Raw genomic sequence first — 144,179 nt, forward strand, 5'->3', positions numbered from 1 at the left:
GGCCAAATTAGACGGAAGGGGACTTGGCTTCAACCTCACTTTAGTCAAACAAGGAAAAATCATTGATCGGTCACTACCAGCATTAATGTACGCAGATGATATAGTGCTAATGGCCGACAACAAGGAAGATTTGCAGAGATTGATGGACATCTGCGGTAATGAGGGAGATAGGTTAGATTTTAGATTCAGTAAAGAAAAATCAGCAGTCATGATTTTAAATGATAATGAAGGTAGTGAGCTTAGAATACAGGAGGTCACGCTAGAGATAACAGATAAGCATTGGATAAGCGTATGGATAAGCAATGGGACTGAGTACCTAAGAGAACACGAAATATACGTGACGACTAAAGGTAACAGGATGCAGCAGTGATAAAAAATAGGGCACTGTGGAATTACAATGGGTATGATGTCGTGAGAGGAACATGGAAAGGGGTCACGGTTCCTGGGCTGACGTTCGGCAATGCGGTCTTGTGCATGAGATCAGAAGTTCAAGCAAGATTAGAAATTAAGCAACGTGTAATAGGTAGGCTTGCTTTAGGAGCTCACAGGAATACACCAAATCAATGAGTACAAGGTGATATGGTATGAACATCATTTGAGGGCAGGGATGCTAGCAGCAAGAGAAAATTGTAGAAGCGATTGAGAGAAATGGGGGAGGAGCATTGGGCTTGGAAGGTTTTCAGCTACATGTACATGAAGAATGCCGATACAAATTGGAGAAAGTGAACCAGGAAGTTGACTCGTAAATACTTAGAAAACAGCAGGTGGCCAAACCAAAAAGAACTACCAGTTAAGAAGAAAGTGAAGGAAACGGACACTTACATGTGGAGAATTGGCATGATTAAGAAGTCCGCCCTAGAGATCTATCGAACTTTTAAGCAGAAAATTACCAAAGAAAGGATATAGGATAATACTCGGGGTAGTTCTCTACTGTTTGAGGCCAGGACGGGAGTATGGCGAACCAAGACATATCGGGCCAAATACGAAGGGGTAGACACAGTGTGCAGTGCGTGCGGAGAGGAAGAAGAAACTGCCGAACACTTGATAATGTTCTGTAAAGGGCTTCACCCTATAGTTCAGGATGATGACGCAGAGTTTTTCAAAGCACTGGGGTTTAGGGACAGGGAGGGCAAAATTGACTTTAAGCGGCTAGACTTAACTAAAAGGAGGTTATCTGATTGGTGGCTTAAGTCAAAGCACAAGTGAAAATTAAACCCTTCACTGCAAAGTACGAATCCTCAACCTCACTATTTAAAAAAATAGATAAATCTAATGGTTAGTTCACTAAGTATTAAGGCTAGGTGGCGTTAGCCGCCACCCTATCTAAAGGGTACAGCCACATCCATCCATCCATCCATCCATAAAAAGATGCAAGATGTTGTAAACTAGACGGCGGAACTTGTAGATGATGATGAAAGTTGCGAGATGTTATAAAATAGGAATGATGTTACATATCGCGTGTCAATGGTGGAAGACAATCGTTCGATTTAGTGCGGTGACGTACGCTAGGGGGAGCGTTGTAATAAATTCGAGTGGGCAAAATGTACGGAGGATTCATGGTTTACCAGGTTTACCTCCGGAGCTTCGGCCACTCATCATCATTCACTTCGTGGACATGGCGGCACTTTTTGTGCCACACGCAGTCGCCCATCTACCCTGTTCTGCAGGACGTGTCACTTGCGTGCACCTGCTCACTACCATGGTAAAGTGTGAAGTAGAACGTTTACAGAACTAACGCCGTTCCATTAGGCCGTTCCCTCGTAAACGTAAAGCGTCGACGTTACAGTGCCACCGATCCTCAATGAAATGGTGGCGTTCCTCCCAATAGGAGCATAGCCTCGTGAGTGAACACCGCAACTTGACTTTCTTTACATGAGCATATCTTAGCGAGATTCGGCGACTATGAGCGTATCTATCTATCTATCTATCTATCTATCTATCTATCTATCTATCTATCTATCTATCTATCTATCTATCTATCTATCTATCTATCTATCTATCTATCTATCTATCTATCTATCTATCTATCTATCTACCTATCTATCTATCTATCTATCTATTTAGCCACATACAACTTATAGCTCTCCTGGCCGTTTCGTTATAGGTATCAATACCAAATATGGTATGGCATAACATGACTGTATGACGAGCATAATGGACTAGTCATAAAATGATTATCATGACATGCATGTCATAAATGTGAAGATTACCATTTCATGGTCTTGCTGCTCTTGCGGTGGTTTCGTTTATAAGACATGTTGCAGATCTGGCATGGTAGGACATAACTGCAGGGCGAACACAAGTGAGAGACCATAACGTGGAAATTATGACATGCATGGCATGTAAGGTATGAGGTATGACTACCCGACACGCTACGCTCATGGTGCGCTCACAGTCGTTTCGCCTGCTTCACATATATCAAATTTGGTGTTATGGGACGTGAATGCACAACGAAGGTATATGACTGGAGCAAACATGACAGTCATGACATGCGTCTGATATTAGAGCTTTACTACATTCCAAGCTCATGATGCGCTCACGGCCGTTTTGCTAGCTTCACAAATACGAAATTTGTTTTTACGAGACATGATTACATGACGAAGGTAAATGACACGTCGAAACATGATAATCTTTACATGCTTGCCACGTAAAACATGACTACATGCTACGCTCATAGCGCGCTCGCGGCTGTTTCGCAAGCTTCAAACATACCAAATTTGGTATTACGTGACGTGAATGGACGACGAACCCGAATGCCAGGTGCAAACATGATAACCATGACATGGAAGTCATGCACGGTATACTTCACATGCGACGCTCAAGATGCGTTGCAGCTGGTTCACTAGCTTGATATACACCTTAGTAGGCATCGAAAACCGTCCGTGTTTGACGAACATTAATTACATGTTCTAACATGCGATTCATTCTATGCGTGTCATACACGGCTTGCTTAACATAATGCGTTCACACGGCACAGCATGTTGAGCGTCAAAGTGGAGTCAGCCAGGAATGTAAGCACTCACAAAGAACACATCTGCTCCATCCAGATAGTGGTGAGTTGGCAACGATGGTGGAATGAGCCATGGCTCACGTAAAGCTGTATTCACAGAAGCGAATAGTGAAGGAATTCTCGCAGCGGATGACGCATCACATGACGCACACATCATGAGAACTCCCCACCTTCGCGCCGTTCGGCCACCTCCACTTGCGCCACAGATCGAAGTGCCTCGGCCACAAATGTCGTTTTGAACAGCGTTATTCCTGGCAAAACCCTCGTCTACCCAGTATCATCACGGACTTCTGGCCAATGAGGGAGACACGTATTCTAACCCCCACTCTCACGCACGAATGAAATACACTGGAACTCACGGCCCTGCACGAAAAGTATAAACTTGTGCACATCAATTTGGAAGAAGTGCAATACGCATCAATTGACGAGTTTTGGCAGAACAACGGTATTGCCATAGAGCCTGAATACATCCAGGTGCTCAAGGCAGGCATCAGCTGCGCCACAGTCTTTATCAAGAGAGACGCCCACCAGCGATTTGTGAATGCCTTTCATCCGTGGATAGCGTCTGTCCTGAACTCCAAAATGGACATCCAGCTGACCATGGATGCCTATTCGTGCACGGCGTATGTGGTGGACTACGTCCACAACACCAACCATGGGTTCTCGAACCTGCACACCACACTTGCAGACATTGAGAAGCACTACCAAAACCTTGCTCTCAGCAAACTTGTTAGTGAGCTTGATGTGCGTGTGCTTAACGGTGCTGAGATGAGCACCCAAAAAGCTGCATGGATCTTTCTCCGTCTTGGCATGTCTGATTCCAGCCAGTAAATCGCTTTCATACCTATCATGCACCCTGACGAATGAGTACGCATCCGCAAGCAGCAGTGAGAACTCTACGATGAAGAAGCCGACTCCACTGACGTGTGGAAGCTGAACGTGGGTCAGAAATACGAGGATCGCTCCGAAGAAATGGCCAGCGTGTACCTCACGGACTTTGTCGCGCATTACTTGTATACAACCATCAGCATGGCCAGTATTGACGCCGCAAAGTGTCCAAGATCATCCGATACTGAGCCTATAGAAGAGATGACGCGGATGATTTTATGCGAGAAATAGTCAGGCTCTTTCGCCCGTTCAGGCGCGAGAGCATCGATGTATCGATGTCTTTCTACGAGACTCACCTTGACCAAATTGTGTCGGAAAAGTAAGAAATCGAGGAAAACATTCCTGGGGAGGACCTCGAACAGATGTGCCATGAACTTCTGCTACGAAACATTGTTGAAAACCAAAAGCAAGAAGAAACCGTGGTAAGGCAAGAAAGCGTTCTGTCGGTGGACCGACCCGAAAATGTTGATATCGCACATGCTACTTCCGCATGCGGAGCACGTAACACTTGCAGTGCAGTGAGGAGAAGGGAGGAAATCATGAATACCAGGGACTACTGCGCGGCCACGCACTTCACACAGGAGCAGCGCTCACTTCTACTGGAGGTCATCCAACGCTCGCAGCTTCCCAATAAGGCACCGATTCGAGTCTTCTTGACGGGGCCAGTAGGGTGTGGCAAGACATTCATGGTTAACCTTTAAATGATACCTACAACCGGCTCTATAAGAGCCCGGGCTTCGCAAGCAATGCTTATGTGACTATGGCAACAACTGAAAAAGCCGCTAATACTATCGGAGGCATCACTGTACACTCGGCGCTCAAGATAACAACAACGATGGATGATAGTGGCTTCAGTCACAACAATTTAAGTACCTATAGATGTGCTTTCAGGGACGTCAAGGCAATATTAGTAGACGATGTCAGCATGATGGGCTCTAAAGTGCTAGTGAAAGTGGACGACAGGCTGCGCCAAATGACGCAGAACATTCACGAACCCATCGGGGACCTCAACGTGTGCATGTGTGGCGACCTCCGTCAGTTGCCTCCCATCAAGGCAACTGAGGTGTACAGGCGCAGCGCGAGAAAGTAAGGGAGCTGAAAATGGAGCATCCCTGGACGACTCTCCACTACCACCAGCTCGTTCGCGTTGTCCGCCAAAGTGACGCAGCCTTCTAGTCATCTTACAAGATTGGGTGAAGGCCTCGCGATTAGCGAGGATGACGTCACGATGACTGAGAGCCACTTTGTGTCATTCGAGCAAACCACCGAAAAGTGCCAAAATGACATCCGGCTACTCTACAGCAATGCGGACGTCAACCGCTACAACGCGCACTGCCTCGAGAATGCGGGAGACGTTTCACGCCATTACACCTGCGATAAGATCAGTGACTACAAGGATGAGCAGGCGTACAGAGATACCCTTTCAAAGATGGCTAACATGAACACCAAGGACGTGGGGGGCCTGCCAGCCTACATTTGTCTGAGCGTCGGCAAACCCTACATAATCACGGCCAGCATTGACGTCAGTGATGGTCTTGTCAATGGAAACATGGGCACCTTGCGCTACATCACGCATTATAAACATGCCAACCTCGTGCGTCTGTGGCTGGCGTTCCCGGCATCTGCAGTAGACATCGTCGCTTGAGCTAGAATGAAACACGTCATGGTCGCAAATCCCTCCATACAATCGCAGTGGGTTCCCGTGGGACTGCCAACTGCCACGACCACGATCTACGCAATGCAAAACATCTCTTGCGAGAGTTTCTCCTCGCACAAGCCAACGCGATAACTATACACAAGGCGGAAGGAGCCACGTACGCTGAGGCAGTGTACAAATACGACAGGCGCCATTCTCTGAGGCTGGTCTACGTGGCCCTGTCCAGGGCTACCAGCCTAAATGGCTTATACATAACCAACTCAAAGTGTGATATCAAGTTTCATCACTTGCGTGGTTCCATCGACAGACGACTTGTAGACGAAGTGACCCGGCTAGAAAAAATCACCTGGCTACTGTCCTAGATCAGACTGACGCCTTCGTGCGGCACAAACGTCACAGGAAGCAACTCGCACTCGCTGCTCTCAGCATACAGTCTCCTCGTGCACACGTGCAAGACATTGAACAAGACTCTGTGCTGAAAGAAACTTCCGTACTGCTTCTTTCTGAAAGTTTATACTTATGTGATTCTTAGAGAAAAGAGGAGAAAAGTGAGCCTCGTAACTGTCTGCATCACATTGCGACACCTCAACAGTAGCTCCTAGCCGTTTGACGCTCCTAGCCGTTTACTTCAGTGTACATAGGTCCCTCGTCGACAAAATAGCAGACAGATCCGTGAAGTCTTCTTCAGGTGCTGGTGCTGACTGTTCACAGTGAGGTTGTTAACGATGTGTTATCAACCCTTTCGACACATGGACGCTTATTTGTTATGTGTGTGCGTTCACTTCCATCAAGGAATAATACAACAACACATCAGCCTACAACAGCTGGTGCTCGTATTGCAAACGTTATGGGTGCCGTCATTACACAATTATGAACAACACACTTGCATCTTATCTAGATAGGTGAGTGCACATAACATTTCTACTTGTGTTTACTGTGTAATACGTCTGTTTACCTCGTAACGTTGTGATAACTTTAAGTAATATATTAACATTTCTCAGTCGTGCTTCGCATATCACCGATTCCCACAATACGTGGGATCTGCCAATTTTTTTGGCAGCCAGTTTTATATAATTATTTCTAGACGTATACGTTTATAGATTACCGGAACGTTCAGCCAGTTGTATTCAAGATATATTTAGACGTATACATTGGTAGATTACATAAACGTCTAACCGGTTGTACTCAAGCTATTTCTAGACGTATACGTTCATAGATTACCTAAACCTCCAGGCAGTTGTATTCAAGCTAACTCTCGTCGTATACGCTTACACATTGCTTAACGTTTTCCCGATGTGACCGGACACACTCTGAACTCCAATGACTTTCTATAACAAATATTGAACTTAAATATTCTCATCATTATGCTCCATACGAGATATGACTGAGTAATATAAGATATTCTAATGCTTCATGTTCGCAAAGCTTTTGTCACTGCAACACAATATCTACGGCAGGCGCGAAAAAGCTATAGTTCTTTTACAGACCTTGAAGTATTGATTAACATTTCGAACAGCAATAATGATATTTTAGCTAGGTTATTAGCATGTCTATGTCTACCAGTTCATGTGATTGTATATAACTGCAAGTCAATCAATGCTCGCCGTACTCGCATTGTTTCTATTTCATCGTAGTCCTTGGAAATTCAATAGTTACCGGGCTATATAGCCAAAGTTACTTTCACATCATTATCACTAAAATAAACTAAAAGCAATTTACTACTAGCAAGAATAAATTAACCATCATTACAAAAGCTGCTTCAAAAATAGCTGGCGCCTAATTGCTTTGACAAGCAAGGTGATAACACGCCTTTGTGATTGCGCAAAGTGACCTGGAAAAGTCCAGAATGTGGCTTCAATGTGGCAACCTCTTCTCTACTCTTGTACTCACAGGAAAGTATTTTAAAGTTTAAATGTAGAAAAGGTGGTATTTATGAAGGTCTTACGCCTGGTGTCAAACCACGGCACCTAAACAATAAATTGACTTTTCTTATGATCTAAGCGTGCCCGCTTGTAGCACGTGTCGACCTACATAATCAGTGGCTGAGCTGTATTCGGGTCTCAAGATATTGTGCCCAAACAAAACAAAGCGTTAAACAGCGGAAAACCGCACCGTCATGTGAAGCCATTTTTTGGGTGGGGGCGGGGTGGTGGAGGGGAGCCGAATCATACTTTATGCATGTTCGTGAATGCGTCTGTATATATACGTGAATAGATACAAATGCAAATTTGTTAAAATTTGAAGAGCCCCAACCCCTTCCCCTACCCTCATGGCTGCGCCAATACTTAAGATCGTATATAAGTATAGGAAGTGCAAAATCGCCATTGTCGAGTTCACGCTCGAAAATCGCATCAAGCTGTTTTCTCTACTCCACGACGGATGCTGAAAATTCCTACTTTGGTGCCTACGCCTTCAGAAACTTCAAATGCGGCTTCACTTCGATGCTGTGTTATCATGTGGGATCTGCAAGATCTAACTGACGTAGAAAATTTGCTTAAAGTCTTTTTCTAACGTTGCTCAATCCTGGGATTGACCTTTCTTTTTTTCGGGGCACACAATACACAAGCAATGCAATCCGTTATTTCTTGTGGTTATAAGTTATCCCGAGCTAAGCTTAATACGCGTTGGTATTTCACGCCACAATGTTAACGAACTGCTATGAAGCCCCGCGGAATATTGGAGGAATGTCCTTTACTTCTACCTTGTAGCGCTTCTCAAAGCCAGGCCGCAGTACTCTGATATATGGTCACGGCAGATTGCGAATCATAACAGCACTCGTAGCTCGTGACTATGAGCACCGCTGTGGATCACATTCCGTTGCATGCGAGCTTTAGAGCCTCGAGTACGTTAGTGACAAATGGTAGTACGATGTTTTTTTCTTCCTATGATGATTCAAGTTTTGGTCAATTTGTATAGCATGAAAATAAGACAGCTTGCGAGGCAGGCTATTGTGTCTCGCGTTACACTCGAGTGCACGAGTAGGGAACCTAATGTAACACTCACCTGTATGCAGTTAGCAGCTTGGCGACGCACAGGAGGGAAGACCAGTTGGAACCACAAGGTGAGCGACACACGTTACGCCGTCGAAAAATCGCGTGAAAGGAGAAGCATTTAATGTACAAATATGTACACGCGAATACCCCCCATTAGCTCAACTACGTTATGGTAAGCTGTAGTAGAGTGTAACTGAGAATATAGATGTTAGTTTGCAGACATCGGTGATAATTGGCAATATAGCAAATACTATTAGATGTGTTGTCCCAGCATACGGCCATAAGGCGTTCCAATACATTCCGACAGATTTTCGTGTGTGTATATAGTACCAAATGTCTTCGCGGTGCGAAGTAGTCTTCTGTGTCAAACGGCACTCGGTTCAAGGCAGCGTACTCCGAGCAGTGTTCCCGTGGACGATGATAGCGTAAAACTCGCAGGCGTGCAGAATGCAATGCGCGATATATCCTTATAGCTAGCGGTTCCAGTACCGGTGGATATGCTTTACAGTAGACTGCGTAACGTATTGAGACGCCTATAAATATGAAGAGCGCCTGATAGAGGTGAAGGCTATAGGGCTTAGACATTAAATAGGCCCATCGATACTGATGCACGGAGCTTGTAGCTGGACAAATGCGTGTACGTAGAAGTGGCGTTCTTCAAAACTTTTCAGCGTAAAGAAGACGGAGCTTAAAGGAGAGGACACAGACAGCGCTGTCTAACACCTCAAGTTTATTGAAGGAAATTTCATTCTTCCATACCACCGTCATCATGCACAAACATAGAGATAGAAGGCACGGGAACTCGCAAAGGCGTACTTTATTCAAGCTGCGGAAGATGATAGCATGTCTCAACTAGATGTTTGCTTTTTAGATTGCGAACTGCGCAAATTGTATGATCTTTTTGATTACAGGTAAATTTTATGCATGCATTTCTTAGTTTTCAAGGTGGCTGACATTTCCTTCGATAAACTTCAGGTGTTAAACAGCGCAGTCTGCGTCCTCTTACTTGTGCTCCGTCACGTTCGCACTGAAAAGTTTTAAAGAATGCATCACTTCCCACACGCCCACCTCTCTGTAGGAGCAACGATGACGTGCGTGTTCGTAGAAGTGTCACAATACCAAATTCAAGCGCAAGCAAACATTCAATGGCGTGATTAGTATTCACAAAAGGAGCCTATCATTTACATTGTGAAACTTTTGAGTGCATCGCCTTCAATTTTTCGTCTTTCACTGGTTTCATTGTAGGCGAAATGTAAGTATTCCACATCGTCCATGTTCTCAATAATATAGATATTGTGAATGGCGAAATACATTAGTAGTAAATGCTATTCATAATTCTGCAACTGGTTGTCACAGCTGAAGAAGTAATGAGGATAAGCAAGGATAATGGAATATCCACATCCACGTTACGAAACACGACGTAAGATGAATTGCAACAGAATCTTCATGTCTGTTTTTTGTGCGCTTTAATTGATAGTTATACGACGTAAGATGTTTATTTAAAAATCAGACATCATCTCTTTCTTTTCTCACCAATTTTATCGTTTACTAGTGTCCTCTTATGTAAGGTACAGTGCGATAGTTCTGATTCTAAACTTGTTTTGTGCTTTTTCAAGTCATTCAAAGGATCCGTATAAGCAATACCGAAATGAGCCTGATTAGCACCTCGTGCATTACAAATAACAATTCGTTTGCTAGCCAACGATGTTTTGCTTAAATCATTGCTAATGTAGGCTACAAATAATTTATAGTGAAACAAAACCAAAAAACGGCGAGCAACTAAGTAAATACCTGGTAAAAAACTACTCGTTTTTTCTGCTCTTATTTAGACATATTTGTAGTAATTTCAACCACGTTTTAATTGTTGTTCTTGTTCAGGCAGGATCAGTGTAATATATACAGAATCGCACAAGAGGCTACGGTATACATCAGAGGCTAAGGTCTTGAACACTGTGCAGACAACATGTAGCCTTTCATACCCTTTCATAAAGATAGGCATTGCGAAGTATTTCAGCTGTATCAATATACTGAAATATGTCTTATTTTTCAGACCAGCCACAAGATACCGAGCCGCTGTTCCCTGGTAAGCACCGCAAATATATACTTAGCTGCCTCATAGCTCACTTAAAAAAAAGGATGTATTTTAAATATTTGTGCTAGTTTAGCATAACTTTCATGTAGCTGCCGGGTGTTTCCTTTCTCAGAAACTCGGCTTCTGTCATTTTTTAGTCCATGCTGACATGCCGCCCGCCACTCGTGACCGTTGAGCTCGTACCGCGCTGGTGACGCAAGGAAAGCATGAGAGCCTACCGACGATAGTAGTTGCGCGGCAAAAAAATTGTCCGGAAATACTCCATATTTTCTTTGAGTGCGCTCCAACACTTTTCGCGCACCAAAACACGTGCGTCACATGGACGACTGTTTGTAAGTACTTGGTTCATATTAAACTTCCGGTGCACCAGAGAAAACTAGGATGATTGAAGCAGAACTGGAGACTTGAAAACAATAAAAATACCTTAACAGAAGGAAGTGTAGAAATCAACTAGTGATAGTCGTCGTCGTGTAAAAATATTACATCAAGTTGCTCGTCACAATGTATGACAAGAAAATGTTCTGCTGAAACGTTATTAACATTTGTGACAATATTTCTAAACTTTATGCTTTTTCAAAAAAATGGCAGCATATCCACGGAGTGAATGATGGAAAGTGGGGCGAAGCATCCGTCCGTCCATTCGTTCTTGCTTCCGTTCATCCATGCGTGCGTCGGTGTGGCCGCCCGTGCGTGCGTGTGTTCCTGCGTCCGCACGTTCATCTGTGCGTCCGTCCCTGCTTTCGCCCATGCATCCGCTCCTGCGTCCGTCTATGCGTCCATGCGTTCGTGTAGCCATCCGTGAATCAGTCCATGCATCTGTCCGTGTGTCCATTCGTCCACCTATTCAACACTCCAAGTACCACCATCTCGCATCTTTTCATCAAATATTCCCCTTATAGAAGCACCGCCATCCAGCGGACATTCCAAGGACTAAACGAGAGGTGGCACACGCACACTTTCTTACCGCTTGCGCTTCGGGTCTACTTCCCACCTTTAACCACCTCGAGTTCATGGTATGTACTAGTTCACTGTAATCATGGCACTGCGGCTCAACGCTCGCTAAATCTTTCTAAAACTATGGAGGTTACACCCAGCGAGTATAACGTAGCAACTCTTTCTTGTCAGATAGTGTTCAATGTACATGCCAATGGCTGCTAATGGGGATCGCAGCATGCGCATTTGACTAAAAGCCGAATGCTCTTGTCTATCATTCCCCCTAAGCAGCCATTGGCATGTACCTTGAGCACTATCTTTTATTGTTCAACAACGCACAGAAGAAATATCTAACTATGGGCGAGATATCAGTAAAAACAAAACTATGGGCGAGATATCAGTAAATACAGTTGTTATTTGCCACTATGCACGCTAGTCGCCAAGGTACAATGTTATAAGACGTGCATGAGTCATTGTCTCTGCGCTTTTCATTCTCGTTTCGAAAAAGGCTCCCGTATGTTGCGCACAAAGCACTTCCAGTATCGAAGGTTTGGCGGTCCTCCTCTGTCCTCATTGTTTTCTGTGTGTTTCGAAAAAAATGGCAGCATAACCACGCAGGAATGATGGATAGTGGGGCGAAGCATCCGTCCGTCCATTCGTTCTTGCTTCCGTCCATCCTTGCGTGCGCCTGTGTGGCCGCCTGTGCGTCCATCCGCCCGTCCATGCGTGTGTCTGTTTGTGCGTCCGCACGTTCATCGGTGCGTCCGTCCCTGCTTTCGTCCATGCATCCGCTCCAGCGTCCGTCCATGTGTCCATCCATCTGAGCAGCCATCCATGCTTTTGTCATCCATGCCATCCATGCGTCCGTCCATGCATTTGTCTGCGTGCCCGTTCGTCCACCTATTCAACACTCCAAGTACCACCATCTCGCATCTTTTCATCAAATATTCCCCTTATAGAAGCACCGCCATCCAGCGGACAATCCAAGGACTGAACGAGGAGGCACACACACCTTCTTACGGCTTGCGCTTCGTGTCTACTTCCCACCTTTAACCACCTCGAGTTCATGGTGTATACTAGTTCACTGTATTCATGGCACTGTGGCCCACCGCTCACTAAACCTTCCTAAAACCTAGGAGGTTATGCCCAGCGAGTATAACATAGCAACCCTTTCTTGTCAGATAGTGCTCAATGTACATGCCAATGGCTGCTAACGGAGATTGCAGCGTGCGCGTTAACTAAAAGCCAAATGTTCCTGTCTCGCATTCCCCATTAGCAGCCATTAGCATGTACATTAAGCACTATCTTTTATTGTTCAATAACGCACAGCAGAAATCTCTCACCGGCATCACCTTGGAGGTCAAAATGTTATACTTGTTACACACTACTACAACGGCTACAAGGGACGAAAGGGGGCCGCTATAAGAAGCTTCGCCACTAAAAATGTTTAACGATTCTGAGTACTTCTTACTCAACTATGGGAGAGCACTGAGCCGTGCTGGTAAAAGTACCTTGTCGGGAGTACTGTTTCCTCAAGAGCAAATAACATAATCAAGCTCTCTCAACGGACCTAATCACAATACATTAGTGATGTTCTGCCCAAAGCATTATACAAGGCCTGCCTAATCCACAGAAACCAGTGACGTGCGGTGCTCTAACAATAAATACAACGCTATTCAGCGTTGTATATGTATGTCAACGTGCTCTTTTGAATTGCACATTTAGCAGTGTACTTTTCTAAACTCTGCATATTTCCCAAACGCAGGCAATTCCAAGCCGTGATTCTGCTTCTCAGTGGCTTCCTGATCGTGTTGCTCGGTACTTTCTGCTACTTGCTTTTCATTTTGTTCACAGGTGAGTGAAGCATGCACCTTAAGAATATAAAAATTGGCAGATTCCACGTACATTGGGAATCGATGACATGCGATGCACGAATGAAGAAGGTTGATATGTCACTTTAAAATCGGCACGACTCTACGAGGCGGAGGTAAATTATGCCACATATGACTTCCATGTGGTGACTATCACGTTTGTACGTGGCATTTACCTTCGTAATCTATTCACGTCACATGATACCCAATTTGGTATATGTGCAGCTAGCTACTATGAGCGTAGCATGTAGTCATGTTCTACATGACACGCATGTCATGATTATCATGTATCGCCGTGTCATTTGCATTCGTCGTCCATTCACGTCACGTGATACCAAATTTGGTATACGGGTAACTAGTGAAACGGCCGCGAGCACTCTACGAGCGTAGCATGTAGTCATGTTTTACATGACATGCATTTCACGATTATCATGTTCGGACGTGTCATTTACCTTCGTCGTCGTCTATTCACGTCATGCAGTACCTAATTTGGTACATGTGAAGCTAGCGAAACTGCGGTGAGTGCACGTAGCGTTGATGCGCGTGCACGTTGGGTGCAGCGACGCTACGCAAGCAAACGTCGAGCACTCTATAAATGTGACGCCAGGTGCGACCACCGTCTGTCGGCGAGGCCCAGCGGCAACCGGCGCGAAACGCAACACGCTGAATTTCGCGCCGCCGACGTTCCCCAGACAGCACCGCGTCTTCTTAGATTCGTGACGGAGGGATGCCGGGTGCGCTCAAACGCGCATGCGTCAAAGCAACGCCGTGCGGCGTGCGCCTGCGAGCATATGCTAGGCAGATCGGCGCCTTCCATGGCATTGCCGACGCGAACGCGCGCCGGGTCACATCAGAGTGTATTCGCGCCTTGAGTGTGGCACGTAGTCATGTTTTTCCATGATACGCATGTCATGATTATCACGTTGTCATTTACATATTCCATCCGTTTGCGTGACGTAATACCGAATTCAGTACATGTGAAGCTACCGAAACGGCCACGAGCACATCGTGAACGTAGCATGTAGTCATGTTGTTACATGACACGCATCTCACCATTATCATGTTTGCACCAGTCACATACTTTGCTCATCTATTCAGGTCCCGTAATACCAAATTTGGTGTATATGAAGCTAGCGAGACGGCCACGAGCGCATTGTGAGTGTGGCATATAGTCATGTTTCATGACTTACATGAGATGCATGTGATGATTTCCATGTTAGTGTTTGTCACTAGTGTTCGCCCTGCAGTTATGTCCTACCATGCCAGATCTGCAACATGTCTTATAAACGAAACCACCGCAAGAGCAGCAAGACCATGAAATGGTAATCTTCACATTTATGACATGCATGTCATGATAATCATTTTATGACTAGTCCATTATGCTCGTCATACAGTCATGTTATGCCATACCATATTTGGTATTGATACCTATTACGAAACGGCCAGGAGAGCTATAAGTTGTATGTGGCTAAATAGATAGATAGATAGATAGATAGATAGATAGATAGATAGATAGATAGATAGATAGATAGATAGATACGCTCAAAGTCGCCGAAGTTCACTAAGAAATGCTTCGCATTAAAAAAGAGCTGCAAAACTCAACACAAAACGTGTTGTTTGGCAATTAGGTTACAGTCCTTGATTATTATTGTCATGTGATCACTTAGTGAAGGAAACGCTGGTGCCAAGTTTGTGATGAAATATGATAGTGCTGCATGTGGCCTGCCATTTGCAATTAGTTCTCAAAGCCAAATAGAACCAATCCCGAGCTCATTTTACAAATGATGTCGTACACCGTTACACAGACGTTCATTGGCTCACTTTTGCATCGTGAGCTGCATAGTTAGCGTGGTCGTCTTGGGATGCCGCCACATGCCCACTTGAAATCGCATTGCAAGTGAGCCACACGTTCACTATAGAGTAAAGGAGGAAAACAGGCTCAGATTCGTGACGTGCGCATGACGTCGCTTTTTTTCTTTCGTGCGATTCCTTCACGCTTATCGTGCAGCGCGCTTGTCGGAACGAGAGAGTAGAAAAAGGCAATTACCACGTGCTAGAGATCTGTGTTGCAACTTCGGCCATACTTAGCGTGTTCTGAAACTTCGAGCGCTGGTGGACTGATTATGCAATCACCTTCTTTGATAAAACTATTCGATGCATACTTGACAAAGAGTTGCAGGGCTTTTTATCATCATCCTTATCTCCTATTTTCATTGTTGTTGTTCGGCCCTTCACAGAATTAAGTGCATACAAACAGCAAGTAGGGGAAACGATAACAGGCTCGTTTCTAAATGTTGCTTTAACATATTTGTTTATGAAGCGCATAAAGGGAACAGAAGCGATGAATAAACCGATAAGGTCAGTTTGAGATTAAGGGTCCAAGTCACGGTACGGTCTCGTATGGAAAGCGATGCACCTCTGCAAAATATTACGCTGTGAGCAACGACAGCACACGCGCGCGCACATAATAAATGGCTCATACTATGTCACATATTAATAACTTTTGAATACTCGACAAGCTTCGCTTCATTAATAGTAAGCTTTCCTGCCCCACTCTCTTTACGTTTCAGTCGATCACTGTGCTACTGAAACTGTGAAGCTCACATAAAAAAATTGACCACTGGAAAGCACATTAAACACCTCTGCCGGGAACATAGTATTCATGGCACGCAGTGCTTTAGATTAGTAATACGCTTCACGGAAAGGCCTATAGTGTTCGGGTGGTATCACTAAATATATTTCATCTTCTGCATTATAGGATAGTGTCGGAGTGCTTACGATACCATACGGACATGAATTGTTCTGGCATCGTACAGACAGAATCACATTTGTCTAGAGCGGTGGAACGCGTGACTGCGAATGCTGCTGTGATTCTTAGCTGCGGCCTCGTGTTAACAAGCTTCCCTTCATGCTTGAATTATGAAAAAAGGGACTTACCAAGCAGTACGACTATTGGGTATCACTACGCTCTGAGTTTTTGCATAGTTCGGCAGAATTCGAAACGGTGGCCCAAGCTGCCGGGTCGGGCAAGTGGGATTCCGTCTCCACAAGTGAGTTGTGTGGCATAAAGTAATCGCAGTTCACTTGTTGTTAGTAGACGCGATTAGCGAAATACTTAGCCGCTCAATGTACAGTACTCACGGATGCGAAAGCGACACCAAGTTTTTTTAGTAAAATGACTGGTGTCCGTGATTGATCGAGAAAACCACGTCATGCCGCAACCAATCTGGTCTGATAGTGATTGCTCAAATCTACATGTTCCATTTGAAATTAAACCGATGTGGCCTTAGTAAAAAATCGTAAAAAAGAAACTCTATGCACTACTTACGAATGAATTGTGCTGTGTCTATGCGTGAGTACTCTACGTCTAATTTCATTGTGGCAGAACAACCAGCAACTTCCGGAGGCTCGCGTAGCTACTCCATTAGCTCTGATGCATTCTTGTACTACTTTGTGAGCATCGGTTGCAAAAGCTTAGAAACTGTGCTTAAAGTGACACTAATGCCAATAACAATTTGTGTGGGAGAGAAAGTTCAGCGTATTACAACGTTTAAAACGGCCATATTATGAACAGCAGTGCCTTACCGAGAAATTAAGCTAATTGTACCACACGATGGGCGCGATTTGTGAGCTATTTCGAAATTATTTCCGATGACGTGAGAGCAACCGACTACAAATAACCACTAGTGATCAAACTAGGTGCAATAAAAAAGAAGCTTCCGTGCATCAAGAGGCGTAATAAAAGGGTGTTTATGCGTTTATACTCAATTCATAGGCAAAAAACAACTACTGGGAGTTACTATTGGGAATGGCATGAGTTGTTCATAAGCTATATCCTTGCCACATTAAAGCGGACAGGGTGGTGCCACCTGGCGGGGTCTAGTTCAACAAAGCACGCTTACCATCTCGGAGGCCATGTCAGAAAATTGTTCAATGGCCGTTGCTTCTGCTATGGCTCCCGATACTTAGGCTGTGGTGCTACTGGGGTCGGCAGCCGCGCAGTAAAGCTGGACAGCGTGGTGCACAGCGACAGTCATGTGAAACGGACCAATTTAAGGCGGTTGATTTGAAGTGCGCTGACATGATACGGACGGCTAAAACGAGATTTCATTTCAAACTGAGCATGTAATTCGCCCAAATTAGTACCACGAGGTTTCTGGTCCACTATTTTAGAATTCAGCATCGGCTTGGTATTTGCCTTTAGTGTGCTTCCAATCAGAAGGGTATTGTCTCATCAATTTCAGTTAAATACGTCGTGTGGTAGTGTTTCAGCTACAGCTGCTGTTGTGGTCAAAACAGCTGCAGTTAATATCACCGCCTTCTCTGTTATTGCACTCTCACGCATAGCTAAACGCAATCTACTATCCTGTGTCTTCTGTTCTTTCGATACAGCGGCACCAGAACCAACATCACGTGGGTCCACGATAAGCACAATGGAGATAACTACCGACGATATTAGCGAGAGTACCACTGCTGTAGTTCCACCGACGTTTCCATCGCCTCCTCCTGCTCCCATACCTACGCCAGTGACAACCCCTCCACCGGTGACTCATTCTCCGACGCCCACACCTCCCCCCCGCACACCTCCTCCTACGACAAGGCCACCACCTGTTCCACCTCCTCCACCTACCTTGTCTCCTCGGCCCACATTGCCTCCTCCTACCACGCCAACTACACTTCCTCTGCCACCCATTTCTTCTCCACCTACTCCGACTACCCGAACCACACTGCCTCCTGCTACCACACCACCTCCACCTCCTCCGACTACGCGGTGGACCCTGCCTCCTGATACCACTCCACCTCCTCCTCCACCACCTCCTCCGACTACCTGGCCCACACTGCCTCCTACAACCGCACCTCCTCCGCCTTCTCCGACTACCCGGCCCACGCTGCCTCCTGCTACCACACCACCTCCACCACCTCCTCCGACTACTCGGCCGACACTGCCACCTGCTACCACACCGCCTCCTCCTCCTCCGCCTGCTCCGACTACCCGGCCCACACTGCCTCCTGCTACCACACCACCTCCACCACCTCCTCCGACTACCCGGCCGACAGTGCTACCTGCTACCACACCACCACCTCCTCCTCCACCTACTCCAACTACCCGGCCCACACTGCCTCCTGCTACTACACCACCTACACCTCCACCACCTCCTCCGACTACCCGGCCGACACTGCCACCTGCTACCAAGCCACCACCTCCTCCTCCGCCTACTCCGACTACCCGGCCCACACTTCCTCCTGCTACCACACCACCTACACCTCCTCCACCACCGCCACCAATTCCCTCACCGTTGCCTACGCAACCTGCGACCACATTGCCTCCGGTTCCACCTACACCTACGCCGCCTCCTACTGTGTCAACTCCGAAGATTAGAACAGCTAGGCCTCCTTCTAACAATACTGGTGAGTGCAGTGCTGTGGCTTACCCTAGCTCTTCTGAGAAATGAGAATGAATGCCTCAGAAGTATGTACAAGTATGACTTCAGACACCTCCAGCACCGCAAAATATACTTGAGTGATATAAAAAAATTTGGTGACGGATAGTTTATGAGCGCCTCAATAGCTTTCTTTGCTTTCGGCACTACATGTACTAAAAAGTGCTCATTGGTGCTAATGTCCTGCAGACCAAGGTTGTCAAAGGGGGAAAAAAGCAGCAGTTCAGGCAATGTGCAATAAAAGCAGGGAGACACCGCGCATTTAACGCGCATTGTGTATACAAAACCACCTTCTTAACGAAATATCGAGGAGGAGGACTAAGTTTTATGGAGCCGGCACGGTGGGGCCGGCCGGAAAATTGGGGAAATAGGAAGCCGAGGTTTCGCATGCAAGGAGAAGCGATTCAGCGGGTTGGCAAAAGTGCACAAAATTGGTATATAAGTCATATTTCTTTAATGTTAAAAGCAGTTCTCTGCATTCAAGATAGGGGCTTCACAGTGTGAATAGGAAGTGGCAAGGGGAGCCGGGGGGAGGTCTGATATCGTGCTGAGGAACGCACCGTGGTGTCTCAGGGGCCGCATGCGGCCCACGGACCAGCGGTTGCTGACCCCTTCTCTGCACCATACACGACCAGCGAGAATCGAACTCGATTCGTGATATACAGCGTCGAAGTTTTCAAACAGCTACAATGGTTGTCTCAAACGGTTGCTGTTCTAGATCCACGGTAATATACTGCATCGATACTCTTGCAGAAAAATTTCTGAAGAAAATGTCTGCAGGAAATTTCACTGTAAATTAGCTGGAGACCGGCTGATACGCGCTTACGATCGTTACACGACACGGACACCGATACCGTGTGATACAGATCACTAGCCTCTGCGTTGCTGTGAAGTTGCATTGATTTCATTTTTAGTGGCCAAAATTCAGGAACCAGGGATTACGCTGGAGAAGTGTAGAGTCAGCGAAATATACTACATTAAAAATAAGGAATCTCATCCTTTCCATTACAAGTAAGATATTTGAGTGGCATGGTTGATGAGTCGATCTATTAACGTATTGTTTCGTCCGCAGGCGTTTATACAGGGCGGATAAAAAAATGTGTCCAATATTTTTTTTAAAATTACAGAAGAGGTATTTGCGTGCTACTTGTGGCGTTGCCTTTCTGTGACAGAAGGCATCTTCAGATGAGCACCAACATTACTACTGCAATAACTAAAGAAACTAACACAATTAACTTTTTAACGAATGGTAATACTTGGTTAGGTCAAATGAGCGAAGTCAAGCCCTTCCTACGAATAGTCCATAGCGACTTTGAAATATTGAAAAAGCGGCTACTGGGAATCACCGCGCAGCGATGCAATCTGGCCAATTTAACTGGCGAAACTGAAACCGACGCACCAAACAGCGCATCTGTAATCCACTTCGACAACACCCTCAATGACGGCACTCTTTCCTTCGCATTGGGGGAGAAGAATAAGCGAGCGTCGCTAAGCGGCCTCGAAGCAGAGTGTCTAAATTGACGGTTGATAACGGCGAGAGAAACAGTGTTGTCGCTGAGGGCGTTCTCGAAGTGAACGGTATGTGCGCTGTTTGGTGCGTCGGTTTCCATTTCTTCAGGTAAATTAGGCTCATTGCATCACTCTGCGGTGATTACCAGTGGCCACTATTCTAAAATGCCAAACTGGCTATGGACCATTCGTAGCAAAAGCTTGAATTCACCCATTTGACTGGACCGGCTATATCACCGCTGGTTAAAAAGTCAGAGAGCCAAGCCGCACCAGCTCGTGGCGTTGTTTGAAACGTCGCGGGGCAGCGTTTTCAAACTCAGGACTGCAACAAGCGTGTATTGGGGGCCGTTCAAAATAAAGTACGAAAGCTGTTTTACTTCCAACGTCAATGCTCCACACAACGCTATAGATAGCTTGGCGTAATGGTCGTAATTCTACAACGTACTAATTCAAAAACATGGTGGCCTAGATGAGGTAAAGGCAGCAGAATCCTATCGCTCTTGACCTGCTTCTTTCTTTTCTGTAATTTTTCAAGGGCCCCTAAACCACCCAGCGGTCCAAATTTAGTTGAGGTGAGGAAGTTCTGCTCGAGTTTACAACGAACTCGCAGCCGTGAGGATTTTTCGAAATGGTGTCGTAATAGCGGAGTTACACGCGTTTGATGATCGAAACGAGCAGATTGCTTCTTTCCATATTTCCTGCGCTACCCTCTTCCAAAACCGCTTGGCCCCTTTTCTATGAGGCAGCTGAGTGCCCCTCCTCATCTCACGTGGCATACATCACCGCTGACGTGCTGTTCGAGACAGCGTCTACTTCCGGTTGCCGCGATCCGCCGCTCCGATGACCTAGCTCGCCTTCAACTGTGTTGTATGTGTCATTTGGGTGCACTGATTGTTGACTAACCGCTGTTGCTGTCGTGCCGGCACTTGCCCCTACGAATCGTTCCGGTATGGACCACTTGTTTCGTTACGGGCCGCAGGTGTCTAATCGCAAGCGGCAACACGACCAAAAACGACAAGATGCGTGTGAACAGCTGTTTGCAGAGGGACCAGAAGTCGTCGGTTGTCGTTCGGCCAATCGCAAGCATCCAAAGTGGTAACGTCATCGAGTTTCCCTGGTGACGTCACACATGTCAGTGGCGGGAATGACGGAGACCGGGAAGGAGTAGCTATCGTTTTTTCGAAATTGTAGCGCACCCGCTACCTGTAGCACTGCGGCGTGTGGCATCGTTGATCGCGATGGCATTCTGTACGCGATGCACTTCCTTACTTGAAATGTGTGGGCAAATACCGGAGGGAGTTGAGGGGCCCCTTAAATATTATTGGACACATTTCTTGAAACACCCTGTATAAGCGCATGCTTGGCTTCATCCGTCAGAAGTACTCCTCGAACGATGCTGTACGTCCATGCATCATCTCGTTTAGACCTTTTTTTGTGTAAGCTTCCGTTCAATGTTATCCTGTTCTCCACAAAAATTCCTTTTCCAATCATTTTATTAAGTACGCACAGCTCCATGGAGTATTGAGCTGGTTAGTTACCCTTAACGTCGTAGTTGATGGTAACAGATTGTACCTACTCGTATAGTAACGCAGATAATAGGGCTTGCTCTCAAAGTTATAGACGTTTACCGACATTCATTACTACTGAAATGGGTTGTTGAACAAGCAGGAGTTGACTCGGCGAATGAGAGCTTTATTTAGCGCAAGGGCTAACTGAATGCAAGCCTGTGATCACAGCACGTCTTCTTCTTTCTCTACTCGAGCTCCATGTCCACTGCCCTCGTTACAATTACCCCCGGGTGATGAGGGAGCCATCCTGGCGACCTAAGGACAGGCGTACACAGAAGGGTCATAGAACAGCTTGAGCCGAGAGATGTGTATGATTTCTTGTCCCCAACGGCGCTTGTCCAGAGATTCATCCAGCGGCTCGACAAGGTAGTTGACAGAGGATGTTTGGCGTATAACTCGATAGAGACCATGGTACCTGGACGAAAGCTTGTGGTAGAGTCCTGGAGGAGTAGAAGGAATCCATAACCACGCCAGTGAGTTCGGAGCAAAGTTGATAGGCGTGGTAGACGCGTCGTGGCGATGTTTTTGACGTGTCTGGTCGTGTGACGTAAATGCACGAGCAAGCTTCTGACATCCTTCAGCGTGTGTTGATGCTCGAGAAACGGTTGTCAACTTTGACGAGTCTGATCGATAAGGAAGAATGATATCAATTGTTGATGATGGCTCGCGTCCATAAAGCAGGAAGAAAGACGAAAATCCAGTGGTGGTCTGCGTTGCAGTGTTGTAGGCATATGTCACAAAAGGCAATATGCTATCCCAATTTGACTGGTCGGATGAAGCGTACATGGCCAGCATATCTCCAAGTGTACGGATTGAACGCTCTGTCATCTCATTAGTTAGTGGGTGATAGGCTGTGGTAGTGCGGTGTATGATGCGACACTCGCTCAACTACGCTGTAATGGCACCGGAGAGAAAAACGCGGCTGCGGTCGCTTAATAACTCACGAGGTGCTCCATGCCTTAAAACCAGACAGGCACAGGTGCGAGATCTGGAGTAGTGACCTGAGATGGCCCCGGATCAGTCATTGCAGAAGGTCGTTGGAGTGTACGGCTGCGAAGTTCCAGGGCGAGGACTAGATGTACCCAGCACCTCCACCACTTGAAACGGGTTGTTGAACAAGCAGGAGTTGACTCGGCGAACGATCTCGAGAGCTTTATTTAGCGCAAGGGCTAACTGAATGCAAGCCTGCGATCACAGCACGTCTTCTTCTTCTTTCTCTACTCGAGCTCCATGTCCACTGCCCTCGTTACACAACGTTTATTGAAATGTATTCATTACTACTTGACGCCATAACAATGCGCGAATAGGCATCTGTTTATGATGATTTTATACAACTCCAAAAAGTAGGGCTACAAGAATAACTACACATACACGAAATCGATGAGTTATTCAGTCCCTAGCTACACATATATGTTGAAATATTCAATACTTTAGATAAAGCTTTTCTTTTTCTCATTCGTTTGATAAGGCTGTGCATTAGTAGACAGATATGAAGTTCAATGTGTCAGTGATCGCTGGAACTACCTTGGAGTTGTGTTGAAGCTTCAGTAGCGTATAGCCTTTATCAAAGTAGCGAGCAGCTTTTATCGCCTAGAAGAGTGAACCATTGCGCCTCTACTCGACACGATTGCATAATACTATTTAGCCTATTTTCATGGCCAACGCTACTTAGGACCTGACTTTGTCGTACACTTTCACTGTCCGCTGTCATGGTATGAAGAAAACTGTTGCTACTGTCGAAGCATGTGAATATGTGGTTATCACGGCTATACATTCTCAGGCAAAAGTCATATCTCACCTTTAAAACGCTCCTGAAATATGCTAAATATGAAATCGAATAAAGGCACCCTGTACCAGATAAAAACAAATCTGGCCATCACAAACTTGAAGGATGTTCATAGTCATGTGTGAAAGATGTCGTGCCTGACATTTTGTCTTGAATCAGAAACTCTGAGGAAACGTATTCGTAAGCGCTTGAGTCGGAGGTTTTAGAAGTCCGTGACATTTTCACCCTCAAAGGTGAAACATGCGTGTATGTTGCGATTACGATTACGACGCAAAGTACAAGCACAGACCCTTTATGCTAGTCGGTGACTTCATCGTAGACATTATGGACCGCGACTGGCTTCGCAGTATATGGAGTATCGCTGCACTCCGCACTGCACTTCGTATGATTGGAAACAGCAAACAACCATCCGAGAAACATGCATAGACCTTGTTTTTGCCATCTTTTGGTTAGGTGAGCTCGAAGAACAGTAGGCTCAACTTTTCGAAGACCACAAAGCAGTAATATTAAATTGAAAATGGTATGCAGATCTCAAGGCCTTATAGGCATCATAACTAGAAGAATAAGAAAGATGAGTATTAAGATGAACCAGGCAAATATATATATATATTTATATATATATATATATATATATATATATATATATATTTATATATATATATATATATATATATATATATATATATATATATATATAAATATATATATATATATATATATATATATATATATATATATATATATATATGTAACAACGCGCCCATTGCCCCGCCGCGGTGGTCTAGTGGCTAAGGTACTCGGCTGCTGACCCGCAGGGCGCGGGTTCGAATCCCGGCTGCGGCGGCTGCATTTCCGATGGAGGCGGAAATGTTGTAGGCCCGTGTGCTCAGATTTGGGTGCACGTTAAAGAACCCCAGGTGGTCAAAATTTCCGGAGCCCTCCACTACGGCGTCTCTCATAATCATATCGTGGTTTTGGGACGTTAAACCCCACAAATCAATCAATCAACGCGCCCATCACCGCGCGCACAGGGACATACATGCGCGCCGTATAGTTTTGCGCAGAGGCGATGATGATAGCACGAGAACCCAGCTGGCCCCAGCTGATGTGCTCCTCGCACTTGGGACTCCTCTTGAAGAAGTAAAAGAAGGAGATCTTTGGTGTTCTGCTGTAACGTGCTAAGACCATAGTCTCTCTGAGTTGTGGGCACAGGTTCGCCCTTTAATAAATACGTTTTATTACACCCCGAGTCCTTCAACATCGTTACATTTCTGGTGGACATGCTGGGTAATGAATCATAGCCCTACGAACACAAGACAGTGTAGCCCCGACCACCAGCGAGTTGATCCTGGGGAGCTGACACCTGTGCATCAGAGGACCAGTCACCGTCTTCGAGGTGATTCACCAGAACTCAGTCCACTCCACTTCACGCCAAGGGGAACTCAGTCAATGGACGCCACCACCATGCCAAGTCATGTAACACCGGCCCAAGTGGTGATAAATCAGCCTCACCAGCCACCAGTATTTCATGGTTACTCGTATGAAGACGTAGAAGATTGGCTGAACCTCTTTGAGAGAGTGGCAAGATTAAACGGTTGGGACGAGAGAGAGAAGCTCCGCCACGTAAACTTTGCTTTGGAGGACTTCACAAAGACGTGGTATGAGAACCATGAAACCTCCTTTAGGACCTGGGATGAATTTCGTCGATAAGCTCTGGTGACTTATGCCAGCGTGGATCGCAAAGAAAAGTCACAGGCTGCGCTCGAATCCAGAAACCAACTCACCAACAAAAGTGTCGCAATGTATATCGAGGACATGATCCGCCTGTTCAAGCGCGCAGATTCCCATATGACTGAAGATAAGAAGCTACGCCACCTCATGCGTGGGGTGAAGCAAGAGCTATTCGCTGTTCTCGTCCGCAACCCACCACGAACAGTTGTGGAGTTTCATACGGAAGCGACAGCCATCGAGAAAACGCTAGGACAGCGGGTTCGACAGTACAATTGAGACATAAACTACGCACCTGCCAATGTCTTCTATGGAGGCCAGCGAAGTGACACGGACGCCCTGCGAGAACTCATCAGGTCAGTGATCAGGGAAGAGCTCAGCAAGTTGCAAGCACCTCACAGTGCAACAACACTGTCTGTCGTCGACGTAGTACGAGATGAACCCTCGGCGCACACCAATGCAGCAGTTGCGATGGCCTCTCCTTGCCCACTGACGGTACACAGCGCACCTCGTCTACTGGAACCGACGGCTACCTACCAGCCACGAGCCCGTGGTGTAGCTCGCTACGTGGATCAAAGGCCCCGGAAAAGTGACATCTGGCGTGACCATGAGCGCAGGCCTTTGTGTTTCCATTGCGGGAAAGCAGGTCACCTGTATAGGTTCTGCCCTTACCGACAGGCAGGATTAAGGGGCTTCCCGTTGTACGCACCATGCCCTCGAAACGGTGAACGACCAACGGAGATCGAAGAGCACTTGTCCACGCGCCAGAGCCCACTCACTCCACGACAACATCAGCCAAGATCGCCGTCACCCAGGCGTTACCGATCACCCAGCCCACGTGCTTCTACCGCACGGTCTGGGCACCGTTCTACAAGCCCACACCCGACAAACTGAAGCAAGTGACCTCTGGAGGTGAGGCCGCTGATAACTACAGTTGCGAAGATCCTCCATTACGGTTTCAAGGTTACGGTGCTATCTTTACAGAGGATAAGCGCAGCAGTGCGAAGATTACTTCAGATTTGCGGTTGAAAATAGACGAATACGAGCTAAATGCTTTAGTTGACACCGGCGCTGATTATTCGGTAAGGAGTCACAAATTGGCAAAGAAACTGAAAAAAGGTTGTGACGAAATGGAGTGGGACACAGATACGCATGGCAGGTGGCCACACTATTACACCGCTTGGCAGATGCACCTCAAGGCTCAAAATAAGAGGCTTTACTTACGTTGCTGACTTCATTGTACTGCCGGACTGTTCAAGAGAGCTTATACTAGGAATGGATTTTCTGCTAGCCGATGGAGCCATAATTATTCTGCGCAGATCAAGTGTAACGTTTTCGACCGAACAAGCTATGTCAGTGGAGGAATTGGAAAAGCGCCGTCTTACTGCTCTGTGCGTTGTTGATGATGACGTCACAGTGCCACCACGCTGTAGTTTAATGGTGCTTGTTGAAAATAAGGCATTTTGTGACCACGAAGAAATAGCGGATGGAAACGTAGAGCTCTTTTTAAACATAGGAATTTGCGTGGCGAGGGGTGTTGTTCACTTAAGAAATGGCCGCTCAGTTGTCCTCCTTACGAATTTTGGGAATGAGTGTCAGCACATCGCGCAAGGTATGGCTATCGCCTATTTCCACAAGTTCTGCATGGCGACTGAGCTATGCAGTTTAGCGACAACGCCAACCACTCCACGAGAGACCTGCAACGTCGACGCATCAGTTAACGTCAACCATAGGCCCCAGAATATCAAAAGAAACGATTGTTCGCCCTTATAAAAGAATTTTCGGACTGCTTTTCAACGTCCTCTAAGGTGCAACGCACGGCTATTGCAAAACATAGGATTATAACAGAAGAAGCCACGAGACCGATTTACCAACACCCATATCAAGTATCGCAAAAGGAAAGAGACGTCATCAAGAAACAAGTGGAGGAGATGCTTTCAGATGACGAGATCCAGCCTTCCAGAAGTCCATGAGCGTCTCCCGTAGTGCTTGTTAAAAAGAAAGATAACAGCCCTCGATTCTGCGTCGACTATCGGAAACTGAACAGCGTAATGAAACGGGATGTATACCCCCTGCCACGTATCGATGATTCCCTCGATTGACTACGGAGTGCGAAATACTTCTTCTCCCTTGATCTCATGAGCGGATATTGGCAAATTGAGGTGGATGAGCGCGACCGTCAAAAGGCGGCATTCATAACCCCAGACGACCTCTACAAATTTAAAGCGCTTCCATTCGGCCTGTGCACAGCGCCAGCGACGTTTCAGAGAATGATGGACGCTGTCCTCGCGGGACTGAAATGGCAGTCCTGCTTGGTGTACTTGGATGACGTTGTCGTATTTTCCGCTACATTCTACCAACATCTAGAGCTACTCCGCACAGTATTAGGAGCCATTCGTTCAGCAGACTTGACCATCATGCCAGAAAAATGCCACTTCGCTTTTGAAGAGCTTCGATTCCTCGGACACGTCGTCAGCTCCGACGGCGTTCGGCCAGATCCCGAAAAGACAGCTGCCATCGTGAAGTTCCCGACACCCAAAGACAAGAAGTCAGTACGTCGCTTCCTGGGTTGATGCGCGTACTATTGGCGATTTGTGGAAAATTTTTCGAACATTGCTGAACCACTTACTAATCTAACAAAAGACGAGGTCCCCTTTATGTGGGAATGTGAATAATAGGAAGTATTTGATGAGTTAAGAACACGCGTGCAAGCCTGTCCAATCCTCGCCCATTTCGATGAGACTGCCAAAACTGAAGTTCACACTGATGCGAGTAACGTCGGCCTCGGGGCCATTCTAGTCCAGCGGCAAGACGGTCAAGAAAAAAAATGCCGCCATATCCACGAAGTGAATGATGATGAGTGGGCGAAGCTCCGGAGGTAAACCTGGTAAACCATGAATCCTCCGTACATTTTGCCCACTCGATTTTATTGCAACGCTCCCCCTAGCGTACGTCGCCGCACTATATCGAACGATGACACGCGCTATAAGTGGCATCATTCCTATTTTATAACACCTCGCATCTTTCATAATCAACTACACGTACCGCCGTCTAGTTCATAACATCTTGCATCTTTTGGACGGACGGACGGACGGACGGACGGACGGACGGACGGACGGACGGACGGACGGATGGACGGACGGACTGACGGGCGGATGGATGGACGGATGGACGGATGGATGGGTGGATGGATGGACGGACGGACGGACGGACGGACGGACGGAAACGGATGGATGGATGGATGGATGGATGGATGGATGGATGGATGGATGGATGGATGGATGGATGGACGGACGGATGGACGGATGGATATGGCTGTACCCTTTAGATCGGGCGGTGGCTAGCGTAATACTTAGAACTGAACGAGAGGTGGCTACATACAGGGGACGCACAGCCCACGCCTTAAGGAGCTTCGCTCCTAAAAGTGCTAGCCTATGCCAGCCGCAAGCTTTCGAAAGCTGAGACAAATTACTCTGCAACCGAAAAAGAGTGTCTCGCGGTAATCTGGGCTATAAGTAAATTGTGGCCGTACCTCTACGGTAGACCATTCCGAGAAGTCAGTGACCACCATTGCCTGTGTTGGCTGGCGAATCTTAAGGATGGATCCCTCTGGCCGACTAGCAAGATGGAGCCTTAGGCTACAAGAGTACGAGGTTAATGTGGTATACAAATCTGGGAAAAAGCACCGCGATGCCGACTGCCTGTCATGCGCACCAGTGGAGACGAGTGAGCCAGAGGAAGAAGACTTCCCGTTTCTTGGCGTCATCCAGGCATCAGAAATCGCTCAACAACAACAAAATGACCCCGATTTGCTGCCGCTTATAAAGCGTCTCCAAGGCCTCAACGTTAAAGTCCCGCGCATTTTATCCAGAGGACTCCCTTCATTCTGTCTTCGAGAAGGGGTCCTTTACAAGAGGAGCTTCAAGCCTCATGGTGACAAGTTTTTACTCGTTGTACCTGCACCTTTACGAAACGAGATTCTGCACGCATGTCATGATGAGCCAACATCTGGACACATGAGTGTCAGCCGTACATTCGCCAGAATTCACATAAAATACTACTGGCCAAAACTGTTATCATCAGTTCAGCGCTATGTGAAAACTGGCCGTGAGTGCCAAAGACGCAAAACTCCATCCGTGAAACCTGCAGGCCTCCTCCAGCCTATAGAACCACCGCATGCCCCATTCCAACAAGTCGGTATGGATCTCCTAGGCCCGTTTCCGACCTCGACTTCACGCAAGAAGTGGATAGTCGTAGTCACGGACTATCTCACTCGTTACGCTGAGACTGACTTGCTGTACAGTGCAGCAGCTCTTGAAGTTGCCAAGTTTTTCATCAACAACATAGTCCTCAGACATGGTGCACCCAGCGTCGTAATTACAGATCGTGGCCCAGCTTTTAATGCAGACCTAATGAAATGTCTTATGCGAATGACCCATACAGACCAGAGGAGAACTACAGCATACCATCCTCAAACAAATGGCCAAACGGAGCGCCTGAACAGAACTCTGAGTGATATGCTTTCAATGTATGTCGACGTGGAACATAAACTGTGGGATGAATATATTGCCCTACGTTACGTTCGTGTATAATTCACCCTTTCAAGAAACAACGCGAGTGACACCATTTGAACTTGTATTCGGCCGAACAGTCACCATTCCACTAGATGTCATGTTACCACTGAGTGATGAAAGCAGCAATCCATCTGGCCTAGACGACTTCCTGCAAAGAGCCGAGGAAGCACGACAGATGGCGAGATACAGAATACGCCGCCAACAGCGTGTCGACTCCTATCGGTACAATCAGCGTCGTACCGAAGCGCATTTTCAACCAGGTGACAAAGTATGCATATGGACCCCAGTGCGTCGCCGTGGACTTTCTGAAAAACTTTTTAGCCGCTACTTCGGGCCTTACGAAGTACTCCATCGTGTAAGCGATGAAACTTACCAAGTCAGATCCGCTATACACGGCAGCTCAAAACGCCGCAACCCTACAGAGGTTGCACATGTAGTCCGGAGGAAGCCTTACTATGAAAGATCACCGGAAGACCAGTGACGCCTTCCACGAATCTATTCATTGCCCGACGCATCAGGACGATGCGTATGAGGAGGGGGATTATGCCGCGACATATTGCCTGCATTCAGACAACGCGCCCATCACCGCGCGCACAGGGACATACATGCGCGCCGTCTAGTGTTGCGCAGAGACGATGATGATAGCACGAGAACCCAGCTGGCCTCGGTTGATGTGCGCCACGCGCTTGGGACTCCTCTTGAAGAACTAGAATAAGGAGACATCTTTGGTGCTTTGCTGTAACGTGCTACGACCATAGTCCCTTTGAGTTGTGGGCACAGGTTCGCCCTTTAATAAATACGTTTATTACACCCAGAGTCCTTCAACAACATAGTTACTATATATATATATATATATATATATATATATATATATATATATATATATATATATATATATATATATTATAATGAGGCGTTTTAGAGTGGCACTCTTTTATAAAACAGGAGAGCGGTCACGACACGTCAAGTGGTAATGGCGGAACTAGCCTGAGTCCCCAGCCAACCAAACGTCGTCTTCTTCACCGACTGAGTCATACCCCCTGCCCTTCTGAATAGCATTCATCTTGTTCACTACAATATATATATATATATATATATATATATATATATATATATATATATATATATATATATATATATATATACTTTGTGTCACTCAGTTGTCACGCGGGTGGCGTACGATGACGCACTAGTACGATACCGAGTGCTTCGCCGCTAGTCATGAATCGCGTTAGTGAAGCTAGGCGGTTTTTATCATGCCATCTAAGTGAAGCATACCTGTTTTGCATGTGTCCATCAGCTCACGCAATGGGCAAGACTCCGCTGTTTTGCACGTTTGGCGTCCACAAGCTGGACTACAAGTCGATCAACTTCAACCCTTGCGACTACGCCTTTATCCCCTTCTACGTGCGTGGTGGGGACACGTTCACTGACGACAGCAACGCGATCACCACGGAGTTGATCAACGCGGCGAGCACCTCGCCAAGGACGTCTTTTGCTATCAGCGTTCCCAACGAGCAAGTCTTTTGCCTTTTTTTTTTTATTTTCAATCGCTGTATATATACTGTAGGATGTGTTGTGTATACAGCCATAAAGATAGCGAAGACCAATTGGAAGATCAGGAACCTCTTACGGCAGTAGAAAAGGATCTAATACCTGTGTCACACGGGTGCACAAAAAGTCTTTTAAGTAAGCGGTCTTTTACGAAGTTGAAAGACTTTTAACAAAGAGGTGTTGCGGCGCAGACACACGGCAGCAACGATCTCCTTTTAGGGTTTTCGTTCGAAGACGCTAGCGAAAGCGTGGCTCTAGCAGTTAAAAGAGAAGCAATGAAAATAAACGATGTATCACGATGTACAAATTGAAGACTTGTTGCACTGCTCGTTTCTTCAAATAAATTTAAGAATAAGAGATGAAGAAACACCAATGTGAAAGTTTGTTGCACTAGTTAAGGAAGCATTCCCATAACTAGCGACGTGCACAAGTCCGTCTGGCACCACTGGGCTTTTATTTACCGTATTTGTTTTTCGCTGCTCTCGACTGCTACCGACACGTTATGGGCGACCGTACGGAAAAAAAAATCGAGGATCGCAAGCCTCACGGCCTGCCTTCTCGCTCTGGAAAGCGAGGCAGACGCTGCAAAAGCCGCCAAGGAGAGGATCAAGCAGCAACTGCTGTTCAGCAATTCCTTGCTGTGCGCACTGGAGCTGTCGAAGAAGGCCTGCGATCGATCGATGTGGGCCTTCAGACGAAACGAGAGGTGGTTCGAGGGAACTGTAGTTCCCAGAGTCTGATTAGGCTCCACGTGTCTGTTTCCGACCATTGCAGACGCTGCCTTTTCCGTTGGGCGCCGGCTGCTTGATCTGTGGAGTTGGCCACAGACACTCGGACTCGGACCACTTGAATGACGGGCAAACACACGAATGACACGCTTTCCTCGTTTGTGCAAAATGGCGTGGCGCGAGACCGAGCGTCACCACGTGATATTGCCCACGCGTTGTAGCTGCTTATAAGAGTAGAAAAGGAAATAACCATTAAAAGAGTTGATTACACCTTCTGCAGGATATGAAATTTGTTTTTACAAAGAGTTTTGGTGACAGAAAACTAAGCATTCGCTCTTGTTTTCCCACCATTCGAAAATTGCTGGCGCCCACTGGTTTCGAGGCTACTCATTCGGAGCCGTAAAAGAGATCGACGAACTCCGTTTACGAAAAAGACCGCTTCTGAAAAGGAGTTCGCTCTGTGCCGTGTGTCTGCTGTCAGGAACTCCTTTTCGGAAAAAGACCGCTTACGTAAAAGACTTTTAAGTGCCCGTGTGACATGAGTATTAGAGAAGCTATAGACTGACTTTAGGGTGACAACACGTACCACAGAACCATCATACTGGGTTGGAGCACTCGGATGGGCGCTGTATCGAAACCCTGCATTTAGTGTCCGAGTTCATCGTTTCCATTGAAGCCTAATTCTATTGGCGTGCTTGCAACTGAAGTGTGGCGAGATTCAATTAGTGTTATTATGGCTTATTCTTATGCTGGTGGTGGTATAAAAGTTTAACTTTGGGTACTTGGCTAAACTTTGGCTGCTTTTCGTTTCCTCGATTCTTGCCAGATTTTGTATTTGTAACGTCGCACCTTTTTCTATCAAGTGCGTAATCTCAAAACGTGGTGGCAATGGCATGGAAAAGTGAATTGCACACTTGCAGGACGCAACAACACCTTAGTATACGTGGCAGGCACATCGTGAAAAATGGTCGTCTTCGGCATGAGTTCGAACATGTACGACTTTTGGTGAACATGATCTTCAACTAATTAGAAGTAAGCATGACAGTATAGCTCACACTGATCTCAATCTCACGAGGAATGTAATGTTTGAATAATTTGTCGTGTCGTCTTTTAGTAAGTTTGTGCCACTCTGGAATATGAGCCACTCGTTCTTCAATGTGCATTCTGCAAGTAAACATTATTAAACAAAACACCACAGTATTACAATACAAGCAATTGTGATTTCGGGCCAAATAATGCCGAAATAATATTTTTGCTGTCAGAAAGCAGTTACTTCGGGTCCCTTTCAGCAAGCTAATACAAGGTGCCTGAATAAAAGCAGTTGGGGAACTAGTGGAAGCATTTCGTGATTCTTCACAAAACCCTATTGCCGATATCAACAATTTATACTTGAACTTGACCAGTTCTCATTTCGAAGCTTCCAAACTGTACTTGTTCGCACTTTCACCAAATGGCTGGTATGAATGGTCGTTCTAATCAGAATACCGAAATTGCTTTCGCACAAGCGGGGCTGCGTTTGTATACTTTTTGTGGCATTGGGATGAATTGGCTACCTTTCAGGTAGTTATTTTTATATGGTCGTTTTTACCTGGCAGCCGTGCTTTAAAGTCAAATTAGACAGAGGCATAGTCTGCCTCAACAACTTCTACTTAATATGACGATCAAATGGTTTCGCCACCATAAGTAGGCGAACTCTCTCATGAGTCGACTCACTCAAACTCACTCAGACTCGTATCAACCTGTGAGTCAGACTAAGTGAGCCCGGGTGAGTAGTATATTGCTAGTACAACTTCTACCTAATGTGACGATCAAATTGTGTCACCGCCCATGTTCATTGGGACAGGCGGCACTACCTTCGAGGCACCTTAGTTCAAACAGCCAGGCTGCACCAGCTCGTGGCGTTGTTTGAAACGTCGCGTGGCGGCGTTTTCAAGCTCAAGACGGCAAAAAGCGCGTATTAGGGGCCGTTCAAAATAGAGTACACGGGGCTTTTTATCTGCGACGTGAACACTCTACACAACGCTATAGACAGCTTGGCGTAATGATCGCAGTTCTATAACGCAATAATTCACCAACATGGCGGCCTTGATGAAATAGAGGCAGCAGAATCTTATCGCTCTTGACCTGATTCTGTGTAATAACAATGTGAACCAAATTTTATGGACCTCGGTACGTCAATAGCAAAAGAACTTGAAAGGAATAAACTGACAATATGAATGCATGACGTCACAAACCTTGCGTGTGCCATGCGGGTCACCAACATGGCGGTTTGATTGACGTCAGGGCAACCAATTTATATACAAATTCGCAGCTGCCCATTTTATCCGCAGGAATGTTCTTTCAAGCCTGAGCTGCAGCCAACGGCGTTCGTGTCGATACGCCTTTTGACACACGGCAGTGACCATGTTGTAACAAGGGGCAACTGAAAACGTTGCTAGGGAAACGGCTATGGCGAAATATAGCTTTAATTATACCTAACTCAAACAAACAGGTTTGCTGGCTTTCCCTCTTCACACTGTGGAAAGACTTAACTTTGGGGCGGCTGCATGGAAAAACAAAGTGTACAAACTAACGCGTTGCGAAGAACCGGCATGTGTTCTCATTCGTGTTTTGTGTCTGCGCTTACGAAACGGGAGAATTTCAGATTTGGGGGCACGTTTAAGAACCACGGGTGGTCAAAATTTCCGGAACCTTCGACTGCGGCATCTGTCATAATCACATGGTGGTTTTGGGACGTTGAAGCCCACACATCAATCAAGCAATCCCATATTTGATTGAAGGTAGGATGGAGCGCCCCTGCTATTAGTATCATGGTTTTAAAACAGTGAAACCCACGTTTTATTAGAAACTTACGATGGAAAAAAGTAATGTGATTGCGAGTGTGAGGTAATTAAACTTTTTGCTGAAAAGTATTGGTCACGGGTACATCTAAATTGCTGTGTGAATTTGGAATTTCTATATAGCACCAGGTGCCTATGACATTGTGTTGATAATATTGTCATTTGGTGCGAAATAGGGGAAAACACACATACAGTGCTTTTCATACGCTGGTTATTCACTTTCGCTTTTGGCAGCTACCCGGTGAACTCTTACTTAGATCAAACAACAACGGAAGCTTCAGAGAGGCCAACATAACGTCGGTAAGAAATGGTTGTGCTGCAGTCATCAAAAATCACATACATTGAAGGTTCATACACCGTTGGTTTAAAGCACGTCCTCAGCGAAAACAAATCGTGCCCCAAATGCATCAACATATTCGTACATCTTTATTTTTAGCAATGTGTTCAGAGCTTAAAACGTGTTTCTGCGGAAAAAGAAATTAAGACAGCTTGCTTAGGGCATTGATAGTAACTCTAAGGTATAAAATGCTCACAGACATTTTGTTTCTTACGTTTATTAAACAAACATGCTCCAAGGTGACGCTGTGACTTGTTGTTAGGCTTTTCTTCGAAGGTATAGGGAACAAAAAGACATTTCATGCATCCGTACATTTTCTACCTTAGTTAGACAAAGCTAAATGAAAATAATCCTGAAAATTGGCCCGGTATCTGCATGTTAATCTGAAAATATCGTCGAAAGACGATAGTCTTGCCTGCGGAGGGAGTGAACAATTTATTCGATGTTTTGCGCAAGAAAATTGGTAAATGGTATTCTGAAGGTGCTGCGCTAGAGTGCCTCGAGTGTACTGAGGAGGCGAACGAGCGCATCAAGTCACGTTACACGTGAGACATGAGCGCCATCTGCCAGTTTTAACGAAGCGCGTGGCTCTGAGACGGACGTGCGCACCCGTCTCAGAGGTGATAAGGTGTGGAACGCAAGGCGACAGGTAGGTGTCACCACCGTCTTTTTTTAGCAAAGCGTTGGAAACACGCGCCTTTTCGTGCAAGCGTTGCATGGTCAGCGCAGCGTGATAAGCGCTACGGTCCTTAAAATTACTTATGTATGCCTTTTCTAGTAAAAGACGCACATGCAGAGTAGATACGTGTTGTTATGGTGTCCCAGATATGCGCAATAATTGCTTTTTAATTGACAATTTCACAAGTATGAACACTAAACCTTGAGCAACATTGCTGGGCACTGCGGATGAGGTCGGCCGCTTCAAGTACCCGATGCCATTGAGAGTAGACAAAGAGAGAAATGTATAGACAGACAGACAGGCAGACAGGCAGACAGACAGACAGACCAAAATTTTTGCGTCGAGGGTTCTCAAGAAAGACTATCGTCTTTAAAAAAACCGGACGTTCTTTTACGTGTGACTATGCATTATTCATTGTTTTACTTTACATACTGTAGCCCTGTAAAATGCTGTAACAGGAGTGGGATCATACAGCACAGAGAAATATCACAACCGAAAAGATAGATGAGAGGTAACAACTAAACCAAATCACGCCATCTTTTCAAAGGGAACCCTGATGGTATGCAAACTTGCACAGGCGTGGCGTCACGTGTCAACGGCGCTAACGCGGGTTTGTTGGTGAGCGCTGGAACATTCGTTTGAAGCGATGGCTGGCGAACTTCTTACCATTTCTTGAGAGTGAGCGCGGGTGCTAGACCGGAGCTGGCATGTGTTTCGCCTTGACTACTACGGCATTGTGATCGGTGAAGTTCACGCTGAGAGGTTCCTGCTGACATTCGACGTCGAAGTTGGCCAATACCAGATCGATGGACGTTCCTCTTATTGAGGAGGGTACGCGTACGTTAGACGAGCGTCAGGTTTATTGCACCTAAACCAACGAGCTGGTGGTGTAGAGAGTGGTGGTCGTGGTCGTGGAGCGAGCGGCAGTAGTGGCAGGTGTTGCGGGCGAACGGACGAGGCGGCAGCTGCGGGGGCTGCGGCGAGTGCTTGGCAGGCGAGGGAGAGAGTGACGTGAGCGCGCAATGTGAGGGGAGCTCGACGTCAACGTGCGCTTGGAGCGTGACCTACTCGGCACCGCTCCAACACGTGCGGTGAGCTGAGCGCATTGCGGCGCGTTCGTACGGACGCACGGAGGAACAGCGTTAAGCAGGCTGGTGAATGGGCTACTCCGCATCTAAAAAACGTTTATAACAATAAAGTCATTAGCATTTTCAATATATATTAATTTTCAACAGATTGATTGATATGTGGGGTTTAACGTCCCAAAACAACCATATGATTATGAGAGACGCCGTAGTGGAGGGCTCCGGAAATTTCGACCACCTGGGGTTCTTTAACGTGCACCCAAATCTGAGCACACAATTTTCAACAGGAATAGTCACACAATCATTCAAGGAAATGATCGAGTGTGACCATGTATGAAATGCCACAATTCTAATGCGCATGGAAATAAACTACTCCTAAATGTATCTGTGCACGCAAAAAAGATAGCATGAGTGAGCACATGAAGTTACGCCAGCTGTTTCTTTAAATAAACATTCAAGATAATAATATATAAAGTGGATATGCTTCTCGTGTTTAATGCTTACGATGCGATAGCGCCGATATCGGGAAATTTAAATTCTGGAATCTCTCCTATACGCTGCAGGAATCGCTCGATTGTCATGAAAGATATCACCAGCAGCGTTGGCAAGGCCAAGATCAAGGAGTATTGGACGTCGAAGAAAATCTACCACTACGCTGTCTTTGACATCAGCGTCAGGTTAAACGAGCAAAGCCAGGAAGGTATGATCATTGGAGGAGCGTTCAACTTATTGAAGGTAAGAGACTTTGCGCACGACGTTCACGCACACACACAAAGAAAGAAACGGACAAGTTTTGTAATATTCCACATTAGAAGAAAAATGGCAGCATATCCACGGAGTGAATGATGGATAGTGGGGTGAAGCATCCGTTCGTCCATTCGTTCTTGCTTTCGTCCATCCATGCGTGCGTCCGCACGTTCACCTGTGCGTCCGTCCCTGCATTCGTCCATGCATCTGCTCCTGCATCCGTCCATGCGTCCATCCGTCATGCAGCCATCTATGCGTCCGCCCATGCATCTGTCTGCGCGTCCGTTCGTCAACCTATTCAACACCCTAGTACCACCATCTCGCATCATTTATTCATGTATTCCTCATATAGAAGCACCGCCATTCAGCGGACATTTCAAGGACTGAACGAGAGGAGACACACGCACACTTTCTTACGGCTTGCGCTTCATGTCTACTTCCCACCTTCAGCCACCTCGAGTTCATGATATATACTAGTTCACTGTATTCATTGCACTGTGGCCCAACGCTCGCTAAACCTTTCTAAAACCTAGGAGCTTACTCCCAGCGAGTATAACGTAGCAACTCTTTCTTGTCTTCTGTGCGTTGTTGAACAATATAAAATTCGCAGCTGCGCGTTCACTAAAAGCCGAATTCTTCTGTCTCTCATTCCCCCTTAGCAGCCATTAGCATGTACATTGAGCACTATCTTTTATTGTTCAACAACGCACAGAAGAAATCTCTCACCGGCACCACCTTGGAGGTCGAAATGTTACACTTGTTTCACGCTACTACGGCTATGAGGGACGAACGGGTGCCGCTATAAGGAGCTTCGCCACTAAAAGTACGCCGCATATCTGAGTGCTTTGATTGCAATTGTCGCCGAAAGACAAGTCTTCTGTCTGTGAAGGATGGGCTACTGGGTGGCTTAGTGGTTAACGCCTCACACTGACGATTGAGAGGACCCAAGTTCTATTTCTCGTGCCGTAGTCTCTTTGTGGACTTTTTCCTTTTTGCATTTTCATATATATATATATATATATATATATATATATATATATATATATATAAGGAAGAGAAGTGTATACCTAAGGGCTTGTAGTATTTCCGTGTTTTAAGACAATATTCATGAGATATAACAGACAGTAATGCCAAGGAATGTACAGGGGAAGTTATTAGAACCAATGGAATGTAAATAAGAAGAAAGAAGAAAGAAAAGTGGAGAAAAAATTACCAGCTAGCTGGTAATTTTTTCATCCACTTTTCTTTCTTCTTATATATATATATATATATATATATATATATATATATATATATATATATATATATATATATATATATATATATATATATATATATATATATATATATATATATATATAATATGGCGAGTGACGCCAGCGGCAACATCCAGCCAAGATTATCCACATAATTGCTATCACAATAAAACTTACCAAGAATCCCACCAGATCAATATATGGCTGGACGTACAGGAAGTAGTTGACCTGCATCCGGATGATTCAATCTTTTCGGTTGACAGACAATGAACAGACATACCAACTTCATCGTTACGCCTATGTGGTACAAGAAAGGCTATCGTATTTTTAAAGTACGCACAGATATTTTAAAGTTACTGTTGGGGTCTTACACCTGAAAACCGGATAAAAAATACGGCTCAATTTGTGATGGACGCCGTGTAGATGAGTTCTGGAATTTTCGATTGTCTGTGGCTCATTAACGTGCATGTAAATCTAATCACACTATTACCTAGCGTTTCGCCACCACCAAAAACGTAACTGCCCCGGCCTGGATTCAATCTTGCGACCTTTGGGTCATGAAGCACTCGAGTGCTATAACAATACGAAAATATCATGAATATGCTCAAAGAATAACAGATAAACGAAGAAATCAGCTAAGAACGTTAAGCTTATTTAATGTGGTATCCAACTATGCGGCTCGACAGAGGGACCGAGAGATTAATCTTTTATTAGTAACAAATGCACACTGAGCCTTCCTTGGGCGGGGCCCTCAGTCCAGGGCTCCATCGCCTTCCGCGACCCTGCGAGCCCGCTGGACCATCTGCTGCTGTTCCTGCCAGCGTAAGCAGAGCAGTGCAGACTCCCAAGAGGAAGGGGTGGGGTTGGGAATCAGAGGAACGTCCTGTGGGGCAGATCATTACCACGTGGAGTGGTACCCTGTCGGTACGGATCCACAGAAGGGGCAGTAGGAGGGGTAGAGAGTCGGATGAAAGCGATTTCGCATATAGAGGAAAAGAAATGAATTGGTTTGTAGTTGCCGCCAACTGACAGCATCTACTCTGTTAAGTGAAGAATCAGGGCGAGGATACGTATAACGGCTCTGTTGGTAGTACTCCAGCGTAGCGTTGTAGTTTAGTGGTTCTGTCGACGCGTCGTCTGGGTTGAAAAGCTCTTCCAATGGTGCCCGGCCGGTCAGCACTCGGGCGACCACATGAACGCGTTCATTACTATGGAGAGAGGCGTGTCCAGGAGTCCAGACAATACGCGCAGGACGTAATGCGGACGGTGAGGCAGAGGAGAGGATACTGTGTATGTGCAGCCACAAGTACTTGAGCGAAAGCACGGCAAGCAGCTTGTGAATCTGTTACAATAGTGACAGAGGAGTTATGTGATAGTGTCGTAGCGTGAACAATTGCCAGAGCAAGAGCTCTCTCCTCTGCCAAAGCACTGTCTGTAGTATGAAGTGTGGCAGACGCCACAAGGGCGTCAGTGTCGTCTATTATGGCTAAACACATGGCTGATTTCTCTGGGTAGCATGCCGAATCAGTGTAAAGGCTTCCATGTCTGTGTTATCATCACAAAAGACGCGTGCCATAGACTGAACTCGGGCACGTCGACGACCGACGTGGCGGGAGGGATTCATATTGCGTGGAGTCGGAGGCACTTTGACGAGTGCGCTGACAGTAGAAGCAAGTTTATGTCGCGGTACCTGTGCAGGTTGTTTTGGGAATTGGGTAGCCAAGACGAGACAGGATTTCGCAGCCCTGATGGGTCTGCCCGAGTCGTTGTAGCTGACTGTTGTGCTGGGCCTCAGTGAGTTCGGTTACGGTGTTGTGGACGCCTAGTTGAAGGAGGCGTTGTGTAGATTCGTGTGGAGGCAAGCCGAGAGCCACCTTCACAGCTGTCCGTAGAAGGATGTCCCTCTTTTTTATTTCAGCTAGCGGGAGATTGTGAAAGGGGAGATGATAGGTGGGCCGACAAACTATGAGTGATTGTACGAAGCGGAGGACATCCTTCTCACAGAGGTCGCTCTTGCGATTGGGGATGCGTTGGATCTTGTGTGTAATTTGAGTTAACTGCTGAGCCAAAAGGTGTAGAGTGTGCGAGACCTTGCCGTCAGACTGAAGGTATAGGCCTAAAATGCGAATTCAAGCTACCAGAGGGATAGAATGGCAATCAAGAAACAGCGAAATGTCAGGATAATCAGTGGTTTTACGGCGCCGCTTGCATACCAATAACAACTCTGACTTTTCCACTGAGTACGCAATGCTGCCGGCAGCGGCATAGTCGTCTTGTGCCACAGACGCAGCTTCCTGTAGGGCGTCCTGAATGGTTCTGTCTGATCGTTCGGTTGCCCAACTTGTAATGTCATCTGCATAGATGGCATGCTGGATGTTGGGAACCTGTTGTAATAGGGAAGGGAGTTTATCCATAGCAACGTTGAACAAAGTGGGCGAGAGAACCGAGCCCTGTGGTGTTCCTCTACCGGCGAGACGAATGACGTCCGACCGGAGGTCTGCAATTCCGATAGTGGCCGTGCGGTCAGAAAGAAAAGACCTGACGTAATTGTACATACGTGAGCAACACTGAGATGATAGATTTGTGGGGTTTAACGTTCCAAAACCACCATATGATTATGAGAGACGCCGGAGTGAAGGGCTCCGAAAATTTTGACCACCTGGGGTTCTTTAACGTGCACCCAAATCTGAGTACATGGGCCTAGAAAATTTCCGCCTCCATCGGAAATGCAGCCGCCAAAATCGGGATTTGATCCCGTGACCTGCGGGTCAGCAGCCGAGTACCTTAACCACTAGACCACCACGGCGGGGCAGGCAGCACTGAGATGAAGCGAGGTTGTCAAGAATAAGGTCGTGGGAGACGTTGTCAAAAGCATCCTTCAGATCCAGGGCCAGAATAGCTCGGACTGGTTTGAAGTAGGACCATCCAGCACGTCCTCCTTAAGCTGTATTAATACGTCCTTTTTAGAGATACCAAGACGGTAGCCAAAGAGTGTATCAGGAAAAAAAGTAATTGTCTTCGAGGAATGGTTGTAGTCGAGAGAGGACAACGAGTTCAAAGAGTTTAGCTACACATAAAGTTAAGGTTATAGGGCGAAGATTCTGGAGGAATAGCGGCTTGTCGGGCTTTGAAATAAGTATGATTTCTGCGTGTCACCACTCCTGTGGTAGCGTGCCGTTGTTCCAATGTTGTTGTTAAAAGCGGTTAAATATTTGATGGACTGGTCATCTAAGTTACGCAGAAGTGTGTACGTAATCCCATCTGTCCCGGGGGCTGTGTTACGCTTAATGCTTTGCAAGGCTGCCCTAACCTCTGCTTCTGTAATGCCCTCATCTCTAGGCATACCATGCACGTGTGGATAATCACGGTAGGCGGGACGGGGGCCCGTGGATACATAGTGTTGCTTTAATATGTGCAGCAGAGTGGTATCGTCGAGCCCTGATTTGCGGAGAATGGTGCGGAGTGTGTTAGCAGTATGGAATTTTGTCTGCGTGGGATTTAAGAGAGCACGGAGCATACGCCACGTTCGAGGTGTACTTAGTGAGCCGTTGAGTCGATCGCAGAAGTTATGCGAATCGTTGCTAGTGAGGATGTTCACATAGTCATGTGCCTCAGTAGCTAGTTGGGCGATTCAGAGACGAAGTTTTTGGTTATAATTCTGCCACCACCATCGCCGTGTCAAGCCTCTGTGGGCATCCAAGAGGTGCAGCAGATGCCGGTCCACATCCGGCGTTTCTGTCTTCGCAGTGATGAGTTTGGTAGCTGTTCTAAAATCGGACTGAAGCTGTAATATCCAAGCCTCTAGGGAGGGAAAGTCCTGATGTGTAGTTGTACGATTACGCCTAAATGCATCCCTATTTGTAGGTTTTATGATGCGCTCTGGGGCACGCGTGGCTACTACTTGGAGCTCTGTAGTTAGTATATGGTGATCACTGCCTAGATTGACAAGAGGTTGCACCAGGAATGATGACTAACCCCCTTGACTATCGTGAGGTCAGGGCATGTGTCCCTGCTGACACTATTATCTAAGCGAGTGGGTTGATCAGGTTCCGTCAGCAGGGTCATGGGATGAATCGCGAGAAGCTGTGCGAGTCGTCGGCCTTTAGGCGGTTCTGTTGCGTAGCCCCAAGCCGGTTGGGGGGCATTGAAATCTTTTACAATAACTATGTGTTTACCCAACTTGCATAGTTGTGCGAAGAAATGACTGAAGTCATCGTTCCGGGCGTTAGGTGCACTGTAGACGTTAAACACGAACAGGCTGCTACTGAAACGAGAGCACGGGACTAATTCGAGAAGTACGTGCGAGATGGAGGTGCTTTAAAGGGTGTGTTCTATGACAGTGATTTGTTTAGAAACTAATGTAGCTGTGCAATCCAGTGTATTGTTCGTTACGTCCATGTATGTGGTGTAACCCGAAAGCGTAGGGGTACATTGTACTTCTTGTAACGCTATGAGATCGGGAGTAATCCGCTGCGTCGCAATGAATTGCATTAGAGCTCCGCGTTTCCTACGATACCCCCTGCAATTCCACTGTCATACACGTAGGAGTTGAGGGGTGTCCCGCGTTGACCTATGGTTTCTCGCCATGATCCTGCAATAGTGGGGCCTTTGTAGTACACGGAGGCATTTCAGACTATGCTAAATGTTGGTGGAGGGAGGTGGCAAGCAGGACTGCAGCTGCTGCGGCTGTTGGGACAGTTTTTTGGGACGGTGATAGGAAACAGGAAGGGCGTGTGTAAGGAGGCAGTCGCTGTGCTTCACGTGTCGGAGACGTGGTGCGTTTTGGTGCAGATGGCGGATTATGAACTTGGACAAGTGCAGCCTATATATGCTGTTTAACATCCGTTACAATCTGCTGAACAGCAGGTTGCAGGGCCTGCTGGATCAATTGCTGGAGTAGAGCTGTTAGCTCAGCCATAATGCTATTCTTCATTTTCTGCATTTCTACCTGCATCATAGCTGCGAATTCGTTTCTAAAGAAGTAGCCATTTCGTTCAACGCCTCTTGGGTGCAATAGTCAGATCGTGTTGCAGTTGGCGGCATGTCAGGGTGAAGTTGAGTGTCCACTGACATGGCTTGTGGTGTTCTTTGCTGCGTTGATGTTTGTGTGAGGGGGCGGAACTGATGTGGAGAAGAGGGGCAGGAGGGAACTGCTCTGCCCAGCCTACCGTTTTCGCTTTCTTGTGGGAACCGCTTTGCTGGCAATGATGATGCGTTGTCCCGTCCGTGCGCCAGCCTCGAAATCTCTGCTAGCCAGCGAAATCACTCCGCGATGACGAGTTTTCTCGCTTCGGCCCTGACTTATCCCTGGAACGCCTCCTTCGCCTGGCTGCACTCTCGGACGCACTGCTCTGCCGTCTAGGGCTGGGGGATGGTGACTGGGCCTTCCTGGTGGGAGTAGCTGACCGGGGTGGTTTGCATCGGTTGACTGGTGGCAAAAACCGCTTTGGGCATGGTTTGGCAGCCGTCGGGTGGTCGCCACCGCAAAGCACGCAAGAAGGATGGCACTCGTGGTTGTTAGGTGATAGTGAATCCCCACACACTCGACATTTCGGTGTGTCAGGAGGCTGTGGGCACACATCCTCGTGGTGTCCTGTTTTGTTGCACTTTCTACAGTGTTGAATAGTCCGTTTGTAGAGGTAGCAGCGGAGAACCTGTCCGTACGCGTTGACGAAGAAAGGGACTCGCTTACCACAAAATGTGAGCACCATGGCTCCGGAGTTGCCGAGGTGTCTGCACGCAAGGACCTCGTAGCCCGGTACTTTAACTTCTGTCAGGAAGTCATCTGGTGTGTTTTCATGGCCTATTTCGTTGACCACACCTTTGCACGAATCATCAGGCGCGATACCATAAGAGGTGAGGTCGTAAGTTGCTGCGTGGACTGTAATTTTGATGATTTGTCCATGTGCAGTGGTGATGGTTTCAGATCAGGTCTTATTGTTGGATCATTTTGATTTTCGTCAGCACGAAGCTTGATATCAGGTTTCTCACTGCGTATATTTGCTGCATGAGCTACGGCGAGAAGTAACGTCTTGGGGCTAACCTTGCTCAGATTTAATCCACCATGGGGACGGATTGCTAGCTTGTAGTCCTCGGCAGGGAGCGGTGGGAGTCATGGTAGACGCGTCTTAGGCCGTTGATCGACGTAGCGCGTTTAGAAACATAGGACAAGGGAAGGGTTTCTAAACGCGCTACGTCGATCAACTATGTCTTACCAACATGCCCAACGTTATACTCTAGTCTTAGGCCCGTTCTGGCATAGAGTGGGCTCAGACGGCGTGCTGGGCCAACTCCTCCTAGATTTCCCGTGCCTGTCGGACGAGCGCGAAACGCCGGTCATCAATGGCGGTGCTGCCTACGTAGAGGCGTCTCTTTGTACTTAGGCTTTGAAATCGACAATTTTGACGTTTGCTACTAATTTCAGAGGATGACTTGTATTAAAATAGTGGCTTGCTGAATGACGGCGTCACTTACATACGGTTAATTGTAATTACGTTTACGCTTTTTTAAAACTTTCTACGTTATTTTTGTTACATATAAGCTCCAAAAACGTTAAAACCCAATTGAAGACACCCCTACTTGAGTGGCACCACCACCGTAGTTCCGATGACCGCCGCTTCCCAAGTCACCACCGATAATCCGGCAGGCACGGGAAATCTAGGAGGCGTTGGCTGGGCAGCTGTTGAGTCGGTACGGTATGGTGTCGCTGCAGTCGGCGTTTGTTCGCTCTCTTGGTAATAGTGATCTATGGCTGTGCGTTGTGCTCATTGCTAGCCTGCGTTTTGGCGTCTTCGCTGGTCTGCGTATTCATCATGTGGTCAGTCGAGCGAGAGGGCAATGGGTGCTCCTCGTCGGCGGCAACGCTCGCAGAGACGCTCGACATCCGCTGTAGAGCGGGGCGGCGTTCTGTCCAAGCAGCGTCCCCGGCTTGTTATGTTTAGCGAGGCGGATCTCACCTAAGAACTTTTGAAAGTGTTAAGACGTTTAAAAGCACACTCACAGGTTGAAGCCCGGTATAGGCTTGACAGTGGTGATGTTAGGAACAAGTTGCTATCATTGCAACAGGTCGCCAGGAAGAAATTCTTGAAAAAGGACCTTAGCCGGAGCCGATGTGGTTCGCGTTCGTACGACTCGTTCGCCAGGTGACGTTCCCCTTGCGGCTCGATATAATGCAAAGCTGAGCTCGTTGCAATGCTTGCATGATTGACGCATCATAAAGACGAAGTGGAAAAAGCAGCGGGCGCAGGACGAGTGCTGTCCCACAACTGAAGGGCTTATTTCGGAAAAACAAAAGGGAAACACAAAGCCGAGCATAGCAAGCATGCGTAAAAGAAAGTAAACACATGTCATTTATTCTGAACACATTTGCGTCCTTGAAAATTAAACATGTATTTAGATATTATATGGGCCTAATAGATATGCAAACTCCCTGTCTGTTAAGGAAATCGACACAAGGCTCACGCATGCGTCTCGCAATCTTTCAATGTGAAAAGCTTCGATCATTTAACAGTTGAATTTGCTATTCTGCCCAGCAAGCACTCTCGCATCAACAGACACAGGAGGGCAGCCGCACGTATTAGCGCAATGCGATGCAAAATGTGATTGTTATGCTTTTTCCAAAACTCATTATGCTCCTTTTAATGAACGTTGACAGATTGAATTATGTGTAGAGTTTAACGTCCAAAAACCACCATATGATCATGAGAGACGCCGTAGTGGAGAGCTCCGGTAATTTCGACCACTTGGGGTTTTTTAACGTGCACCCAAATCTGAGCATACCGGCCTACAGCATTTTCGCCACCATCTAAACTGCAGCCACCGTAGCTGGGATTCCATCCCGCGGCCTGCGGGTCAGCAGCCGAGTACCTTAGCCACTAGATCACCGGTCCTTTAAGCGAACGTTAATGCGTCTGCCACTTCGTACCACGTATGATCACAGGCTTAATTAGTGGAGCATGGGATATTCATTTGTCCAGCTGTGGCCTTAGTCACGACAACGACGATGACGACGACGACGATGACGACGATGATGATGATGATGATGATGATAATGATGGTGATAAATATGATGGTGGTAATGATGATGGTGATAATGATGATGGTGATAATGATGATGGTGATAATGATGACGATGATGATGATGATGATTGTGGTGGTGGTGGTGATGCACTTGCTAACAAGAGAGGCTATTAAACAAAAGGAAGGTCCTCGACGAATGAGGATGCGATGAAGCGCATATGACAGGCATTCCAAGATCATGCTGTTACAAGCGAGAAGTACACAATAATTGCAAACAGCTTGTTGAAAGGTATGAGAGTGAAACCTGAAGTGTACCAAAAAGAATCCGTGGAAAAATTGAGTACTATGCAGTGCTAAGTAGAACGGAAAAAGATAGGCATGACATTGAGGCCCGTATTTACTAAAGATACTCAAGTGGAGAAACTTAAAGGGGTACTGACACAAAAAATTTGGCCTCGTGTTTTCCTGCTGCAATGCGTTGCTGTTAGTTATGACACCACACATTCTTTGCTGCAGCACGCGATAAATAAATATTTACAGACCCCTCATTATCGTTCAATTTCGTTTTTGTTTGAGAGAGTTCCAAAACTGGGTGCAACTGTCGGCACCTAGCATGTGCAACTCTTGACCACGTCAGCACACAGAACTGTGACGCACTTCCGCACGCTCCACATCAAGAGTTACTTTCGAATAGTAAACGGCACTGCAATGTCACCAAACACAAAACTGTCTTATCGTGCGCCACGGTCACGCATTCGCAACCAGCCGCCAGAAATATGGACTTCGAGAACTCACGCGGCGAAAAAAATGGCGGCTGTGACGTCATGATAACTTGTTTTGTTGACCGCAGCGCGGTGACGTGAGAGATGTAGGGGGTGACCGCGGTATCACATCCGAGGGTGTCTATAGCACTACGAAGTCGGTCGCTTACGCAAACTTCAAAATTAATTTAAAATACTTTCCAAGCTACATTCGCTGTTGTATCTCGCGGATGATATACGAATGTTCATGACAATAAATCCCGCAGGCTATCCTGGCCCCGAAATTTTGTGTGAGTATGACAAAGTACAAGTGTGAGGAAAGTCTCAGAAAAAATGTTTCTAGAATGACACCTAAGTGTTACCTTCAGAAGTATATATATATATATATATATATATATATATATATATATATATATATATATATATATATATATATATATAGTACCTGAGAATAGTGGCACCAGCTTTGTATCAGCGGGAAAGAAGACGTTGACGTCCGTGTGTGGCTCATGCTTTCCGGGTTCCTGCCTGTACCAGCTTGTTGCGGCTAACGCTTCTTGAATAATAACCTGTGTTTTTACGTGACCTCGCTCGCTGCATTAGGTGGAGGTGCTGAGTAACGTCCTGGAGTTCCGCAGCCGTAAGCTATCATCTGATTCCACGATGAGCAAGCGTGTCATCCCCCCCAAGACTCTTCCACGCTGCCGTGTGTCATGTGCCCCGGTGTACTTCGTCTGCGTGACCCACCAGTCTACAACGGCACTGAAGATCATGATGTGGAAGACTGGCTGACAGAGTACGAGCTTGCGAGCGCGATCAACAAGTGGGATGACCCTGCAAAGCTGACTCGCGTCATCTTCTACCTGGCAGATTTTGCCAACCTATGGTTCATCAACCACCAAGCCGACGTCCCCATTTGGTCCGTTTTCAAAGAGGCCGTGAACTTGTTTTTTGGTCGTCCAGCCATGCGCAAGCTTCGCGCTGAACTTTGCCTGCGAGACGATTGCAGCGAAATGGTTAGAGCTTCACGAGCTACATTGAGGATGTGATCAGCCTCTGTAGGCGAGTTGATGCGAGGATAACGGAGGCTGACAGAGTAAAGAATGTATTGAAAGGCATTGATGACGGCGCTTTTCATATACTTGTGGCCAAAGACCCACAGACCGTCACGGCCGTGATTCACCTATGTCAAAGTTTCAATAAGTTGCGCAAGCAGCGAATTTCAACACGGCGCCCTAATACGCAAACATCAGATATTTCGACTTTGGAGTGCAAAAACAGTGGCCCCGACTACGGCGTGTTAATGCCTCAAATTCAACAGTACATCCGGGAGGAAGTTGCTCGACAGCTCTCTCTTGTGGCCACCATCAACGAGACCCCCACAGCACTGGACCACTCACTTCGCCGTGCTATTCGGACGCAAGTTGCCGAGGCTCTCCCTTCGCCCGCGTCCCCAATATCAGTTGCTGCACCGCTGACTTATGCAGAAGCCGTCCGCCGACCTCCTGCCCAACCACCGCTTCCTTCATACAGTCCAGCTACCAACTATTGCAGGTCACCAGTTTCGGTTTATCCGGTAAATCGGCCCTTTCCACCACCTCGAGCACCTTTAAATTCTTGGCGTACTCCGGATAATTGACGCGTCTGCTACAACTGCGGTATATATATACATATATATATATATATATATATATATATATATATATATATATATATATATATATATATATATATATATATTATTGTATATACCTGTGCGCAAGTATCCACAGTGCGAATGCAAAACCGAAGTATAGTACGTTAAAATGAATTTCACAATGTTTTTGTTGTCGATAAAATTATGGGAGGCGTAATCTTTGTCCCTACTTTGAACCATAGGATCTAAAGGATCGCCTCCGAGATGCGGCGCACAGCAATTCATTTGTAGAGCAGACGACGGATGACAACTTGCCCTAAAGCATGTTCTTCAGTCTAATGCGGCAGTCTTCGTGCCCTCAATTTGTTATGAATTTGTTATGAATCGTTTATGAACTCGTTCAACATTCCATTCTCTTACCCAATGTGTTGCAAACACATGCCTGTCACAGCAGCTCTATCTGTGTGTCAGTAATGGAGAGGCACCACATATTAGAAGTCTCAGTGCTCTACGTATAAGAGTGAATTCAGATACTGTAAATACCGTGTTCAAAATAGTTACTCATATCTGCTAAAACAGCCTTTCTTCACCAAATGCGGTCACGTTTACTAGCGTTTGAAGCTTATTGCTGCCTTTCCGTTCTGATTTCTGGACTTCTCAACGTATCAACGCATTCTCGAAAAGCTCTGATTTGTACCACGAATATTGTCGCTAAAAACAAAATAAAGCAACATGTTTTTCTTATGTTACTGTATTATGGCATTCGGTTGTCTATTTACGAGATTTTAAGAAAAATCGAAGATGACGTCTTTTATTATTCAAATTTCAGTGGAGTACACTTTTGCCAATATGAGAATTTTGAAGCAATATATAAAAATATACATTAGCCCTACGGCAGCAATAATTTATGTACCTAATGAACACACTACATCCTTAAAACGTGTGAAGTTTGAAAATGCTGCTTGCATTACTTTCGGAGAAAAAAAATGGGAAATACGTAACTTATTTTAAACTGTCGCAAAATTAGACATTTTTAAAATCTATTTTCTTACGGTCTAAAACTTGAAACCATATGAATTCATTCTTCATTAGACATGCATTTCAGGTAAAAAATATCTTCCTTGAAACAAAAATATTTGTCTTTTTATAGCATATGCAATTTTCGAAAATGTCAGGTGACGAAATTGGTGCCTCCATGTTCGTGAAGTTTGATATTTTTTTCTCGTTAGTTATGCCTTTAATCATGAACCAAAGTTGACTTTCGGGCTACCTGGTGAGAGGTGCACGAAATATAAAATACTCAATGAAATCTAAAATATCGACTTTTGGACCCGTGTCGATCTCTCGTGGAATCACCCTCGGGCAGTTGCAAAACGCGGTGCAGTGGAGGGTACACTCTTCCTCCAAACAGATCTGGCTGCCTTTCATTGAGGGGGTGCTTTAATTGCTCTTGTTTCAAAGGCCGATTCATTTTTGGTGTCCCAATGCGTGAGGCGTTCTTTTGACGGCGGCGACCGAGCGCGGTTGGATGTGGATGGTCAGTTATAAGCGAATCTTCGTCGTAGTCATCATAGTACTTTTTAAACCAAACGATCATTTCTTTTTTGATCTTTTCCCATGACTCGTCGTTTTGAAATATGTGGGTGACGTAGAATTTGAAAGCCTCGCCGGAGATGTAGTCGGTAAAGTTGATGATCATCTCCCGTTCCGACCAGGATGCAGCGGTTGCATGGAGCTTTAACAGGTCAAACCAGTCCTGTACAGGTCCATCGTCCACTGCTCCGGTGTACTTGGGGATGGGAAGGCCAGTCGATGGTTCTGTCATGGTGATGGTCGCTGTGTGCGGCGAGGAGATGATTCCGTAGTCGATGTATGGTCAGGGCGTCTTGTGGAGAACTGCGTCGATGATGAGACACTGATGAAGTGACTGGGAGGTCTTCATCCTGTCGACTCGTGTGACGCTATGATAAATGGGTGACGTGGCCTGGCTCATACGCCATGTTTATTTCATTCTCACTTCTTCCGCATCTACTTCTCCTAACCATTCCTGCCTTCTTATGTCATATATATAGAGATCGTTAGGTGGCGTCGAGGAGCGCGGACGTGAAAACGTCGGCTCCCGCTTTTCTAAATGTTTTCGGTCGTTTCTTTGCTCCGAGATCACTTGGCTTTGTGCTTATTCGAACAAGCAAGCTCTGTGTTTTCAGTGGAGACGCCATTTTTGGCGGTGAGTGAACTCTTAGACATATTTTTGGACTTTATTGTTGCGACGCGGTGAGCGTCCCCACTAACCCTCACCACACCTAGGGTTGGTGAGGAGTACGGCCGTTACACGAAGCCAAGGGCTCGGCCGGACACGGCAGCTACTGGGTCAACCTACCGTACGTCGCAGCCCACAACCAGGCACTGAAAATGCCTTCCACCATAACCGTGGAGGGAATGGAAGTAAGGCCGCGTTCACACTGAGCATTCCAGCCGCCGAAAGTGCTTCAAATCCGGTTCGGCGGTGGCGAGATCCGCCGAAAGGCCCTCTCCGCGCCGATCGCTCTCGGACGGATTTTTGCGGCGTCTGCCGCCGAATCGGTCACCGCGGACCAATAGGAGCGCTAGTCAAGAAATTTTGAAAAATGGCGGCCAAGCCCTACTCACTTGTTATGCCGCAGTGCACGTAACTGAATGTTGAAACCAACGGGAGTTTAACCTACTCTGTGCTTACTTCGCCTCCGTATTTCGTGAAAGAGGTGACCGAGCTTGCTGTTGGCGTGACCGAGCTTGTTGCGGTCTTGCAGAGCAAAACGAACCGACCAATGCCGCTGGCGTCGGTGGTTTTTCTGCTTTTCGTGCATTACAAGACAGCCACTTGCCAGCAAAGTAAGCAGTTTTTGCTTCTTGCGTACGAGAATCGTCGAAGTATACACCACCGGATAGCGTAGTAGCGTTTGCGAGCCGCGGCAACAACCGGGTGACAGCGCATCCATCCCGCGTTCGCCCCGTAGTAGATGGCATATTCGGCTGTGCGGGGCGCGTCCAGTGCGAACGACGCTGCGTTTCGGCGGCAGGGGAATTTCGGTCGCTGTAGAAAGCGGATGTTTCAGTGTGAACTAGGCTTAAGCGCGGAGATCTCCGATGGACGAGGATGGGCCACCGCCATGGGACGCCGAAGACAGACGACTCCGCCGAACGAGGAGCTGGCCGCTGGGACGGTCGAGCACAGCAGCCAGCCGAAGCACCCCAGGAGCTTAAAAAAAAGTCAATCGGCAGTATACCGTGTGGTATCCGCTTCCAGACTACCCCGCCTACGCAAGGAAGGAGGATTGGACGTAGCCGAGTCGACCTCGTTCTGCTGGCGAGAGCTGTCATCATGGCCGCCCAGATCACCGACGAACAAGCACGGGAGGACACGATCTGCCCCAACAATATGCAAAACATCATTGTTATTTCTACGCCGTACCAAAATAATGCTACATCATATGTGAAAGTGCAGAAACTGCACACAAACCAAGGCTCGTTCGAAGTTGCCGCATACGTGGCCACGCCCGATAATACATGCAAGGGCGTCTTCAAGAACGTTGACCTCTCTCTTGATGACGCAACGTTCAAACGCCTGATTGTGCACGACCGAAATCCCACTGACATCGAGGCAAGACGCATTGAAAAGACCAAAGTAGTCGCAATCCTCTTTGCCGGGTTGCGCGTTCCGAGCACAGTGATATGCGGAACCGCCATGGTTCCCTGCTGGCTGTACAAGCGACAAGTCGATGTTTGCAGAACGTGCGGAGGAGTCGGCCATCGTGCCGATGTTTGCCGGCACACAAACGCAACGAGCAAGAAATGTCACAACTGCGGTGAAACGCTACAAGAAGACGGCGTGCATCACTGCGAGCCGAAATGCAAGCTTTGCGATGGAAATCACCCCACCGGAGATCGCGAATGCAAAAGACGCTTCCACATTCCATACATAGTGAGAAGGAGAAGAAGACGCAGAAAGCAAGAGTGGCAAGCACAACAACGTCAAGATGCACCAACATCTGTCACGTTTAAGGAACCCTACCACAACCAGGTGCCGGGACGGGAGAACGCCTCGAGCGTCCATCACCGTTCTCCATCCAGGGGGAGATCCCGATCCAGAGGGCGTTCCCGATCCAGAAGGCGTTTTTGATCCAGAGACCGTTCTCGTTCCGGAGAGCGCCCCTTGACCCTGTCGAGATCCGACAACCGCCTGTCATCTCGGGAGTGCTCCAGATCCCGATCGAGAACGAGACCAACAGCCACGCAGCAGCAGCAGCCGAACAATGGCTCCTGGGCAGCAGGGTTGCAGGTTAATCACGAAGCACAAGTAGCCAGCCCAAAGGTAAGGCACAGCCAGAGCATGCTCCCGATTCTCGTATTGTGGCGCTTGAACAAGAAAACAGGGCCCTCAAGGAGGAGCTTGAAGAGCTCCGGACCTCAATAGCTAGAATAGAGAGCTGCCACGGAATTAATCTGTCGAGCTTACCGGCACCACCGACAACACGCTCACAACAAACGATCCACAACACACACAAACGCAAAGCCGTAGACAGCGACACGACGGAATAGATCGAGATGGTCTCGATAGGAAAAAAAGCCCCACTGACAAATGTCGAGTCCGCGACAACTAAGCTCAACGACAAAATGATACGTTGGCGAACACGCTTGCCAAGTTTATGGAAACCTTTAAGACTTACGCTGACAAAGCTGACCAGAGGCTCGTGAGCCTGGAGAAGATGGCAGACAACCCACCTGTGGCAGGTGCTCCTCAGAAGCTAAGCGCGGAAAAATCAGCGGTTACGGCAAGCGTGCTGAGCATAACTTCTAGAGCTAAAGTCCGACCAGTCAAAGCACGCAATCTCGCGGCAATAACGAGCCGCGACGCACATAAGCTACCAAGCCAAAATGGCTGCTGATCGTAACGAGATTAAGATCTGGCAATGGAACTGTAACTCACTACAGAAACGCAAAGCAGCACTCACACAACTATTGCTAGCCTGTAAAAAAAAGTCGCATATAATATTGCTACAGGAATGTGGAGAAAGTAAAACTGCTAAAAGCATTTGCATATAGGGGTACAGGGTAGCCAGGCCGACCCTGCACCCCGAGCAGAACATGACGCGAGGAGTGGCTACCTTCATCCGGAAGGACATAATGTTTGCCGAAAGGGACGCCCCCGTATACAAAGAAGGCCTGGAAACGGTCCTGGGGGAAATCTTACCACACAGGGCTGGTAAAAGAAGCATCTTTGTGCTCAATGTTTACAGTCCTCCATCAGATAAGAAAAGAGATTTCAACAGGCTGCTTACCTCGGCGGTAAAAACGGCGGGTGACAATCCGCCCATAGTAGCGGGTGATTTTAACGCCAGGAGTACCGAATGGGGATACATAAGAAGTGAAGGCAAAGGCACCAAGTTAGCAGAAAGCGCAAATGCGCTGGACCTGCAGCTGATAAAAAACCTTGCCCTCCCTTCAAGAAGAGGTAATTCGGTAAAGCGGGACACAATGGACATAACCTTCACCAAGAACGTCAGAGCTACCTGGGATAACCTCGCCGAAGTTCTAGGTAGCGACCACTGCATCCTGGAAATTACCGTTGAGAACGAGGCGAAAGCACCAAGAAAATTCAAAATCACAGACTGGGACCAGTTCCGTAAAATACGGGAGCAGAAGGACAATACAGAACTATCATATGAAGCCCTCTTAAATGAATTAAAAATGGCAGCGAACGAGGCCACCAAAGAAGTCGAGACTGATGAATCCATCCAGGCAATGGACTCTCACCTGGCCAGTTTGCTGCAGAAAAAGCATGACCTAAAAGAAGCGTGGCGTAAAAACAAGCTCAACAGACACGCACGAAAATCGCGGACCTTCGCCACGAAATCGAATCTCATGCCAAAACACTCTGCGCCCAGCAGTGGAACAACACATGGGACGAGGCAGATGGCAAAATGAGGAAGGGAAGCAAATGGGGGCTGCTCAAACACCTTATGGCAGACAGCGACAAACCCACCAGAGGCGGCACCCAGCTGCAAATTGAACGATTGGTGCACAAGCACGCCCAGGATAGTGGTGGATCCCAAGCTCTCCTCAAAACGCTAGGCCAAAAATATATCCCACTGGAAAGCAAATCAGTAGCCTGGGAAAACAAAAATCACTCATAGGGAGGTCGACCGCAAGAAAAGCTAGACGAACCATTCAGCGAAGCTGAAGACGGTACGCTCTACAACAACACAATGGCAGATCAGCACCAGGGCCATATGGAATCGACAAGCCCTGCCGCGGTGGTCTAGTGGCTAAAGTACTCGGCTGCTGACCCGCAATCGCGCGTTCAAATCCCGGCTTCGGCGGCTGCACTTCCGATGGAGGCGGAAATGTTGTAGGCCCGTGTACTCAGATTTGGGTGCACGTTGAAGAACCCCAGGTGGTCAAAATTTCCGGAGCCCTCCACTACGGCGTCTCTCATAATCATATGGTGGTTTTGGGACGTTAAACCCCACATATCAAATCAATCGATGGAATCGACAATAAACTGCTACGGAATGTAGACGATAAAGCAATTGTAATCATTACTAAGAAGATAACTGAGGCATGGGAAATGGGTACCGTGCCCAAGAGAATGGCGTAGTGCCAAGGTTTCGCTCATCCCAAAACCTGGAAAACCGCTGAGCATCGATAACTTAAGGACCATATCACTCACATCGTGCGTTGGAAAAGTAGCTGAGCATGCAATACTCAACCGTATCACGGACCACATTAAGAGCATTGGGCTCTTTCGACAAAACATTATTGGCTTCCGCAGGGCACTGTCCACACAGGACGCCATGTTGATGTTAAGAGAACGCATATGTTACGGCCTCCTCCACACGCCCAAAGCCATATTAGCCCTGGACCTCACCAAGGCCTTTGACACCGTAAAACATGAATACATACTGGGTGAAATATCGCACATGAACCTAGGCGAGAAATTCTACAACTACATTAAAGGCTTTCTGGCGAACCGAACCGCGACCGTACGCATAGGAGAGCAATGCGGCGAACCCGAACGACTCGGAAATATCGGCACCCCACAAGGGTCAGGGCTCTCGCCAATGATCTTTAATGTGGCGATGCGCAGGTTGTCGGAGAAGCTCGCTCAAATCCCATTCGTGCACCATGCCATATACGCGGATAATATTACCATATGGGTCCCATGTGGCCACTCATATGGCGCCTTGGAAGGAATCCTTCAACAAGCACTGACTACAACTGAAGAATTTCTGAAGCCAACTGGACTCGCACTGTCCCCCACTAAATCTAATCTAACGCTCTTTCACCCTCGACGAAATTCGGGCGAAGAGGAGCAGCAAGTAGTGCTCAAAGCTGAGAACAACCAAATGATACCGCAGTTATATACGGTCAAAGTACTAGGGCTAACGTTAAGCGCCAAGGAGGGCCAACACAAACAAGCACTCAAGCGCCTTGAAAAAAGAACGAACAATTTTTCAAGAGGCATTGCTAGAATCGCCAACAAGAGAGCAGGCCTCCTAGAAGACAACATCATGAAGGCGTATCACGCCTTTCTCGTAAGTCACGTAGCATACGCGTTCCCGTTTCTAAAACTCACGAAGGCTGAAATAAAAAAGGTCCCCTCCATGCTCCGCAAGGAACTGAAAACGGCACTCGGCTTGCCCAATAGCACGAGCAACGAGAAACTCGAGCAACTTGGTCTGCACAACACAGTCGAAGAAATTTTTCAGGCTCAGAGAGTGGCACAGATCACACGCCTGTCGTTGACGCAGGCAGGCCATCTCATCCTACGAGACGCAGGCATTTGCCCAATTTTTCAACCAGAGAAAAGAATACAACTTGGTAATGACGTGAGGAAACACATTAGGGTTGAGCCAATCACCCGCAACGTTCACCTTACGTTCAACAAAGGGCGAAGGAAAGACAGAGCGTGGGCGCTCATAAACAAGGCAAAAAAACGCAACACACACGCGCTATTCGTAGATGCCGCCCGCTACTATGGCAGGGAGGCGTTTGCCATAGCAGTCGTTGATATAGACGGAAACCTCATAAACGCGGCAACCGTCCAAACAAGCCATGCCCACGAAGCAGAGGAAATGGCAATCGCGCTAGTCTTGCAAAGCTGCCAAGACTACTCCACAATATACACAGACTCTAAGACGGCGGCACGAACGTTCGCGGCTGGCCTAGTAGCTAAAAGCACAGGAAAACTCACCGTTAACGCAATAAGAAAGTGCGAGAGCAAAGAAACCCTTGTTAAAGAAGAGAAAGCTCAAATCTACGTATCCTGGTTCCCAGCCTACATGGGACAGTTACCGGGACTCGACCACTGCAATACCAACGAAGAGGTCAACCACCTGGCGCGTGAGCTCACACGCCGCGCCGCGGACAACGACCCCTCGATGGTTGAGCGGTACGAAATTCTCTACAACCAGGACAAAGCACTCACATACCACGAGATCACCTCACATTACCGGGGACAAAGACGTGCCTTCCCAGCACCGCACCCAAAACTTAACAAAGCGCAAGCTCTAACTCTCAGAAGATTGCAAACACGTACGTACATAACACCATCCACCTTACACAGAGTCGACCCCGACACACCACGCACATGCACCCTTTGCAACGATCCCTATTGCAATTTCGACTACATGCTCTGGTTGTGCCCTACCCATAGCGCAGCACAACTGAATACCCAAAAGGCTTGGCAGGAAGCCCTCAAGAGCAATCAATACAAGCTTCAACTACAGGCGGTCCAGAGGGCCCGGGACATCGCTACAAGACTGCGGCTGCCAGCGCCATCCTGGGCGGAGCCTGCAGGTTGAATTAAGGGTCGCAATGGCCCTTTTTCAGCCTCCTCGGGATATGTTTAAATAAAGTCAATCTCTCTCCCTCTCTATGTCATATATATATAGGCAGGCATGGTGGTTGAGTGGCCGTAGCGTTGCATATAGTCTAGTAGATCCTCCGTGAGCGGTCACAACGTGGTTTATTTCGACGTTTCGGCCTAGAGTCTGGCCTTCATCAGGAATAATTCCCGATGAAGGCTAGACTCTAGGCCGAAACGTCGAAATAAACCACGTTGTGACCGCTCACGGAGGATCTACTAGACTATATATATATATATATATATATATATATATATATATATATTGTTACGTCTACGAAGGGTTTATTCAAAGAAGACGTAACGGTAACGGCCGACTCGACGGTATACCGCAGGGAACGCGAAGCAGCGAGCTCTTGCCACCAACCGAACGTCCTCTTCTTCTGCTACCACCGTGTTCCCCGCTACACAGGTGCACATACCTAAATTACACATGTGGTAACACTTCCCTCTGCGCAGACGAAGCCCACTGGGCGAGTCAGTCTCTCCAGGAATAAAGCGCTTCAAACGTGCAACATGGACAAGTTCAGTTTTTGCAGACCGTCGGCCGTTTGAATGGAGATGCGCTATGCGGTAAACTAAATCACTGATACGGTCTACAACAAGATAAGGTCCCGCATAGTGCGCTAGCAGTTTCTCGCTCAAACCGAGTTTTCTAGTTGGTGTCCACAGCAACACCAGGTCACCGCGATTGTACGTCACGTGTCGGCGTCGGCGGTCAAAATGTGCCTTCGAGCGATCTTTCGAAGCAAGAGTGCGCAAATAAGCAAGGCGTCTAGCTTCTTCTGCCCGACAGATGATCTCGGATATGCAGGGATCATGGTGGTCCAAACACGGGAAGATGGTATTCAGGGTATGACGAGGTGGTCGAGCATATAGAAGAAAAAAAGGACTGTAGCCAGTAGTTTCATGCTGAGCGGTGTTGAATGCATATGTGATAAAGGGTAGAATACTGTCCCAGTCCTTGTGATCAGATGCAACATACATAGACAGCATGTTCGAGAGAGTTCTGTTCGTTCGTTCAGTTAGACCGTTCGTTTGGGGATGGTATGGCATAGAGTGCCGAAACCTTGAAGCACAGACACGAAGCATCTCTTCCATCACGTCTGCTGTGAATTGTCGGCCACGGTCACTGATTACGATTTTGGGAGGTCCATGTCGAAGAATTACAAAACGTAGCATGAAGGAAGACACATCGGCTGCAGTGGCCGATGGTATGGCAGCTGTCTCGCAGTACCGTGTTAAATGGTCGGTGCAAACGACTATCCAGCCATTTCCATCAGAAGACCGGGGAAAGGCTCCAAGGAGGTCAATCCCGACTTGCTCGAATGGAGTTCTAGAGGGCGGCACCGGATGTAATCGCCCTAAAGGAGCACTTTTTGGGCGCTTATGACGTTGACACTCGTTACAGCTAGACACGTATTGTTCCGTAGTCTGGCGCATTTTGGGCCAGTAGAATCTTTCTTAAAGACGGCGCAGAGTTTTCGCTGTGCCTAGATGACCGGATGTTGGGTCATCATGCATAGCCTGCAAAACATAAACGCGAAGACTCTTCGGAACAACCAGAAGATAACGTGAGCCGGTGTTGGTGTAGTTCTTTTTGTAAACTAGCCCGTCTCAGATGCGGAAGCGCGTAGGCGATGATTTAGTTTAGTAGCAAGAAGCTGTTGTATGGTGCTGTCCCTTTGTTGCTCATCCTTAAAGGCCTTGTTATCGGGAAATGGTTGGTCGAGTGATGCAATGTAGGTATCGAAGGTGTCCGCGTCACATTCCATCGTTAGAAGCGGTAGTCGCGAAAGACAATCTGCGTCAGCGTGACGTCGGCCGCTTTTATAGGAAACCGTGAAGTTATATTCTTGTAAATGAAGTGCCCAGCGCGCCAGCCGACCAGATGGGTCACGCAGGTTCACCAACCAGCAGAGAGAATGATGGTCTGTCACGATGGTAAAGGGGCGTCCGTACAGGTAGGACCGGAAGCGCTGCACTGCGAAGACTGCTGCAAGGCATTCTTGCTCTGTGACAGTGTAGTTACGCTCGGACTTGCTGAGCGAGCGACTTGCATACGCTACGACGTGTTCTTGGTTATCCAAGCGTTGAACCAGGACAGCACCTACACCAATACCGCTGGCGTCTGTGTGAATCTCAGTGGGAGCGAGAGGATTGAAGTGTCGAAGAATCGGATGGGACGTCAAAAGAAACTTCATCTCCGAAAAAGCAGACTCGCATTCCGGGGTCCAGTCAAACTGTGCACCTTTCTGAAGCAGACACGTGAGCGGGTATGCGATATTGGCAAAGCCAGGAATGAATTGCCGAAAGCATGAACAAAGCCCCAAAAAGCTGCGCAGTTCTTTCACCGAGCTTGGCTGCTTAAATGCCTCCACTGCGGCCGTCTTGGCGGAATTCGGTCGTATGCCTTCCTTGTTTACTAAGTGTCCAAGGACGAGTGTTTGGCGCTCTCCAAAACGACATTCCTTTGAGTTGAGCCCCAAGCGTGCTTTGCTTAGACAGTCCAGTACGAGGCCAAGGCGTGTGTTGTGCTCACAAAAGGTGCTCCCAAAAATTACAACGTCGTCCAAGTAACACATACACACTTCCCACTTCAATCCACGCAGAATGTTGTCCATAAATCGCTCAAACGTTGCGGGCGCGTTGCAGAGTCCGAACGGCATCACATTGAATTCAAATAGTCCATCTGTTGTAACAAATGCCGTTTTCTCCTTGTCTTCCTTGTGCATTGGAATCTGCCAGTAGCCTGACCTCAGATCCACAGACGAAAAGTAAGAGGCCGATGATAGACAGTCGATAGCATCATCAATCCGCGAGAGTGGGTATACGTCTTTTTTAGTGATGGCGTTGAGACGGCAGTAGTCAACACAAAATCGCCATGTCCCATCCTTCTTCTTCACTAGAATTACTGGAGCGGCCCACGGACTACATGATTCTTGAATTACATTTTGCTTGAGCATCTCGCAAACCTGACGAGTCTGACGAGTCTTGACGAGTCTTCATGGATCACTGCGCGTTCCGAAGGCGATACACGATATGCTTTCTGTCGGAGAGGTCTGTGAGATGTCGTGTCGATTCGGTGCTTTATACGAGAAGCAGGGAATGACGGTGAATCGTGCTGAGCGAAATCAAAAATACCGGCATGTTTGCGCAGAATACTCACCAGTTCGTTACGTTCCTTGGTGCTGAGTGACTTATCAATCATAGCCATAATGGTGGTGTCCCTGGCGTGCAGATTATCTCAACGGGTCTTATCCGGGGAATCATTGCTTTCTGCGAGGGTGGCAAGCGAGAATACTTGGTGTTCACGAATCTCTGTAAGTTTCAGACCCTTCGGCAGCACTGTAGGTTCACTAGAGCAGTTAATCGCCCATAAACCAGTATGCCCTTGCGCAACTGATGATGTACAGTAGGGTATTAAAACTGTCTTTTTTATGCAACTGAGATGCACGGGCTTCACAGTTGCGTCAAATGTTTTCTCATTTGCAGGTGAACAGGCAACAGGGACACATTTTGCAGACAACGGCGGCACAGTTGTGTCCACAGACACGCAAAGAGCACTTTCTTGAGAGGGCGAGTTTTCCATAAACGAAACTGGGATATCAGAATCTACTGTAATTTGTCCTGTGCGGCAATCAACAGTAGCACCACATAGCTTCAAGAAATCGAGTCCCAGAATGACGTCATGCGTAATATGAGGGAGAACAGCTAACTCTGCGACAAAGTTCTGGCATGCCAAACTAACAGTCACAGTGCAGACACCAACAGGTTGTAGCACCTCTCCACTCACTTCACGAAACGTATCAGGACGGTCCCAATGAAAGATAACCTTTCGTCCAAGAAGGCGGGTGAAAACTAAACTCATCACTGACACGCTTGCACCTGTGTCCACCAACGCCATCGTCGGTACACCATTCATAAGCACTCGAACCTTATTTCTAAACATGGAAGCTAACGGAGGTATATCTGTTGAAATCGAAGACTGTCCGGCGACCTCACCTCCAACGGCCGTGCCGGCTAGTTTTCCTTAGGAGGCGAGGAGTGGCGGCGCCGAGGAGACGGTGATCGGTTGGCGCGAGGGGCAGGTGGTGGTGTCACACTGCGGTCAGAGGCTGGAGATCGGTTTCGTAGCGGTCCTGGGATCTCGTAAGACGCGCTTCCCGGGAATGTCGGTGCTCGGGTGACGCCAGAACGGTTAAATCTCGGTGATCGGTCGTACCTTGGCGGCTGCCGGTAGTTGGAATACCTGGCAATGTGTCCTTCGAAGCCACAGTTGTAGCAGACTGGTAGAGGACTCTCGCTGAACCAATGCTGAGACCGCTCAGCTGTGAAGGGTCGGTGACGAGCTTGCTGAGCGGGGGCTGCCCACCTCTGTGTGGCGGGGCCGTGCAGAAGGCGTTGGCCATATCGCTGGTCGGCCGCGAATGAGTCACGACGTGGCCTCCAATTTCCAATTTCACTGATGTCTGCCATACATACCGATGGTGGCAAAGGAGCTGATAGTGCCGCCGTGTAGTAGGGTGGATTGGTAGAAGCATGAGGAATGGTTTCGTCAACCCTACCACCTTGTCGCTGCAGCTCTTCACGCACAATTGCCCGAATAGTAGCCGTAAAGTCGGTGGGCGGGCTCACGTCGACGGTGGCAACCGTTGTCACATTTGCCAGCCTACCAAATTTCGGGGCGATGCGACGAGTCTTCAATTTTTCAAACGTGCGGCAATGATTTTGGACGTCGGAGGCAGAGGTGAAGTCATCCCTGCCTGTCAGAAAATTGTAAACGTCTTCCGCTATGCCTTTCAATAGGTGTCCGACCCTGTCTTCTTCAGACATCTGCGGGTTTATAATCTTGCAAAGCTTAAGGACGTCCTCTATATAAGCAGTGCAGGTTTCTCCAGGAGTCTGGGCTCTTCCAGCAAGAGTCCGCTCCACGCTTTTCTTTTTTGAGTCGGAGTCACCGAAACACTTCTTGAGTTCTTGCGCAAAAAGAGCCCATGTTGTCAAGGACTCTTCGTGGTCTTCATACCACATCAGTGCAGTGTCCGTGAGAAACAGCGCAACGTTTTCCAGCTGATCGATAGAGTTCCAGTGGTTGTACCGGCTCACCTTTTTGTAGTGCGTCAGCCACGCGTCCACATCTTCTACTGCCATTCCCGCGAACGGGCGGGGTTCTATGTAGTGATGCCTAGGTGGAGTCAGTGTAGATTGGCGCGAAGTTGAGGCGGTTGATTCCTGACCTTCGCTCTGGGCCATGACGACTGTTGTCGGCGGCAGACCGGCAAGATGACGGCTCCAGCGAACTCCGAACAGCTGTGGCTCCGTGGTACGTCGACGTGTCGTACCCCGCACCTCCACCACTTTGTTACGTCTACGAGGGGTTTATTCGAAGCAGACGAAACGGCCGACTCGACGGTATACCGCAGTGAACGCGAAGCAGCGAGCTCTTTCCACCAACCGAACGTCCTCTTCTTCGGCTACCACCGTGTTCCCCGCTACACAGGTGCACATACCTAAATTACAAATGTAGTAACAATATATATATATATATATATATATATATATATATATATATATATATATATATATATATATATATATATATATATATAGCCCTTTTCGGGACAAGTGTGGCATAAAGACAATACAATAGAGATGGAGTAAGAACGCCTGCATTCCGTAATGAACTGCCGGCATATGTGCGAATATTTCTTCCCTTAGTTGGCTGGTTAAGTCAGCTGTTTAATGCAGTTAGGTATTTATTGCTTGCTGGTTGGCAAACGCAGGAATCCGTAGACTTGCATAATGTAAGACAGCCTATGTGGTGTCGCGCCATTTAATTTCAAAGAATTTCTGAATGACTTTTAGTATATTTCTGATCTATTTATATTTGTGCACATTATACACGCGCTTGGAGTGCTGTGCTGGCTGAAATATGGTGACTGAAAAATGTTGGCTGAAATATGTTGGCTGAAAAGGTGACGTCAGCGAACAGGTGCTCACTAGCGCCAAACCGCTCGTAGGTTACGGCCGTAGCGGCAGAAGGTACAAACAAGACGTGGGCACTCGAGAGGGGCTATCTGGACAGGTCAGGAGTACAGTAGGCCGTGAGTTATACCATGGTTAGAGTGTGTACTAGAACAAGGGAGTGCCCTGACCAAGCTTCCAAAAGTGAAGCCCAATCACGGTATATTCGATCTCAAGACGTTCACCAACTTTAAAGCACGCCTCACGACTTCACGCACAGGCGATAACGCTTGGATAACGCACGCAACTGCGGAACACTAAAACATGGGAGGGGGTATGCCATCGCATGCAAATTTCACGAGCGTGCCTTTCCGTGCACCACAAGGGCTGCACTGAGTAATAACAGCGTGGCGAGAAGGCACTAAAATAAGAATTTCTCGCAATATAAAAAAAACTTTTATACACTCTTTGCCCAATGCACCTTCAAATTATTGTTGGGGAAAATTCACATTTGTAAAACATGGCGATCGATTCACTTTTGAATATTACTTGGTTTTTCAGTATTACTGTTTCTTTCCTCCACAAAGAGTGTCGCTTCAATCGCAGTACCCGTAACTCCCCTTGCTGATATCACTCGCTATAGCTTTTGAAGCGCTTTTCGCCCGAACTTGTGGGACCTATTTGAATAGACCTTGTTGTCCCTCCCACCGCGGAAACACCGAGCTATGATATCGTGACGAAAACGTGTAATTTGTTCTGGCAGTGCTAAGGGCACGCCGCATTCAGTGCTTTAGTCCCAGATGCTTCGCAAGACGCTACTCACGCGGAGCACCACGAGAAATTCCAGCGTGCATATCTTACGCGAATGAAAGCTTTTTGGTAACCTTACCATAAAGGTCAATTTTCGAAAAAAAAAAAAACCGACGCCGCATGCACGTTCCCAGCGCCGCGCATGACATCGGGGCTTCACCAAGCCGAAGCCAAGAGTAGTTGCTTTGTGCCTTCGTGATCGTCAGAGGAGGTTGAATGGTTCGAAACCCTAACCGCATCATGCTACTGCTGCATGGAAGGCGAGCAGGTGATCCTGGAGGTCATCGGGACCAAAGAGAGCACTACACTCGCGTCTTCATTGTCATGCTGCTCTCGGTTCGTTTTGAAATTTTTCCGTGGTGTCCATTTTCTCGCAACACAAAAGTATTATTCATTGTCAGAGAAAAATTTGAATGAATTTCTAAAGGAGAGCACCGGTTTTTTTTTTCTATCCGAGAAACGAATACAGCTGTGTTTTTTTTTTCGTTTTACGCAGGAATTCAGGAGGCAGCAGGAGGACCTGGAGGAAAGCAATCCGATACAGAATCCCAATCGCGGTTTTCTCGTGGCGAGCTACTATATCTGGCCGGAGGCTGATGGTACCCCACCTCGGGTATTTACAAAACAAATTGAGTGAGTATTCGAAGGTGAACGTTTCCGCATTTGGTTACCATCAGTCGGGTAAGCGCAGATACGTTTACGGAGTTAGCGAACGCCATATCTGAAACGGAGTGATAGATGGAGTGACCGTATTCCAGTTGAACATAGCTCTTCTGCCTGCGTCGGTTAATATAACAATGTACCCAAAACTTTACGCAATGCTATTGTTGGCCATCGTGCATGTGTCATGTACTATACAATCTTCGGGATAGCTTTTCGGTCCGTATTTTTCAAAAATGGCATACGTAGTCGTGCTTACCCTCTAAGCTCTTAAGACTGCATCAGTCTCATAAGGGCCCTAGCAGTACGCCCTGGTGGATAATTGCTTATGGCGCTAGATCGAACCAGTGACCTCAAGGTCGCTAATCTGATCCCAGCCACCGCGGTGGCGTTTCACTGGTGGCAAAATGGTAGAGGTTCGTGTCTCATATATTGGCCTATATGTCAGCGCAGGTTAAAGAGCTCCAGATGGTCCAAGTCACCGGAGCTCTTCATCACGGCGTATCTCATAATCATACTTCAGGTTTAGGATGTAAAAGGCCCAGATATTATTATGAGGTCTCAGTACGATGCACGTGCGTCTCGGTTAGCGAAAAAAAGTCTAGCTAAGTGACTAATAAAACGATTGATTGATTGATTGATATGTGGGGTTTAACGTCCGCAAACCACCATATGATAACGAGAGACACCGTAGTGGAGGGCTCCGGAAATTTTGACATCCTGGAGTTCTTTAACCTGCACCCAAATCTGAGCACGTGGGCCTACAACATTTCCGCCTCCATAGGAAATGCAGCCACCACAGCCGGAATACGAACCCACGACCTGCGGGTCAGAAGTCGAGTATTTAAGTCACTAGACCACTGCGGCGGTGCAGCATGGATAGTGAGTCACTGCACTAAATAAGCATGTCATACAGTGATCACCGTTTGAAAGTCTGTGCAAGCTTCACTCTGTCATTATTCGCAATGTAATAGACTTCCGCGCCGCCAAGCAAAGCGGATTTCAGGAGCGTCCTCTATAGAGGAGGGTTAGTATGGCAGCGCAGTATGCAATCGCGCCTTGTTTGGCTATGCTAGGCTCCATGTTAACGCGTCAGCAAGAAATGTGCGCTACGACTTCGTACATTTTTTTTTTGCACTGTTAACAAACCGCGTCCTTCACGGTGCGATAAATACAGTTAGTTCATGCGAGACGCAAACGTTACCAGAAAACAGATGGAAACTCACGCTTTTTGAGTTCACACATATCCGCTTTGTGAGGTTTTTTTGTATGCGGTGTCAGTGAACGTGAGAGAGCATTAGATGGTCGAAATTTCTGGAGCCCTCCACTACGGAGTCTCTCGTAATCGCGTCAATGTTTCGGGACGTAAAATCCTTGATATTACTTATATAAGGTTATCTGTAGTCACGAAGGTTAGTACAAGGTTATTCCTTGACATTGTCAGCTCAGGTTTGCTCTTTTTTTATTACAACAATCTTCAGTGCTTTTGTAGCGCATAAATCATACCAAATCGCATGCGGGCAGTTGCACGTACTCGTGATTTGCTCCTTTATGAGGGACTGAGCAATCGCAAGTGAGCCGGCACTGCGCCGACTCTTTGTGTATAGGTTTATTGATATATGGTACCACACTACAAGAAATTTGCTTGTTGAAGGTTGAAAGCGAAATTGGCAAAACGTCCTACGCGCTCGGATAGCGCGGTGACTCGATGGGCTCGAAGTCTTTCCGCGGAGTTAACTGTCCAGATTGGTTTCAGCAGTGACGTAATTCAACAGCACATATTGACGTAGAAGGCCCTGAAGGCGCCAAGTGGGACACGACGATGAACGATCAGCCACCTGACGGGGAGTTAGTTACACTGCACGTCCCCTCAGGCGTTAAGGTTACTTCAAGCTCGTAGGTGACATTTATTGTATTTAATACATAATATATTAAGCGACATTGAAATTAAAGTATATAGTATATGTGCGTGTCTGTGTGCGTCTGTGTTTGCATGTGCATTGCACACAGCGCAATTATTGTGGCTCTTTGGAGCGTGACCTCGAAGAATCCGACGTTGGCAAGAGCATGCGTATGCATTTTTTTTTGTATTCATGTTTAAATTGCTTGATCGTTCAGCGCGCCACCTATAGTGCGTGGGAATTGCGAAATACAAACGCCTAGAGTAAAACGTAGCCGATGAAGGGGCCCGCCAAGGTATGCAAGTGCGGGCAAAAGGGTCAGAGACGAACGCCGAGATTTCGAATAAGTGATGCCTCGGTTTCCTGCCAGCGTTATGTCGACAGGGATAACAGCGCAACGGGAGACAACTCCAACGAACACGAGCACTCACTTCCGACTACTGAAGTTTATTGTGAGGAACAAGCAATTTTTTTGAAAAAACGACAGCGTACGACAAAAATAAAAACAGAGCTAGCTATGAAAAAGCCTGCTCTTCCGAAGCAGATCTTCCCAATGAACTTAACTTCGAAGTCGGCGCCTGTCTTCGTTGGTTTTGTTGCCCCGTGTTTTCCCTTACACTGAAATCTTTCTCGAAACGGCATACCGTGTATATCCCAAACGCACGCTGTGGTTCGGTTATTCATGTGTCTTTTTTTCTGGAGCTGCTTGAGGTGCTGATGACGATGTCGAATAATTGCAGGAATTTCCCTCTGGACGCCGTCATCATATTGACCCACATGACGTTCGACGAATTCGAGGCGAAGCTACCGTGTGCGATCACAGCGGGCGCGCCTTATAACCCGCGCAAAATTACAAACATTATGGGCATGGTGAGAGTCTGCGGCGCGTTCCTTTTGCCGTTGATTGTAATTATACCGACAGTGTTAAATTTGCTAGCCGGTGAACCTTGCAGGCATTGTTACGATTTTGACTGGTCCGTATTGAAATCTCTTGCACTCTGTCACTTTCTGTCAGAACCAAAAGACAATTTTGACAAGAAAGTATATTCGGAGGGTGTGTCGTCCTGTTTTCGTCCTCTTTTTTTTCTGATATTTCCGTTACAATAACCACTAATAACATCTCCTAGACATTACTTTGAAATATTGGCTGTTAGTTGTCATTGATTGTGTCTAACAGACACAAAAAAGCCTTTCAAGTTTTCGCTTTCCTTTATTCATTGTGAGGGTCTCGTTCTGACAGACGTAGTATGGTATATGCGACAGATTATTCGTTAGCTATACCAGCTTGCAATAAGATCACACACTACGTGGCTCCAACTGGTAGACGGAGTTTACATTTGTGATGACTGCAAGTTGGGCACGTTGAAATCAAACATCTTCAATTGCTAGGAAACGTTCTGTACTGTGTCCTTTCTAAGTCCTCGTACATACTGCATGGCGCCTGTTTCATTATGAAAAAAAGAAAGTTCCACACTCGCTGTAGTGGATACTGGTGGCGCTAATCAATGCTCTCACGTTTAAGTGCGCTAATATACCCGACGAAGTGCACGTGAGAGATGACCGGCAACGTAACTCGGTGGTGTACAGGGCATCAAAAGCATTACTCGGATGTCGCCGGTTCGCTCCCTGCCCGCGCCAAGTTACGTTTTCGTCCACCTTTATTTCTTTAAATTTCCACTACATTTAGTACTAACATCGCCTATACTTTCCTTGACAATATTATCGGTTAATTCTGATTGATATTGTGTCCAACAAAGAAAAACGATGTCTAAAAATTTTCTCTTCGTTTCGTGACTTCTATGTGCAGTTTATGCGAAGTGGCACAAACAACACTGAACAAAGCAGTCCCTCCACAGTGAGTCTAAAATGTGGAATTTTGCTTAATGACTTCCGCCAATGATTTAAAATGTGCCTGAGATATTCAACTTGGTGCAGTTGTTAGGGAGACTTTTAGGTGACTAGTTTCGCTGATTGTGGGTGTAAACAGCTAGGAGCAGATGTATTCCTCAAGTACCATCGTTTTCCCGTTTTCATTGCAATATATTCTACAGTGTGTAGTTATTGACTTATCGGAAAGTGTGCACAGTTATTGTTATCCTGTGCTTGGCGGATCACAAAAAATATTCGAACGTGCTTCATGCAGCTTAAAACAATATCGCGCTAGTTTAAGATGCGTAGGGCTCACTTTTAACTGTTCACTGTTCGGGCTTTTTAGCTGCTACCCCCTGTATAGATTGTGACGCGCGTTTATAAAATTTATATTGATCTACTAAGGTTTCAGCCTAAATACGAATAACAACGCCTGACGTGGGTCGTGCCGCAATGCTTAAAAAAGTTCACGATTATTTGGAAGTACTCTGCATGTTAACCCTTTACTGCATGATGTCGCGAATTCATGCCGTACCAAAAAACTTCGACCAAGAAAGTCACGGAAAGCGTCCCGCCTTTAATGCCGGCAGTCAAATGCTCACGAGGATCGTAGCTTTCTGCATTAAAAATCTAGTGCTATCTTGTACAATGCATTTTAGGCTAGAACCAAATTGTTTTGTAGCTGATGGCAAAGAGCGCGAAGTGCGTGCAAGAGCACCCACATCTTTATTCATTCTCGCCTGGCTGACGTAAGTTTTATCTTCATTGATTGTTTGTTTGGTGTGTATACGTACTCCAGACGTGGCACACGACATGTTGAGTTATTCTGAAGCACGTTTTCCATTGCAAGGTTTTCGTTTCTGTGGTATGTGAAGAATTCGCGACATACATAAAAATACGCATTAAAAGTGGCGTTTTAGATAATATAACCGTAGTATCACTCAAAAGTGGCTATTTAAGTCTGGAAAATGAAAACAATTTTCATTTTCTTCGGTAGTTTCACAATGTAGGCATTAAAGCGTAAGACAACGCACTAAATGCGAATGGTCCAGTTTACTCGAGAGCGTATGCGAGCACCATCGACACGCTGAAAGGTTCGATGACTGCTTCAGAAAAGACAAAGCATTCCGCCTATGATGGAATTACTCGATGGCCGAGCACTGTTCACGCCGCTGTCCGCTAACAGCGTGAATTACTTGCAGGTTGTACTCTCTCGTTTTGCGGCTCGCCAAAAAACAGTTTAGTCCTGAATAAGCTCACTACTGCCTTCGTCAACGTGACAGTCATGTGACGAAATATCCCTTTGTTTTCACGCGCAGCAAAACATTATGACCACGATGTCTCAGCAGGTGCCTTGGGTGATGCACACTACGCTAACCATCTCCACGTCATTCTGCTCACGTGTTTACATGGGAAAATCCAGGAGACTTAGGCTGGACTGGGAGTGCGTAGACCACATGCGCCGCCCAAATGGCACGGCTGCCGTGAGTGTTCACTGGTCCTCTACTACCTCAGAAACTACGAATTAACCTCGCTGTCTTCGCCAGGAAACATTCACACTTACCTTTCACACTAACTTAAGGGGGGTTGGGGAGGGGGGGGGGCTAATTATTACATGGCCTCCTAGATGGTGGTCTCGTGGTGGGTTTCTTGGGTTTCTCTCTGGCCGTTCCAAAAGCACGGAGAGAGCACGTTTCCACAGGTGGGCGTGGCCCGCTTCAGCACCGCGGCGCTGCTTATGGTCGAAAAGGCTGCGGCGCTGTTGGTGAAGCTTGCACGTAATAAAAAAATGGTTTAGTGATTTCGTATAACTTCGCACTCATTTTACAATGTCGGCCCAAGGTGTACGAGAGCAAAAGTCTATTCTTGGGAGTATGTATATTTTCAAATGCCATTTTTCGCTGTAGATTTGCTCTGCCCATAATAGAGCACTTATGATTGCGATGTCTCTGCAAGAGATCCTGATGTGCTGGAAATGTACCGCACTTCGAAGTTAGCAGGCTGTATAGCATGAAGGGCACTGGCGAATAAAAAAAAAATTACAGCCCGATCATCAAGCGACGTCAGAAGATTGCCGCGTGCAACGCTCACGAGTTACACTCGATTTAAAGGGTTGCCTTTTTTGTATATATATATATATATATATATATATATATATATATATATATATATATATATATATATATATATATACGCTATCTAGTGGGGCTAGTCTAGCTGTGCTATTCGAGAAATTAGAGGTTGTTAACTGGAATGTAATATGGCTCAGCGAAGTTACGAGGCACGTGAGACTTATATAGTGCTGAAGAATGGACACGTCCTATGCTACCGTGGAATATTTTACAGAAAAGAACTAAGGGTGAGGCTTCTGATACACAAGAGCATCGCTGGTAACATAGAGGAATACTGTAGCATCAGTGAAAGGGTGGCAAGTGTCATAATTAAGTTTAACAAAAGGTACACGATGAAGGTAGTACAGGCCGACGCGCCAACATCGAGCCATGATGATAACTTGGTTGAATGCTTCTATGAAGACAAAGAGTCGGCCATTGATGAAGTAAATACACAGTATACTATAAGGAGGTATAACATGAAAAGAATTGACCAGGCTATAAAAAGCGGCAGAAGCCTAAAAGCTGCAAAGCCAGACTTGTGCATAGGCAGAAATCGGGTGTCTGCATTGAGGAACAAGGAAGGCAATGTTATAACCAATAGGAATAGTATTGCCGAGATAGCGGAGGAGTTCTACAGAGAGCTGTACAGAAGTGCAAAAAATCAGGATGGTAATTTGAGAAACAATAATAAACCACAGGAATTCGACATCCTACCAGTAACGACAGGGTAAGTAAGGAAAGCCCGAGAAGGAATGCACAAAGGAAAAGCCGCTGCATGGTGAGAATAAGGTAAAGACGGACCTTCTGAAATATGGTGGAGAAATAGTGTTAGAAAAATTAACCACCTTAAATACGAAGTGTTACTTGACAGGAAGGATACCAAAATCTTGGAAGAACGCCAACATCAACTTAATTCATTAGAAAGACAACGTCAGGGCCTCGAAAAATTACAGGACAGTCAGGTTACTGTTCTTTCTCAACAAACTATTTACAAAAATAATAGCTAATAGAATTTACGCAATATTAGAGATCAATGAACCAAAGGACCAAGCAGTATTTCGGACCAGCTACTCCACAATATACTATAGAATACTATCATGCAGGTAATAGAGAAATATGCTGAATACAATTATGCCCTATACATAGCTTTTATAGATTAGGAGAAGGCATTCAACTCAGTCAAGACATCAGTGGCGATGCAGGCCCTACAGAATCAGGGCATCAAAGAACCCTACATAAACATACTGGAAGAAATCTACAGAGATCCACAGCCACCATAGTTCTCCATAAAAGAGTCTGACAGTATCGCAATAAAGAAGGGCGTAAGGCAGGGAGAGACAATCTCTCCAATGCTATTCACTGCATGTTTACAGGAGGTTATCAGCACCCTAGATTGGGAAAAGTTAGGGATAAAACTTAATGGAGAGTACCTCAGTAACCCCTGATTCGCTGGTGACTTAGTCTTGATAAGTTACTCAGGGGACAAATTACCGCTCATGATTACTGAACTAAATGCGAAAAATAGAAAAGTAGGTCTCAAAATCAATATTCACAAAAGTAAAGTAATGTGCAACAGGCTCGGCAGAAAACGGCACATTGCGATAGGTGGAGAGACGCTGGAAGTTGTAAAGGAATGTCTACTTAGGACACGTAGTAACCACGGAGCTAAATACTGAGAGTGAAATAGCTAGAAGAATAAGAATAGGGTAGATCACATTCGACAAGCATTCGACAGATTACATTCGGCAAGTATTCTCAAATCATGAATGGTAATCTGCCACTGACCCTCACGAGGAAGGTATATAACAGCTGCATCTTGCCAGTACTCACCTACGGAGCCGAAACCTGGAGGCTTACGAAGAAGGTTCAGCTTAAATTGAGGACGATGCACCGAACAATGGAAAGTAAATGATAGGTGTAGCTTTAAGAGATAGGAAGACAGCAGAGTGGGTCATGGAACAAACCGGGGTAAAGTGTATCATAGCTGAAATCAACAAAAAGAAATGGGCATGGGCCGCGTAGTACGTAAGGAAGGGTTCACCGTTGTTTATTAAGGGTATCTGGCTAGATTCCCAGAGAAGGCAAACGCACGAAGGGGAGACAGAGAGTTAGTTGCGCCCATGAGATTAAAAAGTTCGCAGGTATAACAGGGCAACTTTTTGAGCAGTGGCCGTAGGAAGTGAATGCCTTCTAAGAATATTTTTTTTCCGCTGTAGACTGGTGCTGTCCAGATGTTCCTGCCGAGCAGCATTTTGTATGCGCAATTAGGTCGTGCCTACGCGAGCCACCCCTGGCCCCTCCACTTGTGCCTGACTGCGTCGGCGCTACGCGGCGACATTCACTTGCTATCGTCGTCTGGTACAACTTTTAGTGCCCTGTCATTCACATGTGGAACTCCCCAGCACTTAGTCCCTTTTGCGCCTGCGCTGGCCTCATCGGAGGGTATATAAGGAAGCCACCAACGCATCCGGACCACTTCTTGAGCAGCGGCCCTAGGAAGTGGACGCCTTCTAAGAATGTTTTTCTTTCCGCTACGGACTGGTGCTCTCCAGGTATTCCAGCCGAACAGCATTCCCTGTGCGCAACTAGGTCTTGTCTATGCGAGCCTCCCTTGGCACTTCCACTTGAGTCTGATTGCGTTTGCGCTATGTAGCTACTGAAGGATCGACATCCACTTGCTATCGTTGTCTTGTACGACTCTTAGCGTCCTGTAATTCACACGTGGAACTCCCATGCATTTGGTTTCTCCTGCACCTGCGCTGGCCTCATCGGAGGGTATATAAGGAAGCCACCAACGCATCTGGACCACTTCTTGAGCAGCGACCCTAGGAAGTGGACGCCTTCTAAGAATGTTTTTCTTTCCGCTACGGACTGGTGCTCTCCAGGTATTCCAGCCGAACAGCATTCCCTGTGCGCAACTAGGTCTTGTCTATGCGAGCCTCCCTTGGCACTTCCACTTGTGTCTGATCGCGTTTGCGCTATGTAGCTACTGAAGGATCGACATCGACTTGCTATCGTTGTCTTGTACGACTCTTAGCGTCCTGTAATTCACACGTGGAACTCCCATGCATTTGGTTTCTCCTGCACCTGCGCTGGCCTCATCGGAGGGTATATAAGGAAGCCACCAACGCATCCGGACCACTTCTTGAGCAGCGGCCCTAGGAAGTGGACGCCTTCTAAGAATGTTTTTCATTCCGCTACAGACTGGTGCTCTCCAGGTATTCCAGCCGAACAATATTCCCTGTGCGCAACTAGGTCTTGTCTATGCGAGCCTTCCCTGGCACTTCCACTTGTGTGTGATTGCGTCTGCGCTACGGGGCCACTGAAGGATCGACATCGACTTGCTATCGTCGTCTTGTACTATCCTTAGCGTCCTGTCATTCACCCGTGGAACTCCTCGGCACTTGGTTCCTCCTGCTCCTGCACCTGCGCTGGCCTCATCGGAGGTTGATAGGGAAGCCACCAACACATCCGGACCACTTTTTGAGCAGTGGCCGTAGGAAGTGGACGCCTTCTAATAATCTTGTCCTTTCCGCTACAGGTTGATTTTCGTATTATTATTTTTTGTTTATATTACGTACTCACTAGCGGCTGCTGCTCGTAAGTGTTGCTTTTTCGTTTTCTTTGCACAACATGCCCACTAACACCGAGCTTGCTAAGAAAATTATGCAACTTGAGTCACTGATTCGTGCTAAGCTTGACCATCTTCTTGGGGATCTTATGTCTGAGATATAGAATAAGTTAGAAGATCAGAGACTTCACAGTCTTTCATCTCTTGGCGAGAGCGTACATTACTTCAGTGAGCATTATGATTCCGTGCGCACGTCAGTATATGGCCTGGTGCAGTCAAACAAAGCACTGAGGGCGGAAAATTACGAGCTATCTAGAAAGATTGAAGATATGGAGCAATACAGTAAGCTCAACAACATTAAAATCAAAGGAGTTCCATGTACACAAGGCGGGGACTGTGCAGTTCTTTTGAAAACCATTTTGAACACTTCGATTTTTTTTTCTATTCTATAGCTTCTGACTGAAATGATGTCGTTGCTTCCTTTGGAGGAAAATAAATCCCTGCTTGCTAATTCTTCTCGTTCATTGCTGCAAATCAATGCGCGTAGCTTGCCCAAAACAATGACACTATTGCTTTTACTGACTCGCTCTGTCATTCATTTTCATTTTTATGTGTTACTGAAACATGCCTAGGATCTTGCGTTGGTAATCTGTATGAATTTCGATCGTATAATTCTGAATATTGTCACCGTGATTCGGGTTGCTATGGTGGATCAGCTGTCTTTATATCGTCTAAGATTAAATGCAAAGGCTAGTCTGACCTATATTTAAATGTTCTGACTGCGAATCAATATGGATCGAGGCTGACTGATTATTGCCAGTATTTATAGATCCCCATCTTCATCTATTCCGCGTTTTAACGCAATCTAACTGCTTCACTCAACATCGTCACTGCTGACGATAAGCACGTTGTTCTGGTCAGTGACATAAATATTAACCTAATGGAAACACATAATGACAGTACCATAGCATATAGCAATTGTTTTTTTTTTGCTTCGGGCTTGAGTCCTTAATTTCATCCCCTACTCGATTCTGACCCACTAAAACAAATACTCTTAATGACCACGTACTAAGTATCATACCGCCAATGCCAACCGCAGAAGTCATTGATGTGCCAATCACCAGTCTTCCCATATTTGTAACTCTCGCTGTAAATCTTCCTTGCCATAACGCGTGTCACTTCACTTCAACCTTCAATCGGGAAAACTTCATCAAGGATAATCAGGGCACTGACTGGACTTCTATTGGCAGCTCGCAAAATCCCGAGGAAGCTTTAGGTGACTTTTCCTGCCTATTTCTTATAGCTATGTATGCAAATACTAAACCGGTTAAATGCAAGAAAATATTTCAGTTGCACCGCAATCCGTGGTTCTCTCAATGCTTGTTAACGAGTGTGCGAAAAAACCTTTATAGGAAAACTAAGACAGCCATTTAATAATAATCTGAGACACACGTATAAAAAATATAGTAGCATGCTGAATAGTCTTCTCAAACAAAGAAATGGCTTTACTATCATAAAGAACTCTGTAAGTAAAAAAATGACCCAAAGAAAAAATAACAGTTTTTCAATGACTTTTTGAACAGACCTCAGGTTAGTAATATAAATGATAAAATCAGGTATGATCAGCAAATCTGTACTGTGTCATCTGACATAGCTGAGTCTTTTAATGATTACTTCTACGATATCTCTAAGAACAGGCCCACAGCATTTTCATGCCCTTCTACCAGCTGTACCCATTCTTTTTTTTCTTTTTCCTAATACTACTGATAAAGTATATTCGACAATTCTGAGTCTAAGAAACTGTAGTGCTGTGCTAGACAACATATCGGCGTTTCATTTAGGGTTTTCTGCTACAGATATTTCGGAAGTACTAAGTGATATAATTAATGGCATTATTTTGAACTTGACACATTACTGAACTCACTAAAGCAGTTAAGTTAATGCCAGTACACAAAAAGGCGAGACAACAGATGTCCGTAATTATCGTCCTATTTCTATTTTGTCCTTCATCAGCAAATTTATTGAAAAATTATTTTTGAAACTTATTACAAGTACCTCAACAAATTTCAGTTACTAAAGCCTTCTCAATTTGGTTTTCTTGCTGGTAGTTCTAGGACTTTAGAATTGCTATCATTAACCGATTTCTTGAAATCTTCAATCGACAACGGTAATTTAGCAGGGTCAGTTTTTCATGATTTAATGAAAGCCTTTGACACCAGCAGTAATAATTTTTATTTAGCAAGTTATAATCCTTAGGTGTCACTGGACAATGCTTAACATTCATAACTAATTACCTACTTGATCGTGAACAATCAGTGTGCATAGGGGGTGTTATTTATACCGTTAAAATTATAAATCAAGGGGTACCACAGGGCTCTATTCTTGAACCCTCACTGTTTTGTATCTATAATAATGATTTGCCTTGCTACCTTGATGATTCTAGCGTTATTCTTTACGCTGACAATACGGCTATTTCTATGTCACATAAATAATTAACTACTTTGATTATTAAGATGAACAACGAACTGACCGTCGTTGTCAAGTGGTGTCGTATGAGCAACTTAATTAAAAAAAACTCAGTTGATCATTTTTCAAACCTTTAAAAAATGCATCCTTGTATACCACAGGTGTCTATTGACCACCACTTCATTCCTGCATCTGATTGTGTGTGTTTTCTGGGCATAAAATTAGACCACTACTTGAGGTTCAACAATCATATACTTTGTGTCGAACAAAAAACAGCATTTGGTATAAGATTACTCCCTAAATCTCGTTCATTTTGTTTCTCTTGAAGACTTATTGTCTTTATACTTTGCCTTCATACATAGTCACGTCACCTATGTAATTACTTCACAAAGTAACTGACACCTAGAATACTCATCTTTTATACGTACAGCACATTCAGAATCAGGTCATTCGCATTATTATTAGCAGTTAATTTTATTCCAATGCTACCCCACTTCTTTGGGCTAACCGCATTCTTGCTGTGTCTGGCTTGTTTTATTTTCACTTAATCACAATGTTATTTGAACAGATGAGCAAACAGCTTGTCTTTGGTTTAATCGATGCTAGATTACTCACTCACATCAACAGCACTAGGTTTGCCCATAATCATAAGTTTCCTTTTACCTAAACGTAACACGAACTATGGGAAAATGACTTTCTATTTCGCAGTCATTAATCTTTAGAATTACTCACCGTACTCAGCAAAATCGTTGTCATCATTGCATACATTCGAACATGAACTTAAAAATTTCGTTTGTATAACAAGGCTGACAACAATACTATTTCATAATGTAAAGGGCAAGTAATTTGAAATTTTAGACTGGTTTTTTTTTGGTTTGCTTAATCCACTTGTATTTTGTTGTAGTTCTTTTGAACTTCCACTGTTTACTTCCACCTACGTTGTGTAATATGACATGCTGTTACAATTAAACCTTTTATTGTTATGGTTAACTGAGGGTCACACTGCAGTCAGCGGATCATGGGAGAGGCCTTTGTATTGCAGTGGGCGTAGTCAGAATAATATATATATATATATATATATATATATATATATATATATATATATATGTGTGTGTGTGTGTGTGTGTGTGTGTGTGTGTGTGAGTGTGTGTGTGTGTGTGTGTATATATATATATAGTGGTGGAGGTGCCGCAGCGTTGCAAGTAGTCGAGTAGATCCTCCGTGAGCCGTCACAACGTGGTTTATTTCGACGTTTCAGCATGAGTCTGGTCTTACACAGAAATGAGGGTACAGTTTGGGAACGCGAAAAAAAGAAAGAAAGCATTATTAACATTAGGTAGAACCCCTCCCCTCCCCTTCCCTCGCCAGCCCCTTTACACCTATTTTTCTTTTTTTTTTCTGGTGATCACCTTTAGGATGTCCGCGGTCTGCATATCCTTTCTTCCACTAGCGTATTGTTCCCGACCAGACGGCGCCGCATGGCTCCGGTGATTCAGTGTGGGGAAGAACTTTTTTAAGAAGGTTAAGCCTTTACCTACTCAGTGCCTCGCCCCGCCGCGGTGGTCTAGTGGCTAAGGTACTCGGCTGCTGACCCGCAGGTCGCGGGCTCAAATCCCGGCTGCGGCGGCTGCATTTCCGATGGAGGCGGAAATGTTGTAGGCCCGTGTGCTCAGATTTGGGTGCACGTTAAAGAACCCCAGGTGGTCAAAATTTCCGGAGCCCTCCACTACGGCGTCTCTCATAATCATATGGTGGTTTTGGGACGTTAAACCCCACATATCAATCAATACTCAGTGCCTCCTGGACGTCTCGTCGTTGAAAGAGGAGTGCCACGCATTGCCACGGAGGCTAGCAAGCGGGTACAACGTCAATTCTGACCCGCTCCTGGAATACGCAGTATGGGCCTCCTGATTGTGCACAGGGTTGTTGCAGGACACGTTATGCTTGGCACAATTGATTGGATGCTTTAATTGCTGCGAGTGTACCCGGATTTTCATTTATTCCTCTATTGAGGGTGTTAAATTGGTGGGTGAGGTGTGAATTGCGTTATTCAAGTTCACGGTTTGATATAAATCCCGTTTCCAAGAGTTACTGATAGTTTGTCGAATGCATGGTCGAAAAGGTTGAGATGTTTTGATAGAGGTAGACTTGGGGCTGATTTCGCACTGGCTCAGTTATTATGGAAACGAATCCAAAATGGTGTTTCTGCTTTTCCGAAGTACTACATACTGCACACATTGCATTCGAGTAGGTATACCACATTAGAGGAATCGCATGTTAGATTTCCTCGTATGTTAATTGAAAACTTGGATTATGTTTTGGTTGGTTTGTCTGTTTCTCGCACCACTTTACATACAAGACATAGTGACTTTAAAACAAGGTTGGCATGAATGATCAGGGGTGAAGTATTGATTTGAAAGTGGACAAATGTGTCTTTGAGGTGGTATGGTCGTCGGTAAACGACGCCAGGAACGAATGGGAATGTGCGTTTCAGACGTTCACTTTGTTCAAGAATGTTGTAATGTCCTTTAGGATTTTGTTTACAATGGGTAAGTTTGTCCTGTTAGTTAAACAGAGGTTTGTTTGTTGCGGGTCTTCTTTCGGTGGTCGCTTCGCAAGTAAGTCATCACGCTTCGGTTTTTTAGCTTTCTGAACGGCGTCATGTGGCAGGTAGTTTGTTTATCGATCATAAGTTATGGCCTTTGTGAGGTCGTGTCAAAATCGGCGTCTTTTGAGCAGATTAGCTTAATCCGGTGAGCCTGGCTGTATGTAATACTGCTTTTTTTTGTATGGAAAGGTAAATAAACTGGTCCCTATGACTAACACCAATCTCCGCCATAACACTTTATCGAACGAGGAAATCACCCTGGTAACTTATTTCGAACAGAATAAATACCAAGCCATTATTACTACAAACATTGTCAGAAGAGACCATGTCCCCAACCCCGCGTTTCCTAAATACCACTACAACACCGCCACCCAGAAAACCATTAACGGTAGAAACGAGCACCCATCTATGAACACACCCTGATCCTGTGATTGTAAGTATATCTGACACGAGTTTGTCACCTGACGAAGAAAAAGTGCTATACAAAAGACTAAGCCTCTTCCCGACTACAAAATTTTTTGACGAATTCCACTTGCTCCGAGACCTCGACAACTTCGCTAGAAACTTAAGGTAGTGCGAATATTTTTTGGACAGGCCTTCTAGCCACGAAACAATTCACCGTCGTAAAACAAATGATTGGAGAGCGAACACTAATCGAGACAAGTGCCTGGACCTCTATATAACCGCAGTACAGAAAGATATAGTACACGAATACCACAGACAGAAAGGAAACCGAGAAACCTTGACAAAATCTGAAAAAATGAGTGTGAGAAATGTGGCATCTAGGACAGACATAACAATAAAACCCGCTGACAAAGGAGGAGCAACTGTAGTCCTTAATGCAATCAACTACTCACAAGAAGCATACCGCCAACTAGACGACTCAAAATTTTACGAACGCCTCCAGGGTGATCCGACAGACGAATACAAACGTATTGTATCAACAGAACTAAGGAAACTGTTTGGTGCAGAAAAGATAACCAACACTGACCACCAACTGATGCGAGCAGCATACCTTCGTCCAGGTCGCTTTTACATCCTCCCAAAAATTCATAAACCCGGTAACCCAGGTCGACCAATCATATCAGGCATCGGTGCAATAACTTAGCCCATATCAGGGTACGTGGACAAACTAATAAGCCACATTCCATGCAGGCTCACGTCGTACCTAACAGACACCACAAATTTTCTTAGGCACATTGCAAGTCTGTGTGTGCCGAAAAACTCGTACTTGGTTACTCTTGATGTGTCCTCAATGTAAGCAAATATTCCTTACGATGACGGCGTGGCTGCATTACAACATATATATATATATATATATATATATATATATATATATATATATATATATATATATATATATATATATATATATATATATATATATATATATATATAGTAGACATACTCGATTGGTGTACTACTTGTCCTCAGTGTGCAATTTGGCGTTTTCATCATTCATTTTCATTTATCCTGCCCTTTTCTCTGGTGCAGTTCTGCAATGACCCCTTGGCGATCTACGGCAATATTAAGCTCGATAGGCGCAACCATATAATTGCGAGCACCACGACTGACCCTATGCATATGCTAATGACGACGTTCGAGACGAACGAAACCATCTATTTGAAGGTATTAGAAGCTTTAATACATTTACATTCATTTGTAAGATTTATTGAATGGATGAAGCAAGTGTTACTTAAAGCGTTCTGTTTACATAGAAGTCTTTTTCTGACGATAGCCTGCTGACCCCAGGGCACTCTAAAAAAAAGCAATGCGCATGCGCATTGAACAGCATGCGCAACAATGGGTCATTCATTTAGCTGAGTGATCGCTTCAGACATATTTAGCATTGGCAGCGTGAAAAAGTGCTAATGCCCAACTCTTGCACTACGTCCAGAGTGAGCGAGGTCGCCGCATCAACAATCGATAGACTTAGCTTCTTTGTGTGTGAACTGCGCTTGTGCTTAACAGCAGGGATAAGACACTCACGTTAACAATTACTGCAAAAGCACGTCCCCCAAAATCGTTTTCGCGAAAAGTGGCGTCCTTCTGGGCGTCTCCTAGTTGTGCTTGTGTAAGCTCCGCTTTCTATCTCACTGTGAATTCAGTCGAATTTCATTACTCCGTAAAAATTACTAGAGGACGGTTTTTTCGAAATCTCCATGCATGCGGCAGCGAGCTCTTCGCAGGAAGAAATTTGAGTTCCCCTATTTGACCCGGCTACCTATACTCATTAAATGATATCTTGTTTTTTCTCTACAAATACCGTCATAAATTATCACTCTGGCCATCTGCAGATACCTTACACAGCTGAAAAAAAGTGATTGGGAAGGCAGCGAGCTTTCATAAATCTTAAGATATTCGGGCAAGTTTGTTCAAACAACCGTGTAATCTTCACTATATACTTGCAAACACGTTGGTTCCCCTACGAATCCAAATAACTGCCGGTTTATGAAAACGCGCCTTTCCTTTAAGCGACCACCGGCAAATTCGTACTCTAGCCACTACAAGAAGTACTCAAGCCATAGAGTCCTTTAATACAGTTAAACTTTTTTATAAGAGACCATTCCGATAGCAATTCTTGTCTTTTAAATGAGATGTATTTTATAAGCAGGGTGCCTCATATGCATTTTCTTAACAATCCACATTTTACTGTAGACACACTTGTGTCTTTTATACCGATTTGTCTCCTATATCAGTGCCTCATATAAAGGGGTTTGACTGTACTCTATAGCGGTAAATCTGGCTCCAGTGTCCACGCATGGCGCTTTAGCAAGCAAGGGAATGATGGGGGTACATCAAACTTGTCTAATCTGCGTTCTCAGCATCACAACCTTGATCTATTTAAGCTTACCAATTCAAATCAGTGACGAAGTTGACAGCGTACTCTTTTTTTTTATTCCATACAAAAACCAAAACACAATACTCAACAAAGCCACAAGTGCTTTCAAAGCGGCAAGCATGAAGATTAGGCAAATCCCTATAGTAATCACCGGTGGCTGAATGACCAGAGTGCCAGATTTTCCTCTGGTATAATAACAAAAAACCTATGATTTGAACAGCTGTGATCGCTCAGTGGCCGTCATTTCACTTAAAACTGCTGTATATAAAAAAGTGCGCTGCTCTTAGCGACCGCGCGCAGTTCTATCTAGCCGCAGTATACACGTCATAGTGGCAGCATACACGGCGCCTGCGACGCGTGGCAAGTGGCAATGCGGCAGAAAGTAGTGCGTCGTGTAATGAAACACTCCCCAGCGGTCTTGTAAAGTAAAATAATTGTACTAAACATGAGACGTGCCGCATCGCATAACCATGTGTATCGATCTATGTTGGATGTTACAGTACTGCAAGCTCAGGAAAGAATACGCTAACATCCCGTTCGGCCTGTCCATATTCGACCTAGAATGTGAGGACTGGGGAAACGCCTGCACAAAGGACAACACAGCCATACCAGGCACGAAGCGGTTCACGCAGGTCACGGATACCTACGCTACTGTCAAGAGCTGGACCAAGGGCAGTTTTCCATGCTAATGACGGAGATTAACCGTCCTAAATATGTTACGAGCTCGCTGGTCGACTTCTTTTTGAGATTACGTTTCGCTTCGACGTATAATACGACGTATCCCTTGCGTGGTGAACGATTGACTGTTCGCCACGGGTGGAGACGACCACGAACTGATTGTACGGCGTGTGTACAGAATCTTATAAGTATTTCTACTTTTTTAAATAAAAGTACTTCTATGGTGCTTGTAAAGTAGGGGCATGCCATACATGACATTCTCTAACGTTATTTGTTGATTTCTTCACAGTTTATTGCTCTTTTGTGCTGGGAAGTTGCTGAAGTAGCGATAGTGTGGGAAAATTACTTTACTTATCCCTTCAGTTGCGTATTTATCCTTACGTGTGCTACAATGTCTGTCTTACTGTTACGAATACTTGCACGACTTCAGAGAGTTTCACTTAAGTCTATGCCTGCACAGCTTTTCGCTTACTCATACACACGTGATGAACCCTTGGGAGGCAATCGATGTATTTCCTTTGCATATTGTTATAATGCTCCGCAATCTATGCCAGTGGGAATTACAGGGCTCATAATTTTACCGTAAACGCATTAACTGTTGTGGTTGAAATACTTATCGCTGTGTTGACATCATGAAGCACATAACATGGCCAGATATCGACCAAGAGTTACCAGAAGCGTGTTGTTCATCTTCCCGTTTTCTTTAGTAGACATACTCATTGGTGTACTACTTGCCCTCTGTCTGCAACTTGGCGCAATAATAAAAGAACCAGCGCCCACGATTCTGCATCATAATGCGTCAGTTCTTGTGAAAATTTAGCTCACGTGTTCATGCTCAACTTGAAGTCATTGTTAACAGTTATTGAAATTGACAGGGCTTCCTTTTAGTGCCTGATCACCCAGATCACGCTTTCTGCTCACCCCAGGCGGCTTCATAGCCGGCAACCCCCTCGAAGCGGTGGCATGACAGCCATTGCCACGGCACCAGGGATTGTTTTCAAGGTGGACATAAAAAACAATGTTGCCAAAATATGGCAAAACTAGACATAGAGTGCTAACTTCAAAAACAGTGAAACCAGCAAAAAGTAACTGTGCTTTTCCAACAACTACCACGGCGTTTTTTTTTTGTTTCATTAAAGAGTGCTCAACTTAAGAATATTTTTCTCATTTCTTCCTTAGTTGCGACTGTATCACGGGTGAAAAAAATGGAGCAGTCCTTCCACGTTGATTGAGTCTCAATCAATAAAGATATACAACGCGAAACAAGCTCATTGGCGCTATTGCGGATGTATACGTGCCACCGAAATTAGGCAAATCGCCGTAATCACCACTGGTGTTTTAAATGCGAAGAATATATCTATCTATCTATCTATCTATCTATCTATCTATCTATCTATCTATCTATCTATCCATCTATCTGTTTAGCGGCTTACGACTTTCAGCTCTCCTAGCAGTTTAGATAATGGTATCCATACCAAGTTTGGTATGACATAACTGTTGGCGCACATAACTGACCAGTCGTAACATGAAAATCATGGCATGTCATGAATGCCGTGATTTACATTTTATGGTCTTGCTGCTGTTGCGGTGGTTTCGTTCACAGGAGAAATTGCAAAACTGGTACGGTATGAGATGACTGCATAGTGAACATAAGAGACGGACTCTAACGTGGATATCATGATATGTATGTCATGTAAGTTATGACTCAGCGTTTCGCTAACTTCATATATACTAAATTTGGTATTACGGGACGTGGATGGATGACGAAGGTACATGGTTGGTGCCAACATGAAAATCTTGACATGCGTGTCATGCAAGAACATGACCACAAACCACGCTCATGATTCGCTTGCAGCCGTTTCGTTCGCTTCGCACATACCAAATTTGGTATTACTTGACTTCAATGGATTACGAAGGTAAAATCACACGTCCTAACATGATCGACTAAGGTTGCACTATGGGCTTGTTGGTTATTCATGTTGTTCGAGGTATCGCGCATCCAGGACAGGACAGAGAAGACACAGAAAACACACACGGCGCTAACTTTCAACAATACGGTTTAATATCAGAAACAGCAATACTTATACCAAAACATGGCACGTCACAACCACGTACTAGAACCAGAAAATTGTGATCTACTGCAACTCATGCGACGTCCAAATAATGCAATTCTTTCAATGATAATGATACTTATGGCTTGCGCATACATGCGTCCCCAAACTTAGCAATGAATTTCGTTTCTATAATAAGCCTTGTCATTTAGTTGGTGTTCTTCTGATTACGCTGGTGCGATTAAAGGGGGGTTGTTCAAAAAAGTCGCTGTTCAAAAGCGCCTTGAACCCCTCGAAGTGTCCTTTGAAATGCCGTGTGACAATGTGATTCGGTTTTTAGATGTCCGATTTGTTTTCAATGATGATCAGACATGCTGGTATTATCACCCTCGTGCTAAAAAACCTATACTGCCATTTAACTCGGTGCACTCCAAGCTCGTCAAGCGATGGATTGTTAAGATGTGCCTTACTAACACCTTGAAAAAGTCCTGCCAGAATTGCTTGCCTTTAAGCATGAGAAAGCAAACAAAACGTTAAGCTGATACGGGGTACACACAACACGTCCTGCACACTAATCGAAAATGACCTGAAATAACCTCAAAAACTGGGTACACCATTTGTCCTCTAGCTCACTACCTTTCCTAGGTTTTTTTTTTACCACCTACTATCGAGGTAAAGATTTATTATTGTGCTAACTGAGGTTTTGAACGTAGGGAGAGAAGTAATTATTTACCCCAATGAGGTTTCGAGCGAGTATAGAGAGAGTAAATATTTACTGCCTTCACAAGGTTTTTGAGGTGATTTCTTGGAGTTATTTCCGGGGGTAAAAAAATAACAATTGACGGGTGCATTCGCCCAGAGCCGACAAATTTATTAAATAGCAGAATTGATTGAATTTACACATAGATTCACATACTGACAAACACGCACACACAACAAATGCAGAATAATACACCGCTCGAACAGTTTTTTTTCTTTATTAACCGCTCGAACAGACTGCACGCGTTGCTCAACTACACTTTGACAATCCGGTATATATAGGCACGACTTTTTGACCGGCCCTGTATACCGGTAGGAGAGCTCTTTTTTTTTGCATTGATTAACAACAACGGTTGAAGGTGCAAGCGTAAACTTAAGGTGGGCTGCAGGGAACTAAATGTCACACCGACTTTTTATTATAAATCTTCCCGATCTCACCTTTTTGAGTATCCAATAATAACTTGGCACACCGGGCTCATGGCCCCACGCGTGTTAGCACTGCTGATGCACAAGTCCATAAACTATACCTAAGTATGCACAAACCATGGTAGCTCAATGATTTTCATTGAGCGACGGTGCACACAGTACCAGCACGTATTCATCACAATGGGCGTAGAGGAGAGGTGCACGCCTGCACACAAGCTTCTTACCGACGGCGTACTAGGCCTTTTCGAGGAGCACGGCTACCCGATGAAACACAGCTGGCGATCACAGAACACATATCCTGTGTGAATTTCGTCGTCACTTCAGACACAAATGAACACGTGACCGCTATCTTACGGGGACAGGGCGGTGTATGCATACTTCCAACGAAAGACTACCATCCGGGTTTTCTTCGTGCTCATTGGCAGCCGCTTGTTGGTTCCGTCTGCCTCGTATCGGCTTCGCGCTACATGTTTGAGACCAGTTGGTGCATGAGGTGGGCAATTCGGGCAGCACTTTACTCATGCAGACATCGCCTACTGTGGAACAAAATATATGCGATGCTTCTTTCACCTGCCCCGGTGACACACTCCCACTGGTCACTGGCGGCCGCGGCTTGTTGCCGACGACAGAGTGAATTGTTTGATTAATTGATATGTAGGGTTTAACGTCCCAAAACCACCATATGATTATGAGAGACGCCGTAGTGGAGGGCTCCGGAAATTTTGACCACCTGGGGTTCTTTAACGTGCACCCAAATCTGAGCACACGGGCCTACAACATTTCCGCCGCAATCGTAAATGCAGCCGCCGCAGCCGGGATTCGAACGCGCGACCTGCGGGTCAGTAGCCGAGTACCTTAGCAACTAGACCACCGCGGCGGGGCTCGCTCGATGATGTAGGATACACGTGAGATCCATCAGCCCAACCAGACACACACATACCGAGCTTCTTGCACCGTCTGTCTTCAAGGCCACCGCCGAGCAAAAGCCAACAATTTGCGAAAATATGCAGGACAACTTTCCACAGCAGGTTTTCTTTCTTTTTTTTTCTTCTTTTGAGACCCCCCCCCCCATCTTTTTTTTATTTTTCGTTCAGAGAATGCTGTTCTCGCTTGTCGTGCTTATGCTGCCCCAAGTTCCAGTGAAAGTGCGTGGACTCGAGGTCAGTCCTGAGGCACGGTGATGCCCCCCCCCCCAAAAAAAAAAAGATCTGTGGTCCTCGCGTACCTTCAAAATTCACTAAGAGCATCACAATGGGGGGTATGGGGCAAAAGCCGCCGAAACAGCTGCACCTTGCAGTCACGTGGTAATAAACTGTGAAACGCAGGTTAAAAATCACGTGATAGAAAACTCCCTACGTGGTAAAACTGGATTTTGGCATCTTTTTACTACTTGCCTGAGAGGTGGTGGTAAAACTATGTCATGTACCATCTTTTACTCCTACACGAGGTAGTAATTTTAAACGCGAGAGAGTTTTCAGAAGTCATGAGCCGCAAAAACCCCAAACTCGTATAGTTTTTGCTTACAGTGTGACTTCTGTCGCGGAAAGCCTTCTGAGGCAAATCCGCTCCGACGGAGCCGCTGAAACGCGTGCTATGCCTGCAAGGAAAGGATTAGCTGTAATCCCATATATTCATGGTGTTTCACATAACCTGAAGAAATTAGTAGAACATAGCAACGTGTGAGTAGTTTTCTCGGCACCCATCAAGCTCAACAGTCTTTCCCGAAAGACGAAATCGGAGTGCTCAGAGAAAGGTCTGTGCGAAAAGAATCACCGTATTAGATTTCTCGCGTCCATCACAGGAGTCATCTAGCAGATCCCATTAACGTGTGATGCATGCTATATAGGACAAACCAGTAGATGTATCAATGATAGGCTGAACGAACACAATAATAACGTGGCCAAGGCACAGCCTCAGGGTTTTCTTGCAATTTACTGCGAAGAATGCGGGTTCCAATCCCTCTTTAATCGCACCAGCATAATCGAAAGAAGCACTAACTAAATGACAAGGCTCATTATAGAAGCGAAATTCATTGATAAGTTTGGGGACGCATGTATAAGCAAGCCATCAGTATCATTATCATTGAAAGAATTGCATTATTTGGACGTCGCATGAGTTGCAGTAGATCACATTTTCTGGTTCTAGCACGAAGTTGTGACGCGCCATGTTTTGCTATAAGTATTGCTGTTTCTCGAACGAAACCGCATTGTTGAAAGTTAGCGCCGTGTATGTGTTCTGTGTCTTCTTCTCTATCCCGCCCTGGATGCGTTATACCTCGAACAACCTAACATGATAATCATGATTTGCATATCATGTAAAACATGACTACATTCTACACGTATCGCACGCTCACGGATGTTCGCTAGCCCCAAATAGACTAAAATTGGTATCGCGTGACGTGAACAGCTGACGAAGATAAATGGCACGTTCAAACGTTTACTATAAACTCGCACACCAGGATCTTTTAGTTCCGTGGTGGAATGTACAATGAGTCGGGAAGTATAGAAAGCGAAAAGTGGCTTCAAAAATTTGGTCTGATTATAAATGCATAGCCGCTGATTTCAAGTGTACAGTTCGTAAAGCAAAAGAATACTACAATATGAATAAATTTATTTACCCAACTTCATTTATTTATCCGGCTTCCAAGAGGGCAGTCGAAGTCAGTGGGTTCCTGGACAAGGGCACCTTTCCACCTTAGGGCGACACCGGGCCTCGCTCGGAACACTGTTTTGTAAATAAACGTTTATTTCTCTTTCTAACTTCATGAGAGAAAAATGATTCCACAGTCAGAACGCATTGAATCCACTATTATGTCTCCTAGCGAACTTTCTGATTTATTGGAAAATATGGCTAAAGGCTTACAAAACAAGTTTACGGCAGTTTTGCCAAAGCCAATGTTGAAATTAAGGGCGGTTGATGATTTCAAGGAGGTATGTTTGGTGAACTGGCCGATGTGATACAGTGCTCACTGCCAGCTGCTCCTGGACCTGACGGGGTGACATTTACAATGTTAAAAGTTCTATACGAAATATCCCCACATGAAAGCCGTAATATAGGTAATTATTCACTGCGAAGTTTCTTTTATTCCAGCAGATTGGAAGCATTCCAAAATAATTCCGATGCTAAAGAAAGAAGGAATGGAATTCGATCTGGATAACACAAGGCCTATTTCATTAACGTCTAACTTCGTGAAACCTGTAGAGAGAATCTTAAATGCACGTATAATGAACTATATCAATGAACATACAACATTAAGCCCCAGTCAAATTGGTTTTAGATCGGGATACTTCATTTGGTGTGAACATGTGGATTTGGAAAGTCGCATACAGCTGGCTCGGCATCGATGCGAATACTGTGCACTAGTCCCTCTAGACTTATCTAAAGCGTAAGATAAAGTGTTGTATTCTATTCTATAATCCAGCACATGCAAGACTATTGCTTTCCAAAATATGTGACATCATAGATTACAGAGTTTGTAAAAGACAGAGAACTTCATTGCTTCTTGGATGGATGCTCTTCTAAAAGATAAAAGCAAACATGAGGTGTACCTCAGGGCTCAGTGATATCACCTGTTTTATTCAATATAATGCTAAGTTCCATTCCAACTCATCGGGATATTCGAATTGGCGTGTATGTAGACGATATTGCTTTCTTTGCAACAAACAGTGATCTGCACTCATTGCATCAGGCATTATAGAGTTATATGAACATGCTTGAAGCATGGCTTGACAATATCCATATGTCACTGAACGTCAAAAAAACGCACTTTTGCCATTCTAATTTAAGGATCCTGTCAACATTTCTCTGATGTATCGTAACGAGCTCATTCTCAAGGTAGATTCCCTGAAATACCTAAGTATCGTAAATAATAGAACGTTAAATTAGAAAAGCCACATAGACGAAGTTGGCTATAAAGCGTCACGTGCCTTGGGGTGGTTACGAAAATTGGGAATCAGAAAAACGGGATTGCGAAGGAGTTCATTGATGGTGATTTACAAGATGTATGTGCGACATATTATGGAATTTTGGTGTGTATTATTTCCTGTTAGCGCAGCATATAAGATAAGACAGTTAATATTATTACAAAAAGAAGCTTTGCGCTTGTGTCGTAGACTCCCCAAATTTGTTGCAAATAATGTGTTGTACGTGGAAGCGCGTCTTCCACCTTTCTTAACTTGGTTTAAGATACTTACAGTTCTAACTTTTTTTAAATATATACAATTCGCCTCTGAGACAAGCGTTCTAAATTTTTATTCAAGAACCAAGCACATTCTTCTGAACACAATGGTCAAGACTACACTACCCTCAGATTGGGTTCGTTCAAGGGCTGCTAGAACCTCTGAATGTAAATATGTATGAGATTACCCCAACAAGTATACCTAATTCAAAACTTGAAAAGAATTGTATGACATTTTCTCCTCTAATGCGAAACAAATACCCCTTCGATATTTAAATAATCAGTTACAAGATTACTTTACTCATCTGTCCATAAACATTATTGCAACGGATGCATCGGTGTTAAACGAAAAGGCTGGAGTAGGCATCTTCTGTGCCTCCATTGACTAGTCTTTTTCAGTTCGATTACCAGATCATACGCCTATATTCATTGCCGAATTATTCGCTATAATTCTAGCTCTTCGTACACTTCCTGCAAGCGAATCAGAAGCAGTCATACTGACTCATTCTCTCTCAGTATGTACTGCACCCTCTGCAGCAAAAAAAATGAACATTAAAGAGTATATATAGAAATATATGTGAACCTTCTGGTCCCTCACAACTTCAAACCGACCTTAACACAATTTCAGCCTGGTGCAACACCTGGCTAATGAAACTAAACATCGACAAGTGCAAATATATGAGGTTAACAAGAACAATCAAGCACACCCCTGTAAACACATATTTCCTGAATGGCTCCCCTCTATTATCGGTTACCACCTACAAATACCTGGGCGTTCAGATTTCAGATAACCTTTCGTGGCACTCGCACATTGAATATATTAGCAATAATGCGAACCGCATGCTCGGCTTCCTTCGACAAAATTTCTCTCGAGCTCCCACTTCATTAAAACTGCAGCTTTACAAACCCTTGTACGGCCAAAGATTAAATATGCCTCTTCTTTATGGGATCCACATTCTGCCAATCTTGTCTCCACACTTGAAGCTATCCAAAATCGGGCCGCTCGTTTCATTTTCTCTGATTATTCCCGGTCATCCAGTGTCACTAACATGAAACAAGTAGTACAACTACCTGATCTTGCAACCCGTCATATGATATCCCGCCTATGTGTTTTTCATAAAATATTTTACACCAATCAGACCTTAAAACAATCCCTTTTCTTCAGTTCCATCATACGTGTCATCCCGCAATGATCATCCGTTAAAAGTTGGTGTGCCAAACTCCCGAACAAACCTCTACCTGAACTTGTTTGTCCCAATGACCAGCGTGCAATGGAATCGCCTTCCAGCCTCCATCGTCTCCATCAGCAGCGCTGCGCATTTCAGGTCCACTGTAAGCAATCACTTTTTGTAACCACCCCGCTGTTGTCTTTTCTCTTGATTGTTTAATATTGTACCCCTCCTCTCTGTAACGCCTTACGGTATTGAGAGTAAATAAATGAAATGAAAAAGTATGATTAGTAGTTTACTACTAGCAAACCTGACAAAATTCCACTTGCTATGGGTACCTGGCCTCTGCGGGATTTATCCGAATAAGATGGCGGACTGCTTAGCCAAAGCATTTTTAAGTGGACCACTTTTACCTACTTTACCTGATTTCGCTTATGTAACAGCTCTCAGATATATATAATGCTTGTTTGCACAAGGAAATAGACAAAATATCATTGGATAAAGTCAGAGACTTTGTATATCTAAGATTTTGCTGAAACAAACAGTGGTGTGTACCTCGGCAGTTAGAAATTACAATCACCAGATTACGATGCAGAATTCCACACCCGAAATATAACTGACATAAAGCTGGACTCACAGCATCTCCGTTATGTCTTTTTTGCAAGGAATTAGAAACAATAGCTCATTTCTTTTTATTCTGTCACCAATATTCTTATCGAAGGAAATGATACCTGGTCGAACCAATTGAGAAGCTAGGTTTAAAAATAAATGGGGCAGTAATATTATCCTTTGGAGAGATTACATTAGGTTATTGCCACAGGAGGTTTGCTCTGCTGTGTCTGCGTACATAATGGTAACAAAAATATGACCTTGTCATTCTATTGTTAGTAATACTTTCCGCTCCATGACTATCTGAATGCCGGACCGCAAGCTCGCGTAGCATTTTGATATAGTTCTACGATTTCTTTTTGCTTTGAATTTAATGATTCTAAAAGCAAAACTAACTAGTTTGAGGATCCTGCCGCCTGGTTCTCGGCCTATCCCTCTTTGTGGGCGACTGCCAGCAAAGCAAAAGGCGCATCAACATCATCATCATCATCATCATAATCATCATCCCCATTATCAATTTTGACATGCGTGTCATGCAAAACATGACTTCAAGCTATGCTCATAGCATGCTCGCGGCCGTTTTGCTGGCTCCAGATATACCAAATTTGTTATCACGTGACGAGAACAGACGACGAAGGTAAATAACACGTCTAAACATGATAATCATGACATGGAAGTCATGTACGGTATAATTTACGTCCACATCATAACGTTGTGCTGATTTTAATGTGGCATATCAACGTTGCTTATTTGTGCTTCGCAAATCAACGATTCCTATATACTGTAGGTGGGATCAGGCAATATTTAGGAAAAGGGTTCAATAAACTTTCGTGTTTTTTTCGCGCTGAACTGCTTCTTCTCTTCGTTAATATAGTCAGCACCAACAAACTCTTCGTTGATGGGGGACTATACGAATCCCGCACAGGGAATTTCTCGAATCTCCGCAGTAAGGGGCGCTGAATCCTACAGCGCTCCTTTATCCGGAGCTTCCAGACCGGCGTTGGTGTCGGCGTCGTTGGTTGTGAGCAAGAAAAATTAGAACCATCTCCCCGAAGGGAATTCTGATGGGAGGCGAAGCATCAGCGATGCGAACGGCGTTGATCCGGTTGAAACGGGCGTTGACGCGTGTTCTGGAAGAATAATTTGAAGCGAAACTCGGCGTAGCGTTTTCTCGATTGAACGTTTGTTTGAAACGCAATTACATGAAATGTGGGTTCGATTTCCAGTGTGTTTCACCGCAGAAAGACTGGTCGCCCGATGTGTGCTCGAACGTTGCGAACATGTGGAGAGGGCGAAGCAAGAAGAAGCCGCCGGCTCGCGGCTTATTCTCGCTGACAAATGTAGGGAGGTGACGCGGGTGAGATGATGCACATGCGAGGAGTGGACTCGAGCACTGCGAGTGGTGGAGAGGGCAAAGTGAGAGAAAGCGGTGACACGCGTCGAGCGTGCGGCAGGCGAGGGAGAGACGTCATCGCGCACTGCTCGGAGGGCATGACCTACTTAGCACCACTCCAACACCTGCGGCGAGGGAAGTGGTGCGGACGGAGGGATAGCGTTACACAGGCTAGTCAGAGCTCCTACGCTTTTATTAACCTTGTCCGCAACCGACAAATCGAGCAGCGTGCAAATAAAATGGAAGTCTTCGGTTCGAGTGAGAATCGCACTCATGGCATCTGTGTTTCAAGCATGTGTTCCAACGCAGAGCCACACTATATCTCCAGTATACATACGGTACATGTCTATCGTGTAGTAAAAAGCGTCATCTTAAGGCATGTAATATTACGCGACAGAAGTGTGGAATCGCGCCAGGCGTTAAAACATGTGAATCGCTTAGCGAGTCCGTCTTGCAGAGGCTCACTCATCACAAAACGGTCAGGCGCACTTAATCATCAGCTGAGATTATACACGGTAACTGATCAAGTCTGACGAAGACTTCGTCAATAACCATGTTTCATTTCATTTAGTGCTTGAGCGGATGAACTTTAGTGGAGCTCTTAACAACAATAATCGTTGGGTGCAAAGGCATCAACAAAATGAGCAGTTGCGTAGGTTCGCGTGTTGAATGTGGGCCATTCGCCGATTCGCAAGAGGAATAATTACGGCGTAGTGGGCACTTCACACGCGTACCTGCAGTAGACATTCCAAAATAAATTGAAACGGTCAATGTTGCGTGCACTGAGAACCAAAGCTAGGCTAGCATTTGAGAAAGGTAAGCGCATTGGGCCTGGTTTCACGCAATGCTCCGTTTTTATCCTGAGGGCGAAGCGCAAGCGCCCTCGAAGCATTTTCTGGGAACATCATAGACCTTTAGGCAAGTTTAATAGCATGATTTTTCGGAAAAGCTTTCTTTGCGGACCCTGCACCATGGTGCCATCGTCTTTCCCTAAAATAGGTCGCATCACCAGGGAGAGAGGAAGAGCCTCCATCATTAAACGAATATAGAGCACGCACCGATAAAAAAAAAAACGACAGCTTACAGCCTTTTCAAAAACATCTCTATGCATACGTTTTGATAGTTTGGTGCAGTTGTTTGTTTTGTTATTTCCATTTTTCCACTTACAATATTGTCCATTTTGTAGTACGCGTTAAAATGCGTTATCTCGGCAATCGCTTGGCCTTTGTTGGCGAAGCAAGGAATGCGCACTCGATCGGTTGTTAACTAAACTATTAAGAATCACATCATAAGCATTCCATAACTTACAGTGCATTGCCATTGTAGAAGAAATGCGTTATGTGGCTGATATTTTTGTATTTTTAAGCGAACAAAAAAGTGTCATCAGACCAAGGTAAAGACATTGCTTGGGACTATAATCTACGCGAGTAAACTTCATCAAAATCAGGAATGATGACGGGGGGCCTCAAAGTTCAGCTCTGTTGCACGAATCAGGACAAATATTCAAGTCAGACATGTTTGGAGAAGTTGCAACGAAGCGGTCGCCATTACCTGGGAATGAAATAATGAAGCCGATCGTCCAGCTTTAATACTGCGTCGTATACCTTCGCGAATCTCTTTTTCCCGAGACAGCCCCGGTCGGCTGCGAGACCCCTGGAAAGCTCATTACTTCCACAACAAACGTTTTTTTTTTCCAATTTCCGTTTACTCACTGGTCCTCGTCTTGTAATTTAACTAGTTCAATCTTAGCCGATAGGCTACATGGTGTAATCGTCTTCTTCGGTCATACTTCGCGGATCCTCGCACATTCGTGCGCGTTTTCCACCGACTTTTATTGGCTTTTCATGCTATCTATTGTTTGTCTCCTTACTCCTAGCTGCACGTACTCTACCGTGAACTGCTGTCGCATTGTCTTGAATATATTCTCGAATTTCTCATCCACTGGTCAGGATGTGTCATCGTTTTCGACGTGTGGCGTTTGCTCTGCTTCTCTTTTTGCCACTGGCATGCTTGACGCTGCACAGGTGTCAATACATCGAGTAGGTGTTGTATTGTGCGGCAGGCGATTAGCAAAAAAAAAAAAAAAGTAGGCTCTGTTCACGATTGCGGCTCTCCCGCCCTTCACCTGGGATAGGTGTCCGTGCTAGCTGGCTTCTGCTGAAACCGTAAGTACTTTTCCTCGGCTAATGTAGGTGCAACGCAAATTAGGACAGAAGGGTTCTTCGTTACAACCTAAACATTGCGTGTGGCAGAAGGGGGATCCCACAGATCCCGACAAAAATTACCAAGACAGTTGTGCTTCCGACCAAAAAGCTAGAGAAAGTGAACTATTTCAGACATTCGAGGTTCTTACTGTCAGCAAATACAGTAAGAGCTATTAGACGGGGCATTTATGCAAACTACGTGGGAGGGACACGATGGCTGTAGGTGGTGCTGAAATATCTTCGTATGTTGTAACTGGCTGTAACTGACTGTAACTGGCTGCCTCCCATTTCTGATTTTGCCCGACGGATTTATAATGCCATTTGACAGATTAATTTGATCTATCTGTTACGCATTCTGTTTAGTGACCTCAAGAGAACGCGTAGCACGAAAGAGAGCAACTGCCATATTCCTCGGACACGTCCGAAATGAGGAAGCGTTGTTGCATCAACCATCAACCGACTTCGTAGTGTGTGTGTGTGTGTGCTGCGCTTGCAATTACAGCACGCATGACGTACACACGTTAACCAAAGGGGAAGAACTGCAGCCCTGAACAGTTACGTCATTGTAGTCATCAGATTGTTGCACTCATCGGTCATTTGGTTTTGGTTTCGCCGCAGCACTTAGGAGAATTTCATTATTCGCAATTATTGCTACAGGCCGCTTTCACGAAATCTCAAAGCGGCAATGGGTTTTTTCGCATGAATGACTTCAGTTCTTCCATCTGACTTAGCTGCCTAACTCCACCAACTGAAATGTTATTTGATTTAACATTTACGATTACTTCTCTAAATTAGGTTTTCGGCTCTTCGAAGATGCCCGCCGCTACAGAAATAGTAACTGTGAAGACAGTGAGCAAATCGCGCCTTTTGTTGACTTTTAAGGAATTTTGAACACATTTCTTTAAACACCTTGAATTTTGGTATTTGCGTGCACGTACACAATATTCTAGACTCCGATAGCTCGCTTTTCAGGTACGCTGGATGACAGTGACCACACGGGACGAGGATAGGATCGAGAGGGGGACAAGCAAGTGCCATTTTCTTGTGTTTTGGTCCTTGACTTCATTACAACTTTCCAGACAGCTGCGTGAAGTCACCAGGATTAGTAATGTAGCCTGACGTCAAGTTAGTGTCGATGCCGGCAGGTACACCACGGGAAATGTGACTTTATTATCAAAATAAGATATCATTCCAGCGATCGCTGAGCGTCACATTTGTTTCAGGGCCTTCTCTGAATGCAGGAGATTTGTATGGCAAAGTTAAGTCCTCCAAGTAAATAAAAAGTTGTCAGTACCCTTTTAAAGCAGTTGGCTGAGTGAGTTGGAGTACTCAATTGAAGCGATGGCTGCGCTTAAGTTAGAGAAAAAAATGGCAGCCTATCCACGGAGTGAATGATGGAGAGTGGAGCGAAGCATTTGTCCGTCCATTCGTTCTTGCTTCCGTCCATCCATGCGTCTGTCTGTGCGACCATCCATGCGTCCATCCGCACGTCCGTGCGTGCGTCTGTTCGTACGTCCGTCCCTGCGTTCGTCCATGCATACGCCCCTGCATCCGTTCATGCGTCCATCCATGCATCTGTCTGTGTGTCCGTTCGTCCATCTATTCAACACTTCAAGTACCACCATCTTGCATCTTTTCATCTTATATTCCCCACATAGAAGCACCGCCATCCAGCGGACATTCCAAGGACTAAACGAGAGGTGGCACACGCGCACTTTCTGACGACGTGCGTTTCGGGTCTACTTTCCATCTTTAACCACCTCGAGTTCATGGTATATACTAGTTCACTGTATTCATGGCACTGCGGCCCAACGCTCGCTAAACTTTTCTAAAACCAAGGAGGTTACGCCCAGCGAGTATAACGTAGCAACGTTTTCCTGTGAGATAGTGCTCAATGTACATGCCAATCGCTGCTAATGGGAAATGAGAGACAGGAGAATTCGGCTTTTACTTTCTTACGGCTTGCGCTTCGTATCTACTTCCCACCTTTAACCACCTCGAGTTCATGGTATATACTAGTTCATTGTATTCATGGCACTGCGGCTCAACGCTCGCTAAACCTTTCTAAAACTAAGGAGGTTACAACCAGCGAGTATAACGTAGCACCCCTTTCTGGTCAGATAATGCTCAATGTACATGCCAATGGCTGCTAATGGGTATTGCGGCGTGCGCGTTAACTAAAACCCGAATGCCCCTGTCTCTCACTCCTCGTTAGCAGCCATTGGCATGTACATTGAGCACTATTTTTTTATTTTTCAACAACGCACAGAGGAAATCTCTCACCGGCACCACTTTGGAGGTCAAAATGTTATACTTGTTACACACTGCAATGGCTACGAGGGACGAACAAGTGCTGCTATAAGGAGCTTCGCCCTAAAATAGAACCTGCACACACGACAGGAGGGAAAGAACACAACTTTGCTGTACACGCGACAGGAAAGAAAGGACAGTAAGAATGCTAACATTCTTTTTGTGCCTTTTTTATTATGTTTGCATGTCATGGGTTTTTTGTTTTTTTAATGTTAAGTGTGTTTGTCCCGGCACAATGCTTGAAGCACGAATAAAGGACAAATACGAAACAGAGGAGCTCTTCTCTGGCCTTTCTTTCTGTTTCGAGAATAGCGACAGGTGTGACATGTTTAGCAATCCAGCAGAACTCTTCGAGGATTCTCTTTCAAATGAGGCGCTCTCGTTCTATATGTAAAAACGACACGCCGAATAAGGCGTCTGTAGTTGTGCCCCATTGCCACAAAGTGGGTCACACTCTTCATGTGGCCACCAGATACTAAATCCTAGTTGATTGATTGACTGATTCATTGATTGATATGTGGAGTCTGGCATTCCAAAACAACCATACGAATATGAGAGATGCCGTAGTAGAGGGCTCCGGAAAATTTTGACCACCTGGGGTTCTTTCACGTGCGCCCAAATCTGAGCACACGGGCCTACAGCATTTTCGCCTCCATCGAAAATGCATCCACCGCAGCCGGGATTCGATCCCGCGAATTACAGGTAAGCAGCCGAGTACTTTAGCCACTAGACCACCGCAGTGGGGCTACCAAACCATAGTTGTACTTCGCCCCTTGATAACAGTCTATGCTATGAAGTCATGTTTCTTAAGATAGTAAAAAGTCGCAATGTGAAAAATACATCCGAAGTTTGTTTAGTGCAGCGTAGGTTTGGTCTACAATATGCCACTTGCGTGGCGCACAGGTCAGTCGGGACGCTGTGTAAATGAGTGCCTCAAGGCACATGAGCTATCTCCGTCGACAGATACAAGCTTCCACTTCCCTGAACACTGCGAAACGGGCAGTTGTTAAGCTTTATTTGTCCGACAACTGTCTTATAGAGACTCTAAAGCAAAAAAAAAAACTTTGCGACGGAGTAAAAGCTCAATGTATGACAATGTCTAAAACGAAAATTTTATCAACAGCAGTGTCCACCTTGCTGAGAAATTAAGGTAAATACACAAAAATACATTCGCCGTAGTTGGACCTTTTCAAAATTGATCCCGGTGACGTCACACAAACCACCTACATTTAATCGCTAATAATCTATTTAGCTGCACTAAATAAACAACCTTCCGTGCATCAAGAGACGTAATAAATTTTTCTTGTTTGTTTCTGTTTGATTTATAGAATAAAAAAACGCCGGACATTACTATGGGGAATGGCACGAGTTGTTCGAAAATTCATTTTCGTCTGGTTAAACTCAAGGAGGTTCCCTTGGTTAAACTAAAGCCCCTTCAGGTTAAGCTGGACAATCCGTGCCAGCTAGCGGGGCCCAGTTGAACCAAGCACGCCGGCAATCTTGAAGGTCACGGCTAAAGAATGTTCGATGGCCATTGTTGCTACTGTTGCTCCTGCTATTTTCTCTCTACTGCTATAGTGTCAGCGGCCGCACATAAAAGCAGGGCAACGTTGTGCATAGCAACAGTGACGACAGACGTTGTTTCATTGAGGCCGGTAATTTGAAGTGCACCAGCCCGATGCTGACCACTAAAACGCGATTTTATTTCAAAATAAGCTCTTCCTCGGCGCAAAATTAACACTACGATGTTTCTGGACCGCTATTTCAACAATCAACCTCGTCTTATAGGTTGCCTTTAGTGCCCCTTTAACAAACAACCTACGTATCACTCCACAATTATGGTAATCATTTGACATTGTCATTGATAAAGAGCATTCGCAGTGCATTAGTGCCCCTTCAAAAACGTTTTTAACACCGAATTTTTTATGCGTTATCACTAGTGCCCTCAGGTGACTAAGTTACGGTTGCTGCGCGGATGGTGTGCACTTCGCATTTCCTGCCGGTATCTGTTCGTAGAGAGTGGAGTGACGCAATATTTGATGTCAGTTGAGCGTAGCACTTTGTCCAGTCTTCTTCCTTGAGGTTGTTATGCCTGCGAGTCCACAGCGAACGGCCGTGCCTCTGAAAAAGGCAATCTGTGTCAAGGCCAGCCGTGAGCCCGCCTAACGCGATCAACAACTCAACGGCGTCAGCACGCCACGGCGCCTTTCTGTCGGCGCCTTTCTGTCGTGCACGTGCAGTGAGTCATCCCAGCAAGAAAGCCTGTCCAGTAAACAACGGGCGTCTTCATGTCTGGGTGTCTGACGCGGCCCAGCGGCGACCCCATTGGAGGAATCTGCCCTGACGACCAGCGGCGCTTCTGGTTGGACATTTGAGTTGGACCCGGTGCATATAAAAGAAGCCCTGTGGCGCGTCGCGAGTGGACCCGTTTGAGAGCACACCTTTGTGTTAGAGAGGAGAGCTCGGCTCTTCGAGTCTCTGTCGGCCCCAGTGCCGAAATTGTAACGCCTCTGTATATATGCTGTACATAAACCTTGTTTAACTCACCGTCGTCTCGTCCGCTCGTCTATCAGCTCTGCGCAGAAGCAGTCGCGAGCTGAGAAACCTACGCTACCAAACGGCTGGTGACCTTCCCTGCGGAGTTCGAAGCAGTGGCGCCTTCGGGACCGTGTTGGCGTCGCCGTCTTTCGAAACAGTGGTTGCAGCGGTGAGATTTCGAGGCGCCCTTCGTAACGTCGTCGGAGGTGCGCTTCGCAGCAGTGGTTGGCAGCTGCGGGATCGGCCGGCGTCAGCGACATCGATGCGTTGAGTGCCTGATGTTTTCCCCTCAGTTCACCAGACTACTCTAGCTCAGGTTGTAGTAGTTTAGAGAAGGGCTGTGTGCAGCATTGAAGTGAGCTTTGATCGTTTCAAGCCAAGTCGAAGCGCTTTGAAACCAAAGGTAATGCAGAGGGGGTAAACACGGGAGTGTGAAAAATTGCTTGCGCGTCTTGCTAGTAGGCTTATAGTGGGTACGGCAAGTAGATTCTTAACAGGGGCAAACAGCAAGAGGCGAGTGTGAACGATGGAGAACCTTAAAGTGAAGGAACTCATCGAAATTTGTGAGAAACTCGGCATAACTTGGGCCGTGCGAAACGAAAACAAGCGATCCTTGAGATCATGAAGCATGAGGGACTGTCGGCTGAGGAAGTCGATGAAAGGCGCGAACGTCGCGAGGAGGCCGAGAGACAGGACCGCCTCGAGTTGAAACGAATAGAATTGGCAATCCTACAGTGTTCGCAGGCGCCTAGCGTAGCTTCTCCGACGATTCAGGTCAGCGGTTTTAGAATGCGGGACCAACTGCCACCGTTCGTAGTAGGCGAGGACATGGCGAAGTATCTCGTCAAGTTTGAACACGTCTGTGAGCGAAACGCTTTGAAGCGGTCTCTTTGGGCGCGGAACCTGTTAGCTCTTCTTCCCGGCGAAGTGTCCGACGCGATAACGTGCTTGTAGAGGGAAGCGTTTGAGAGCTATGACGAGGTTAAGGAAGTGCTCTTAAGACGTTATAAGTTGTCACCCGAGGCTTTCAGGCAAAGGTTCCGGCATGCTAAAAAAGGGAATGAGTCACACGTTGACTTCGCGTTTTGTCTTAAAGCCGATTTATTTGAATGGCTCAAGGGCGAAGGTGTTTATGACGACCGCGATAAAGTGGTGGAATGCGTTTAATTGGAGCAATTCTACCGCTGCATCGAGGAGGATGTCAAACTTTGGCTGCAGGACAGACTTGGTAAAGTGCAGCTAAACAAGGCAGCAGAGTTAGCTGAGGAGTATTACACTCGCCGAAAGTTGCACAGCAGGGCAGTGCACGTTGAATAGGATGAGAAAAAAGATGGCTTTTCAAAGAAACCTGATCAACGGAAACCCGCTCCGCACCGTAATTTCTAGAAGTACCCGTCTCTTACGAAGGACAGTGTAGGGGAAGGGCAAACAGAAGCGGAGAAATCGAGTGAGGTTTCTACCACACAGGCATTTGAATTGGAAACGGAAGCCGCTAATCTGATACAACTGCAAAAAGGAAGGACACATCGCGAGAAACTGCCAGGAAAAGTTTGCCTTCGCAACGATCCGAGAATCAGAAAAAAACATGCGGTTGTTGGAGCCGTATCTCCAAAAAATTATGGTGAATGAGAAAACGTGCCGAGCACTTAGTGACTCAGCGGCAACCATGGACGTTGTCCATCCTTCATTGGTGTCTCAGGATGACTTTACAGGAGAATGCGCGTGGATCAGGCAAGTCGCCGAGGAGCAGAGTGTTCGCTTACCAGTCGCCACGGTTGTCATTGAAGGCCCGTTCAGTAATCGGTAAGCTTCGCACCGAAGCGGCTGTGTCTGCCGCGCTAAATGATCGTTTTCCTTATCTTTTCTCCAACAACTCAGAGCAGCTTCTCAAAGAGCAGGGCAAATCGTTCTTCCCCAACTTAGCGTGCATGGCCCTCACGCGATCGCAAGCGCGGAAGCTTGACCTTGTTCAATGCGGTGAACTCTCAAGTGACCTTGTCGGCTGGTCGACGGAACCCCAGAAAGGAAATTTTCCGCGTGAGTCATGTGAGCAGTCACGCGAGCGGCCCGTCGCCGAAGCGACCGGCGCGGTATGCGTAGAAGGAGACGACATGGCGCCATTGAGTCAGAGCGAGAGGGTTGCAACGCTCTCGCCTGTAGCGGAAAGTTGGAGGGAGCTGTCGAGGGTTGATCCAGAAACGCCCATTCGAGAGCAGCGTGCGGACCCCTCGATTAAAGCGCAAGTGGAACGCCACATGGAAGTTGCACAAGTGTTGTCGAAAGAGTACAACGACAAATCGGTGAAGAAGCGCGATTTTGAAGTAGGAAGTCAGGTAATGCTGCTGCCGCCGTCCAAAAGGAACAAGCTTGAGGTTGATTGGGAGGGGCCTGCCAATGTAATATCGAAGCTTCCCGATACGACTTATGAAGTGAAATCAGGAAGGCGGCAGAACAAAATTTACAACTGAATGAAATCCAACGTTCAACATCAAGCAGTCGTAAATCAGCTGTTGAATGCTTCAGAGGAAGAGGAAGCAGAAATTTTTAGTTCTAGTGAGGTAATCGAAGGGAAATTGGAGGTAATCTTGGAGCAGTTGAACCTAGAGCCTAGCTTAAGTGAAGTCCAGAAGAAGGACCTGAGAAGGATTGTTTCCGAGTTTGGATACGTGTTTTCGGACCGCCCCGGAAACACGAGGGTGATCGAACACGATATCGAGCTAAGCAGTGAGGAGTCAATCCGTAGCAAGCCGTATCGTTGTTTCCCTGTGCAACGTCGCAAGTGTGAGCCGCTCTTGGTACCGCATAAGTATCGTCGCCTAAATGTGGCCGGTTACAGAGATGGAGCATGTTGCTCCAATTGCACAACTTTGACGTTCGTTAAAAAAAAGGGAAAGCTAAACGCTAATGCAGGTACATTGAGCAGTGCGTTCTAGCTAATACCTTCTCAACCTTTCGGTTTCTCGCTGGCGATTCGGGGCAAAATTTTGACCTCATCACGACCTGGGCTGAGCGCTCTCGTTCATAGTGATCTCACCAAGCCAATTTTGTTGTATTCTAATTCGTTACGTTGTACGTGGCAAAAATTTTGAGTTGTCATTTTAAGAGTCTTGCGTCCCACATGTGCCTCTTGATGTAGAGGGAACGAAATTCAGATAGACACGTAGATAGGTATATGTTGTACTATACTTTGTCTGGTGTTCTGTTGGGTAACCGAGGGAACTTGCTTGTGTCGTGTGTTGTCTGTTGTCGAACCGTTCTTAGCAAGTTGCAGAACCATCGACAAGTGCTCAAACCAAGGATCGTCAGAGACGAGCGAAGCTGGTCGGCAAGTTGTGGCGACACGCCAGGGGAGCTGGGGTCCGTCTTGAAGAATGGGATGTGTTCCCGGAACAGTCTGGAGCTGCATTCTCCCCATGGCCCTGGAGGGGAACCTGGAGGGACCTGGCGAACGAGCGCGCCTGTCATCCGAGCCCCGTGGAAGCAGCTCGTCTTTTCGGCGCATTGTCTGGCAACGGGGGTGCTGTTATGCCTTGTTATGCCTGCGAGTCCACAGCGAACGGCCGTGCCTCTGAAAAAGGCAATCTGTGTCAAGGCCAGTCCGCCTGACGCGATCAACAATTCAACGGCGCCTCTATGGCGTGCACGTGCAGTGAGTCAGCCTCGGCGAGCAACCCGTCGAGTAAACAACTGGCGTCTTCATGTCTGGGGGTCTGACGCATTGCGCTGCGACCCCATGAGGAGTCTGCCCTGACGACCAGCGGCGCTTCTGATTGGACATTTTGGTTGGACCCGGTGCAAATAAAAGAAGCCCTGCGGCGCGTCGCGATCGGCGGTCCTAGGGAAAGCTGACCTGTGTGTCAGTTCGGACCCGTTTGAGAGCAGACCTATGTGTTAGAGAGGAGAGCTCGGCTCTTCGAGTCTCTGTCGGCCGCAGTGCCGAATTTGTAATGCCTCTGTATATATGCTGTACATAAACCTTGTTTAACTCACCGTCGCCTCGTCCGCTCGTCTTATCAGCTCTGCGCAGAAGCAGTCGCGAGCTGATAAACCTACGCTACCAAACGGCTGGTGACCTTCCCGGTGGAGTTCGAAGCAGTGGCACCTTCGGGACCGTTTTGGCGTCGCCGTCTTTCGCAACAGTGGTGGCAGTGGTGGGATTTCGAGGCGCCCTAACCTCGTCGGAGGCGCGCTTCGCAACAGTGGTTGGCAGCTGCGGGATCGGCCGGCGTCAGCGACATCGATGCGGTGAGTGCCTGACGTTTTCCCCTCAGTTCACCAGACTACTTTAGCTCTGGTTGTAGTAGTTTAGAGAAGGGCTGTGTGAAGCATTCGAGTGAGCTTTGATCGTTTCAAGCCAAGTTGAAGTGCTTTGAAACCAAAGTTAATGCGGAGGTGGTAAACACGGGAGTGTGAAAAATTGCTTGCGCGTCTTGCTAGTAGACCTATAGTGGGTACGGCAAGTAAATTCTTAACAAGGGCAAACAGCAAGAGGCTAGTGTGAACGATGGAGAACCTTAAAGTGAAGGAACTCATCGAAATTTGTGAGGAACTCGGCATTACTTTCGGCCGTGCGAAACGAAAACAAGCGATCCTTGAGATCATGAAGGATGAGGGAGTGTCGGCTGAGGAAGTTGATGAGGCCTGGGTGGATATCAAAGCACGCCGCGAGGAGGCTGAAAGGCGAGAAGCTCGCGAAGAAGCTGAAAGGCGCGAACGTCGCGAGGAGGCCGAGAGACAGGAGCGCCTCGAGTTGAAACGAATAGAATTGGCAATCCTACAGTGTTCGCAGGCGCCTAGCGTAGCTTCTCCGACGATTCAGGTCAGCGGTTTTAGAATGCGGGACCAACTGCCACCGTTCGTAGTAGGCGAGGACATGGCGAAGTATCTCGTCAAGTTTGAACACGTCTGTGAGCGAATCGCTTTGGAGCGGTCTCTTTGGGCGCAGAACCTGTTAGCTCTTCTTCCCGGCGAAGTGTCCGACGCGATAACTTGCTTGTCGAGGGAAGCGTTTGAGAGCTATGACGAGGTTAAAGAAGTGCTCTTGAGACGTTATAAGTTGTCACCCGAGGCTTTCAGGCAAAGGTTCCGGTATGCTAAAAAGGGGAATGAGTCACACGTTGACTTCGCGTTTCGTCCTTAAGCCGATTTAATTGAATGGCTCAAGGGCGAAGGTGTTTATGACGACCGCGATAAAGTGGTGGAATGCGTTGCAATGGAGCAATTCTACCGCTGCATCGAGGAGAAAGTCAAACTTTGGCTGCAGGACAGACTTGGTGAAGTACAGCTAAACAAGGCAGCAGAATTAGCTGAGGAGTATTATACTCGCCGAAAGTTGCATAGCAGGGCAGTGCGCGTGGAAAAGGATGAAAGGAAAGAGGGCTTTTCAAGGAAACCTGATCAACGAAAACCCGCTCCGCACCGTAATTTCAAGAAGGACCCGTCTCTTACGAAGGACATTGTAGAGGAAGGGCAAACAGAAGCGGAGAAATCGAGTGAGGTTTCTACCACACAGGCATTTGACTCACGGAAGCCACTAATCTGCTACAACTGCAAAAAGGAAGGGCACATCGCGATAAACTGTAAGCAAAAGTTTGCTTTTGCAACAATCCGAGAATCGGAAAAGAACATGCGGTTGTTGGAGCCGTATATCCAAGAAATTAGTGTGAATGGGAAAGCGTGTCGAGCACTTAGAGACTCCGCGGCAACCATGGATGTTGTCCATCCTTCATTGGTGTCTCCGGATGACTTTACAGGAGAATGCGCGTGGATCAGGCAAGTCGCCGAGGAGCAGAGTGTTCGCTTACCAATCGCCACGGTTGTCATTGAAGGCCCGTTCGGTAAGCTTCGCATCGAAGCGGCTGTGTCTGCCGCCCTAAATGATCGTTTTCCTTATCTTTTCTCCAACAACTCAGAGCAGCTTCTCAAAGAGCAGGGCAAATCGTTCTTCCTCAACTTAGCGTGCATGGCCCTCACGCGATCGCAAGCGCGGAAGCTATCGCGGCAGCTTGATCTGGTTCAATGCAGTGAACTCTCAAGTGAACTTGTCGGCGGATCGACGGAACCCCAGAAAGGAAATTTTCCGCATGAGTCATGTGAGCGGTCACGCGAGCGGCCCGTCGCGGAAGCGGCCGGTGAGGTATGCGTAGGGGGAGACGACATGGCGCCATTGAGTCAGAGCGAGAGGGTTGCAACGCTCTCGCCTGTAGCGGAAAGTTGGAGCGAGCTGCCGAGAGTTGATCGAGAGACGCTCATTCGAGAGCAGCGTGAGGATCTCTCGATTGAAGCGCTAGTGGAAAGCCACAAAAACGCGGCACAAGTGCTGTCGAAGGAGCACTACGAGAAATCGGTGAGGAAGCGCGGTTTTGAAGTTGATAATCAGGTAATGCTGCTGCAGCCGTCCAAAAGGAACAAGCTTGAGGTTGATTGGGAAGGGCCTGCCAATGCAATATCGAAGCTTCCCGATACTAATTATGAAGTGAAATTAGGAAGGCGGCGGAACACAATTTATCACAGTAACTTAAAAGCAGTCGTAAATTTACTTTTAAGTGCTTCAGAGGAAGAGGGAGCGGAAGTTTTGAGTACTAGTGAGGTAATCGAAGGGGGATCGAAAGTAATTTGGGAGCAGATAAACCTAGAGCCTAGGTTAAGTGAAGCCCGGAAGGAGGACCCGAGAAGGATTGTTTCCGAGTTTGGAGACGTGTTTTCGGACCGTTCCGGAAACACGAGGGTGATCGAACACGATATCGAGCTAAGCGGTGAGGAGTCAATCCATAGCAAGCCGTATCGTTGTTCCCCTGTGCAACGTCGTAAGTGTGAGCCGCTCTTGGTGCCGCATAGGTATCGTCGCCTAAAAGTGGCCGGTTACTGAGGTGGAGCATGTTGCTCCACAGCGCAACTTTGACGTTCGCTATCAAAAAAAAAGGAAAGCTAAACGCTCATGGAGGTGCATTGAGCAGTGCGTTCTAGCTAGTACCTTCTCAACCTTTCGGTTTCTCGCTGGCGATTCGGGGCAAAATTTTGACCTCATCACGACCTGGGCTGAGCGCTCTCGTTCAGAGTGATCTCAAGGGGCCAACTTTATGTGGTATTCTAATTCGTTGCGTTGTTGTAAGTGTGAAAAATTGAAGTTCTTACTTTAAGAGTCTTGTGTCCCACATGTGCCTCTTGATGTAGAGGGAACAAAATTCCGATAGACACGTAGATAGGCATATGTTGTACTATACTTTGTCTGGTGTTCTGTTGGGTGACCGAGGGCACTTGCTTGTGTCGTGTGTTGTCTGTTGTCGAACCGTTCTTAGCAAGTTGCAGAACCATCGACAAGTGCTGAAACCGAAGATGGTCAGAAGAGACGAGCGAAGTTGGCCAGCAAGTTGTGGCGACAAGCCAGTGGAGCTGGGATCTGTCGTCAAGAATGGGATGTGTTCCCGGAACAGAGTCTGGAGCTGCATTCTCCCCATGGCCCTGGAGGCGAACCTGGAGGGACCTGGCGAACGAGCGCGCCTGTCATCCGAGCCCCGTGGAAGCAGCTCGTCTTTTCGGCGCATTGTCTGGCGGCGGGGGTGCTGTTATGCCTGCGAGTCCACAGCGAACGGCCGTGCCTCTGAAAAAGGCAATCTGTGTCAAGGCCAGTCCGCCTGACGCGATCAACAACTCAACGGCGCCTCTCTGGCGTGCACGTGCAGTGAGTCAGCCTCGGCAAGTGACCCGTCGAGTAAACGACTGGCGTCTTCATGTCTGGGGGTCTGACGCATAGCGCGGCGACCCCATTGGAGGAGTCTGCCCTGACGACCAGCGGCGCTTCTGATTGGACATTTTGGTTGGACCCGGTGCAAATAAAAGAAGCCCTGCGGTGCGTCGCGATCGGCGGTCCTAGGGGAAGCTGACCTGTGTGTCAGATCGGACCCGTTTCAGAGCAGACCTATGTGTTAGAGAGGAGAGCTCGGCTCTTCGAGTCTCTGTCGGCCCCAGTGCCGAATTTGTAATGCATCTGTATATATGCTGTACATAAACCTTGTTTAACTCACCGTCGCCTCGTCCGCTCGTCTTATCAGCTCTGCGCACAAGCAGTCGCGAGCTGAGAAACATACGCTACCAAACGGCTGGTGACCTTCCCGGCGGAGTTGGAAGCAGTGGCGCCTTCGGGACCGTGTTGGCGTCGCCGTCTTTCGCAACAGTGGTGGCAGCGGTGGGATTTCGAGGCGCCCTAACCTCGTCGGAGGCGCGCTTCGCAACAGCCTGCGAGAACACAGCGAACGGCCGTGCCTCTGAAAAAGGCAATCTGTGTCAAGGCCAGCCGCGAGCCCGCCTAACGCGATCAACAACTCAACGGCGTCAGCACGCACGCCACGGCGCCTTTCTGTCGGTGCCTTTCTGTCGGTGCCTTTCTGTCGTGCACGTGCAGTGAGTCATTCCAGCAAGAGAGCCCGTCGAGTAAACAACAGGCGTCTTCATGTCTGGGTGTCTGACGCGGCCCAGCGGCGACCCCATTGGAGGAATCTGCCCTGACGACCAGCGGCGCTTCTAGTTGGACATTTGAGTTGGACCCGGTGCATATAAAAGAAGCCCTGCGTCGCGTCACGAGTGGACCCGTTTGAGAGCACACCTTTGTGTTAGAAAGGAGAGCTCGGCTCTTCGAGTCTCTGTCAGCCCCAGTGCCGAAATTGTAACGCCCCTGTATATATGCTGTACATAAACCTTGTTTAACTCACCGTCGTCTCGTCCGCTCGTCTATCAGCTCTGCGCAGAAGCAGTCGCGAGCTGAGAAACCTACGCTACCAAACGGCTGGTGACCTTCCCTGCGGAGTTCGAAGCAGCGGCGCCTTCGGGACCGTTGGTGCGTCGCCGTATTTCGAAACAGTGGTTGCAGCGGTGAGATTTCGAGGCGCCCTTCGTAACGTCGTTGGAGGTGCGCTTCGCAACAAGGAGTCGTTTTGCGCTAAATAAGCGCTATGAATGCATACGAAGCAACGATTACTTAAGAAATGATTTTTTTTCCGAGAAAGTACTGCAGCAACCATATGCACCAATGAGCAAGAAATAACGCAAAAGCGCCTTGTAAGGTAGATACATGATTGCGTCAACGTTAAAAAAAACTGGCACTATTTTCCGCTAAAACGAACCATATGTACATGCGAAAAAACGGGCGCTAACCTTTACACTGCTGGCGACATTGACGTTAACGGTAATTTAGCGAAAGCCAAGTAAAGACGACCTTGATTGAATTCCGCACGCGTGATACAGGGCCAGTGAATGGTGTCTTCCAGGGTCGCCACGAGACGCGAGAATGCGAAATTGGATTGTACGGAGGGACAGTGTTACAGAGGCTATCAAAGAGCTGCTTTTCATTTAAAAAAATAACACGTTTTCCCACTAAAGGAAACAATGACTAGCGTGCCAAGGTAGCGCACGGGTCCACTTGGAGTTCCGTTCATCCCGGGCACCTTGCACGATGTTAAAGCCTCTTATTCACCATATTCCCGGTTGCTGCTACTCGTTCCGAGCTCTTATTTGATCACGCCACGCGGGTTCCGTCGCCACACGGGTGTGAAAAACACCCACGCGGGTGTTTTGTCAACCCCACGCCACATGGGAGCACGTTGGTGCACCGCGCGTCTGAGGAATCTCGTTCCCCGTTGCCTCACATCAATGATTGCTGAGGGGGAGAGAGGAGAGCGTCTTACCCGAGGATAAAGCTCCTTGGTCTTACCTGGCCCCTTACAGAGGCCTGAACGCGCTATCACGCGAACGCGTTCTGGCAGTGCTTGGGCCAGCTGTAGCGCATGCACAGTAAGGGTGGTCACGAAGCACACCGTGTTGAACTCTGCCGTAAGCTGCTTCAAAACTAATGGAATATTATTTCGGAAATTTTCGGAGGCATAGAAACACTATGCAAGTGGCTTGGTGGTATTCTTGTTGTCGGCCATCGTCTTGGCTATTCCTTTCTACCTTGTGTTGTATTTCTGTATCCCTTAGCCTGTACAGATGTCCTCCAGGTGGAAGACAGTTAAGAACTCTTTTTTTTCAGATTTAAAACGAAAGTTCAAAGGGCGTCAGTGCGGCATCCTACGCGAAAAGCTAGCTTGGATGGGGGTGGCTTAAACAAAAGTGATCAAAAGAAAAAAGAATATTTCCTCCCGCCTCCCAGAAGGGAATAGTGAGGAAATCCGAATGCATTACGTAGCGTCCCTAAGGGCGTTTCGCACGGGCGAACCCAGCGTTATAAGAATAATGTTTTCCTTTTTAGGTGCGAAGCTCCTTGCAGCGGCACCCGTTCGTCCCTCGTAGTCGTAGTATTAGTCGTAGTGTGTAACCAGTCTTACATTTTGACCTCCAAGGTGGTACCGGTGAGAGATTTCTTCTGTACGTTGTTGAGCAATAAAAAATACGCAGCTTGCGCGTTAACTAAAAGCCTAATTACCCTGTCTCTCATTCCCCCTTAGCAGCCATTGGCATGTACATTGAACACACTCTGTCGATAAAGGGTTGCTACGTTATACTCGCTGGGCATAACCTCCTTGGTTTTAGAAAGGTTTAGCGAGCGTTGGGCCGCAGTGCCATAAATGCAGTGAACTAGTATATACCATGAACTCGAGGTCGTTAAAGGTGGGAAGTAGTCACGAAGCGCAAGCAGTAAGAAAGTGTGCGTGTGCCACCTCTCATTTAGTTCTTGGAATGTCCGCTGGATGGCGGTGCTTCTATATGGGGAATATGCGATGAAAAGATGCGAGATGGTGGTACTTGGAGTGTTGAATAGATGGACGAACGGACACACAGATAGATGAATGGATGGACGCATGAACAGACGCAGGGGCGGATGCATGGACGAACGCAGGGACGGACGCAAGAACAGACGCACGCACGGACGGGAGGATGAACGCAAGGACGGTCACACAGACGGGCGCATGGACGGCCGGAAGCAGGAACGAATGGACGGACGGATGCTTCGTCCCACTCTCCATCATTCACTCCAGGGATATGCTGCCATTTTTTTTCACACCGTGCAGCCAATAGCGCCGTTCGCCGCACGTGCATTTTTTTTTCGCGAGAAACGTGATACGTGTTTTCAGCTCTAGCAGCTAGCAAGCCCGGTTAAAAATACTGTGAAGTGAACAAAACAAACAGCGTTTTCGGTTCGACCTTAGCGTATCACAGTGGCGTCTCGAGCACAAATTTCCGGATGTTCTTGAGAAGCGCCCAGCCAGTGAAGGGTCGAGAGTGAGGCGCCAGCGGACGGGAAAGTGGATAGAGGTTCTTGAAGGGGAACAATGAAGAAAAATATTGGCAGATCCCACGTACAGTGGCAATCGTTTATATGCGAATGCGAAATGTTGATATACCACTGTAAATGATTTCGTACATGACTTCCGTGTCATGATTGTCATGTTTAGATGTGTCGTTTACTTTCGCCATCCATTGACGTAACGTGATACCAAGTTTAGTATATGTGGAACTAGCGAAACAGCCGCGAGCACGCTATGAGTGCGGTATGTTGTCATGTTCTTACATGACACGCGTGTCAGGATTATCATGTTAGCACCAGTCACATGCCTTCGCCATCCATTCACGTCCCGTAATGCCGAATTTGGTTCATGAAAAGCTAGTCAAACGGCTGCGAGAGCATCATGAGCATGGCATGTAGTCATGTTGTAACATGACACGCATCTTATGATTATAATGTTTGCACCAGTATCATACCTTCGTCACTCATTCACGTCCAATTAAACCAATTTCAGTGTATGCGAAGCTAGCGAAACGGCCACGAGCACTTCATCAGTCTGGCATGCGGTCATGTTGCTACATGACACGCATGTCAAATTTTTGATGTTAGGGTCGGGTATGTTGCTTGTGTTCGCCATGCAGTCATGTCATACCATACCAGTTTCCCACTTATCATGTTAATGAAAATATCGCAAGAGCAGCAAGACCATAACATGTACATTATAACATTTATAAAATACATGTCACAATTTTCATGTTATGACTAGTGAGTTATGTTCGTCATACAGTCATGTTAAATCACACGAAGTTTGGTATCGATATCATTTACCAAATGGCCAGGAAAGCTAAATGTCGTAGGCGGATAGATAGATAGATAGATAGATAGATAGATAGATAGATAGATAGATAGATAGATAGATAGATAGATAGATAGATAGATAGATAGATAGCTAGACAGACAGACAGACAGACAGACAGACAGACAGACAGACAGACAGACAGACAGATAGATAGATAGATAGATAGATAGATAGATAGATAGATAGATAGATAGATAGATAGATAGATAGATAGATAGATAGATAGACAGACAGACAGACAGACAGACAGACAGACAGACAGACAGACAGACAGACAGACAGACAGACAGACAGATAGACAGATAGATAGATAGATAGATAGATAGATAGATAGATAGATAGATCGATAGATAGATAGATAGATAGATAGATAGATAGATAGATAGATAGATAGATAGATAGATAGATAGATAGATAGATAGATAGATAGATAGATAGATAGATAGATAGATAGATAGATACGCTCAAAGTCACCGCAGTTTCCCCAGAAACGCTTTGCATTTAAAATGTCGCCCGCATCTTCCCACGGGGGAACTTGAGTAAATGTGCCGCATAGTGGTGGGAGGGGGGTATTCGCAACTTTCACCGCCTAGAGAGGGATCTAGCCGCCTACGAATTTTAGCTGTCCTGGTCGTTTGGATAAAGTGCTTTCCCTGTGCCAGTCGTATTTTTCGTCCTCAACTTTGCAGCGCAGCCTTTTCCAGCAGTATGCCCCAACTAGCCCCCACACAAGCTTTTCTGAATCGATACCAATCTTGGTGTGATATAACATGACTGTATGGCGAACATAACTGAGTAGTCCTAACGCTAAAAGCATGGCATATATGTCATAAGTGTCATGATTTACATGTTATGGTCATGCTGCTCTTGCGGTGGTTCCACTCACATGATATGTTGCAAAACTGGTATGATGTGACATGACTGCATGGCGAACACAGGCGACAGACCCTAACATCAAATTCATGACATGAGTGTCATGTAACAACATTACTACATGCCACGTTCATGATGCGCTTGCGGTCGTCTCGCTAGATTTCAATGTAACGAATTTGTTATTACTTCACGTGAATGGATGACGAAAGGACGTGACTGGTGCAAACATGATAATCATGAGATGCGTTTCATGTTAAAACATCACTACGTCCCACACTCATGATGGCTCGCAGCCGCTTCGCTACCTTCATATATGCCAAAATAGCTGCATGCCGTATACTCGCAGGCGTGCCAGGCGCTGCGTTCTGTGACGCATATGAGTTTGAGCGCACACTGTGTCCCTCCGTCGCAAAGAGAGGCAGACGCGGTGCTGTCTAAGTAACGTCGTCGGGAGAGAAATGCAGCATTTCGCATTTCAAGCCAGTTGCCACCGGGCCACGCTGATGGACGCCGGTCGCGCCTGGCGTCACAGTATAGAGTTCTCGCATTTCGCTAACGTGGCGTCGCGGTTCCCAGCCTCAGCTTGCGTCAACGTTGCGTCGGAGTATATTGGGTCCTTCATGCCGCTTTTATCGCCGTTGCACTAGCTCCACATGAACCAAACTCGGTATCACGGAAAGTGAATAGACGACGAAGGTAAATGACACTTCCGAACCTGATAATTATAATATGCGTTTCATGTAAAATATGACTACATGCTACGCTCATAGCGTTCTCGCAGCCATTTCACCAGTTCCACATATACCAAATTTGGTATTATGTGACGTGAATGGACGATGAATGTAAATGACACGTCCATATATGATAATCATGACATGAATTTCATGTAAAACATGACTACTCGCTCCGCTCATAGCCCGCTCACGGTCGTTTCACTAGCACCATGTAGACGAAAGTTGGTATCAAGTGACGTCAATAGATGACGAAGGTAAATGATACGCCGAAACATGATAATATGACATCGAAGTAATGTACGGCATAATTTGCCTCCGCCTCCAAATGTCGTGCTCATTTTAAAGTGACGTATCACTCTTCCTCATTCGTGCTTCGCATATCATCAATTTTCACTGTACATGGGATCTGCCAATTTTTTTCTTGAACAATGCCCCAGAAAATAAATATTTTGCTCTCTTTAAGCATGTAAACCAATAAACCTCCCCCTGTTTGCAAACAACGTGACGTCACTGCCCCACCCAACGTGCCTTCCCTCGGAGCAGGTGCTGGTTGGCATAAAGTTCCGTCGGCGGGATCCTTCTGCATGGCAGGGCTGCATGTGTATGCATTCCTTCGACACATCTTTCTGTGGTTTGATATTCTCTAAAGTCAGGGCTTTTAAAAGGAAGCATTTCTGCATATGGTGCACGATTCTGTTAGGTTCACCTGCGGAAATTTGCGCGTCATAGATGGCAGCCATTTACATACTACAGCTAATGTTGCCACTGTGACACTGACATGAACTTTAAGCTTTGAAGAAGAAAACTAGCCCCAAAAACCTCGCTACTGTACCACGCTCAGCTACTAGCGGGGCTGTTTTGTGGACCACCGCCTTCATGTGCACCGGTGACGTCACGCTAAGACGTACCCCGGTAGAGGTCTATTACGAATGCAGTTTTCTTTTAGGGGTGAAGCTCTTAAGGCCTTGGGTCGTTCCCTCCTCTTTAGTAATAGGATAGTATGTAGCCACCTCCAGTTTATGAGTTGCTAAATAGATGGCCTTGTGTGTATATGCCCTTGGATTCCGAATAATATAACTAGATGGCGTTAGTTGTATTCACAGCATATCCGCGGAGTGAATGATCATGAGTGGGGTGAAGTGTCCATCCGTGCGTCCGTTCATCCATCCGTCTGGACGTGAAAACCGATGGACACACGGACGGATGGACGCTTTGGCCTACTTATAAACGGACGCTTTGCCCGGACGCTTTGCCCGGACGGACGCTTTGCCCTACTTAGAAAAAGTGGGTAACGATTTAGAGTACAGGGTGCTCTACTATAGGACAGCTTAAAGCCGTCCCGTGGGCCTCATGCCTTTCTGTGATGGCGCCATGTCCCCTCAAAAAACTGAAGCCACTCAGTTACTAACGAAGCTGAATATATGCACAGTCTTTGGTAGACCTTTTACGTTTCACACGCGCCAGTGCAACAAGGTTCCTCTCCATGTTATCTTTGTTTTTGACATCTAACTCGCCACTGCACTCACATTCAAGTAAACTAAGAGAGGACCTTTTTCAATGGGCTAAAAAACTGTTTGTCGTCAGCTTTAGCAGCTCGCTAAATCAAGTCTCGGTAGTGCGTCTGTTACTCTTGAAAATGCTAGTTTTTTTCGTCCTTAAGTTAAATGTACCAAGTTCTCTAGGTATATGAGAGCTGAGGAGCTTTAGGATAAATTTTGGGAGGATTCCCCACTCACACAATACACAAGGACGGAAGCGACAAAGAAAGATAGAGAAAAAAGACTTTATTGAACAGAATGGACCGGCAATTTGGTCTCGGTGGCTTCAGGTTGCGGCTCGAAGTCCCTGGACTCGGGCGGCATCCTCGGCCTGCTGGACGGCCAAGAATTGGCCGCTCAGCTCTGGGCTCTGGAGGGCCGCGTCCCAGCGACGGCGACGCCGACGAAGAAGGTCCCCCGCGGCTCCCGCAGCCGGGGCGGCGGCAAAACGAGTGAGCTCGAGGATCCCTGTGATTTAGTATTGACGGCCGCTATGGGTGCATCACGTTTGGTGGCGTTTTCCCCACTGTCGTCGCTGGCACATTCCCAGAGCATGTGGCTTAGCGTTGCTCTGTGCCCACATGCTTTACATAAATTGTTGGGGTACATATTCGGGTAGAGGTGGCGTAGAACGACCGGGCTAGGGTAGGAATGGGTTTGGATTAAGCGAAAGCTTACGGGATCGCGCCTGTTTAATTTTTTGTGCGGTGGCGGGAACCTACGCCTTTTGAGCCTGTAGTGTTGGGTGATGTCACAGAACGTTGTAAGATGATCACCCCATGACCATTCTGAATCTTGTTGCTGCGTGCCTATCAAAGTGTCTTGTTCCAGCAGATGCATCACCCCGCTCTCGGAGTCGGAGGCGGCGGCCATGTAGTGGGCTGTGGCTCGGCGTGTAAGGCCTCGAGCCGCGGCGTGGGCCGCCTCATTCCCCGCGAGCGCAATGCTGCTGTGTGCCGGGGTCCATAGGAGGAAAACCGTTGAAGTTTGAGGTTGTGAGGGTGACGTCGAGTCGCCATCTCCGCACATTTGAAGGATGCGCGCCGCTTCCCGAGAGGCACGGCGTGCGCGAAACTGCAGACTGCCGCCTGCGAGTCGCTTATCACAATCTCTGCATGCGGCACTGCGGCGAGTGCCAAGGCTATCGCGGCTTCTTCGGCCGCCTCTGTGAGTCTCGTCGTCACCGTGGCGCTCGCGAGGCATCTGCCCTGATGGTCAACGACCACAGTTGCGTGAGCTCTTCTCGCTTCATATCTCGCGGCGTCTACGTATACCACGTCCGTACTGTCGCCGAACTTCTTTTGAAGCTGTCTAGCACGCTCTTTACGCCGTACGATGCGGTGCGTCGGGTGCATATTCCTAGGAATCGGCGGAACGATCAAGTGGTCGCGGACTGAGGCAGGGACCTCCACTTTTTCTTCTTGCTGAGCGTGATATTTGATGCCCAGCGACTCAAGGATATGTCGACCCCTCTTTGATTTTGTTAAGCATTCGTATTGCGCAACGTCATGGGCCTCAATTAACTCGTCTATTGAGTTGTGAAGTCCAAGCTCTAGAAATTTTTCGGTGCTCGCGTTGATCTGGAGGTCGATAGCTCTCTTAAGGCCTTTCGTATCATGCAGTTGATTTTGTTGTGTTTTTTTTTCTGAGCCTATCCACTTTAGGTAAGGGGCAACGTATATTATTCGGTTTATTGCGTAGGCCTGCACGAGACGGATCGCGCAGTGTTCGCGCAGACCGTTACGTCCATTCGTGATACGACGCAAGAGTCTGATCGCGTCGTCTACTGAATAGGGAGTTTAAGAATACCGTTTGCAAGCGCTGCGGGCGTTGCGGGCGTAGCGGACGCCATATCGAGTTTTAGAATAGCGTTTTCCTTGCTGCGAACCACAACGCACGATCGCAGCGACACCGTAGCCTCAAAACCAGCACTTGTAGTCCACATGCGGGTCGCTATCACCACCCGTAGCCTCAAAACCAGCGCTTGCGGGCCACATGCAGTCCGCCATTACCGCACGCAATTTCGGATTTTTTGCGTGCGGTCCGTGAACGCGAACGTCGACTCGCGTTACGACGCATGCGCAGTGGCAGCGACCGCACCGCAAGGGCTCGCGGTGCGCTATTCTAAACATCCCTAATGACGGAGTCGGCGCACAGTCTCTCCATTATGGCCATTTGCCTTTATGTTTTTACCAAGAATTCAAATTCTGTCTACGTGTGCTATGGGAGTGCCGTCTGCCAACATAACGCGCATTTTAAAGAATTCACTTTCTTTGTCACGCGGTGTTTTGCGGCCTCTACATGTGGGATTGTAGATTAAAAGCTCAGACTTGGTTGCTGAGCACTCGAGGCCCGTTCCTTGCAAGTACTCCTGAACTTTGTCTACTCCCGCCTGTAGCGTTCTCTCGACGTGACCGTCACAACCTCCTCCGGGAACCCAGACGGTGATGTAGTCCGCGTATATACTGTGATAAAATCGGGGTATTTCCATTAATTTCTCTGGTAGCCCTAATAGCACTAAATTAAAAAGTAATGGTGATATTACGGAGCCTTGCGGCGTGCCCGTCGAGCCCATCTCAAAATCTTGTGACTCTTGGTCGGCGATGACGACACTTGTGCGCCTGCTTGCAAGAAAATCACGTATGTAATTGTACATTTTTCAACCTAGACCTGATGCCTCAACTTGTTTTAGCATCGATTGGTGTATGATGGTATCAAAGGCCTTTTTAATATCCAGGCCAAGAATCGCCTTGGTGGAGCTGGTAGTGTCGTCAACAATGTGATGCTTTAGTTGAAGTTGTGCACCCTGTGTGTAGAGATTGTGGTGGAATCGCAGCATGGTGTGCGGGAATGCGTGACAGTCTTCGAGAAAGACGGTTGCTTCAATGAAAACTGCGTGCTACATGACTTTTCCTACACAGGACATAAGCGAAATTGGCCTTAGAATATTGAGCGCAATTCGCTCTCCTGGTTTACTTATTATGACAGCTCGAACTCTTTTCCACGCTTCGGGAAGGAAGCCGTCTCTCCAGCACTCGTTGACGTAAGTTACCAACCGGGAGATTGACTCATCGTCTAAGTTTCGGAGAGCCTTGTTGGTAACCCTGTCTGGTCCTGGCGCCGACCAGGAGTTAAGTTTGAAAAGGAGTGCCCGAATTTCTGTTTGGCTAAAGTCTGGGTCTAATTTGTCATTAGCGACTCCATCGTAATCGGGGTGTCAGGCGCTGTCTCTCGTCTTAAAGTAACGGTCTCGTATTGCGGCGAGGATATTCGCATTTTCATAATCTTTCACAAGTCTCCGAGGTTCCTCCGGATCCAACAAATGCCGAAAGAGACCCCGAGCACCCGCTCCACGTATACGCTGCCTCTCCAAGCCATTAGACATGCCTTCCCACTGTGCCATATACATACCAAATTTGAACGCGTTTTCCTCGATCTGTTTGTCTAACTGCGCCATGCGTTTTCGCAATGCCCGGTTGTGTCTTTGGCGTTTTCACCTTTTAAGCAGGGCTTGCTTTTTCAATGAGACACAAAAGCTTTTGTCAGCAGCTTTAGTAGCTCGCTAAAGCCAGTCTCGTTGTGCATCTTTTACTCTTGAAAATGCTAGTTTTTTTTTTCTTTCGTCCTCAAGTTACAATTACAAAGTGCTCTAGGTAGGTGATAGCTGGGAAGCTTTGGGATACATTTTGGGAGAATTGTGCGCGCACACAATACACAAGGACGGAAGCGAGAAAGAGGGAAATAACTTAAACAGTTGAGAAAATTCACAGATTAATAACGATCAGGCCATGCCTGGCCGCCACCTTCTCAGCTCGCTGGCAATGACGGAAGGAAAGGAGATGAACACACCCGTTTGTCTTCTTTCCTTTAATTCTGGTCTATTGCACTTTGAGTTTAACCTGCAATATTCTACCTGACTCGATCCAGAAGTTAAAAATATACGGGCCCACTTTACGACGACGCGACCAATAGCAAACTGCTCCCAATTATCATGATCATCGCCATCATCGTCATAATGATTTATTTCCTCTTAAGGGCCCCTCAGGCTATTGCATAAGAGAGGGCTGTAACAATTGGTAACTCCGGGTCACAAGGAGCTGTCACATGGCAACTGCTTAGAAAAGCAAATCAATAAACAAAAAATACGGCAAAAATGAAAATAAGAAGGCAGATAAATGCGCAAGAAACATTGCTGCTGTTCGGGCTGCTTACAAGAGTGCTGCAATAAATCTTTGAAACCCACACAACTTCTTTCAATAAAAATATCCTCAGGAAATACATTTCGATTATGATATAGCAGCTGGTGTCAATGATTTGTTCAGGGCGTCAGTTCAACTATGACTGCATTGAGCACTGGGACAGTCATCGTAATGATTTCATTGGTGGCATGATAAGGCTCTCTTGTCCTTGAGGAAAGTTATAACAGGGCATGATTACACCTGGCCACCACACCGCTAGGTCAAATATAGTTATTCCTCTTTCATTATTGCATGTGGTAAGTCACAATAGATATGTTCACTTTACTTGCCTAATTAGGTAAAATTCAATAATGAATTTCTCAAGCGAAGATGCTGGGCAAAACGTTCCACTAAATATGTTGCGGATTGGTTTGCCAAACGACCTATTAGGCAGTCTCTGACTTTGATGCTATTTAGTAGTCACGTTTTTTCTTCTTTCTATGAATATCCGATAAATAAAAAATACCACGTGACATGCCTTAGCACTGGAACATGGGCTTGCGCACCACATTGCATTGTTTCCTAACGGTCCGCTTGCAAACGACGTGCAGAGTTTGCCTGTTCATGACAGCGGTAAATAAAGTGAGACCGCTTGCGATGGGTTCGCCATCGCACATTTACCACCATCGCCGCTGTCTAGTCGCCTTTTAACCCGCAGCACACGTGGCCGAATGTTACAGTCGGATGCAGTTGGAACGTTGAGAGCATTGCATTGAGAACGCGCAAGCGTTCTGGGTGCCACGTGTTCTTTCTCTTTCTTTTTATGTGGAGTCTTCAGTGGTTCGGACTGTCGTATGCTCTCGTACGCTGTCGTCTCGAGTCCCCCGATCTTAGGCTCCAGCACAGAACCGCTGCCTACAAATTTCCGATCGCATGCTTCCACCTTCCCCTTCCTGCCCTTCTTTTGGTCATCTCATGTCATCGCTTGGTGCCACGCAGACAAAACACAGCCATGTACGAGTATAGTGTTGCATATAAAAATATCACAGTTTCGCCTCAGGGTCAAGCAATGAATGCGAGGGATACAACTTGAAATGTCACCCTGGGGACGGCAAACAGATAGAACCGTTCAGCGCGCTGCTCGCGCACCAACAACGCACTAAAAGGACACACGCAGGGCGAGAGTGAACTAACAACGTTTACCGCTCGACACGCAATGGCCTGTTTAAACAAAAATGACGCATGAAACGTAATCACAGGTACAGATGAGGGCAAACTAACAAGTGTCTGCAGTTTCAATACCCCACTGTCTATGAAAAGCGGGCTCTTTTCGCAAATGGGATCTGTGCAGAGACCGAAGTGATCTTTGTGAGCCCGGCAATTAACACAATCGTTCCAGGGATACCCGAAAGCACACGATTCTCCCCACCAAAACATAAGCGCGCGCGCACAAACACCTAACTCCTGCCCCCTCATGCGCGGGGCAAAATACGCACGAGAGAAAAGCGTTCGTCGGCGCATCATGACGAGCTGGGTGCCGAGCACGGCCGGCTTTTAGGGGTGAAGCTCCTTGAAGCAGCACCCGTTCCTCCCTCGTAGTAGTGCATAACATGTCTTACGCTTTGACCTGCAAAGTGGAGCTGGTGGGAGATTTCTCCTGTGCGTTGTTGAACAATAAAAAATTCGCAGCATGCGCATTAACTAAAAGCCTCATTTATTTCTCCGAATTCTCCTGTCTCTCATTCCCCATTAGCAGCCATTGGCATGTACATTGAGCACTATCTGACAAGAAAGGGTTGCTGCGTTATACTTGCTGGGCGCAACCTCCTTGGTTATAGAAAGGTGTTACGAGCGCTAAGCCACAGTGCCATGAATACAGTGAACTAGTATATACCATGAACTCGAGGTGGTTAAAGGTGAGAAGTAGACCCGAAGCGCAGCCCGTAATAAAGTGTGCGTGTGCCACCTCTCGTTTAGTCCTTCGAATGTCCGCTTGATGGCGGTGCTTCTATATGGAGAATATATGATGAAAAGATGCGAGATGGTGGTACTTGGAGTGCTGAATAGATGGACGAACGGACACACAGACAGATGCATGGATGGACGCATGAACGGACGCATGAACGGACACAGGCGCGGATGCATGGACAAACGCAGGGACGGACGCACGAACAGACGCACGCACGGACGGGCGGATGGACGCATGGACGATCACTCAGCAGACGCTTGGGCGGACGGAAGCAAGAACGAATGGACGGATGGATGCTTCGCCTCCCTCTCCATCAATCGCCCCGTGGATATGCTGCCATTTTTTATTTCTTTCTTGCATCTTGATTTAATTTATATATGAGGTTTAACGTCCCAAAACCACCCTATTATTACGATAGACACCGTAGCTGAGGGCTCCGGAATTTTGACCACCAGGGGTTCTTCAAGGGTCAACTCCGGCAATTTTTCGAGGTCAATGGTTCTCAATGAAATTCTCTGGGTACGTTCCTCTGCAAATTTCCGTCATTTATGCCAATAATAGTTTTGAAAGATGCAGTGTTTTTTTTTGCAAATGAATTTTAAAGTTTGCCTCGAAAAGCTCACCTCGCTTGCCAGATTTATTGGCAACACTGTCTGTGTGACGTCATGTTCGGCCTGTCGACGGAAGTGACGCAGCCAATGGCATCGCTACTTTGGCTACTGCAGCGTTTATTGTGCGGCCACAAGGCGACAGCGGTGGTGTTTGGCACGTGTTTTTGGCACGAAGAAGCCACCTACTTATGCAGCCCAGAACATTTCATAGCTGTTATTATTACAGTTAAACATGGGATAGGAAACCGATGCACGGGTGAAGAGAAATGACGTTGAAGAACTGAAGGAGGAAGTAAGGGTAAACCACATATCATAACCTTGTATATAATAGAATATAAAGGAGGTGGAAAGGGGAAAGGAGCGTGATAAACTAAAGGGGAATGGGAGGAGGTGTCATTATACACAAGGAATGAAGGTTTGATGCCAGCGTCCACCAAGACTTCATTGACGTATTTCCGTCACGTATATATGACGGCCCGAAGCACTATACAAAGAGAGAAAACAAAAGAAAAAAACTACGTGAATTTGAAAGACCAGGGAATCAGACCCATGACCTATCGGTCCTAGGCGACAGAAGGCAGGCGCCTAACTGACTACGCTATCGGTGCAATTGGACGGAGTCTTTCACACGTGGCTTATTTGTCTCGCACTCCTTTGCTCTGTGCATGCGTTCTTCGTTTGTCGGTGCGCTGCCACCGCCTAACAGCAGAGATGTACTACAGTACTTCTCCACTCCCAGATAAGTAATGCGAGTACTGCATAATGACACTAATCGACAGTGACAGAAAACGCTGGGGTATTCTAAACGCTACGGCACCTCGATGCCAGCATTTGAGCCGAACATAGCCCTATAGATGTTTTCAAGATTGCAAGTGTTGTACCCCAGAAAACTTCCGGTCACTGCATTTTCGAGCTCGTAACTTCTAAACTGAAAGCACGTTTTCAAGTCCCTTTTAAGAGAAACAGTGTCTCTCTTTAGTTTTTCAGATGACCGGAATGTGCGTAAAGTTCAAGGAAATCTCTCATATTGTTTATGTAGTTCAAAAGAACATTTCTTTGAATATATTTTGCCAAGTAAGAGAAGCGTAGAAAATGAGCGGGCTATTTTCTAAAGCTCTGCTTGTTCGCCGATGGTATTGAAGCACATCGGTGTATGAAACCGGCCATCATCAAAGGGCTGTGTTTTGAAACCGTCAATATGGCTGTGATGTGTGAACTTTACTGTGCCTGTGTAAAGCACACATATATGTCCTTTTGTTTATATTGCCTGACAAACAAAAGATTTAGACGGGGGCCTGCGTGATGTGCGCGTAAAGTAAGCATATGATCAGTGCGTGATGAGGCATAAAAGACGACGAGGTGTGTCGTTACTCGTGCAAAACTGCGTGGCAACGGTGAGGGAAATGTGGAAGAGGGAAAAAATGGCCTCGGATCGGCATGGTACATTGCAAATGCCGTCAAAAGACGATAGTCTTGCGTCTGGAGAGTGTGAACAAAACATTTATTTTATGTTCTGCACACGAAAATCGCTGAATGGTATTCTAGAGGCGCTGCGTTAGAGTGCCTCGAGCGTGCAGCGTAGGCGAACGAGCGCATCGAGGCACGTTAGACACAAGCACCATCTGGCAGTTATCTTCAAAAACGAAGGAAGGCGTGCGCGCCTGTGGAGAAAGATGCGTGCCATTCTCGGTGGCGATATGGTGTAGAACGCAAAGAGACGGGCAGGCGCCACCACCGTGTCGTTTTAGCAAAGCGTTGGTAACACTTGTCTTTTTGAGCATCGCCTCGCACTGCCAGCGCAGCGTGTTTAACGCTACGTTCCTTAGAATTACTTGTGTGTGCCCTCTCTAGTATAAAGGCACACATACAAAACATCGACGTGTTGTAATGGTACCTCAGATATTTGCCGCAGATATTTGCCGTAGATAAGTAATTTCTTTTTTCGAACAATGAAGCTTTGAGTCGTGAGTAAAGAGCGGTGGCGTTCACTTTCTTTTCCTCGTCTTTTTTAACGCCAAAATCAATCGCCAAGATCAATCGCCAAACTTACGCCAAAATCAATCAGTACGAACAAGCTCGCCTCTCCCTTCTGAATCACTTTTACGAACAGCCCATTGACGTGTTCAGACACAGTTTTGTCGTCCAGTAATGCAGCAAATGAAGACTCAGCTCTACAGATATGAGCGCGCATATAAAAGAAAATATGAAAACGTCTATTCGCTCGGAAGTGACCTCTTGCAATATTTACTGACTTTTTGCAGAACTTTTTCGGGTACGACGAACCTGCAGGTAAAAAGAAATGCATGAAAAACACGTGCAGTGGTTGACATTGATCGCACTGGCGCCATTTTTCTTCGATCACGGGACGCAAGCAGCACCCTCTCGGGGTTTGAAGTGCCCCGCTTTAAAGGCCTCTATGCATGTTGACTGGAGTCTGGTGAGTATACACGAAACCTTGTCCCAGTTCTGCCTTTCTACAATTTTTAAAAAATAAGGGGATTGACCAGCTCCGCTGACAACTGATAACACTGTGGAAACTGATAACACAGTGACGCTAGTGACATGCAGGGGGGTTAAGTAAAGTAGAATGATGTTGCTTGAATGAGTGGGAATGAAGTGGAAATGAAGTGGCATCAAGTGGGTAACTGAGGTGGGAGTGGCGGGTGCAGTAGTGGGCGCATAAATTGAAAAGTTTTGGGAGTAGTTAGCACTGCAGTGTTGTCGAATGCCACCAAGCCAATAAGCGAATACTCATCCAAAAAAAAAAGCCGAAAACAAACGGAAACAACAAATTTTCTCAATCCCGAAAATATTTATTTCTATTTTAAAGTTACAATATTTTTTAAAAACCGACCCACAAATACGAAGGGTAACTGAAAAATTACTAAATATTTTGTACAGCGAAAAACTGCGGAACTATGCGCCCCCCCCCCCTTCCTACCAAAGGTACTCAAAGGGGGGTGCGAAATCTCTCATGTAGACTGACGAATGGTGTCCTCTATTGGCACATTCGGAGCACTTCCAGAAATACTTTGTTCTGCTCGATGCGGAGCAAGTCGATTCCGTTGGCGGATTCAGAGTGTTCCCTGTATGTTTCATTGGCAGATCTGGAGCAACTTCGTGGCAAGATTCACTCCACGGAGCAACTTTTTCTACTCCGCGAAAATCGGCGCATTCAATCGGAAGTGTCAAGCAACGCGTGCCTTGAAACAGTGCCAACTTCGGGCGCGTTAACGAACACCGGTCGCATCACTTGCGGCTCGCTTCGGAGCTCAAGTTTTGCTAGCGTAGCGTTGCTGTGCCCAGCGTGGCCACTCAAGCAAGAAGAGAGACGCGCGCATCGCGTTCGATTACGACCCTGCCATTTGCTCCAGAGGGAGCGAATGTGTTAGATTGGTAGATTCCCTTCTGTTGCCCGCCGCCAGAGTAAAGTGCTTCGGCGCAGAGTTCGTCGGCCACTCCGAATCCACCAATCGATGACACCGTAAACTCGACGGAGATGAGGGCACTGCGATGAACTTCGTCCACTTGGTAGCTACTCAATATTGTCGCCAAACTCGCTAGTAAATGACAACCGCATATTTGAACGTGATGAGTGACGATTACTAAAATAACTGTGTTTTCTGGAAAAAAAATGCAAGCCGTAGAAACGCGACAAGTGACTGGAAAATCCTACGGGTGATTTTCCAAAAAAAGCCCAAATTTAATTATTATATGCGGAACTGGCAACTCTCGAGCAGTTGCAGAAGTAGTGGGCGTAGTGGTGAACTGCGGGGGTTGTGAATAGGGGAAGGGGTGGGAAGAGTGGCACATATCCACACTGAGATTTCGGGAGTAGGATATCAACCGTGAAATCCACCCACTTTACGCGGGTTAAGCCCACTACGATCTACGAAGGTCCCCGGTCATGAAAGCTCGACTGACAACAGTTTTGCATGATAAAAAAATGGCAGCATATCCAAGGAGTGAATGATGAAGAGTGTGGCGAAGAATTCGTCCGTCCATTCGTTCTTGCTTCCGTCCGTCCATGCATCCGTCAGTGTGACCGTCCATGCGTCCATCAGCCCGTCCGTGCGTGCGTCTGTTCGTGCGTCCGTCCATGCGTTCGTCCATGCAGCCGCCCCTGCGTCCGTTCATGCGTCCATCCATGCATCTGTCTATGTGTCCGTTCGTCCATCTATTCAACGCTCCAAGTACCACCATCTCGCATCTTTTCATCATATATTCCCCATATAGAAGCACCGCTTTCTAGCGGACATTCCAAGGACTAAACGGGAGGTGGCACATGCACACTTTCTTACGGCTTGCGCTTCGGGTTTACTTCCCACCTTTAACCACCTCGAGTTCATTCATGGTATATACAAGTTCATTGTATTCATGGCACTGCGGCTCAACGCTCGCTAAACCTTTCTAAAGCTAAGGAGGTTACACCCAGCGAGTATAACGTAGCAACCCTTTCTTGTCAGATAGTGCTCAATGTACATGCCAATGGCTGCTAATGGTGATCGCAGCCTGCGCGTTAACTAAAAGCCGAATGCTCCTGTTTCTCATTCCCTATTAGCAGCCATTGACATGTACATTGAGCACTATTTTTTATTGTTCAACAACGCACAGAAGAAGTCTCTCACCGGCACCACCTTGAAGGTCAAAATGTTATACTTGTTACATGCTACGAGGGACGAACGGGTGCCGCTATAAGGAGCTTCGCCCCTAAACAGATCACATGTAACTGATATGTAAGCTAGCAAACTCAAAGCCCGTGCGTTTCCAGAATCGGACATGATAGGCGGGCGTATTTTAAGTGTTTTTGAGTCAGACGTGATATCAGCATGAACCTTTACCTAATATTTAAGGTGATCTTTATCTTATGTTTTTTGCGTGTGTTTGTGTGTGACTATATACTCAATAAAACTTGGATATTCCTCAATATAATAATTCCTCGAAATTCTTCAGAATATTCCTCAATAAAACTTTCAGTCGGCAGCCAGCACTCGTCTTCGTGTCACTCTACTTCGTCTTGTGTTCACGCTGCTCTTTCAACTTTTAAGTTATGTACCAACTAGCCCACCTTTCACCACTACTTCAATGCAGGATGTTGTCTGACCATGCAAAGTCCATTTCCTTTTTTTTTTTTCATTTCTTCCTCAGCTTGGCGGGCAGGACTGGCTGGAAGGATTGCAGTTCCCCGATCAGGCGGATATATGTTATGCACTGCGGTATTTTCCGGTGAACAACACTTTTGCCATCCAGACAAAACAGGGGTAAGATGTGTTGTTAACTTTTCCTAAACACCTGAGTAATGTTCTTGTGAACCCTTGTTTTTTTTAATCCATTTATGACAGTTCTGTATATGCGTTGTACACCATAATGAACTCTAAACGTTGACTAGCACATTGCGCCTGAATGCGAATGAAGTATAGGCGGCACACTGAAAATAAAATACAGAGGCTGGCGGAAACATAAAACAGTTCTTATCAAATAACTTTCGCAGTAAGCGTGGGCAGTCGAGAGCTAAACATCGGCTTTGTCCGTGAGCGAGAAATCCACAATCATGCAAATAAAATAAGTAATCAAAATCATCGGCTAATTAAGAAACGAGCAAGGACTTTCTGCATGAGAAGCGTGTGTTCTACACCAGAGCCACACCACTGCTTGAAACTCTTTCGGAAAATAACGCTCACGATTGTCATATATTGCGGGACAGGTCTTCTAAACGAATGCAATATTCAGTGGTAGAAGCGAAGAATCTCACCAGGCTTCAGAACCTGTGAATAGCGCATAGAGCGGGAGTTTTTAAGACACACTCAATACAAAGCGAATGTTTTCATCATCATCAGCAAAAAACACAAACAAGGTGAGCAGCCGCGAAAGTTCGCGTGTGGCCTTACCAACGCGCAGTGGGCCCTAGGACGAGCGTTTCATTCTCGGTCACAGCAGCCAAGCACCGAGGTGCGAAATTCAAGCACGCATATTGGTCAACGTCTCGAACAGAACAGAAACTTCCAACTTTCATTCTAAATGCGCGGTCGTGGTCGATGGTGGTCGCGCTATCTCGGAAGCCATAAACGTGCGACCAGAACATCTTTCTTCGCGCTAAACTCTCAACGAGAAGAGACTGCGCGGAAAGGGCATCTCTACCTGGAGTGGCCGTATTCTCTAACACCGGCTTTAGGTAGCGTTTCATGAGATTGGATTCGAAGAAGTTAGGTGCCAGTGTCCCTTCTTATACTATTATGATTTGTTGCTGTCGCATTCCCTGCTTCGCTCTAGCGATAAAACTGTGGCTTTTTTATTGCACAGACCAACTGGCCCTGTGAAAGTTCTCGCCTTTTACAAGTTTCGGAAGCAGGATGACAAGCGGTACCTAATCACTCACGGTAAGTAGCTCCACAAGGTGCTAGCGAAATTTGCTGACGGCGACGTCTCGCCCATCTCACCAATGCCATTTATCTTTTCACCGCATATTCAAAACTTCTCGCACCGGACCAACACCATTTGTCCTCGAAGATGTAAAGTTTTACCAAGTTTTGGACACGGACTACGCAAACTGGGTCCTCATTCACCACTGTCAGGAAGGTGGTAAGCTAATAAGACTTAGAATGGAAGCAGCAGCTCTGCATTTGAGACAGACAGTTCGTAAATTTAATCGCTGTACTTTAAAGGTGCCCTGAAACACTTTTTTGAGTAATCATGAAATTAACTCGCTGAAAAAGCGTATTGCCTCACGAATTCAACGCCGCAAAAATTTAAAGAATCCATCCAGTATGAGCCGAGTTACAAAGATTTGTCACACGCTGCAATCGCATTCTCTCTTCTCTCGTCCCGACGAAAGCGCTAGAAGCTAAGCAAGGAGAGATGGAAGAGGCAAACAAAAAACTTCACGCACGCTTCGTGACCTTAAGCACTTTTTCTTTTTTTTTCTTCGAATACGCTGCTTTGCCAGTGCGATCGCGTGCGCACGCGTGGACCAGTGACATCCTCTCGCGGCGATCTCTGTAACAACCGAGCGCGCCGTGTTCGAATAAGCCAATGGCTGATAGATGGGCTTACTACGAGTGATTTTTGGGCTTATTCCGCGATTTGTTGAGAGAAGAGAAAGCAATTTTCGACTGACTCATAATTTATTGTGAATTGCAGGCCGCGTGCAGCACTATAACATTTGGCTCGCATGTTCTCGGGAGCCTCTACTACCGATCGGCAGCGTTTTCTGACAATGCTCAAGAAGTGTTGCAGGGCCCCTTTATATGCGAAGCGTTTCCTTGCGTACTGCATGTACTTTTGGCGTCTATCTATCTATCTATCTATCTATCTATCTATCTATCTATCTATCTATCTATCTATCTATCTATCTATCTATCTATCTATCTATCTATCTATCTATCTATCTATTTAGCTGCTAGCGTCTGGGGGCTGTCGTCATAATCCCCTAAACTTGGTTTGAACCAAAATTAGTATGGTGGGGTAAGATGGCTTGGCAAATATGGCACGCTGGCCGAGACATGAATAATGTCACAATCCCGTAGCGTACGTCACCAAACACTTTCCGCCAAACAGTGACACATACCCGCGGGCGGGTTCATTTTAACGCGTGAGCGTTAAAAAATTAAAGAAAAAAAAGAAACGAGCACCGAAATCGGCAGCGTTGACCTGACGAATACAAAGAATAAGTGTCAGGGTGCGAGCAGAAATCGCTTCCCAGAATTCAGCGGGGCAACCAAGTATTTTTCCACGGCTCGGTACTACTTTTCAAATGGACCCCAATGTTCGTGAACCGTCAATTGTCGTTGCAGGGATGACTATCAAATTTTATAAATATTGCTTATGTGTTCTTATGATACAGCCGTCACGTCGGGTTAAAGTCAATTGCATTTAGTTGTCATCTGCTGAAGTTGGTTTATGTAGCAGTGTCCAGGGCAACCATCCTCGCGAGCACCAACGCTTCATATCAGGTTATCGCTTCTGGTGTAGCTGTTACTCAAGTTCTGGTTGGCATCGTTGCTCAAGTGCAAAGAACTGGTTCAGAAAAGTTGAAGCTGGTATAAACATCTGCAAATATTCAGTACATGTCTGTGCATGCAACATTCGTACTTACATTTAGCGTCATTTCATAAGGCCTCACTCAATAAAAATATCTCAACACGTTCACAATCCCTCTGCATGCTTCACATTCAGTCGATTCCAGAGGTATACGTGGGATCTGCCCAATTTTTTTTTCAATGGCTACATACACAACGAATTAAGCCAACACACAAATAAAAATTCATAGCGTTAATTGATATAGGAAGTTTAACGTACCAAAACCACCATACGATTACGAGAGACGCCGTTGTGGAGGATTCCGGAAATTTCGGCCACCTTGGTTTGCTTAACGTGCACCGAAATCTGTGCACACGGGCCTACAGCACTTTCGCGTCCATCGCAAACGATGCCGCGAAAGCCGGTTGATTCGATCCCGCAACATGCGGCTCAGCAGCCGAGTACCTTAGCCACTAGACCGCCAGGTCAAAGTGACATGCGAAGTACACACCATCCGCACAGCCGGCACAACTTGGTCACCCAAGGGGACTCAGTATAACGCATAAAATAAAAAGCAGTGTTAAACAAGGTTATGAAGGTAAACTAATGCACTGCGAACAGACTGTCAAGACAAGGAATATGCAAGACATATTTCTTTTGTTAGTTACAATGTGATAATAATGCGCCGCGTTGGTGAGGGGGTTAGTGTACTCGGCTGCTGACCCTGAAGGTCGCGGGTTCGATTCCGGCGACGACGGACGCACTTCATTGACGGCGGAATGCTAGAAGACCATTTACTTTGCGAAGTTATCACACGTCAAAGAATACCAGACGGTCGAAATTTTCTCAGCCCTCGTGCACTGCGGCGTCCATCATAATGATATCGTTGTTTTCGAACGTAAAACCCCGGGCATTATACTATTGCAATGTGAGTAATAAAACTTGAAAGCGATTAAAGTGGACAATAGAGCATCCTTTCCGTCGATGGGATCTGAACCCACAACCGTCTATTTACGATTGATTAACCAACCAAGCTGGGGCTCGCTAGCCCTTCCGACAATTAGGAGCACGTTAAACAAAGTGGACGAAACAATGCCCTTCATTGTAACTGAATTCGTAGAGCGTCGGAGACAATTCGAAAGCTACGGACACGAATCCCAAGGACGGAAATGGTGCATTGCCGTCCACCTTAACAGCTTTACATTCGGGCTATAAGTAGCACTCTAATGCCCTTTGTACTTTAAACAAGCCCTTCCGACTATTCCCCTTCTTTCTTACTTACATGTACTAATACTGCCTCTCCTAGGGTCCGGATCGCGGTTTGTTGTTGCCTTTTCTACACCGATGGCCAAGGTACCTGCGAAAGTAATGAAGAGGATTCAAGATGCCGTGGATAAATCTGGAGAGAAAAGGAAGGTCACTTGGCGTCGTTCACCATGCATGTTGAAAAACACTCCGGAAGATCCTACCGATAATTTAAGCCTCGTGCGTCGCAAGTGGATGGTAGGCTCAAGTTGAAAGATCGTTTCATGAGTAAGCAGTCACTCATCGATAAGAAGACAAATAAACTGAGTTACTAAAGATTTCAGGAATAAAAACAATCGACACAATAAGCCACGGTGTTTGGTCTGAACGATGTACTTTGACTGCTCGATTCGGAGATGTCAGATTTGGAGACGTTGAGGAAGGTCAGTATTATAATTTCAGCTATGAAATATCTTATTTGCGCATATAGTGCACAGAAAGGACAGTAACGAAGACGTAGGTCCTGGACACAGTGCTCACTGCCATAAAGCGATTTATTCACGAATTAATCCGAGTAAAACATTGCGAACAGGAAGCGAACTCAGTGTTCCTGTATGGAACATGAAATACAACATGCTCAAGCTAGCATTCTTTCAAGCTATAAAATACTCTCCATTTCAAAGAGCACCTAACTAAAAAAACACTTAAGTGTGTTAACAGTAAATATGAAAGTCCGCAATCACTGCTGAGTATTTCTAAACCTTGCCTCTAGTTTCTACGGCCCCGCTAGGGTAGTCTAGTGGCTAACGCTAGACCCGCAGTGGCTGCTGACCCGCAGGACGCGGTATTGAATCCTGGCGGTGGCAGCTGCATTTTAGATGGAGGCGAAAATGCTGTAGGCTCGTGTGCTCAGATTTGGGTGCACGTTAAAGAACCTCAGATGGTCGAAATTTTGGACCCCTTCACTATACGGCGTTTCTCATACTCATATGGTGGTTTTGGGACGTTAAACCCCACATAGAAATCAATCAATCTAGTTAGTACGGCTTTACAACGCAGTTGTTCGAAGCTAGTTTTCAGCGGAAAGTTATGCGCGCACACTGAGTGCATGAACCAAGAATTACCGAGAAATCACCAAATGAATAAAACAAAACGAATTTACAATAAAATATGTAGCAACACGTGGACGTCAGAAATTTCAACCGCCTGTGAACACAATAATAACACAATAAGGTAACGTCACCTCGTGATTAATACCGTTAGTATCACACATGCCGACGCCAAGAGTCGCTTTCTTCAGTTACAGCGCTTTAGAGCTCTTGCCCTAAAACGCAAAGAAAGGCCTCACAACGAAATTTAATGTATGAGCGGACTACGGAACACAAAAAAAAATTGAAGTGAACGAAACTGGAGCTTGTCGTATGTAGAAGTCAAATCGCTACATTACGAGTGTGATACCTTGGCATATTTGTTCCCTCATATATACTACACCTGCTACAAACGTTTATCAAAATTATGCGCGCCTATTTATTTCAATCCTCTACCAGAGGTCTGTTGGCCATGGCAATGGTGCTGCATGTGTCACTTCTATAGTACTCAAATGCGCCAGAGCTCAAGCGAACGCACCAAGGCTTACAACCTAGATAGAAAATCTTTGTTAGCAGTTCCATAGCAGCGAAGCTGCAGAAGACAACACAAGCGCGCGCAAATATGGACAAATAGAGGTATTCCACGAATTTCATCTGCATTGTGAAGGATTATTTTAAACCCGACATTTTACTGGGTCAGGTTCTCGTATGCTGTTGTAGTCGCCTAACGTAACGCTGGCAAAACCACATAGCATAGTCACCTGTATACTTTTGAGTGCGCGCTCGCGTTTGTTTGTTTGTTTGTTCGTTTGTTTGTTTGTTTGTTTGTTTGTTTGTTTGTTTGTTTGTAGCCTCTAATCCATGGCTCATACCCACTCCGGGGGATTGGCCAAGAGAACATATAGTCTCATATGAACGATAACTGCGCTATTGCTTACAACGAAAAAAAAGGGGGAGGGGGGAGTTGTATAGTGAAGACAGTATATCAAAAAAAAAAGAAAGAAACAAAAGTTCAGATAGTGAGAAAAAAATCAACAAGAAAGTAGACACTAATAGCTATACCTTGATTTTGGGAGCTGACCAGACAGCTGGTTTTGCCAAACCCGATTAATTTGGTATGTCGCGGATTTATCCAAATTATAAAATTACTTTTCGATCCGTTTTTTTATTTTTGAGTACCTGGTAACTTCGGCTTTATGTTGAAAAACGTTTAGAGTCTTGAATAAAATTACACCCCACATCGAATGCATCTCCGTGGCAATTTCCCAAAACAGAGGCACCAAAATTTAGATTATTTTCTCTGGTTAAACTTAAACCTAGCTTCGCAAATGGATTATCTAGAAGTCGTTTCCTAATTATTGCATAGTCCCGACATGAGCCAAAATAATGTTCAATAGTTTCTGATTCTTCGCAAAGCGGACAAAGGGGGGAAAGTGTCAGACCAGCTCTGTGTAAATAAAAATATAATGGGGGGACACAGCACCGGAATCTGGAGATTATAGTTTCAAGTTTTTTCGACGGACTCTACTGGGCTTTCCATGGAAATTTGAGGGGCTGATAATCTGTCCATTGTTTGATATTTTTTTTAAACTATCTGTAAAAATAGCGAATTTCCTATATCTAACCCCTGATAAGTATCTTAACTCGGGAAGTACTGAAATTACTGGTTCATCAAGTGATGCTCGTGCCAAACCATCTGCCAATTTATTTAATTGTAATCCGCATTGACCTGGGACCCACACTAATTTGAGGAGCTTTAAATGGGGCGGTGCTAATGTGTGGAACGCTGCTAGGGCACGAGATTGTTCGGAGGTTGTCAGAGCTGCACACACCGAAAGTGAGTCTGTTAGCATGATTGCACTGGTCTCGGTCGTAGGAATTTTTCGAAGAGCTAAAATAATAGCTACTAGCTCGGCTTCAAATATAGGAGTGAAATCTGGAAGCCTTACTGAAAAAGACCAGCCGAGGAAATCAGACGCAATTCCTACGCCTGCCTTTTCATTGTTGACAGAAGCATCTGTAGCTATTACATTTTTTGTTTCTGAATGTACAAAGTAATTTTTAATGTAGTGGTCAAAAATCTAAGAGATTGCAACTTGGCTTGTGGGGGAAGATTTCATCGTACTCTATTCTAATGTTGAGGGTTGAGGAATTAGTTTCAATTATTGTGCTAATGTCTACATTTATGCAATCCAGATGTTTTTTAACGATAATTATCTGAGGGGTATTAAATCGAGGCCAATGTGCAAGAAAGAAAGAATCAGGGTCGCTGATAAATGCGTACTCCGATCTTCGCACCGGTAAGCCGATAATGATGATGATGATGACCTGTGATGGATGGCGCTCACCCACAGAGAGGGATGGGCCAAGAACCGGGCGGCAGGATACTTAAATGAAACTAGAATGAAAATGAAGCCAATCTGAAAAAATACTTTAAAAATAATACTAGCAAAAAACAAAAATGTTTGCTGAGCAAGCGGTCAAACCATAGGTTTTTGATAGACATAGCTATGAATTATAAACTAAAGATCTGAAAAGGTTAGGGTTCACTAGCACGGTAATCTTTTAGTTGCGTTGATGTAATCAAACACAGTGCAGCATATATCCCTGTCATCATCATCATCATCATCATAATCATCATCAGCCTGACTACGTCCACTGCAGGACAAAAGCCTCTCCCATGTTCCGCCAGTTAACACAGTCCTGTGCCTGCTGCTGCCAATTTATACCCGCAAACTTCGTAATCTCATCTGCCCACCTAACCTTCTGTCTCCCCCTAACCCGCTTCCCTTCTCTAGGAATCCAGTTACTCTTAATGACCAGCGGTTATCCTGTCTACGCGCTACATGCCCGGCCCATGTCCATTTCCTTTTCTTTATTTCAACTATGATATCCTTAACCCCCGTTTGTCCCCTAATCCACTCTGCTCTCTTCTTGTCTCTTAAGATTACACCTACCATTTTTCTTTCCATTGCTCGCTGCGTCGTCCTCAATTTAAGCTGAACCCTCTTTGTAAGTCTCCAGATTTCTGCTCCGTAGCTAAGTACCGGCCAGATACAGCCGTTATATACCTTCCTCTTGAGGGATAGTGGCAATCTACCTGTCATAATTTGAGAGTGCTTGCCGAATGTGCTCCACCCCATCCTTATTCTTCTAGTTACTTCAATCTCGTGGTTCGGCTCTGCGGTTATTACCTGCCCTAGGTAGGCATAGTCTTTTACAACTTCAAGTGCACTATTACCTATCTCGAAGCGCTGCTCCTTTACAAGGTTGTTGTACATTACTTTCGTTTTCTGCAGATTAATTTTAAGACCCACCTTTCTGCTCTCCCTGTTCAACTCTGTAATCATGAGTTGCAATTTGTCCCCTGAGTTACTCAGCAATGCAATGTCATCGGCGAAGCGCAGGTTACTAAGGTATTCTCCATTAACTCTTATCCCTAACTGCTCCCATTCTAGGCTTCTGAAAACCTCCTGTAAGCACGCGGTAAATAGCATTGGGTAGATTGTGTCCCCCTGCCTTACACCCTCTATGTTGCCAGCTATGTTTCTGTGAATTAGGAACCCTACTCCCAGTTCTCTTCTGTCTACCAAGCCCCGATAACAAAGGACGTGCCCATTCTGTAGCACCGTATAGGCCTCATCTGTCCTCCTAACCTCACTGAGCCCTATTATATCCCATTTAACACCCTCTAGCTCCTCGAATAGTACAGCTAGACTTCCCTCACTAGTTAAGGTTCTAGCGTTAAACGTTGCCAAGTTCAGGTTCCTATGGCGGCCTGTCTGGATCCAGAGATTCTTAGCACCCTCTGCTGCGTTGCAGATCTGACCGCCGCCGTGGTCAGTTGCTTGGCAGCTGCTGGGGACTGAGGGCCGTGAGTTACTTGACGTATGCATGTGGGAGGTAGTGGCCAGATACTGCACCAGGGTGGCCAATCCTTCTCTGGTGAGGGAGTGCGTTCCCGGTGGTGGTTACCGGTGAGGCCGCACCCCAGGCCTCTTAATGCAGTTCCATCAACACGCGGTGTTTTTTTATATCCGGTTGGTATCTGCAAGGCACCGGGATTTGAACCATGGACCTCTTGGATGCGAGGCGGATGATCTAACCACTACGCCATCGGCGCACTCCCTGTGGCAGTAACCAAATGAAGTTCCGCCAAGTGATATAATTACTGGTAGATTTACTTGTATTCCTAGTTTTTGTATTGGGGGCTACTAAAATCTTTTTTCTGTGATAAGAATAACGATGACAGAATAAAAAAAATGTGCAATTGTTTCAATTTTGGTGCACCAAATGCATAGCGGTGATGCCTTGAGTCGAGCTTTATTAAGGTAATAATTTAGTTGTGGAACTGCACAGCGCAATCTGGTATAAGTGACCTCTAACTGGCGAGATATACACCACTGTTTATTCAAGCAATACCTCAAATGCTCGAAATCTTTGAATTTATCCAAATAAACTTTTCCCCATCACAGGCCAGCATTTCGGAACCTTAGCGCTGTCACGTAAGCGGTATCTGGCAAAACTGGGATGGTGGGCCCACTCAGGGATACTGCTGCTAAATAGTCCGCCATTTCGTTCAAATATAATTCGGTGAACTGTAGCGTTAAAAATGAATTCTTCTTCCTCTTGCTCTTCGAGGGCGATGTTGATGACAAAGTTCGGGCATCACTACGATGGCCGAGAAAACACAGCAACACAAGTCGTGTATAAAAACTAAAAAGAGAAAAGCGAGAAATATTTTCCATCCAAAGACATGAAAATAAAGGATAATAAAATGCGAAGAAAAAAGAAAACAGACAGTAAAAGCGTAGGGTCAACTGGAAAAGAGAAGATGAAAGAAAGAGAGAAGGAAAGACAGATATAACCGAAAAGAAACAACCACCTCTAAGCTACGAATATGTTTCATAATATTGAAGAAAAAAACAAACAAACCTATAGGGCGGGCTTGGCAAGCTTGAGGTGAAGACGCTTCAATTTTTTAATACTTCTGCAAGCTACAATCAAAACAGCAATGTGGGGTTGCATGAAAAATTCTTTGCAATACTGGGCAGAGCTTCAGAATCCAGTATATGTTCATTTTGATGTTGACGCAAAAAGACATCTTACAAAATAGCAGTGCAAACATCATCGACAACAACGTCGCTCTGTGATCGAGCAAGCTTCCGCGAGCCTGACTGGACAAAGAAGAAGGAGTCATCCTCGAAGCGCTTCTGTCCTGGTGTTCCTGGAACACTCGAACACGCAAGTAGCTGGTCGTGCTTGCTCTGGGGTTTTGGCCTAAGTTTGTGTAGTGGCGGTGGTTTCTTTGTCTTTATTAGGTGTTCCTATAGTGCTTTTACAGCTAAGTAAGCGCTTTTAGCGCTAGAAAGTTCACTTAGATGCAGTTTTCTTCACCTGGACCAGGGGCTTGCCCCTGGTCTGCTTCACTTCCGCCACAGGATATACCGGTGGATCAGTTTCTACGCAACGGCATTCCCGCAGTTCCTGTGGCCCTCGTCCCTAGCAACGACGGCTTCATTCGGATGAAGAATCCGAAAGTGATCCAGGCGGAGCTTAGAGCTGTGACGTCTCACTTTCACAGCATCACGGAGGTCCGCCAGTTCGGCAGAGGTGGTGTTCTATGTTTTTCATCTGATCAGCTCTGTATCCAAGACCTATTGAAGTGCTCGAGTTTCGCGACCAATCCGGTGAGCGCCTTTATTCCCCCGCATCTGGCATGTGTGAAAGGTATTGTTCGCGGTGTCGATGTTAACTTGACCCCGTCTGAGGTATTAGAGATGTTTGCCCTGACTGGTGCTATTTCCGTTTATAGGTGTGCACGACTAGTAGAGAAGCAGAAGATGCCGACTGAGTCGGTAATTGTAACCTTTGCTGGAGTGAATCTCCCAAGCGAAATCAAGGCATGGCCACTAATATACAGAGTGGAACCGCTATCACCGCGACCACTCCAGTGTACGAAGTGCTGGCGATACGGTCACACTATTAAAGGATGCAGGTCAGAACTCAGATGCCGAGTGTGTGGTGACAACCACGAAACAAATTACTGCAAAGCTAAAGAAGAGAAATGTTGTCTCTGCAACGAACAACACTGTGCAGATAATCCTGATTGTTCTGCAAAGGCCCGAGAAATGCAAATTCTTCAAATTATAGGGCGTAGGCGCTGTTCTCGACGAGAAGCCCTAGCGGAAATACAGACTAGAACTCAGGGGTATGCCAGTGTTGCAGCACGACATCTCTCGGAAATAAATGGGTCGATTTCCCTGAATATAGCGGAGGCCATAGAAAAGGCTCTAGAAAAAGCCATGGAACGACTGACTTCTAACCTTTGCGATTCTCTATCTCAAATTTTGGCTAACCAGAGGACTCGCATATTTGGTACAGTGGGAGAGTCAGGCCTAGTATCCCAACATGTTGAGAGTTCACGACCAATAGCTGACGGTGAATCTGAAACTGCGCCATCGTAATATCAGCCCGCAGGAGCCTCTGCAATAGGCGTCCACAGCCAAAATGAGGAATTTGAAACCGCACCATCGTATTCTCCGTCTACAGCACCCTCTGCAGTAGATAAACAGAGTGTAAGTGAAGACAAAGCTGCATATACAATAGATTCCGATGACATGGATTTGGACCCTAGGTCCCTGAAGAGATCTAGATCCCCTGTGTCAAGGAAAACTAACTCACCGAAACAAACAAAGAACAAAAAGTATCTGAAAGAAAAGGAGAGCCTTTCAAAGAGGGATTTCTTGAAAGAAAGCATTCTAGAGAAAGCTATAGCGGAAGCAGCTCTTTCGAAACCATAGGGTCGCTTAAGATTCTCCATTGGAATTGCCGATCAATCCATTCTGCATCTACGGATTTGGTATACTTGACTTCTAAATTCGCTCCTGATATTATAGCATTACAAGAGACATGGCTATCTGTTCATAATTTGTTCCATTTAAATAACTTCCAATCTTTTCGATTAGACCGTCCATCGAGAGGTGGGGGCCTAGCTCTCTTTATTAGTAATAGAATTAGTATGAAAGTCAAATGCTCATACAAACATATGTCGCCAGAATGCGAAATTTTGGCAGTAGACATTACACTGCCCAACTGCACTCCTTTCACTTTAGTTAATATGTATTTTCCGGATGGAGTTCAAGACACACGAAGTTTGGATCTAGCTACAAAATCGTGGTGCAAAGACAAAGTTTTAGTTGGAGACTTTAATTCCCAACACACGAGTTGGGGTTTTAGAACTGATCTTAGTGGGAAACGCTTGTGGGAGTGGACACTGGCCAATGACCTGACGTGCCTCAACGTCAGAACCCCCACATTTATTCGTAATCACTCCAGGTCGGCCTTAGATTTAAGTTTTGTCAGTTCAGCCATTAGTACTTCTTCTTGGAAAGCGCTGGACTGTGGCACCAACAGTGACCACTTACCGATAAGTTTTGAAATTTCTTGTCCGATAATTCCATCTTGTTCAAATGTAAGAGTATTTGTAAATTACACTAAATTTAGGAATGACCTGAAGTCAGCACTGGCTTTTCACTCGGAAGAGAGTGATGATAAAAAAGCACTGAAAATAAACGCAGTCATTAAACGATCCTACAAAAGAGCAGAATTTACTGTTGAATCCACAAAAAGAGTATATAGCCGTTGGTGGAATGATGAATGTACAAGAGAGCACCGACGACGTCAGATAGCTTGGAAGCAGCTCTTACATAATCAATCCCCACAAAACTGGGCCGATTATAAATTCATTGCTGCGGGCTTTAAAAGAACGGTAGCTCAGGCTAAACAAGATTATGACAGAAGACATTATGAATACCTGTCGAAGCCTAAACATATGAAAGCACTGTTCCGATATATGAGAGCTCGGAAAATCTTGCCATCACCAGTTAATGTAGCTTGTGATAATCTGTCGGCACAAGAAATGACCACTACCTTAGAGGCTATCGGTAAAGGTCTGGAAAGCAGATTCACTTCAGTAGTGCCAAACAACTGGCACAAGTCTACGACAAAGTCTGACTTTGAAGAAGTGACACAGACTGAAGTATCCAACGTGATTAAACATTTACCCTGTGCATCTCCTGGTCCAGATGGAATCACAGTACCCATGATTAAAATTCTGTTCAATTTATCACCTCGAGACGTCGCCAATGTTATTAACTACTCCTTAAAAAACTCATGGGTGCCGCAGGATTGGAGGATAGCAAAGGTGATTCCTATACTAAAAAAGCCGGGTGGAGGATTAACAGTCGATAATATCAGACCAATCTCTTTAACATCTAACATGGTCAAACTAGTAGAGAGGGTCCTACATAGCCGAGTAAGTATCTGGATGGCAGACAATTTAGTAATAAAACCGAACCAAATCGGCTTTCGTAGTGATTTCTCAATTTGGTGTGCCCATGCTGATTTAGAGAGCCGAATACAGCTCGCGCGTAAAAGAAGGCAATACGCTGCTTTAGTAACGCTTGACATAGCCAAGGCGTATGACAGCGTGGAGCACTTCATATTGTTAAATACGCTAGAGAGATTGAACTTCCCACAATATTTTATTGAGTGGGTGGCAGAATTCTTAAAATCAAGAGAATTCTACTGCGTCAAGGATGGATGTTCCTCATCTAGATTTAAACAAACGCGCGGAGTTCCCCAAGGAGCAGTCTTATCTCCAATATTATTTAATGCTTTAATGAGCACAATTCCAACAGATCAAGAAGTTACTGTCTACATTTATGCTGATGACATCGCACTCTTTGCTGCTGACTGTGGTATTTACTCATTACAACGTAAATTACAAAGATATATTAACATGTTGGAAATTTGGTTGCAGTCGATTTCGTTATCGTTAAATGTCAACAAAAGCGCGCTCATGGCGTTTCCGCTTGCAGAACCAATTTCAATTTCAATTCTATATAAACAGGAACCCATCCAGCAAGTAGACTCTATAAAATATTTGGGAATAATTTATAATGACAAACTTAACTGGAGTCCACACATAGAGTATATAACTACCAAAGCACAGCGGGCTTCAGGCTTACTACACAAGCTAAGTAACCGGAAATATGGGTTACGGAGGCACACCTTGATAACGTTGTACAAGATGTACATGCGCCCCATCATGGAATTCGGCTGCATATTATTCTCGGGTGGCCCTGCTTATAAAACGAAACCTCTAGTTGTCTTGGAGCGAGAAGCACTGCGAATGTGTCTGGGACTCCCTAGATTTGTGGCTATCAACGTACTGTACCAGGAAGCGCGCCTGCCTACACTGCTTTGTCGATTCCGAATTTTGACCGTACAAGCATTTTTAAAATTTTATAGCTTACCGGCAAGAAGATCTCAATATGCTTTTATCGCAAACCCAGACGCCTTCTTTCTTGCTCATTGGCCACGGTTTCACACACCTCAGATAATGTTTGTACAAAAAAACCTACAAAGTATAAATGTGAACATTAGAAATGTAATTGAGACTAATGACTCGAATTGTCATGTTATTATTGAGTATGATGATATATTCCCGCAAAACGCCAAATTACAATCCCTCAAATTTTTAAATAGCATATTATTAGATTACTTGGAGCATGCAAAAACTAAAAATATAATAGCCACAGATGCTTCCGTAAATAATCAAAAGGCAGGTGTAGGCATTGCCTCTGATTTGCTTGACTGGTCCTTTTCAGTGAGACTGCCTGATTTTACTCCAGTTTTTGAAGCGGAGCTCTTGGCGATTATTTTAGCTCTTCGAAAACTTCCATCAAATCAAAACATTGCAGTAATAATGACGGATTCTCTTTCAGTTTGTGCAGCTCTGACAGCTTCAGAGAACTCTCGAATTCTAAGCACATTCAAAACATTAGTACCGCCGCAGTTGAGACTCCTGAGATTACTATGGGTTCCGGGTCACTGTGGATTAAGATTAAATGAATTGGCCGATTCCTTAGCACGAGCCGCACTTGATGGGCCAGTTTTGTCCATACTGCCAGATGTAGAATATATCACGGCTATAAGATATCGAAAATCAGCAATCTCCACTGATACGATAGAAAAAGTAATTACATGGACAGACTATAACCACCTCATGTTTCCATGGCAACCCCACTGGAGTCAGTCCAGAAAGATCGAAGTCTTAATCACTAA

At 46.1% G+C, this 144,179-nt stretch overlaps 1 protein-coding gene across 1 annotated transcript; it reads left to right on the plus strand.

Moving 5' to 3' along the window:
• The first annotated feature begins 17,848 nt into the window (after window positions 1-17,848).
• LOC119185179 (uncharacterized) lies at window positions 17,849-84,094 on the plus strand. The gene is made up of 7 exons (XM_037434280.2): window positions 17,849-18,853; window positions 31,351-31,567; window positions 37,837-38,008; window positions 65,871-65,987; window positions 71,124-71,288; window positions 82,058-82,192; window positions 83,906-84,094. The coding sequence occupies exons 1-7, from the start codon at window positions 17,878-17,880 to the stop codon at window positions 84,092-84,094; spliced, it is 1,971 nt and encodes a 656-aa protein (XP_037290177.2). The 5' UTR covers window positions 17,849-17,877.
• The last annotated feature ends 60,085 nt before the right edge of the window (window positions 84,095-144,179 follow it).

Source organism: Rhipicephalus microplus, chromosome 3 (assembly GCF_043290135.1).
Source record: "Rhipicephalus microplus isolate Deutch F79 chromosome 3, USDA_Rmic, whole genome shotgun sequence".
Classification (NCBI taxonomy): Eukaryota; Metazoa; Arthropoda; class Arachnida; order Ixodida; family Ixodidae; genus Rhipicephalus; species Rhipicephalus microplus.

Bases quoted from the DNA above. Each gene is read 5' to 3' on its own strand.
- LOC119185179 (XM_037434280.2), top strand. From the start codon at position 17,878: ATGGAGATAACTACCGACGATATTAGCGAGAGTACCACTGCTGTAGTT. The intron at 31,568-37,836 runs GCAAGTCTTTTG...TATACGCTGCAG, and splicing joins GCTATCAGCGTTCCCAACGA to GAATCGCTCGATTGTCATGA. The intron at 71,289-82,057 runs GTGAGTGTTCAC...TCTCTGGTGCAG, and splicing joins GCCCAAATGGCACGGCTGCC to TTCTGCAATGACCCCTTGGC.